At 40.1% G+C, this 140,270-nt stretch overlaps 4 protein-coding genes across 8 annotated transcripts; 2 read left to right on the top strand and 2 right to left on the bottom strand.

Moving 5' to 3' along the window:
* Positions 1 to 49,795: 49,795 nt before the first annotated feature.
* pcgf5b (polycomb group ring finger 5b) lies at positions 49,796 to 72,317 on the bottom strand. Of its 2 annotated transcripts, XM_077201196.1 has the most exons (9): positions 72,109 to 72,317; positions 70,030 to 70,298; positions 65,207 to 65,303; positions 64,767 to 64,822; positions 64,226 to 64,285; positions 58,919 to 59,064; positions 54,516 to 54,614; positions 53,173 to 53,262; positions 49,796 to 51,511 (listed from the first exon to the last, which is right to left on the bottom strand). In XM_077201196.1, exons 2-9 carry the CDS (start codon positions 70,139 to 70,141, stop codon positions 51,464 to 51,466), a joined length of 708 nt encoding a protein of 235 aa, XP_077057311.1. In that variant the 5' UTR covers positions 70,142 to 70,298; positions 72,109 to 72,317; the 3' UTR covers positions 49,796 to 51,463. The 2 variants fall into 2 exon arrangements, with proteins under 2 accessions (XP_077057311.1, XP_077057312.1); XM_077201197.1 differs by lacking the exon at positions 54,516 to 54,614 and having other exon boundaries at positions 72,109 to 72,252.
* A 6,199-nt stretch (positions 72,318 to 78,516) lies between these two features.
* ankrd1b (ankyrin repeat domain 1b (cardiac muscle)) lies at positions 78,517 to 80,527 on the top strand. Its single transcript, XM_077201292.1, is given in 6 exon segments — positions 78,517 to 78,543; positions 79,384 to 79,482; positions 79,560 to 79,658; positions 79,743 to 79,803; positions 79,806 to 79,828; positions 80,441 to 80,527. Coding segments are annotated over 6 exon segments (396 nt in total).
* rpp30 (ribonuclease P/MRP 30 subunit) lies at positions 79,694 to 83,500 on the bottom strand. Its single transcript, XM_077201195.1, has 11 exons — positions 83,256 to 83,500; positions 83,029 to 83,084; positions 82,895 to 82,951; positions 82,724 to 82,789; positions 82,566 to 82,634; positions 82,342 to 82,431; positions 81,854 to 81,970; positions 81,744 to 81,773; positions 81,614 to 81,651; positions 81,428 to 81,507; positions 79,694 to 81,196 (listed from the first exon to the last, which is right to left on the bottom strand). Exons 1-11 carry the CDS (start codon positions 83,335 to 83,337, stop codon positions 81,084 to 81,086), a joined length of 798 nt encoding a protein of 265 aa, XP_077057310.1. The 5' UTR covers positions 83,338 to 83,500; the 3' UTR covers positions 79,694 to 81,083.
* Positions 83,501 to 83,628: 128 nt separating this feature from the next.
* On the top strand, positions 83,629 to 116,466 carry kif20bb (kinesin family member 20Bb). Of its 4 annotated transcripts, none has more exons than XM_077201191.1 (31): positions 83,629 to 83,717; positions 83,957 to 84,070; positions 84,169 to 84,258; positions 84,515 to 84,634; positions 84,735 to 84,873; positions 84,964 to 85,148; positions 85,253 to 85,310; positions 85,418 to 85,615; positions 85,815 to 85,926; positions 86,034 to 86,105; positions 86,204 to 86,353; positions 86,451 to 86,613; positions 86,737 to 86,994; positions 87,080 to 87,216; positions 87,460 to 87,589; positions 102,512 to 102,716; positions 102,789 to 102,850; positions 102,940 to 103,059; positions 105,796 to 106,850; positions 106,971 to 107,109; positions 107,218 to 107,340; positions 107,430 to 107,490; positions 107,596 to 107,718; positions 109,579 to 109,682; positions 109,768 to 109,902; positions 110,951 to 111,112; positions 111,251 to 111,445; positions 111,991 to 112,065; positions 112,161 to 112,299; positions 112,412 to 112,548; positions 115,510 to 116,466. In XM_077201191.1, exons 2-31 carry the CDS (start codon positions 83,969 to 83,971, stop codon positions 115,591 to 115,593), a joined length of 4,833 nt encoding a protein of 1,610 aa, XP_077057306.1. In that variant the 5' UTR covers positions 83,629 to 83,717; positions 83,957 to 83,968; the 3' UTR covers positions 115,594 to 116,466. The 4 variants fall into 4 exon arrangements, with proteins under 4 accessions (XP_077057306.1, XP_077057308.1, XP_077057309.1 ...); XM_077201193.1 differs by having other exon boundaries at positions 109,771 to 109,902; positions 115,510 to 116,453; XM_077201194.1 differs by having other exon boundaries at positions 109,771 to 109,902; positions 111,254 to 111,445; positions 115,510 to 115,753.
* The last annotated feature ends 23,804 nt before the right edge of the window (positions 116,467 to 140,270 follow it).

The following is a 140,270-nucleotide window of genomic DNA, read 5'->3' as shown; positions in this document are numbered from 1 at the left end:
TAATTAGCTCTGCATCTAATCTCATACAATAACATTGGACTGCTGAAACACTCGGCCAGTAGATGGAGGAAGAGATCTGTTTTTGTAAAACGTGAAACTTAGGCCTATGTTTACATCAATTGCAATGATATGGATCTTAGTATAATTCTAACAGGTTAAGGGATTTAATCCCTTAAGGGATTTCAATGACTCTCAACAGGATATTAAAAGGATTCAATTGAAGACTAAAACAAAAACATTGTTGGAGAACCACAGAGAACACAAATAGCCTATAAAATATAACTAAATATAACTAAAATTAAACATCTCTGCATAAAAACATGGCAACATTTATTTCCTCAATGGAACAGTTAAAATGATGTATTTTGAAGTAAAAACAAGGTCCTTCTTTAACTCAGACCACACAAGAGCATATTCCTTTTTAAATAATCTCTGGCTTTCAATTTACACTAAACCATCACTAGATTTCTAAATGTGATATATGCCCAGCACTTGTGACCATGTCAGGCATCCGCCTTCACTGTCTCCCGCCAGTCAGACGAACATTCATGTACAGTAACATGAGTATTTGAGTACACGACTTGGATTCTGCAGTTGGTATATTGACAAATATGGCTCAGCTCTTAGAACTGGATACACTGTGTCGGACAACTGATCCTGACAGCATGACATTAAGCCATAGACTAACACCATGCTTTACTGTTTGATTTGTTTATGTCTTTAGATTGCCACGTTTGAAAAGGCTCTTCTTTATTGATGGAACAGACATTGAAACCAGATCATAATGTCTTAATTAACAAGACAGTTTGTACAAGCGTTCCATTGATACATCCAGCATATGGACTGAGGATAGACATGTTGGGTGATTGCCTTTCCTTCAGTGTCCTATTTTAATGTGGTTAATCACTTAGGACACAATTGACTTGGACACCAAAAAGCACATTCAGCCCTTTAGTATTCTTAAGAAACACACACACACACACACACACACACACACACACACACACACACACACACACACACACACACACACACACACACACACACACACACACACACACACACACACACACACACACATTAGTGAACTTATGAGGACATTCATGTCATCTCCTCTTATGACAATAATATAACTTGCACTTCATGTAACATGTATAGTATAGCCTAAGCCTTCTCTGTCTGCACAGGATTTACATGTGATAAATGCAGGGAGATAGTCAGGCTGACGGAGAAGATTTCAGAACTAGATACACGCATCCAAACTTTAATTGAGGTTAATTGTAAGAGTCCAAGGGCTTTAGATACTGCTTTGGATCTGACTAGCTTAACTAGTCTCTCTCTCTTTTCCAGCACTTTAGACACAATTGCTCTGTTGCGCTTGAAGAAGATAAAAGAAAATAGTCCAACGTCGTGGTACAACGAGCACACTCAGTCCCTTAAGAGAGCAGCCAGAAAAATGGAGCGAAACTGGAAGAAAACAAAACTAGAGGTACTTCGCATTTCATGGAAGGAGAGCTCGATTGCATAGAGAGAGGCCTTAAAATCTGCTAGATCTGCTTATTTTTCAACCCTATTAGAAGAAAATAAACAAAACCCTATAGGTATTTATTCGAAACAGTTGCTAAACTGACGAAAAATAAAGTTTCAAGCCGAGTAGTTTGCAAGCAGCACAACACTAATGATTTTATGACCTTCTTTACTTATAAGATTGATAATATCAGGGAGAAAATTATAACTATGCAACCATCTACTACAGTAGTACAGTATCAGACAGTGCAGTGTAGTCTCACTGATGAAAAATTCGATTCATTAATTGCTATAGGAGAGGAAGAATTTTCTAAACTCGTTAAATCATCTAAATCGACAACATGTTGTCTATCTTTTTCATTTCACTGACTAAACTATTGAAAGAGATGCTTCCAGAGGTCATAGATCCTCTTCTCAATATCATTAATTCATCTTTGTCACTAGGATACGTACCGAAAACTTTTAAGCTGGCTATGATTAAACCACTAGTTAAAAAAACGCAACTTGATCCTACAGAACTAGTTCAATTCAATTCAAATTTATTTGTATTTTCACAATACATATTGTTTCGAAGCAGCTTTACAGAAAGTGCATTCCAGAAATGTACATAGAAAAATATAGTTAGTTAATCATGTATTAATTTAGGGCATAACATATCGCCGGTGTCGAGTCATCTCTTCACATGCGTCGAGTTGTCTCTTCACAGGCGTTTAGTCATTTCATCGTAGGTGTTGGGGCATCTGAAGTCTCCGTGAGAGGCTGGATACAAACTGGAGCTGACGAACGTCATTTACCTCGGGACTAGCATCCCGAGATAACAGCAAGAAAGCAAATGGGAAATAATTAGCATAGCTGCTGTTCATAATATTAATGCATTCGATCTGATTCAACAGTGGTATAAAAGGTAAGCATTATGTGAATGCTTGGCTAAAGAGATGCGTCTTTAATCTAGTTTTAAACTGGGACAGTGAGTCTGAGCCTCGAACAATATCAGGAAGGCTATTCCAGAGATTAGGAGCTAAATGCGAGAATGCCCTCCCTCCTTTAGTCGACTTAGATATCCTAGGAATGACCAGAAGCCTTGAATTTAGTGATCTTAAAGAACGCGATGGATTGTAGGGCGAAAGAAGGAGGTTGATCATTTGAATTTGATAAGAAGGCGCGCAACACTCTTTATAGGCAATATTCTCGCGCTAGAACGCTTGTTTTTCAGCGGGAATGTAAATTATAATAGCACTTAACCATGAACACAAAAGCCACACCACACAAATGGCTTTTAATTTGTTTATTTCATTAGCAAACATGTCACTATAATTGTTAAGTTTTTTCCATAGATCAATTTTCTGCAAAAATAACGATCGACATGATTGATGCTTTGTGGCCCCTTTAAATGCAGTTGTAAAAATGACCACGCGTTCGATCTACGTCAGAGCATCAGGGCGTCCACGAATCTTTCCACGGCGTCGCTGGCAGGGCGGCGAGAGCGAATTTTGCCGCTTTCGCCGGCGGCGGTGTGAACGTACAGTAAGAACTCTAGCAGCTGCATTTTGCACTAACTGTAGCTTGTTTATTGAGGATGCAGGACAACCAGCTAATAAAGCATTACAGTAATCTAGTCTTGATGTCATGAATGCATGAACTAACTTTTCTGCATCAGAAACAGATAGCATGTTACGTAGCTTAGCAATGTTTCTAAGGTGGAAAAAGGCTGTTCTTGTAACATATGAAATATGATTTTCGAAAGACAAGTTGCGGTCTAGTATAACACCCAGGTCTTTTACTGTAGTGGATAAAGTAACAGGACATCCTTCTAAATTAAAGTTGTATTGTACAAGGTTTTGTGGGTAGTTTTTTGGACCAATAAGTAATACCTCCGTTTTATCTGAATTTAATAGCAGGACATTACACGTCATCCAGCATTTTATATCTTTGAGACACTCTGTCAATTTAGATGAGTTAGTGTTTTCATCTGGTCGTGATGAAATATATAATTGAGTGTCATCAGCATAACAGTGGAAATTAATTCCATGTTTTCTTATAATATTACCAAGTGGCAGCATATATATTGAGAATACCAGAGGGCCTAACACCGATCCTTGCGGCACTCCATAGTCTACTGACGTTATCTTCGATTTTTCCCCATTTAAACAGACAAAATGATAACGGTCTGATAAGTACGATCTAAACCAGCTTAATGCCTGTCCCTGAACACCAGTGTAGTTTTGTAGTCAATCCAAGGGTATTTTATGATCTATAGTGTCAAAAGCAGTGTTAAGATCGAGTATAACTAGTACTGAGATACAGCCTTGGTCAGAAGCTAAAAGTAAATCATTTGTAATATTAACTAGCACAGTTTCTGTGCTATGATGCGGTCTGAATCCTGACTGAAATTTTTCATAGATATCATTTTCTTGCAAGAAAGAGAACAATTGAGCGGATACAATTTTTTTCTAGTATTTTAGACAGAAATGGAAGATTTGATATGGGTCTGTAATTTGCTAGGTTATTTGGATCTAATTGTGGTTTCGTAATAAGATGTTTTATTACTGCCAGCTTGAATATTCTTGGAACATGACCAAAAAATAAAGACGAGTTAATAATATTGAGAAGAGGCTCTTCCACTACAGGTAACACTTCTTTCAGTAGTTTAGTGGGTATTGGATCTAATAAACATGTTGTTGGTTTAGATGCAATGATAAGTTTATTTAGCTCTTCCTGTCCTATAGTTGTAAAGCGGTGTAGTTGTTCTTGAGGGGCGATAATTTATGCTGAATCATAAGCCACCATAAAAGATTGTACATTTACAATTGTGTTTCTGATGCTTTCTATTTTCTCAGTGAAGAAATTCATAAAATCATTACTACTATACTGTAACGGAATATTTTGCTCTGGTGATGTTTGTTTATTTGTTAGTCTAGCCAGGGTGTTAAATAAAAACCTTGGATTATTTTGGTTATTTTCTATTAGTTTGCGGAGATGCTCAGCCCTGGCTGCTTTTAGAGCCTTTTTATAACGTGACATACTGTCTTTCCACTCAATTCTAAAGACATCTAAATTAGTTTGTTTACATTTACGCTCCAAGTTACGGGCTTCTCTCTTGATAACATGCATAGGACTGTTGTACCATGGTGCTTTAGTTCCCTTTCGAGAGGTCTCTCCTATTGCGTAATGCTTACGCTATGGGAAAACTCCTTTTCTCGAGAAATATTGAAGTCTTTATGTAAAACGCATTGCAGCTGCACAGCATACAGCAATGAGCGAGGCAGCTCGGTCATTGGCTGTGCTGCGGCAACTTGCACGAACCAATGACGGGGCAACTCTGAACCCGCTTCCAATGAGCGTGCTTCGCGTCCACGCGCGTCAGAGCCCGCCAAGATGGGCGTGGCCAAGGGCTATATATTGGGCGCCCCGTCGTCTGAGTTCTTTAGATTTAATCTCCGTCAGCAAAGAACCTTCTCTTCGCTGATCCTCCCGATTTGTTGGAGTCTTTTCGCCGCCGCCGCCGTCGACAAGCCTACAGCAGGACTGCTTCGAGGACGCCAGCGCCTTCAGCCGCCTTCGATCGCCCTTCTGCTAAGCCATCCGGCTAGCATCATCACTATATCCTTTTCAAAGCTTTCAGTGTTCGCCCCCGCGACGCTTTTTCTAAAAGAGCAATTTTTCAAGGCGTCAAATGCCTTCCTGCGCTTCGTGTCGAGGCCCTCTTCAAGACGGGGATCGTCACATCATTTGCGCCCGCTGCCTGGGACCGGACCACGCAGAGGCTGCCCTTACTCGAGGCGGATGTCCCGAGTGTGACGCCCTGGGCCTCACCGAGCTGCGCGCTCGCTTCGCCGTTTTCACCGCGAAAGAGCCCACCTCTTCCGTGCTGCCATCTCCTCTTGTCGAGCCGCGAAAGAAAAAACGCCGCTCACAGAGGCTGCCGGAGCACGCGGTTTGCAGTGATGTCACGCCGGGCCAATCCCCGCGTGCTTCACCGCCACCCGAAGACTCCCCGCCGCCAGTCCAGTTCACACAGGCGGACCAGCACCCCTCCAGCGGAGCGATGGGGCTCGTCTCGTTTGGCGCGTCAGGGGATGACGAAGATAAGGATGACAGTTTTTCCTGTGATGCTGCATCCGACGACTGGCCGGGCTCGTCCTTCGACCCCGCGCCTTCGACATTAGCGGGCACGAGCGCGGGCTCCAGCATGGACTCAGAGATCGTCCGCATTCTCTCCAAGGCCGTGGAAGACCTCGGGCTCGATTGGTCTTCCCCGGAAGAACCCGCCCGCAGCCGACTGGACGAGTGGTTCCTGCAGGGGCGCCGACAGGCCCCTCGACAAAGACCCTCCCCCTTCTTCCCGGAAGTTCACGACGAACTCACGAAGTCGTGGAAAGCCCCGCACTCCGCTCGCCTGAAGCCTTCTTTTTCTTTGTCGCTCTCCTCCGTGGACGGCGCGAAAGAAAGAGGCTATGAGGGGACTCCACCCCTCGAGGAGGCTGTGGCCAATCATCTGTGTCCACCCTCCAACGCTGGATGGAAAGCTAAAGCTTCTCATCCCTCGAAGCCTTGCCGGTCCACTTCAGCTCTCGCCAGTCGCGCATTCGCCGCCGCCGGCCAAGCTGCATCAGCGCTTCACTCTATGGCTGTCCTCCAGGTGTTTCAAGCCAAACTTCTCCGCAGTATGGACAAGTCTGGACCCGAGCCTGAGGCATTTAAGGACCTACGCAGCGCCACTGACATAGCGCTGCGAGCCACAAAAGCCACCGCCCAATCCATCGGCCTTGCTATGGCTAACCTGACTGTCCTTGAGCGCAATCTGTGGCTGACGCTAACAGATGTGAAGGATGCAGATAAGGCGTCTTTCCTCGACGCGCCTATCTCCCAAGACGGCCTGTTTGGACCAGCGGTGAAGGAGTTCGCCGAGCGCTTCACCGAAGCCCGTAAGGACTCACAGGCTATGCGTCACTTCCTGCCCAAGCGATCTAGCTCATCGCAGAGCCGCCAACGGCCGCCTCAACAGCAGCGAGCTAAGACGGCGCCCCCCGTTTCTCAGCCCAAACCTGAAACGGATTTTCGACGCCGCTCGCGCTCTGCCAACAGGAAGCAACCGCCCGAGCGACGGGGACCTCGGCCCAGGATTGTGCTGAACCCAGAGCCTCGTAAGTCCTCCTAGCTACAGGGAGGAAAAGGGAGAGCGCGTGTCTCGCGAGAGCCGGACCGTTCTCTCCAAAACGTCTAAAGCATTACCCAGTCCCCTTACAGGCGGCTGGAAATGTCTATACAGCAGCCAATGTGCCAGCAACACAGCTCGCCCACCTGCAAACAAACGCCGTTTTTACGGCGACACACAGAAATCACATAAAGAGCTATTTTCTGCCTGTGTCATTAAAGGGTCACGTGTCCACACCAAAGTGCGCATTCCCACATATCAAAACTGTCAACGCAGTGCCAAATGTTTTCCCAGCTCAGGCTGGACGCCCCATAAATGTAGATTGTGTGCCAACTGTTACGTATGCACCACTACACACAAGCACTGTTCCCACAGTTATAAACACTTCCCCAGTAAAAGCGGGAAGTTGTAAAAGAGTAGCGCGTGCGCCCGCTGTTATGCACGCACCCCAACTCACAAACACTGTTTATATGGCCAAAAACCTCCCGCCACGAGCGGGAAGTTTTATGAAAGTGGCGCGCGTGCCTACCACAGTCTATGCACCCCCACCCATAAGCACTATACACACAGTGTTAAACATTTCCCCATCTCACTCTGTGAGCATTACAGCGAGCGTGCCTGTAATCTCACACGCACCCCTGCACTCGGCATTCAGCAGAGCAGCTCAGCGCGCGTCCGTTAACACAGAACGATTCGCTGGCGGGAGCCATACGTCACTGCGACACGCCCCCGGCCGACATTCAGCCCAGATCTGTGCGAGCGAAAGCTTGGGAAAATATCCCCGACATGCCGAAATGGGTTTTGAACATAATAAAACACGGTTACTCGCTTCAATTCGCTCGCAGACCGCCCCGCTTCACAGCGGTGGTAGAGACGAAAGTGAGAAAAGATGTTTCACATGTTCTACGCACCGAGATGCTCAAACTGATAGAGAAAGGCGCTATAGAAACAGTCCCCCCCTCTATGAGCGAGGCAGGTTTTTACAGCCGCTATTTTCTCGTCCCGAAAAAGGATGGCGGTCTCCGCCCCATTCTAGATCTCAGACATCTGAACAAAGCTTTAATGATTCGTTCGTTCAGAATGATAACTACCAAGCATATCCTCACGCAAGTTCGCCCGAGGGATTGGTTTCTGTCAGTGGATCTGAAAGACGCTTACATTCACATTCCAATAGCGCCTCATCACAGGCCATTTCTGAGATTCGCTTTCGAGGGACAGTCATACCAGTACACAGTACTACCATTCGGCCTGTCACTGGCACCCCGTACATTTACGAAATGTATGGATGCAGCACTTTCCCCCCTGAGACAGCGGGGAGTGCGAATACTAAATTATCTCGACGATTGGCTAATACTAGCACAATCAGAGAGCCAGTTAGTGACACACAGGTCTTGGATTATCAGTCATCTAGAGTGCCTAGGTCTAAAAATCAATTTTGCAAAGAGCATGCTATCCCCCAGCCAGAATATTTATTTTCTGGGAATAGTGCTAGACTCAGTGCAGATGACGGCGCGCCTCTCATCAGAGCGCGCGCTCACTATCCGGCGCCTTGCAACATCGTTCAGAGCGGGCGCGCGCGCCCCCGTCAAGCGGTTTCAGAGGATGCTCGGTCTCATGGCCTCAGCATCAGCTGTACTCCAGCTAGGATTGTTGCACATGCGTCCTACCCAACGCTGGCTCAAAAGCCGTGTCCCCACCCACGCGTGGCGCTCGGGCCACTTTTTAATCAGAGCAAATCACGGCTGCATAAAAGCCCTGACGCCCTGGAAAGCTGTCGACTGGTATCAGTCCGGCGTGAGTTTGGGTGTAAACACAAGGAGAAAAATGATCACGACAGATGCCTCCAAAATAGGTTGGGGGGCCCTTTACGAGGGCAGGCCTGTCTCCGGCTTGTGGTCAAACCCGGAGAAGCGCCTACATATAAACTGTCTGGAATTGAAAGCGGTCGCTTTGGCTCTCAGAGCCCTGCTCCCGTACCTGAGGGACGAGCACGTCCTAGTCCGAACGGACAACATGACGGTAGTCTCGCATATAAATCGTCAGGGTGGACTCAGATCGAGCTCCCTGCACTCGATGGCCAGGGAGCTCCTCCTATGGTCCCAGCGCAACCTGCGCTCGCTGAGAGCAGCGCATGTGCCAGGTGTTCTGAACCAGGGAGCGGACATGCTGTCCAGAGACAAAGTTCTCCCAGGAGAATGGTCTCTCCACCCCCTGACGATTCAGTGGTTATGGCAAACCTTTGGCAGAGCAGAGGTCGACCTCTTTGCCTCCAAGGAAAATACGCACTGCCCTCTCTTCTTTTCAAAGAGCACGGACGCGCTCGCCCAAGTCTGGCCGAGCCGCCCCCTGTATGCCTTCCCTCCGGTTGCGATGCTACCTCAGGTCATCAGTCGGATCAGGGAGGAGAAATGTGCAGTGCTCCTGGTAGCCCCACTCTGGAAAAACCAGACGTGGTTTCCAGAACTGATGCAGATGATACAATCTGCCCCATGGCCGATTCCACTGAGGCTAGATCTCCTCAGGCAGGCCAACGGGACGATCCTCCATCCCAGCCCCGATCTGTGGGCCCTCCATGCGTGGCCCCTCAACGGATTCCCGGGAACCTCCCCAGTGGAGTGTTGAGAACCATCACTGAGGCGCGAGCGCCCTCTACGAGGCGCTTATATGCCCAGAAATGGAAGGTGTTCAGTGACTGGTGCAAGTCCAGGAACCTGAATCCTGAGACATGCGAAGTACCGAGTGTGCTCGTTTTCTTACAAGAGCTGTTGGAGGCAGACCGCACCCCCTCCACGCTCAAAGTATATGTGGCTGCCATAGCGGCATCACATGAAGCGGTCGAAGGGCACACACTAGGGAAAAACTACCTAGTTGTTCGTTTCCTGAGGGGCGCCAGGAGGATAAATCCCCCACGCCCCCCCTCGGTGCCGATTTGGGACCTAGCCACGGTCCTGGACGCACTTAAGCGTGCCCCGTTCGAACCCCTCCGAACTGTGCACCTTAAACAGCTCTCGCTCAAAACTGCTCTCTTGCTGGCTCTCGCCTCGGTCAAGAGAGTGCGCGACCTGCACGCGCTGTCATCAAGCGCTTCCTGCCTGGAGTTTGGACCTAACGACAACAGGGTTGTCCTCAGGCCAAGACACGGGTATATTCCTAAAGTGCTCTCTACTCCTTTCAGAGCACAGGTGATATCTTTGGCCGCGCTATCGTCCCCAGCAGACGAAAGTGACGCTAATTTACTCTGCCCGGTCAGGGCACTCAGAGTATATTTGGAACGTTCTGCCCTGTTCAGACAGACAGAGCAGTTGTTCGTATGCTTTGGCGGCCGCACTAAGGGTCTGGCTGTGTCAAAGCAAAGAATATCGCGCTGGATAGTTGATGCTATAGCGCTGGCTTATGAAGCCAAGGGCCTTCAGTGCCCCTTGGGCATCAGAGCTCACTCTACGAGAGGCATGGCCTCCTCGTGGGCGTGGTCGAGTGGGATACCCATTCAAGATATTTGTGCGGCTGCAGGCTGGGCCTCATCGTCCACATTTATCAGGTTTTATAACCTACAGGTCCCCTCATTGCACTCTAACATACTGTCGGTCTAACTATGCATAGGCTGGGGTGTGTACATGCTGAGCATTGTCTCCTCCCTCATAGAATCACATCTTTACATCTGATGTGGAGGATTTTTCATACATGACAGTACATAAAAATGTCCTTGTGTGTGTCTTTGGACGCCCTTTGGGCCGTTCCACGTTGTCCCTTTATAAAGCCCGGCTTCGGCTGGCTCGTTGGATAATTACTTCGCTCAAAAGCTCAGGCACCGGCCTCCGGCTTAATAGAAGCGAAGTCAGCACGCACAGCGTTTTACATGGCGTTCCCATAGCGTAAGCATTACGCAATAGGAGAGACCTCTCGAAAGGGAACGACTCGGTTACTAACGTAACCTCGGTTCCCTGAGAGGAGGGAACGAGTATTGCGTAATCTGCCGTGCTTGTGCTTGGTCAATTTGCTTCAGTCGATTGAACCTAAAGAACTCAGACGACGGGGCGCCCAATATATAGCCCTTGGCCACGCCCATCTTGGCGGGCTCTGATGCGCGTGGACGCGAAGCACGCTCATTGGAAGCGGGTTCAGAGTCGCCCCGTCATTGGTTCGTGCAAGTTGCCGCAGCACAGCAAAATGACCGAGCTGCCTCGCTCATTGCTGTATGCTGTGCAGCTGCAATGCGTTTTACATAAAGACTTCAATATTTCTCGAGAAAAGGAGTTTTCCCATAGCGTAAGCATTACGCAATACTCGTTCCCTCCTCTCAGGGAACCGAGGTTACGTTAGTAACCGAGTCGTTTTCTCTCTAACCTTTTTTAATCTAATTGGTGCTACAATTTCTAATGTACTAGAGAAAATGGTGCTAAAACTGCTAGTCATTTCCTCTAGTTCATCTGTTTGTTTGGGTTCACTGAGCAGCTGAGATAGATCAGGTAAGCTATTTGAGAATCTATCTATAGTGGTTGGAAGGATTGTTCTGCCTGGTCGATAACGTGGTGCAACATGACAAATTTCAGCAGTACGTATTATGCAAGTTACCATGTAATGATCAGTGACATCATCACTTTGCGGTACAATATCTATATCCGTTGGATTGGTTCCATATGATATAATTAAATCTAGTGTATGATTTAGATGTTGAGTGGGACCACTGACGTTTTGCTTGACCCCAAAGGAGTTTAATAAATCTGTAAACATAGCCCCTAACGCATCATTTGTGTAATCTACGTGTATGTTAAAATCTCTGACAATTATTGCTTTATCGAAATTGACTAATAGATCTGAGAGAAAGTCTGCAAACTCTTTTAGGAAATCAGCATAGGGCCCTGGAGGTCTATATACAGTAGCCAAGGCTAGAGATAATAGGGATTTCTTTCTTACATCTAAGAGCGTAACATTTAGCACAAGTACTTCAAACGAATTAAACCTGTGACCTGTTTTCTGAGTAACATTTAGAATATCTCTATAGATTGTTGCAACACCGCCGCCACGACCGATCAGACGGGGCTCATGCTTATAACAGTATCCTGGTGGAGTAGACTCATTTAGACCGAAATACTCATTTGGTTTAAGCCAGGTTTCAGTAAGAAAAAATACATCGAAACTATTATCTGTGACCATTTCATTTACAATAACCGCCTTAGGTGTGAGCGATCTAATGTTTAGAAGACCTAGGTTTAGAGATTGTTTTTGTTCACTGATATTGAGATTTTCTGGTTTAATTACAATAAGATTTTTCCTAGATCCTACAGTAGATTTATTGTTTGGCCTCACTAAACGAGGAATAAACACAGTTTCTATATAATGTTCTACACTACTTATATAAATTAAGTTTGGACAGCAAAGACTGCGATTTGGACTTTGACTTACTAGTCAGATGGTGTGTAACGTCTTGGAGATGTTGTCCGACAGAACAGCCGCTCCGATTCTGCTGGGGTGCAGGCCATCAGCACGGTAGAGCCTAGGTCGCTCCTAGAACAGATTCCAATTATTTACAAAGAGCAGTTTCTGTTCATTACACAATTACATTAACCATTCATTTAGTGCAAATAATCTACTGAACCTTTCTTGTCCTTGTCGGTACATGGGAAGCGGTCCAGACACGATGATCGTTGCTTTAGGCGATGTGCTGCGTACCGTCTCGATCAGGCTCCTGTAGTCCTTCTTCAGAACATCCGTCTGCCGCGGCCTGATGTCATTCACTCCCGCGTGCAGCACAACAGCTCTGATGTGCTCGTCACCGTTCAGGATCACTGGAATCTGTGCAGCGACATCTAGAACACGGGCACCAGGAAAGCAGTGAGTGCGCACCTTACCCTTACCTGAGGTAGCACGGACATGACGGACGATTGGAACTGCCGATGATCACGGCGTCGTGCCATTCCGACTTGCGTGCCGGACTGAATGAAGCCAGGGATGATCACATCCTGGGTGCTTGCGTCCTGTGCTGAGAAGCACACGGAGTAGACGAGTTAAAAAGTTACTAACCACTGACTTGTGAGCATCGGCGCATGATGTTTCACGGCGTGAGATCGCCGATCTCGCAGCTCGGCTTGCCTCTCCAGTAGACCACGAATCTGCTTCTCCAAGGACTCCAGCTCCAACAGCACCAAATGCAGCTCGAATGTGTCCTCACCTGCACTCAGAGGTAACGTTAGACACACATCCGATATATTCGCCATTATAACAGATGAACAGTAAATTAGTAGTGATACTACCAATATCAATACTAATTTAGGACTGAAATCCTGGATATAACCCGTATCCTTTCAGTGAAACGGGTGTAAATGAGACGATCGATAGGCGAGAGGCCACGTGTGCAATGCTAGCGGGCTAAAGGCTAGTAGTGGAGATTCGGAAAGTTGGATCTAAGTAGCGATATCAAAGCAATCCGATTGTTTTTATAAGGAAAAGTATCGAAGATAAGTTCACATGCTGTAAAAATAGAAAGTGCTTGTTTATAAATGAGTGATAAAGAAGAAAATCAAGGATTTATGAATCAATTCGACGGAGCTCCAAACACAAGCACAAACCGCACGCGCATGCGCATCAATTACAAACTAGTCAATTACAGGCCGATCTCAAATCTACCTTTTCTGTCAAAGATACTAGAAAAGGCACTATCCTCACAACTACAGTATGTTCCTTTTTAGAAAGAATTGGTATCTGGGAGGATTTTCAGTCAGGATTTAGACCGTATCATAGAACAGAGACTGCTCTTATTAGAGTCACAAATTATTTGCTCTTATCATCCGATCTTGGCTGTATCTCGCTATTGGTGTTACTCGATCTTAGTGCTGCATTTGATACTATTGACCACAACATTCTTTTAAATAGACTTGAAAATTATGTTGGCATTAGTGGAATTGCATTAGCATGGTTTAAATCATACTTCTCTGACCGTTATCAGTTTGTAGCAGTAAATGAAGAGATGTCTTATCGATCAAAAGTGCAGTATAGCGTACCACAAGGCTCAGTACTAGGAATGTTGCTGTTTACTCTGTACATGCTACCCTTAGGAGATATTATTAGGAAGCATGGCATTAGTTTTCACTGTTATGCTGATGATACTCAGCTCTATATTTCTTCAAGCCCTGATGAAACTTACCAATTCACCAAATTAACGGAATGCATAGCTGATATAAAAAAAATGGATGACTAGTAATTTCCTACTACTTTATTCAGAAAAAACAGAGATTCTAATTATTGGACAAAAAACTTCCTCACGTAATAACCTAGAATACTGTCTAACACTTGATGGCTGCTCTGTCAAGTCCTCGTCGTCGGTTAGAAACCTGGGTGTGCTCTTTGATAGCAATCTTTCATTTGAAAGTCACGTGAATAGTATCTGTAAAACCGCATTTTTCCATCTAAAAAATATATCTAAATTATGTCATATGCTCTCAATGACAAATGCAGAACAATTGACCCTTCGCTAAGCCATGCCCGAAAACCGCAACTGGCCAATCGTGTCTTAGCAACCGTAACTAGGCGCGGGAGGTCTGGCAAGCTTTCGAGCGAGTGAAACATGCCGAAGCGTTGTGCGTATGGATTGTGCTAATCTGATACCCGGTATCCTAAAAGTTTGGATGGGGGAGTGGAATTTTTTTCCTTCCCGAAAATCTAAAAGCCAAGAGGAGAAATGATGTGCGTGGATCAGCAGTGTGGGAGACCACATTCACAACTACATGTCCACAGGATTAACAAAAACACATATTGCTTGGAAGTTGGAAATAATGACTGTTCTTTGTTCATAATGCATATATTTTAACGTAAAATAATACGATTAAAGACAAGACGGAGGCTCACTGACATACTTTAAAATATATTTCAGCATTTCGTTAATCGACGGCCTACTAACGTTACCCCTGACTGAGTAACTTTAACCCAATCTGATCGCGGCTCTCCCGGTGTTAGTGTTATTCCACAAAATGTATGGATAAACTGTTTGATATATAATTATTAGATTATTTTCACATTTCACTTACCCTGCTGTGCACGAAAATAGCTGTGTGTTTCCCATTTGAATCGTCAGCGTATGAGGCGGCGGCTGCTTGCGCTGTGACTATAGGCTTTAGCTTCAATTTGAATTAAATTATTCGCTAATTGGTTGCATATTATTTCGTGGATACATCGCTCGAATGCACACTGCAGTCCCCTTTGTCTTGCTCTCTCAGATATTTCACATGTTCGCCCAAAATTACTAATTATCTCATTGGAAATGTCTGACACCGGTGCATACACACTGTAATAGACGTGCCAGACACGAAAGCTTGAAAGGCGTAGCAACAGTAACTAGGGAGGGCGGGGCTTAGCGAAGGGTCAATTAGTTCATGCGTTCATGACATCTAGGCTAGATTATTGTAATGCTCTTATGGGTGGTTGCCCTGCACGCTTAATAAAAAAATTATAGATGCATCTTAACGCATTATACTCCTTCACGTCTATTGCAATCTCAAAATTCCGGCCAGTTTATAATATCTATAATATCAAAATCGACTGCTGGCGGCAGATCCTTTTCCTATTTAGCACCAAAACTTTGGAACAATCTTCCTAACATTGTCCAGGAAGCAGAAACAGTCTGTCAGTTCAAATCTAGACTAAAAACACATCTCTTCGGCTTGGCATACACATAACACATTATAGATTGCTATAATTCAATGTTCGGCTGCATAGTTTAGATCAGCTGGAACCGGGAACACTTCCCATAAATCCTGATGTACTTTGTACATCATAAGAAGGATGGCGTCTAGCCGTCTACGCTAATATTAGTCTCTCTGTTTATCCCGAGGTTTACCGCAGTCCGCCGGATCCGGATCTGATGAAGGACTTGCGCCTGGACACAATGACAACGCAGTCCGGAAGTGTCAACTAGTCTCTTCCTTGTGAAGGCCTCCTTCCCTTTACCACTGTACTGATAAAACGTTGTCAGGATAATTCCGATTCACGTGGCTACGCGGAAGCGATAAAAAATTCTCAGAGTCGAAAGCAAATCCAAAAGCAAATTTATCAGTCAAAAGCAAATCCAAGATGACCGCAAGTGTTTGTCTGTACTCTTTTGTCTAAAGTTTCCCATAGTCGTTATTGGTGTGTTTATGCCATCTTTTATTTTTATTTTAAATATATATATTACTTATTAACTCCAGATCATCCTGTGTATATGCCGATATGCCTACTTTGTTCTGTGGTGTGGAAGTTGCCTATTGCTGGTGTGTGCGGGGTATCGTCTGTTGTCGAGCAGGAGGGACACTTATTTGTGCCGTGTCTGTGGACTACGTGTGTTGATGCCGCTACTGGGCGGTTGGGGAGCCGTTCGCAGTTGGTGCGAATGTCGTGTCGTTTGCTGTCGGGTGGAGGGGACACGCACGTGGATTATGTCTGTGGGCTTCGTATGCTGGGACTGCTGTGGAATGGACCGAATTTTGGACTGTGTCGTCGTTGAGGGGTCTTAAAATCTCCTCTTGGTTGTGTGTTTGGTCACGAGACTCACCGCAGAGGTTGTGTTGCCTCTTGGTGAGAGGAAATGGAAAACTGACTCATCATGCTACATCTATTTGTGACGATAGCAATCCGAGTTGCGGTGTGGCGAGGAGAAAGTGGTTCGTGCTTCTGCTGTTGCTTTCAGGTATTCACCCCAACCCAGGCCCAGAGTTGGCCCAACTTCAAACACCAGAGGAACTTAAATTAAGTAATGGCACACGATTTTTTCATTTTAATGTGAGAAGTTTGGTAAATAAGATGGATGCATTGCGAATCTGGGTAGATTCAACTGATGCTGATATCCTAATTCTCACGGAGACTTGGTTGAAAAAATCAATTACAGACGATATGATACACATTAATGGATATACTGTGTTTAGAGCCGATCGTAGTAAAAAAGGAGGAGGGGTTGCAGTCTATACTAAAGTAAATGTGAATTGTATTTGTAATCAGTCAGTTAGTTTTACAAAGTGTTTTGAACTTTTAGCTATTAAAGTATTTTTACCTAATGGGGCTGATATGATGGTGGTCGGTTGTTACCGGCCACCTTCAGCTTTAAGTGAGGCAATTTCATTGCTTACGGATTTGCTTCACAATTGGTCCAACTGTGATTTAGTTATAATGGGGGATTTAAACTGGGACTGGTTGTCTCCATCATCCGATCATTTTAAGGATGTTTGTAATTCCTTGTGTTTGGAGCAATTGATAAATTCACCAACTCGCCTAAATGGAAAGGATATGAGTAAATCATCATTGATTGATGTTATTTTAACTAATATACCCCATGTCTTCTCTGCAATAGGAATTTTTTGTAATGATATTAGTGATCATTGTGCAACATCCTGTGTGAGAAATTTTAAGATACCTAAGAGTTCACCCAGATTTATATTTAAACGTCAATTTGAAAATTTTAATGTACAGGCTTTTTTGTATGATGTATATAATAGTGATTTACAGTTGGTTTCAGTTATACCTGATGTGGTTGATGCTTGGGATTATTTCAAATCTATCTTTCTAGAATTTGTTATAAACATGCTCCTTTACATAGATTTCGGGTGAGAGGTAGAAATAATCCTTGGTTCAATGAATCCGTCTCTAATATTTTTAAGCAAAGAAATGTGGCTTGGTCTAAAGCAAAGAAAACAAATGGTGAGGAGGACTGGTCTCAATATAGATTATTACGAAATAAGTGTACAACATTAATAAGTTCGAAGAGTCAGTATTATTTAAACCTGATTAATGATAACATGAATTGTCCTTCTAAATTTTGGAAATTAACGAAATCTCTTATAGGATCAAATACATCCACTAATCTTCCAAAAGTTTTAAAATTGAATCAAAGATTAATTACAGGCAAGGCTGATATTGTTAATACGTTTAATAGTCATTTTATTTAAAGGGTTAGTTCACCCAAAAATGAAAATGATGTCATTAATGACTCACCCTCATGTCACTCCAAGCCCGTAAGATCTCCGTTCATCTTCAGAACACAGTTTAAGATATTTTAGATTTAGTCCGAGAGCTTTCTGTCCCTCCATTGAAAATGTATGAACGGTATACTGTCCTTGTCCAGAAAGGAAATAAAGACATCATCAAAGTAGTCCATGTGACATCAGTGGGTTAGTTAGAATGTTTTGAAGCATCGGAAATACATTTTGGTCCAAAAATAACAAAAACTACGACTTTATTCAGCATTGTATTGTCTTCCGGTTCTGTTGGGGATCCGCGTTCAGTGACGCTGCTGACGTAAGACGCTGCTGACGTGTGTCTGGTGCGCCCGAGCTTCGTTTACAGTCTGAGGGAGACGCACGCTTGAAACAAAACAATCTTCACAAACATTTCTAAGGATTTCCACACAGAGGTAGACTTGCATTTTTTTGCCCAGCCATATTTATTTGAGCCCGAATACACGGACGCACCAGATACACGTCAGCAGTGTCTTACGTCATCAGCGTCACTGCGGACTCGTGAACGCGGATCCCCAACAGAACCGGAAGACAATACAATGCTGAATAAAGTCGTAGTTTTTGTTATTTTTGGGCCAAAATGTATTTCCGATGCTTCAAAACATTCTAACTAACCCACTGATGTCACATGGACTACTTTGATGATGTCTTTATTTCCTTTCTGGACAAGGACAGTATACCGTTCATACATTTTCAATGGAGGGACAGAAAGCTCTCGGACTAAATCTAAAATATCTTAAACTGTGTTCTGAAGATGAACGGAGGTCTTACGGGCTTGGAGCACCATGAGGGTGAGTCATTAATGACATAATTTTCATTTTTGGGTGAACTAACCCTTTAAGCTAGTTTGATCACAGACAATTCGTTGGTCATTGATAAACAGAGAACTGATGAGCTGACTAATAGTGAATCAGATTTATTTTCTTTTGCCCCTGTATTGCCGTCCCAAGTTCATAAACTACTCCGAAATTTAGACTGTAAGAAATCAGGCGGGTCTGACCAAATTGAACCAATTTTTTTAAAATTGTCTGCAGATATTATTGCCGAACCTATTGCATCGTTTTTTAATTTGAGTCTATCCACTAATGTAATTCCGCCATCTTGGTAATCGGCTATGGTTATGCCTTTATTAAAAGGAGGCGATCCTTCCGATTTGAATAATTATCGTCCGATTTCTAAATTACCGGTTTTAGCAAAAGTTTTTGAATCGATTATAGATGATCAAATGAAAGAATATCTACTTAGTCATAATATTTTGAACCCATTTCAGTCAGGATTTAGAGCGGGCCATAGTACAATAACAGCTACTACATTAGTCACTAATGATTTAATCACTGCTCTCGATAATAGACAACATTGTGTGGCCTTATTTGTTGATTTGACAAAAGCGTTTGACTTAGTGGATCATGTTTTACTGCTACAGAGGCTTAAAAGTGTAGGCCGCGATAATTCGGCTGTGAGTTGGTTTAAAAATTATTTATCGGATAGAACTCAATGTGTTGCTGTAGATAATTACACCTCATCCATGGTAATAGTCAGGAAGGGTGTCCCGCAAGGTTCTTTATTGGCACCACTTCTTTTTTCTATTTTTATTAATGAATTGGGGCAGGGAATACAATCGGCAAAGCTACATTTTTATGCTGACGATACAATTTTTTACTCCACTGCATCCTCTGTGTCTCAGGCTATTGAAATTCTTAAGGATTCTTTTTATACTTTTCAGCTTACTTTGTTGAAACTAAAATTAGTTTTAAATGTAAATAAAACAAAGTATATTCTTTTTACACATAGCCGTTCTATGTCTACTGTTATGCCTATTCGGACTATCGAGGGTTTACATATAGAAAGAGTACCAACTTATAAATATTTAGGAATATGGCTCGATTAGAAGTTAGCCCTTTGATGTTCACATTAATTACTTGGTGAAAAGGCTTAAACCAAGACTGGGTTTTCTTTATCGGGAAAAAAAAACGTTTTTCCTTTATAGCTAGAAATAGAATAATACAGAGTACTATTTTACCTATTTTAGACTATGGTGATGTTGTTTACATGCATGCTTCTACATATCTATACATATCTCTGGAAATTACCTCATAAACCATTGTTACTGTGACTTTAATAGTCTAACACCAGTAAACTCTAAGGCCCAGTTTCACAGACAGGGCTTAGACTAAGCCAGGATTAGGCCTTAGTTCAATTAGGGCATTAAAGTAGCTTTTATAAATGAGGCTTAGAAAAGAATCTTGAGACAAAACAATGGGACTGACATATTTTAAGATATGTCAGTACAAGTTGCATTCAGTTAAAACAGCTCAAACATGCATTTTAGTCCTCACCCAACAAGCAAACTATGGGCTAGAGTTATCTGAACTACCCCAAAACTGCTAACTAACTAACACACAGGCAGAACCAGGTGTCCGGTTACAGGACACATCAACGCTGATGAGGCTGTTTTTATGACCAAAATGAATTTAGAAAGAGTTTTGACCCACTTAATTATCGTTGAAGATGACAAAGAAACACTTTTAATCCTATAAATTCTATATATAACCAATTGAGAAATGTAAACATTTAACCAATTTCCCCATCTCATGATTTTCCTTTTATAGAGTTTGGTCTATGTATTATAAGAATCGTGAAGGTTCCTCCCTTAAACACCCAATCCAATTTCATATGCAAATACCCTGCTAGAAGACAAAGAACCTAAAGTTTCCCTCCAAAGGGGCAACTCCTTATTGGCTCACTCACCTCCAGAGAATGTAAAAATACTTATACTTTAAAACGGGGCCGGATATAGGCATGGGCAAGGAGGGGCAATGCCCCCCCAAATGCCGTGACTGCCCCCCCAAACGTGATGGCATGCAAAGATCCCAAATTTAAAAAAGATTTCAAGAAAAATGGTCAGAGTGAGCGCTCTCTGCTCTCTAGCCCTCATTCAAAGTAGCTACTGATTGGTAGATGCATAGGGAGGGCGTGGCCGCTTCTCCGGCTTGTGGTGAACCTGCTGAGCTTCATGTCTCAGTCAGTCACTGCAGAGCGGACACACTGTGACAGTGACAAACTTTCCAATGAGATTCTTGTCGCAAAAATTATGTTGGAAAAATAATTCAAAAAGACTTATGATGATGTGAACGTAGAGTTTGTAGACCTCTCCACCATTTGCACATATCTACACGGGTATAAGAATGCCTTGTGATTGGAATATCATCTGCATCATGCGAGAGCTCTTTCTCCACTTTGTCTCGTGTTCTTACCCCCTTCCGCCACTATGTTACATGAGAGAAAAAGAAATTTAGTTATTCTGGCTCACGAGAAGGCCATAACAACAGGTCTAGATATGGACGCATTTGTTAGGACTTTTGCACAGAAAAGCAGACGACTGATGCTATAATGACTGATATAAGCCATGCGGTGTACAGAGCTAAAGAAAAAAAAAAAAAAAAACAAGAAAAAAAAAACAAGATTGAAATAAAAAACGAAAGGACAGACAAGACAGACAGACAGATAACAAAAAAAAAAAGATAAATGCAGCCTCAACAGGGCACAAGCCAGTGTCCTATTTGTGCCGGTCCCAAGCCCGGGTAAATGCAGAGGGTAGTGTCAGGAAGGGCATCCAACATAAAACCTATCAGACAAATCAAATACTGATAGCTGATAGCTTTGAGCTTATAGATTAGAGCTGGGCGATATAGGATTTTTTCATTTCACAATATATTTTTTCATTTCTGGCCATATCGATATATATCACAATATAAATCAAATCACTATATTTGTAAAATTTAAATGTTCCGTTTAATGACTTTCCCCCCCTGATATTCTACCTGCACCCCCTAGTGGGGCTGGCTGAATCCGGCCCTGCTTTAAAAGTTCACTGATCACAAGATAACGCAGATTCTAAGAAATTCTGATATGAAGATGATGCTAAGAAATGTTTTTGTGCTAAGATAATAAGAAATTATTTTGAATTGTATTTTTTGTATGTGACACTGGAGGGCGTATGAGTATTTTGAGTATATTTAAATAAGGTGATGATGAGTTACAGGTACGCTGATGGAAGGTCAACAAACTTTTTGACCATGCCGTGTTGAGCGTTGGATTGTACAAGACTGTGCTCATGCCCAACAGTTTGTTTTGAATCAGATATTTTGGTTTAGTATTTGTTTTCGTTTTATTTGTTGTTTGCAATACCAAATGGATAATAAACAGATTTGTCTTATCTGAATTTATTCTGAAGGTATGGACAATAAATGTATGTTATTCAAGACAAAGCACGCGTCAGAAACAGACTAATAAGACCATCTGCGTCCCTAAATTGGGCTTAAGTAATTAACCACATTAAAATAGGACACTGAAGGAAATGCAATCACCAAACATGTCTATCCTCAGTCCATATGCTGGATATATTAATGGAAAAATAATCATGGACATTTTGGCTACAACCATGTAGTACAGTAAGAAAGTTATTTCTATTAGCCCGGAAATTAACATTTCTTAGAATTAATAAATAATTAACACTGAGCGTTCGCTGGACGAACAGGTTAGTTGATTGTGGTATTAATTCTGCTAAGATAATTCTATAAACCAATTCAAATTTGTATAGTTAATTAGAATGATTTATAATTAATTATTCATATTTAACTTCAGCTAATTTGCTACAGACTGTTCCACAGGTATGTGTGCAATAATTGTTTATGGTTCATTGAACAATAATGAAAAACATTGTTTAAACCCTTTCCAATAATGATCTATAAAGCTTATAGATTTTATAAAAATATCTTTAAAATACAGTATTTTTTTTTTTAAATGGATGTTCTTTTTATATTTAACAAAAAAATAATTTCTTTTGGCGGCAGTAAGTACCCTTTCTGCACATTGCAAAGGTTTTCCCATTTTTCTGATTAATGTCTCTCAATTACACAGACTCTTGTATATGTTATTAGAATTGTACAAAAATCAATACCAAAAAAGGACAAAAGTACATCTTGAAATGTTCAATCAGCATCTGAGATTCTTTCAACTTTTGAGGCAGTATGAAACATTAGTTCTCATTATATGTAATATTTTGTTAATTTCTGATAATTACCTTATAGTTTGTAGACAGTATGACTCACTGCTGTGACGTTACATGCATAACTGTTTAGAAGGTGATGATTTATTTGTCCCAGAAATCTTCAATAACATCTTCTGTTTCACCACCTCCCATATATAAGTTTCAGTAATCAATGTGACTGTGAGGAAAATAAAATAGAGGTCATCTCAGTTTCATTAACCTCAGAAGAACGTACTCGGTTCCTAACGTAACCTCGGTTCTCTCTAGAGAGGGAACGAGTACAGCGTAATATCTTACGCTATGGGGAAAACCTCTTTTCCACGAGACATTGAAGCCAAAAATTATCCTTAATTTTGAATTAATGTAAAACGCTGTGCAGCAGCATGCAGACATAGGCAGGACGGCTCGCGCACCTATTGGCTGCCCTGCGGCAACAGCAGCAGACTATCGAGAGAGGCGCTGCGTGACACCATATCCAATGGGGGCATTTCGCGCCCATTTCGTCACGTCCCGCCAGAAAGGGCGTGGTCTCGCCCTATAACTATAGCTCGATAAGGCTGGTACACTGGTTTTCATCGCCGAAGCGAACCAGAGCTGTGTATGCACGGCAAGATACGCAGTACTCGTTCCCTCTCTAGAGAGAACCGAGGTTACGTTAGCAACCGAGTACGTTCTCTTACGAGAGTATCTCTCGTACTGCGTAATATCTTACGCTATGGGGAACACAATGCAAAACGCCGTGCGTACTGGGATCCGACACCAAAGTCCCAAGGGCAGTAACTTATATAGTGCATAATCACAATAGACTCACAGAGAGTCGGAGAAGAGAGGCTGCGAGCATCATTCCCCATGAAATAGCATCCTACAGGAGCTAGTTATGTTAACAGTGTTTCACGCAGACAGGGTGAACTTGTTCAGCCTGAACTGGGTAATAGTACGGGTTATTCAACACCCATGGAGCTGTTTTATCGCTCAGTGAGCGATGCACAAGCAAAACTCAGCATCTGGGCCGGCACAGCGGGGCAGATAGCACTGAATTCTATACCGACAGAAGCTTGGCTTGTAAGGCGGGAACCTCTAGGTCGTAAATGTAGACGGCGAGGCCCAGCCCACGGCCGTACAGATATCGGTAACCCCACTATACCACGCCCACGACGAGGCCACGCCTCTCGTGGAATGCGCTCTGACACCCAAAGGACACTGCAGGCCCTCAGAAATGTAAGCCAGTGCTATGGCGTCGACTATCCATCTGGATAGGCTCTGTTTTGATGCGGCCAGTCCCTTGGAGTGTCCGCCAAACAAAACGAAGAGCTGCTCAGTCTGTCTGAAGACCGACGAGCGGGACACATAAGCTCTCAGTGCCCTGACAGGGCAGAGGAGACTCGCATCCTTCTCCTCATCACGAACCGGGAGGGCGTACAGGGAAATAACCTGGGCCCTGAACGGTGTGTTGAGGGATGTGGGCACGTACCCGTGCCTTGGTTTGAGTATGACTTTTGAGTCATTAGGCCCAAACTCCATGCATGACGCGCTTACCCTACGCGCTTCACTGAAGCGAGAGCCATAAGGAATACCGTTTTGAGAGACAGATGTTTTATGTCTGACAAATGGATTGGCTCGAATGGGGCACCTTTCATGGCTTCCAAAACCTTAGAAAGGTCCCACACAGGGACTGAGGGGGGTCTGGGAGGATTCAGCCTCCGAGCTCCCCTGAGGAATCGCACGACCAGGTCGTTTTCCCCAGTGACTGGCCAGACGTCAGCTTTGCAAGCGCCGCTATGGCTGCCACGTATACTTTGAGCGTGGATGGGGTTCTGCCCTTATCCAGCAGCTCCTGAAGGAAGGAGAGCACTTCCGTAACCCCGCAGTCTGCGGGTGAAAAGCCCTGAGCTTGACACCAGGCAGAGAACACTGACCACTTTGAGGAATAGAGCCGTCTAGTAGACGGGGCTCTAGCCTGCGTGATTGTATTTAACACTCCCTCTGGGAGGTTAGCGGGTAACCGTTGATGGCCCATGCATGTAGGGACCATAATTCCGGGCGAGGATGCCAAATCGAGCCTCTTTGCCTGAGAGAGGAGGTCTCTCCTCACCGGAATCGGCCACGGGGCAGTGCTGGTCCGCCGCATTAGGACTGGGAACCAATTCTGGTTTGTCCAGAGCGGAGCCACGAGTAGCACTGGGCATCCGTTTTCCCTGATTCGTTCCAGCACTTGAGGCTGGAGCGAGAGGGGGGGAAAAACATAGAGGGGGCAGCGGGGCCATACGTGGGCCAGCGCATCCCTGCTCTTGGAGAAAAAGTTCGGACAGTGAGCGTTTTCTTGGGACGCGAACAGGTCCACCTGCGCTCTGCCGAATGTCTCTCACAGCAGTTGGATCGTCTGCAGGTGCAGCGACCATTCCCCTGCTGGGACATTGTTTCTGGACAGACGGTCTGGTCCCAGATTCAGGCAACCAGGCACATGCGCTGCTTTCAGTGAAAGCAGGTTGTGCTGAGCCCAGACCAGGAGGCGTTCCGTCAGCCTGTAAGGTTTCGGGACCTGACGCCACCCTGGTGATTTATGTATGCCACCACTGACATGTTGTCCAACCGGACTAAGACGTGGCGGCCTTTTATCTGTGGACAAAAGCGCCATATCGCGTTGTCGACTGGCATTTGCGTAGGAGCTTTCCCCGTTCTGACCACTGGCCGAAGAACGGTCTGCCCTCGAGCAGCGCTCCCCATCCCGTGGTGGAGGCGTCCGTGGACACCACCGTCACACTCGAGGGAGTCCCCAGACTCACGCCTGACTGATACCAGTCGGCTATTTTCAAAGGTTCCAGAACCGAAACGCATTTCATGTCGACCCTGAGATGAAACAGACCAGTGGTCCATGCCCGGGGTGGAACTCGCACTTTCAGCCATAACTGCAGTGGGCGTATGCGAAGCAGGCCCAGCAGGAGTACTGAAGATGCCGAGGCCGTGAGGCCCAGCATTTTCTGAAACCTTTGAGCGGGACTATAGAGCCGCGGCGAAAGGATTTCGCGGCGCGCTGAATGTCCAGTTCTCACTCTGGCGACAGACGTGCTGTCATAGACAGCGAGTCCAGTACTGTTCCCAGAAAAGAGATCTTCTGGCTGGGGAACAGCGAACTCTTCGCCCAATTGACTGTGAGACCCAGATTCTCGAGATGCTCGAGTAATGTGGTTCTGTGTTCTATGAGCTCTGAATGTGATCGAGCTAGAATCAGCCAATCGTCCAAGTAGTTCAAAACTCGCATGCCCTGAAGTCTCAGGTGTGCGAGGGCCGCGTCCATGCACTTCGTAAATGTACGGGGTGCTAGGGATAGGCCGAACGGTAGGACTGTGTATTGATATGCCTGGCCCTCGAATGCGAATCTCAAGAATAGCCTGTGACGTGACGCTATTTGTATTTAGAAATAGGTGTATTTCAGATCTATTGACATAAACCAGTCTCCCTGGCGCACTTGCGCAAGGATTTTCCTGGTTGTCAGCATTCTGAACGGGCGCGTCATAAGCACTCTGTTCAGCTGTCGCAGATCTAGAATGGGCCTGAGACCCACGTCTTTTTTCGGTACCAGAAAATATCTGCTGTATAGCCCCCCTTCGCTCTGAGCCTGAGATAAAGGTTCTATGGCCCCTTTGCTCAGCAGTTTTGCCATTTCGGCTTGAAGTAGATGAGATAATTCGATAATTAATTACAAAATACTCTGTAATTAATTAATCTAAATTAATCACATACACAATCTTACAATGTTTACATGGTACAATTTCTGGTAAGCTACGTTTTTATTATTATTGCTTGACACAAATTTCACGATTTCAATATAATTTAATTCTTGTGATTTGATGCAATATTGACTCATTTGGATAAATAGGTACACAAGATAGGCATTCATTTTTCTTAAGAAAAAAAAAATCTCACCCAATGCTGTAAAAATACAGAGAGCCATATCAGCTGGTATATTTAAAGTTAAAAATAGCTCAAATTAAATATAATGCGTGTTTATTACAAATAACAACTTTGATATAAGTAAAAATATAATACACATGTAATATAGTAGTAGGCTACATAAATTTAGAAAAATACTCTCTATAGCTCTTTTTTTATAGCCAACTATAACGTGCTATATGGTCATGAAATGGCTTTCCTGAGGTAACTTAGGCTAAATGTTATGTGACATTGTTCTCCAGCTGTTTTATTGACCTCTTTTCGCGGTTGAAAAACACTGATTGATCGAGGAATATACATTTCGATAAGTTTTAGGCTGCCCTACTGTATCTTTCAACATTGGTCATTCGTGTGTATTTACTATTAGCTAGAGATGATCTGTTCACGTGCCGCTATGGGATCTGTCATGACTCATGTCACTATTTACAAGCGCCAAAACGGTATTTTGTTTGATTTTCGTAATAAAATTGACAGAATCTGAGAGCTGAGATTTTTTAAATATCATAAGTAACGTGCTCTGTCTTGTCTGTTTCCGTGTCCTCTCTTTGGTGCGCGATTTTTCTGTGCGTGAGAAAATGGTTGTGTGACGTGAGAGCGCGTGAAAAGTTACAACATACAAACACACACACACAAGCGCGCTTTCTCTCAGACACACTCACCGACTCACGCACACACTCCTGGATGCTTTGCATTGATGTGGTACTTTAGAGTTGACGAACTCCGTTTGTTATAAGTAAATGTTCCAAACAATGATCCAAGCAGCGCGTTCTTGTCTCCCTCCTTCTTTTTACACGAATGTGGCAGGGAGTCGAAATTCGGCACAACAACTGCTCCGCAAAGGTCAAAACGGATCAATGGATTAATCTGCATTATTTTTTTTAACGCGTTATTTCTTCTCAGATTAATTAATCGAAATTAACGCGTTATTTTGACAGCCCTACTTATAATAGCTCGAGCGGATAAGAGAGCGTTTGTTTGCAGGCGTGCGTGTTATACAACAGGCTCATTGCTGCAATATTGACATTTTCAGCCGCTCAAACTAAGAGGAGCTGAGAAATGTTTGAGAAATGGATATTGGTCCAGCCTCGGCGGGACTAAAAATACACTCTTTCTTCATTTCGCCGGTGACGCATGCCCACGGGGGGCGGGGTAGCTTTCTTATAACGTAAAGAAAGCTAGCCGCGGTTTTGATCCTGGCCCGTTTCCCTGACGACTCGCGGGCAGAAGGGGGAGGTCCACAGAGCTCGCCCAATCCTCACTGTCCGACGCCAGGATAGAGGAGCTGGCCTTCTCTACAGATGCAGCTATCTCGCCGTCATTAATGGCGGAAGCGGCGGCGCGCGGCGGCCGTTGTCCGTCAGCGACCAACTCGAGTGAAGCTGGTGAAGCTGGCGGGCGAACCGGCGAGCTATCACGGGCTGGAGAAGGCTCGGGGCTGTTTCGTCAACCTCAATGGCGGAAGCGGCAGCAGACGGCGGCCGCTGTCGGCGGTGAGGGACTCGAGCGATGCCGGCGAAGCTGGCGGGCGAACCGGCGAGCTTTGGCGGGCAGGAGAAGGCTCGGGGCCGCGCTGGGCACGGCGCTTTTGCGGTGCGGCGCTACACCGGGCTGAAGTGCAGGCTCTGAGAATGATGCCAGGCGAGTCCTCAGAGTCACCATCGGCAGTAGCTCACAGTGAGGGCATCCGCCGTCGACGAGAGCGAGAGCCGCATGATCCTGACCCAGGCAGGAAACGCAGATGACATGACAGTCCCCGTCGCTGAGTGTGGCTCTTTGCATTTTGAAAAAGACGCAGCTCTTTTCGTAGAGAGAGAGACAGTGAAAAAATGTGTGTCGCAGCGGCGAACACACACACACAGTATGAAAAGGATATAACGCCGGAAAGCGTAGCAGGTACGGCGGCTAAAAGTGGCGATGCCAGCGACTTCAGACTCAATGGCTCGTCCCGCTGTGTGCTTATCTCAGACGGCGTGGCTTCTCACTCCGGATCCAGCGATGCGTGATGCTTCGCTGAAGAGATGAAAATCAGTGTACCAGCCTTATCGGGCTATAGTTATAGGGCGAGACCACGCCCTTTCTGGCGGGACGTGACGAAATGGGCGCGAAATGCCCCCATTGGATATGGTGTCACGCAGCGCCTCTCTCGATAGGCTGCTGCTGTTGTTGCCGCAGGGCAGCCAATAGGCGCGCGAGCCATCCTGCCTATGTCTGCATGCTGCTGCACAGCGTTTTACATTAATTCAAAATTAAGGATAATTTTTGAAGCTGGCGGGCGAACCGGCGAGCTTTGGCGGGCAGGAGAAGGCTCTGGGCCGCGCTGGGCACGGCGCTTTTACGGTGCGGCGCTACAGCGGGCTGAAGTGCAGGCTCTGAGAATGATGCCAGGCGAGTCCTCAGAGTCACCATCGGCAGTAGCTCACAGTGAGGGCATCCACCGTTGACGAGAGGATAATTAAGGATAATTTTTGGCTTCAATATCTCATGGAAAAGAGGTTTTCCCCATAGCGTAAGATATTACGCAGTACAAGAGATACTCTCGTAAGAAAACTCCCTGTTCTGAGACGCTCATACCCTTTCCTTTAGGATCTATTGTTAAAGTGAACAAATATGTGGATGGAAACAACAAGAGGACTGTGTGTTCTTGACATACTGACACCATGCGTGATGCATCACAGCTGTTTTACATGGTCCCTGTGAACACATCATTAATAGGACACAAAGAACATGTCATGAGAGTCCTGAGAGTGACCAATAGGCTCACTCATTGACTGCATCACCTGAGGAATCTCACACCATGGATGAGTGTGCTGAACTTTCATCTGTATCCTGCTGGCTGGAAGCCATTCCAGAGTCATGCTGGACCCAGCAGAAGTCTACTGTCAAGGACATATCCCGACAGCTGTCATGTTGCCTGCCTGAAGGTGCAATGTAATGGCTGAGGGAGAAAAACAAGAAATCACTCTTTTTGACAGAATCACAATTGACATCTTGGATGATTTAGCATGGCAGGACATAGTTCTGCGTTTAATATTTCTCTTATTCACTCATAGAAACTAAGCTATAATGCCGCCTTTAATTATTCTCAGCTGTACTGCATAATTTTATGACTTGTTAGTCATTGTTGCAGCACAAAGGCACATTTCACACACTTGGTTTTGGGTGTGATTGTGTGCATGTGTGTGTGTGAGAGAGAAGTGCATGGTGCCTTGGCTCGTTCTCAGCCCTCACAGTGCAAGCAGCTGAAAGTGTTGCAGAATGGAGGTCTTTGTCCAAAAACCAGAGCCTTCATTAATATCCTTCTCTTCATCTCCATTCATCCTTACTCAAGTGCAAATACAACATATTAAATCATATTGAAGTATATTTGATTAAATAAAGCCAATTCAAACATCTATACTACTTTTCAAAAGTTTGAGTAAGATTTTTTTAATTTTTTAATTTTTATTTTTTAAATATTAATTTTAGGAATGCCTTAGGATTACCCAGTGCAAACTCAAGGCAAGAGGGGGAGAAGGCCTAAACAATATCCTATTTTTTTAAGAGAAGAAATAGCTAGAAGGAAAACGTCTCGGTTACGTATGGTAACCCTCGTTCCCTGAGTAGAGAACGGAGACGTCTCGTCATGGGAGTTTCCAACGAATTGGGATCCTTGAGGTAGTGGTGATGGGTGATGGAGGAACTCACGAGGTTAGCCGTATGTTTGGGAACCAACGGAGTAAAAAGACGCACGTATTCGGCCGTGAGGCGGGAATAGCGTAGCAAGCCAACATAACCTAATTCCTCGCGTTACTGGCCGTAGTGAGTACACGGGAGGAAACAGGTTCAACAGGGAGGCTATAGAATCGAGCGGACGTGTAAGGTGTCGCCCAGCTCGCAGCTCTACAGATGTCTGTCAGCGAGGCACCTTGCGCCAAAGCCCAGGAGGAGGCATCACTCCTAGTAGAGTGTGCCCTCAACCTAGGTGGGCAAGGCACGGCCTGGGAAGCATGAGCCCGGACGATAGCATCCACTAGCCAGTGGGCTAACCTCTGCTTGGAGACAGCCTACCCCTTCTGCTGGCCTCCGTAACAGACGAAGAGCTTACCTTCTACTGCATCATGATGAGCGGCTATTGCGGCAACATACACTTTGAGGGTGGAGGGAGACAGCCTTCTCTCCAACCCATCTTGCAGGAAGGAAAGCACGGCTCTGATCGGGCAAGTTCGTGGGTCTTCCCGGTGGGAAGAACACCAATCGAAGAATAGGTTCCACTTCAACGCATAGAGGGCGCCGCATAGAGGGGGCTCTAGCGGAAGTGATGGTGTCTACCACAGCCTGTGGTAGGTCACCTAGAACCTCTGTGTCCCATCCAGGACCAGACATGAAGATTCCAGAGGTCTGGACGCGGGTGCCATAGGGTGCCCCGTCTCTGAGAAAGCAGGTCCTTCCTCAGAGGAATGGGCCAAGGAGGGGCTGTCCCGAGGAGCATGAGTTCCATGAACCAAGTCCGGTTGGGCCAATACGGCGCAACAAGCAGGACCTGCTCCTCGTCCTCCCTGACCTTGCGCAAAGTCTGTGCGAGAAGGCTCACTGGGGGAAGCGCATATTTGCGAAGGCCTCGGGGCCAACTTTTTACCAGTGCATCCGTGCCGAGGGATCCTTCGGGCAGGGAATAAAACAGCCAGCAATGGGTCGTGTCCGGAGAGGCAAACAGATCTATCTGAGCGGCTCCGAAGATTCCCCATATCAGCTGGACCACCTGGGGATGGAGTCGCCATTCACCCAGAAGAGGCAGCTGCTGTGAGAGCTTGTCAGATACACGGTTGAGCGCACCAGGGATGTGAATGGCCCGAAGCGACATCAGATGCTTCTGACTCCAAAGGAGGAAATGGCAGGCGAGTCGCGACATACGACGGGAGCGTAGACCACCTTGACGGATGATGCACGCAACGGTCGCAGTGCTGTCTGTACGGACCAGTACATGCTTGTGCAGAAGCAGCCCCTTGAGGCGGCACAAGGCTAAGCGTACTGCTTGCAACTCCAGGCAGTTGATGTGTCAATGCAGTTGAGACCCTGTCCACAGACCTGAAACTGCATGCCCGTTGTACGTGGCCCCCCATCCGTTGGCAGAAGCATCTGTGAAAACCACAGCATGCCTGGACACCTGGACTAAGGGAACTCTGGCTCGTAGAAACGCAGGGTCCGACCAAGGACTGAAGGTTTGGCGACAGTGCGGGGTAATGTTGACCCGGAAAGTGCCGCGCTGCCACGCCCATCTCGGGACTCGATCGTGAAGCCAACGCTGAAGCGGTCTCATTTGAAGCAGGCCGAGCGGCATTACTGCGGCTGCGGCTGCCATATGCCCCAGGAGCCTCTGAAACTGTTTCAGTGGGACCGCAGACTTGCCTTGAAAAGGCAGTTGAGCACTGACTGGACACGCTCCTCGGTGAGGCGCGCAGTCTGACCGACCGAGTCCAACTCCATACCAAGATAATAGATCCTCTGCGTGGGGCAGAGTTTGCTTTTGTCTCAGTTGACCTGAAGCCCCAATCGGCTGAGGTGCTATAGCACCAAGTCCCTGTTTTTGCACAACAGATCTCGCGAGTGAGCTATTATGAGCCAGTCGTCGAGATAGTTGAGAATGCGAACGCCATGTTCTCTCATGGGAACAATGGCCGCCTCCATGACTTTGTGAAGACACGGGGCGACAGGGCCAATCCGAAGGGTAGGACCTTGTAATGATATGCTCGACCCTCGAACGCAAACCGAAGAAACGGTCTGTGACGAGGAAGAATCGAGACATGAAAGTACACGTCCTTCAGGTCGATCGCTGCAAATCCTGGGGACAGGTGCATTCGAAGATGCGTTTCTGCGTGAGCTTTTTGAACGGGAGCTTGTGTAGGGCCTGATTCAAAACTCGCAGGTCCAGGATCGGCCGTAACCCACCGTCTTTCTTGGGTACAATGAAGTAAGGGCTGTAGAACCCAGACCTCATCTCGGCTCGAAGAGACCGGCTCGATCGCGTCCTTCGCCAGCAGGACGTCAATCTCTTTTCCTAAAGACAGCATCGACACTCCGCACATGGGTGAAGCGGATTCCCCTGAACTTGGGAGGCCGGCGGGCAAACTGAATTGCATAGCCGAGCCGGATGGTGCGACTGAGCCAGCGGGACGGTCTCGGAAGCGCTAGCCAGGCTTCAAGAGACCATGCCAGCGAGCCCATGCGGGCCACAGGCATACCCGCGGAGGGGCAGCGAGGTGGAAGGCAGGGACCGGACTCCGGAGGAATTACTGCGGCCGAGAGAGGGGTCTGGGTGTGCGGGGCAACACTTACCTGCTTCCACCGGGGGGCAGGCAGCAGGGAAGGCCTGGAGGCGTTCTGCTGCTGGCTGTCCCAAGGCCAAGGAAGGAGGGGAAACGAGGAGCGAGACCCGAGGGCATCGAGTCCTGGTTTCTGCAACTCCTTGCCCAGAGGGAGAGGAGAATGACGAGGCCGTAGCGGAGTCACTGATATCTGAGCGCTGGGGTGAGGGGAATGAGACTGGGAGTGGCGAAACAATTGAGCGTCGACCTTGGCTACCAGTCTCGACCGTGAGTGACCCAAAGGAAGTAGAAACTGCTCTTTTATTGAAACTTTGGGTACCAGAAAGAAAAGGTAAACAAAGATTCTCCACCCAGCCCTCCTCCGGGGGAGGGAGAGGAACAGCGGTCCACTGGGTGGCCGTCTCAGGGTCGCTTCCCTCTCCTGTTTCCGGGGGGTTTAGACGACTCCCAAGCGGGCTGGGCAGCTCTCTTGCGGCCGGCACCCTGTTGCCTTGAGGGCTGCTGCTTAGGCTGGGCAGGGACGGAGGCGGTGGCAGGAGGGCGCCCTCTGCGACGAGCAGCCGGAGGTGCAGCCGACGGGGACGGGCCAGCAGCAGGCCGTCTCCGGGGTATGATGTTCTTGATAACCTCCGACTGCTTCTGGGCGGCGGAGAACTGTTGGGTGTAGCTCTCCACCGCGATGCCGAAGAGGCCACCCTGGGATATGGAGGAGTTCAGGAACCTACTTTTGTCCGACTCGCACATATCGGCCAAGATGAGTCAAAGATGTCGCTCCTGGACCACAAGAGTGGACATCGACCGGCCCAGGGAACGTCCGTCGCCATACGCAGCTCTTGGTGCACCCCTGGGTCGGTACCACCCTCCTGCATGTCAGAGAGCACTTTAGCCTGGTGGACCTGGAGGAGCGCCATGGCATGCAGGGCAGAAGCAGCTTCTCCACACGCACTGTAAGCCTTTCCAGTCAGACTGGAAGAGAACCAACATGCGCGGGAGGGGAGCGTCGGGTTACCCCGCCAGGTGGACGCGGTCTTAGGACACAACTACATCGCTACCGACCGTTCCACTGGGGGGATGCCCACGTATCCCTTCACTGCCCCACCATCGAGAGGTGAGGGAGGAGGAGGGAGCCGATTTGTGTCTGGCGCCAGAGGGGCTGTCCAACATCTCGTCACCTCGTCATGCACTTCCGGAAAGAAAGGAACCGGGGTGGGGCGCTGAGAACCAGCACGAGCCTCCCCGAGAAACCAATCATCGGTGGAGGATTCCACATGAGTCCGACACTCGCGGCCGCCCGGGAAAGCATAGTGGCCATTTCCGGATCCGCCTCGGCTAACGTTGCTACACCTGAAGGGGGCAACGCAGTCGAGTCATCACCTCCAGAAGATGACCGCTCTCCCTCTGATGCAGCGATCGATATCTGATCCTCCGGCAGGACCCCGAAGGGAACGACTGAGACCACACGAGATGGCCCAGCGCTCTCCACCAGAGGCCCCAATGGCAGCGATGCGGATGAGTGAGGAGTCTGCGGGGGTCTTTCACCCGGTGGATCATTCCTCACTGTAACCATCAGACCACCAATGGGATTAGCCGAAGTAGCCTTCTTCTGAAGTGAACCAGAAGAAAACTAGATCGGGAAATCACCAAAGGCACTCCCCCTCGAGTGAAGGTTCTCAGTCTCAATCTCAGCACCACAATGGTCATGTTCCCGCAGTGAGAACATGACTCGTTCACGAACGCTGCCTCAGCCTGCGTGAGGCCCAAGCACGAAAGGCAACGATCATGACCATCAACCGGAGGCAGAATTTGACCGCATCCAGAAACACACGGATGAAAGGTCATCCTGAAAAGGACGCGATCTTCACCCGTGTTGCTCTTTTAGAGAATGCTCTCTTATTGTGCTGAAGCACGCAGGGATCAACGCGGCAACACAGCGGGGAAACTGCAAGCCCGCTGTGTGCTCAACCGAATACCAGCTGTGAAAACAGCACCAACACAGAGAGATCCAGACAAAGAGCAGACTCGTTGAGCGAGAAGAAAACACTTTCTCGAAACTCATTCACTCAGAGGACACAACCGGTCGGCTCCGAAGCAAAAAGCAAATGTGTGTGCGCTTGCTTCCGCTTTATTCGTGCACTGGCAGGCGGCGTGCGGAATGCAAATCTTGCATGCCAATATTCATTGGCTCGTTTTAGTTCACTCGAAGGCAATTGGTCTCCCTAGCGTGATCCCAATTCGTTGGAAACTCTTCCGACGAGACGTAGGAGTTCCCACGAAAGGGAACTGTTTTTAATGTCAGAAAATGTTCTGAAACCGTATAAAGGGGCTCAAAGGGAGCTGGAGATAAGCCTTCTAAAACAATAACGAGGTGCCAAGCAGGAACCCTGGTACGAACTCATTTATATATATAACCACTCAAAACCGTGATGTCATCATCCATCTCAGTTCAGTTCTCATTCAATGGTATCAATGCAGGCAGATCAATGATATTATTGTAATATTAAATGTCTCCAACTAAGCAAGCCAAATGCGACAAAGGTGAAAAAGGCGGCAAAGATGAAAAAGGTGACAGTGGCAAGGAACCAAAAGGTGACAAGGAATCATCAGGTGACAGAATGGAGAAAATACCTTGGGAGAAACCAGGCTAAGTCAGGGGGACAGTTCTCCTCTGGCCAACGAACGAACAGTGTATGATTATGATTCAGGCAGCATTAAAGGTCAGAAGTCAGATTGAATTGGAATATTTAGAATATTATCCAGTTCTATCTAGTTGAAGATCACAGTCATCACGCGGGTATGGAGACGGGTTTGTGGAGGATCACTGCCGTTGGCTGTCATGTTGATAAGGCCTTCACAGGGGAAAGTCTAGTTGACACAATCTCTGATGACAATTCAGGGTTGCATTGTGGTCTTGTTTAGGCGTAGGTCCTCCATCTGATCTGGATCCGGCTGAGTACACCATGTGTTGTGGTCGTGTCGCGCAGGAAGACTGTTCCAGAGTTTAGGTGCTAAATAGGAAATGAATCTACCACCAACAGTCTATTTTGATATTCTAGGTATTATCAACTGGACAGAATTTTGAGATCGCAATAGACGTGAAGGACATACAATTCGTTAAGAGCTTGCTCAAGTACTGGGGAGCTAAACCATTTAGTGCTTTGTAAGTAATCAGCATTATTTAAAAATGTATCCAGTGTTTAATAGGGAGCCAATGCAGTGTTGACAGAACCGAGCTAATATGGTCATACTTCCTGGTTCTAGTAAAAACTCTAGCTGCCAAGGTTTGGATCAGCTGTAGTTTGCTAATTATGCGTGCAGAGCAACCACCAATAAGAGCATTGCAATAATCTAGACTCCTGATGATGTTTTGGAGTCTCCTACAACATGTTTACATGCATCAAAGGACAAATTTCTTTTTCATTATCTCATAATATACATTTGCACATCACCACATTTTTCAATGATTTTCAAACAACTCATCAGATTAATCAGTCCCTCTAAATCCCTCCTTTCCAAAAGGTACTCTGCTCTGATTGGCCAGACAGCTCAGTCTGTTGTGATTGGTCTACCGCATACAGTGCACGTGTCGAAAACAAAAACGCCCATTGCCATAACTGAACGTCAGCTCAGGGATTGTACAACGTAATGAACAATGACGTCGATTTTACCATATCAATCCGAAAATTAAACATTGGAAGAACTAGTTATTCAACACGAACCTCCATCGCAAGGATGACTCAAGCAGGACGTTTCTCAGGACCCTTATAATCGGATTGACGGCTCAATTGGACTAAAAAACCTTCATGTAAACCCCTTAATCGATCTGATTGAGCTCGATCCGATTGGAATTTCAATCAGATTGAAAGGGGTGGTTTATTCCTTTTGTAATCCGATCGAGAGAACATGTAAACACTTGATTGGATTGAAAACCGATTGGATTGAAAGGATTGCGCATGTGCAATGACTTTGAAATAGCGCAATGACGTATGGCGCACAGAACAAGCTTTTTTTCCTGTTGAAAAAAGTGTCATCTAAATGAGTGTCCCGTTCTAAAATTCTAAAATTCTCATTTCACTCAGCATCTGTGAAGTGGGCCAGGACAACGTCCCACCAGTCTTTGTTTCAGACTCTCATCCACAGACGACCGGTTTTGGGCGCGGGGTTCTACTGCGTGATAAATATAAGCAGCCCGGGAAAACGGTTCATATGATCATTGTCTCCAAATCATGACCAGAGACGGATAAATATTAAGTCTGCGGGTTAAAACAAATAAAGAACCAATAGAGGAGAATAGTTATGCGCAAACAGCGGCAGTATTCGTACAGTGTGCGCATGTCAAAAAATCTATTCCGATTTGAAGCTTGTGACATATAAACGCGCACATCAACCCGAATATTTTTCGTTCATGTAAACACCGTGTTCGGATTCAACAATCGGATTGATTTCATTCCGATTGAACCAAAAGGTGTCCATGTAAACGTAGCTAGTGATACGCTACTCAGTTTGACTGGTATAGTTATACATCCCTCAGAAATAGAGTAGTAAGGAACATAAGGAAAGCCAAAGCAGATTTCTATATAAAAGTAATTGATGATGCAAAGGGAGATGGGAAATTAATTTGGAACAATCTTAATAAATTAGTTGGGAAAGATACTCAGCACTGCGCACCGGCACTTGAACTGAAATTAAATGGAATCATAACCAGAGTGTCACAGTCATTGTCTGCACCAGTCTGTCTTCGTCTTCACTACACTACCCAGAATCCTTGTTGTCTCCACACCTGATCTCACTCCTTCAATTACCCACCTGTTCATCGTCCTCATCATCCGTGTGACCTGTCCTCACCTCGTTATTGTTCATTGTATCTGTATTTAGTCTCCTTCTGTTCAGTTCAGTTAATCTTGGTCAGTTCTTGATTATGTTATGGTCTATGTTATTTAGTGTGTCTGACTGTTACCTGCCTGTCTGTTCCTACCCGAAGCTATATTTAGTAAAGAAGTTTATATTGGATCTTTTGCCTGCTTGCCTTGTCTTCCTCCAACACCACACCATGACAGAACCCTGACACAGAGAAGACGACATTATAGCAAGCACTTTTACTTTTTTAAAATTTTTTATCCAATCAGTTGAAGAATTGGCACAGAATTGCATTGCTAGTAATATAGTCAGCATTCCTATTGATACTGACAAACCTGTTTTTAGAATTGAGGAAATTAGTGAACTTGAGGTAGAGAATACCTCAAACTCATTAGGGAACTCAAAAGCTAAAGATACCTTTGGTCTGGATTCTGAATTTTTTTTAAACTCATAAACAGTCTTTAATCAAACCTCTTACACATTTTATCAATTAAACAAGATATTTTCCCAAGTTCCTGGAAAACAGCTGTGGTAACTCCCATTTTCAAGGCCGGTGATAAAACACTGGTGCAGAACTACAGGCCTATCAGTATACTTCCTGTAATATCCAAGGTAGCAGAGAAATGGGGGCGAAACAGCTGACTAATCATCTTAGTAAAGGCCATACAGCACTGCACCCAATACAGTTTGGCTTTCGAAGTAATCACTCTACAGAAACAGCCAACTGCTTTTTTATAGAGAACATCAAAATGAATCATGATAAAGGAGGCGTGGTGGGTGCAATGTTTTTAGATTAAAAAAAAATTCATTTGACACCGTCGATCATGATGTTCTTTTGTCAAAATTATCTTATTTTAATTTTTGTGAGAATGCAAACAAATGGATGAAATCATACTTAGCTGACAGAAAACAAAGCACACGCATTAACAACATTCAATCTACATATCTAAACTGCAAAATAGGTGTCCCTCAAGGATCTATACTGGGCCCCCTTCTGTTCAGTCTCTATATCAGGGGTGTCCAAACTCGGTCTTGGAGGGCCACTGTCCTGCAGAGTTTAGTTCCTACTTGCCTCAACACACCTGCTTGTAAGTTTTTAGCATGCCTAATTCTTCTTCTTCTTCTTCTTCTTCTTTACTGGCGGATTGCAAACAACTTTTAGGTGCATACCGCCACCTACTGTACTGGAGTGTGTATCATCATGTCACTTAATAATTAGTTAAATTCTATTCCACAACCTTGTGTCTTTTAAAAATTTAAATAGTGCCTCCCTGGTAATTCTTATATCCTCTCTCTCTCCTTCTGACCCCAGAATCCCTACCAGATTCCACTCCCGCCCTGTCTGCTGAACCTTATCTTTAAATACCCGTCTTTCCACCTCATTCAATGTACAGTACAATATTATGTGTTCAGCATCTTCTTTAACACCACAGTTCTCACATTTCTCACTTTGCCTTTTGCCCATTAAAAATAAAGTGCCATTTAGCCCTGTGTGATCCACCCTTAGCCTTGTCATTATAATTTCCTCTCTCCTGGTTTTTTCCATGTAATTTTTAATACTGACAGATTTTTGTAATTTATAATATTTCCTTCCTTTCCTATCTTCTTCCCACCATTTCTGCCATATTTCAAGTCCTTTCCTCTTAACCACTGCTTTTCCTTCACCTTTTCCTAGTGGAATTGTAACTGTTATTACCTTTAGTAATGCCTCTTTTGCCAGTTTATCTGCAATCTCATTCCCTTTTATCCCCTCATGTGCTGGTACCCAACAAAACTGAACATCTATACCACCCCAATGCAATCTTAACAAACTGTGATAGAGTTCTATTAGTAGATCTTCTCTGACCGATATCATTGACTGAATACTTTTTATGATAGCTAAAGAGTCTGTGCATATTACCACCCTGTCTGGTCTGACCTCTTCAACCCACTGCAATGCAATAATGACTGCTACTATTTCTGCTGTATATACAGATAATCGGTCAGTTAGTCTTTTGGATAAATTTATTTTAAAATCTGGAATATGAATACCAACTCCCACACATTCCTGTTTATTCTTGGCTCCGTCTGTATAAATCTTTAAATAATCAAAATAACTGTTTCTCATGTAATTGCGTGTATTAATTCCCACTTCCTCCATTCTCCATTCTCTTTTCTTTTCCATGATATTAATATCAATCTTTACTTCTGGGAAAAGCCATGGTGGTATATTACTTACTGGATTGGCCGTGGTGAAATCTAAGGCTTCCATTTCATATTCCCTCACTCTTTATTCCCTTGTCCATCCATACCCAAACCCCCGATATTTTGCATACTCCCAACATTCCTGAGTTGTATCTTTGGTTGGGTTGTCATTCCCACTTCCTTTAAGTCTGATCCAATATGTCATCGCAAGTTTCTCTGTTCTTAACTCCAATGGTATCTCTCCTGTTTCTATTAGTATAGCATTAATGGGGGTTGTCTTAACAGCACCGATACATACACGTAATGCTCTGTACTGTAATCTTTTAATTTTTTCCAATGTTGTTTTTGCCGCTGCTCCATAAACTACACAACCATAATCAATTGCTGACCTCATGCATGCCCTATAGATGTTAATTAAAGACTGTCTATCTGCACCCCAGTCACATCCAGCCACAGCTCTCAGAAGATTTATAACTTTTTTGCATTTAGTTTCTAAATGCTTAATGTGTATTTTCCATGTACACCTATTATCAAACCATAGACCCAAATATTTGAATTCATTTACTTCCACCATTTGTTGTTCATATAATGTTAACTTGTCAGCATATTGCTTGCGCATCTTTGTGATCATCATATAACAAGATTTGCTCGTCGACATCTTAAACCCCCACTTATATGACCACATCTCTACTTTATTAATTGCTTTCCTTATATTTTCTAATACATATGGCACATTCCTTCCTCTCATCCAAATGGCACCATCATCCGCATATAGTGCAGATTTGATACATCCATCAAAGTTTGAAAAAATATAATTTATCATTATGTTAAATAGTATTGGACTAATTGCACTCCCCTGGGGAATACCATTATCTACATCCAATTCCATTGACATCTCTGATCCAACCTTAACTTTAATTTTCCTACCTGTTAAAAAGTCCATAATCCAATTATATAACCTTCCTCCAATACCCATTCTATTTAATTTAATAAGCAGTCCTTCCCTCCACATGGTATCATATGCCTTTTCTATGTCAAAATACACTATTGTCATTAGTTCTTTCATTTTCAATGCCTTTTCCACATCATTACTTACTCTAACTAATGCATCTATTGTAGATCGTCCTTTCCGAAATCCACTTTGTATATTAGTCAGCAATCCTCTCTGTTCCAATATATATGATAATCTGCAAACTATTATCCTCTCCATCCATTTACATAAATGTGATGTCAAAGCTATAGGCCTATAGTTATCAGGGTTAGCTGGATCCTTACCAGGCTTATTAAATGGTAATATTACTGCACTTTTCCAACTATGCGGCAGTATTCCTTCCCTCCATATCTTATTAAAAAGTCTTAATACTAATTTGGATGATTCAACTGGTATCTGCCGGAACATGGCATAACACAATTGATCTTGCCCAGGAGCTGTATATCCAGTGCCTATCAAAGCTATGTTGAGTTCCGACATTGTAAAATCCATATCTAGCGATGACACCCCATGCTCCCTTTTCATCTTCACTTCCTTATTCTCTCTAAGTGCAAGTTCTTTCTGCTGCTTATGGATTTCACTCAGGTGATTACAACTGTGTACTGCCACAAATGCCCTACCTAACACTTCTGCCTTTTCTTTATCTGTCACTACCATCTTCTCTCTATCTATCAAAGCTGGGATTTTAACCGACGTCCTTTTTCCATTCATTCTCTTGAACATAGACCATATATCCCCTAACTCTACTCCTCTACCTATATTGGAACAGAATTCTCTCCAATTTCTCTTTTTGCTGTTTTTAATTCTATCCTAATTTTAATTTTATCCTACGTGCCACAGCCCTTTTCCTTTGATAATCTATAACATTCTCATGTACCAGATTCCTCTTTAATATTCTTAATGCCTTGTTTCGTTCTTTTACAGCTCTACTACATTCCTCGTTCCACCAAGGTACCACTTTGTTCCTTCCCTTTGTTGTTTTTTGTGGAATATTGGACTTTGCTGCATTTATAATGTGTTCTGTAATTTGCTTTGTGCATTCTTCTATGTTTCCATCTAAAGTAACCCGATTGACTGACTTCTCACAACATGTCCTAAATTTTCCCCATTCTGCTTTCTCAAAACACCATCTGTTAATTGTAGTCCCTTCTTGAATACAAATGTTCGTATTAACTGTCGTGAGAACTGGGAAATGATCACTTCCTATGGTCGATTCACCCTTAACATGCCAATCACATTTATTTACCAAACTTTCTGACACCAATGTAATATCCAAGCACGATGTATTGCCCCTATTCACATCTATTCTTGTACCTTTTCCGTTATTAAGGCATACCAATAATCTTTCTTCCATAATTTCTTCAACTATTTCCCCATTATTATCTGTAATTTTACTACCCCATAGGCTGTTGTGCGCATTAAAATCTCCACACCATATTTCTTTCCTGTATACATTCCCTGCCATTTCATTTATTCTGTCAATACTTAATTTTTTGTATGGGTTATAAAAATTAATCAGTTTAATATGTTCCTCTTTTTTTGGACTACAGATTTCTACCATTATACACTCCATATCCTCAGGACAAGGGAGTTTTCTATATGCCAACCCATCCTTTAGAAAGGTAGCACATCCTCCCCCTGTTTGATTGTTAGGCCTATCATGCCTTACAGAACTGAACCATGGTATGACATAATCTAGTTGGGGTCGTAACCATGTTTCTTGTACGCATACCACATCTGGAACTACATCTAATTCATACATAATTTTTTTCAATTCTTGACCATTTGCTATGAGGCTTCTGGCATTCCACTGTAGTGTATGGATTACCATAACTAGCGTTCTAACCCTCAGCTTGTGTATGTTCCCCATTTCCAGTTACTGTCAGCATTTCATGTATCTTATCTGCTTTAACATCTCTTATATCAAGTAATCTTTCTGCTACCTCCACAATAGCCTTGATTCTGTCACTTTTCTTTTTTAACTGTACTGCAACATTGATAGTGTGACAAATGAAGGCTACAAAGTTTACCTTCTTCACTACTAATGTATCATCATTAACTTCACACTTGTGATCACATTTAACCTGAGTTTGGACTGGCGTCTGCCTTTGTTCTTGATTATCTGATATTACTGTTTTTTGAACAATTCCACTGGGGCTTTTATTTGATCCTGTTTCTCTCACTGTTTTTAATGCTTCTGCATAGGATACTTTACTTAGAATCTTAACCCTCTGGGCTTCTCTGGCTTCTCTTTGAACTTCACATCCTCCAAATGCACCACTATGCTCCCCTCCACAGTTACAGCATTTCATTTTAGCATCCTTTTCACATTTACCATATTCATGTTGACCACTACATCTAGCGCACCTTATTTTTCCTTTGCATTGCTGTGCTGTATGTCCCATTCTTTGACATTTGTAACATCGAATTGGTTTGGGGATGTACTCTCTCACTCTGTACTTTATGTACCCCATTTGTACTGATTCAGGGAGAGTTTTCTCAAATTGTACTACCACGGATAGAGTTTCCTTTAGTGATCCATCTCGTTTACTTATAAGACGCGTAGCTCCAGTCACTTTACCTCCCTGTATCTCATTTATGACATCTTCCATTGACATACTCATTGGAACTCCTGAGATTACTCCTCTCACCTTTGCCATTGTTCCTGGTATATGTGCTTTCATCCTTTCCCCTTGAAGTGAGGGCATTTTGAGTATTTTTTCTTGCTGTTGTTTGCTGCTTGCATGTATCAATATTCTTTTATTGCTCATAAACCTAGCGAATTTAATTTTACCAATTTCTTTCTCTATCGCCTTGGTAAGTTTAATCGGGTGGTAATGTCCACCATCCTGATTAAACACAATAATAACTTTCCATATGTTTTCTTGATCACTCTCCCTCTTATCAGTTTTCTGTTTCTCATACTGATTAATGTTCGCTCTCAGTTTTTTGCTCGTATTCCCTTCACCAGTCTCGCTATGCTCCGACCAACTTTTCGCTCTATTCCTCTCTCTTAAAGCCCTTTTCAAACTCGCTGTTTTGGGTATCGTCCAATCCATTTCTTCCCCATCTGAACTAGTTGACATGATGTACAGTCACAGTACAGTTTATGCAAATCCGCCAAACAAAATGCTCAAACCAACGATCCTACCTACACGACACGTTAAGACCTCTTCACCAGCATCTTAGCATGCCTAATGACCTTCAACAGCTAATCAAGACCTTGATTAGCTGTTTCATGTGTGTTTAATTGGGGTTGGAGCTAAACTCTGCAGGACAGTGGCCCTCCAGGACCGAGTATGGACACCCCTGCTCTATATAAATGACCTGCTAACTGTTTGCCAATCTGTACATTTACAAATGTATGCAGATGACACAGTCCTCTATGTAAATGCTAAAAATAAGCAAGCTGCACACCAACTGACTGAGGCCATGAGTAAGGTATCCATATGGCTAATTAATTCATGCTTACACCTGAACATAAGTAAAACAGTATGTATGTATTTTACAAAACAAACTACTGTGACTTATGACCCTGAGGTAATTATTAACCAAGAGAAGGTTAAAGTGGTATCTGACTTTAAATATCTGGGAATCATCCTAGACTCACAACTCTCACTTAAAAAGCATTCACAAAAAAGTTTGCCAATATTTTTAATTTTAACCTGTCAAATGTTAAGCACATAAGATCATACCTATCAATGAAGGCTGCAAAGCTCTTCTTGTATGCAATGATCTTCTCATATTTTTCTTACTGTTTAACTAGCTGGTCGCAAGCCATTAGAACAACATTTCAACCATTGGAGTCACTTTATAAACAGGCATTAAAGACATTGGACCGTAAGAGTAATAGCTATCATCATTGTAACATAATCAAAAAACACAACATGTTTAGCTTTGAAAACTTCAGACACTTTGCTGATGCCTGTCTTGTCAGGTACTCCGTGGGCTTGCTCCACCACCACTGTGCCAGTTTATAAAACAGAAAGATAAGGTAAATAGAGTCAGGGCCGGCCCGAGGCATAAGCGAACTAAGCGGCTGCTTGGGGCCCCCTGCCCACCAGGGGGCCCACCAATCGAGTTAAAGTTTTTTTTTTTTTTTAGATGACTTAAACAAGTGACATAAATGAATGAATGAATATAAATGAATGAATGAATGAATAATTCAAGACAAGAAAATTCTGATTTCTGATTTTCAGAAATACCTGCCTACAACTGCTGCTGTGTCTGACAGCGTTTAAGCCATGCGCATAATCTAGACACCTCGCGAGTGCATAGACAATTCGTGCGCAACTGCGCATAGTCACGGTATCGGTTTAAGTTGGAGAAAATAGCCGCAGGGGAACTTAACCTTCTAGGTGTAAGGGTAACAGTTTGAATAAATAATAAACATAGCAGTTTGAACTCTTCTCCACTTTATTATACCACACATCAGATCACTAACTCCAAAAACCCGTGACACTCCAGTACCAAGTGCGCACGACCCCCCATTCCTATCTATGGCAAGCCCCGAGGGGAAAAATAGATTGCATACACACATACAATCAGTGCCAGTACATCATTACCGGTATTATAGTAGGCTAACAGACTTTGTTGGATTCTATCATGTACAATCCAACAAAGTCTGTTACAATAATAATAATTAAAAAGACTTTGAGGACAGTTACACTGTATTAAGACAGTTGAGAAATAATAATATTTTTACAGTTTTCAACAATAATTGTCATTGTTGAACCCTTGCTCTTATTATGTTTCTGATTTATCAGTTTTGTCATTATTTTAGCAAATAATTAATTTTATATGTTTTGTATTTCTGACTATGTATTTCTGGGTGTCTGTTAAGACCTGGCTAGGGACAACAGATGGAAACTAGCACTTGTAGCTAACTCTGGCTTGTTTACAACAAGTAACTTGTTTGTTGATCAATGAGCATTGTCCCTATCAAATAAATAAAAAATAAACAAAATCCCTGAAGTACCAGCCTCATCAGCCCTGTGAAGGCCTCATGGACACCTCAACAAACTCGTCTCCATACCGGCGTGATGACTCCGACCCCAAACCAGATTTAATGTTCTGATCCAATCTGACTTCTGACCTATAATGCTGCTTGAATCATAATCACACACTGTTCGTTCGTTGGCCAGAAGAGAACTGCCCCCCCGACTGAGCCTGGTTTCTCCCAAGGTTTTTTTCACCATTCGGTCACCTGATGGAGTTTTGGTTCCTTGCCACTGTCGCCTTTCTTCGCCTTTGTCGCCATTGGCTTTTGGCTTGCTTAGTTGGGGACATTTATTTTTATATTTGAACAATATTATTACAACATTATTTCCCTGTTATCTCTGTAAAGCTGCTTTGAAATAAAATGTATTGTAAAAAGCGCTACATAAATAAAGGTAACTTGACATGTAGCCTACGAAACGAGGATGTTCTTATGTTCGATAATAAAACACAGCATGATTTAAAAGTAGGCTAGTATGAGTGTTTACTCTAATATGTTGAATATTATAATGCTTAGACCCATGTTTACTGTAAAATACTGTGTTTGTGGATATCTGTGGTAACAATAATGTTTCATAGTTTGGAGCGGCTCAATCGCTTCAGTAAACGGGATGACCAAAGACGGGATGGTTTCCTCGTGGTCCGAGCCCTCGAGTATAGCGGGGACCTCGTCCGAGCCTGAGCCGGACGGCTCATAGTCTACCAAGGAAATACCAGGAGGGATTTCCTCGAGTAAGCCCTCGTCAGACTGGTCTGCTCAACTGAGAGCAGGCATGCTCTGGGAGGTCCCCAGAGCCGTAACGCTTTCACCAACTCCAACATCTGAGTCGTACCGTTCATCCGTGCTTTGGGTAGAGGCAACCTTAAGCCTACGACAAAGAAGCTGTTTTCTTGTAGTGAAAGTGCTTTTTCCATGTGCTTTAACCCCATGCATACTACGCAGTAGGGATGGGTATCTCTCAAGGTGATGAGTGAACCGCAGGCAGCAGGGCATGCGAGTCCGACGGGTTAGCAGGAGCAAAGAGTTTAACTTGATCAATGGGAGAGGTGGAAGCGGAGACACAGGCAGGCAACCCAAGAAAAATCCAGGTAGCGATCATGGGTGACTTGGAAACCAAGAATAAATCGCAACTAACCGCAACGTTCTGACAATCACGCCTGGCAGAGGCTGATCAAAATAGATATTTCGTCCTGTTGACTGTAGTGAAGTCAGCGAAACAGTTGAGCTGCACAGCAAAGAGGCAAAAGCAATATCAACTGAGGAAAGATAACGCATGCAGGTGATTTATACACTTGGACACACGCTTCTGTCTGTCATGCCAGACTTGGTGCAATTGGATGCTTCTGCAGAGGTCAGGTGCGAATGCCCTTCCCATAGGTGGATCTTGAACATGAGATGATGAAAGAGAGCAAGAAATGTTCATGCTGAATCCGCTGACAAATCCACTGAAAATCACTCTTTGGAGAAAGCAGATTACTTTTTATGACAGGATGGAATGTTCATTAAGGCTCACAAGGCACTCAACCAAGAAATCAGTCTCACGGTCTCCCACTTTCATGTAGATGAATATTGAGCAAACACTTCCATTGATTTTTGTCACTTTGGTCCGCCACATCTCAGGGAGCTTTCTCTAAACTGGATCTTTAAAGGGACATTGTGTAGGAATTTCTCCCATCTAGCAGTGAAATTGTATTTTGCATTCAAACGAATTGCGCCCTCCAGCTCCTCGCTTTTTCAAATGCGTGTTGCGTCTACGGTAACTGTTATGTACCAAAAAGCTATGACAGGATGTCTTCTAATACCACTTCGTCGAGTTTTCCTTCGGGAAATATATTCTTATCTAATTCCTAAGTTACAAAAAGTAACTGCCTCCTCCGAGGCCAGCACTTGCAAGTTCACCACCTGGTACCTGAAGGGAGTGGTGGGAACTTTGGGCACGTATCCAGGCCCAGGACTCGAATTCCAGGCTCGTTCCGTTGACCAAAAATGCATATCAGTAAAGTCAGATCAATAATTTTGTTAAAATTTAAGAGTGCCCAACTAAGCAAGCCAGAGGCGACAGTGGCAAGGATCCAAAACTCCATCAGTGACAGAATGGAGGAAAAAACTTTGGCAGAAACCAGGCTCAGTCGGGGAGACAGTTCTCCTCTGGCCAACAAACGAACACGATTCATTATAATTCAGGCTGAAAAGAAAGTACGACTCTGAACGGGCATTTACGGGGGTCATCCAGGTGGGAAGAACACCAATCAACGAACAGATTCCACCTCTTACGCACCTAAGATGCTTCTGACTCCAGAGAAGGAGATGACTGCTGCCCGCAGCACCTTGGCCAATCCCTCTGAGAAGGAACCTCCTTTCCCAAGCGAAAGGGTGAATCTGGCATCCAAAACCCAAGTTGTGGAGCCTCCACCTATAGGAGGCTCCACCTATATCCTTCAAGCCTCCCCCAGGGTCGCTTCCATTCTCTCCTTTCTTTCGGAGCTGTTGGATGGCGGCCACACTCTGTCCATGCTCAAAGAATACATGGCAGCTATCGCAACATACCATGCCCCAATATCTGGCACAAGTGCCGGCCTAGACCAGGCTCCACCCTCAAGGGTTTTTCTAGACTTGCTATACCCTCAGACTCCGGTCAGCAAATCCGAGTCTGCCTTTTCTGGACATCCTACTTCCCTTATTCTAGTAACGTGATGTGCCAAACGGAGAGAGCATATCCTGCCGTGCTCGTGGGTGAGTCGACGCTACTGCTGTTCAGTCGAGAAAATCTGACAAAATGCAAGTGCACAGACATGAACCAATCAGGCTTCAGTATTTGGAGATAACAGAGTTTCCCCATACTCTTCAGACAGTGACCCAACTCTCATTCCTGTATCTCAGGGAACCAAGGTTACGTTAGTAACCGGAGCAATATCTTGTCAAGAGAACCAGGCAGTATCACTACAAATTTTTTGTTTTCCCTCCTCCAAATTCCCAATATAACCCCTGTTCACCTTCATGTAAAAAGGCAGTTTAAAGACACAAAGGTCCAAATGATTCTCTATTGTGCAGATGGAGAATAAATTTGGCACAGGTAGGACAGACATACACTTTCCTAGACAGAATAGAGTGCCTTTGGAAAAACTGACTGGCTTGCCATGACAAAAAGTGGAAATCCAGAGGTGTTGTGGCCGACCTGTACAAAGGGAAGAAATCCACTTCCATGAGCCCAGAGCCCAGGCAGTGACTTTCGCATCTTTCAGAACATCAACTCCCAGAAAGCAAAGCTGGTGGGCCTTTATCAACATGATGCTGAATGACTTTCCCATTTTAGAAATTGAAGAGTGATGGACACATGGACACACACACACACGCACGCACGCACGCACGCACGCACGCGCGCGCGCGCGCACACACACACACACACACACACACACACACACACACACACACACACACACACTCATCAACCATCTAAAAAAAATGAGAAAGCCGTCTCTTTTTTATGATCTTTTGGCAGCATTTTCTCCTCATTGAAAGCAGTGAAAGTCCAATCACTTGAAAAGTTGATGGATTTTGGCCATGGAGAAATGTTATCCTTGGCAGATGAACCTTAGATGAAATCACAGAGAAAATATGAGGCAATATTGTCGCAACCAGGGCTACACACACACCGCTGTGCAATGAGACCATTCAGGAGGAAGAGGGAATTGAACCATCTGTAACACATTCAATATAATAAACACTATAGTGTTTTGTCTCTTTAGAAATTTTAAATACCATGACATAAGTATGAAATCAAAAATGGTACATGGAGACCAATATCATCAATATTCATGAGTGTATTTTTCTTCCGGACAAAGACACACAAATACAATAACTCATGTATACAAGTCATATGTTGTAGTTCTAATCTATAGGAATCACCTCAGGAACTTTACATTGAAAAAAATAGAGTATTCTAAGCAGCATTTCATGTTTGTTACATACAACATACATTTCCATTCTTTAAAGATAAAATATCTACAAGGGCTTCTTACAAAAATACATGTTGATCGTTGCAGTACAAGGACATTCAAGGGACTATTCTAAACAAATATTATTCAGTGTCCAAACATTATTTTATATTTCAAAGTCACCTTTTTAATGTGAAAACAATAGCAAAATAATATTTTCTAATTTTAAATAGAAATAGAAATAACTCAAATTTATGTGAATTTATCAGAAGTAGTTTTTCAGGGAGATTTGTAAGGAAATGGAAAAATTCACAAATATAGTGGGGGAAAAGATGTTTTTGAACTCTGAGAAATTAGGTAGCTTTGTTCCATGCTCAGAAATGCAAGCTTTATCTTTGCCACATGGCCCTTGTGAGTATAATTGTAAGGCAAGGCAAACAGCTTTTAGCTTGTTATGCCATGTGGTCAGATGCTGTAGAGTGTCTTTGGTGCAATATGAGCAGACTAATATACTGTAATGTGGCCCAGCAAATCCCTTAATTCTATTTTGCAAGAATTAATTATAGTTTCTTCATTTGCTTTGACATTTCTTTCTTTGGACTACTTGATTCAGGATTTATTCTGACATAAAACAGGCAAGCATGACTCAAAAGCTTTAATTTAAGACAGCAATTATGAACATTATACCAATGTTTCTATAAAATCCGGGGGGAAAAAACAAGCCAGAGTATTACAAATTGTGAGGAAGATTTTAACTCATTGTCTGCCAGCCATAAACCGAATGACACGACGGTAAAGCTGAATTCTTTCTCAATTATGATGCCACGGAAGCATGATAACATTGTAAAACCTCTATTCGATGTGTTTAGCAAAGTTAAATTCAACTTCTTGTTTTTTTGTTTTGTTTTTTAAATGAGGCACATATGCAGAGGTCACCAAAACCATGTAAAAGAAACGGCATTTTTGAGAGCACAGAGGCATGGCCTATAATAAATAAAAACCCTTAAATGGGCAAAACCAAAAACAGACCAGCTTAAAACCCTTAGAGGATGTTTGAAGTTCTAATCAAGCCCAGAAGCTTTAAACACCAGGAGCCTAGTATTAAACCACTTAAAGTGACCTAAAAATTCACATTCTGTCACTCACCCTTATGTTTTTCAAAACCTTGTAGGGCTTGTTTTGTCCGTAGAACACAAAAGGAAACAATTCTGTAAAAACAACTCTTTAAAAACTCAACGTCTGTCAGAATCTCTTCATAAGATGATGTAATGGAAAAGGCACTGCCGCATTTACTTAAATTTTCATAACGTGACATTTTTAAAGGGAGCTACCATCAAATGCAAATTGCTGAAGGCCTTTAAACATGACTTTTGCGTCACTTTGGTAAATAAACCACAACACATGTTGTAAGTGACAATTTTTCGATAAAAAAACAAATGAAACTAAACAGAAGAGATGGGTAGAGCACATCTTCAGAACTGGTCCATTCAATTCGCAGTCTGTTCATAGGATGAAATTAGTGCAGGTTATTTCAACCTAGCCAAAGTCAATGCGTGGTCGATATTCAAGTACCATTGGGTATACCTGGAGAAAGAGACATGATGTAGATGAGTGTAAAAAATTTCCTTTTATGACGATATGCAAGCTTTATATTCACATAAATTTATAATTGAATAAAAAACTATCGTGCAATATAAAGTATTTTCTGATCACTGATTACAAATACAAAATCATTTAAGTTCATTGCAAGCTACCCTGCTGAAATCCAGCATTGCTATGCAGCACATGGTATGTTTTACATGTTGGGATTGCTCATCATGTTTATGGGAAAAGTTCATTAATAGGTTTTTAACAATTAAACACAATTTTAATATTGATGTTGAAATCACACTGACATACTGTAATTTAACAATTTCTGAGCTCATGGAACGTCTTTCTTTTAAAGGTAGGGTAGGTAATTTGTTTTAGAAACTTTTTGTTATACTGGTTAAAACTCTCTTCACGTCCTGATAGCAATCAATAATAGAAGTGGCCTAAATATAAAAACTAGAGCTCTCAACCTTAACACGTTAACACATTCGATAAATATTCTCCAGTTTAACGCGTTAAAAATATTTAACGCAATTAACGCATCCGTTTTTTCTGTCATTATTTGGCTAGAGTTACATTATATGATCACACTCTTCTTCATACAAATGCTTTTAAACCATTCAAGCGCAACAAGACAAAAGAAAACACGCTAGATTCGGGTTCCGTTTCGTTCTTGAACGAACAGTAACACACACATTTATGCCAAAATGTCCGTTTTGTCAAGTATCCTCATAAGAGCCATCTTAAATGAGTTAAATAAAGCCTTAAATGAGCGAAGACTTGTGAGAGAATTAGACGCGTGTGAGATCCGCGTTTCTGTCAGCAGCGGCAGATCTTAAAGTGACAGCAGCCACTAATTATATGACATTGATTATGGGTTTATGTGAGGATTGTTTTAAGTTCACTTAAATTAAAAGTTGTTGTTTTTCAAGCCTAATAAAAAAATAAAAAAATCGATTTCAATTACAATTACACTGCAACGTCGAATGGCTATAATTAATGTTTAAAATTAGGGGAAAAAATAATTTTCATGAGACTTCAGTAGCTGTATTAGTATTAGTGATACTGGCCTTCATTCATAAAAAGATGCCATTAAGCAAGTATTTAAAATATACTGTCTTTAAGTTGTCTCTACATTAATGTGGAGATTAACTGTGAAATTATTACATTATAAAATATATTTGAAAAATGTATAAAATGTAAGTGATTAATCATGATTAAATCACAGAATTTTTTTTGTTTAATCTAGTTAATTTTTTTAATCGATTGAGAGCACTAATTAAAACATGTACATATATCTTCTGTGGAAGCCTCAGGACCAAAAAATGTTCGTCCAATCATTGCATTCAGTCCTCATAGCTCCGTACTCCAAAACAGCCTTCTCCAAAAGTTACAATAATAATGCAAAAATTAATGAAGCACCTGCTCAGTTGAAGAGTGGAGACTCGACTGAACCAACTTGTTTTGGAATTAACCTTAAAGTTTTATGGCTGTCTTAGTTACTTTGCTTAACAATGTAAGTACCATGAAGAGCAAAACCACACAACTTTAGGTAATAGGGTCTGCCGCACTACGCATCCCAGTGGAAAAGATGAGAGGATTCAGATTTCACGCATAAGAGGAGAGGAGGAGATACTGGTATTCTCATGGCTTACATTTTCTCCCCGAAGCCTCCAGCGGGTCATGTAGATGAATTCCATGGTGTGGTCTTTACCCATGATCTCACCATTGCATAGAACATCTAGCTGCAGAAACAGTTAGTGATTATCAGATCTGTTTAATTGAACGGTAGTACAAAACACCAAAACAAGTATCAAACAACCAAAACATAAACAGCAGGAATATAGTAAGTGATGAAACACATGCAATGAAGTAAAAGAAACACAGAGTCCCGGAGACAAGATTATTTCATTTGTAGCGTTCCTATATCCGTCACAGGAATGTTCTGTTTAGTACGGAGGCCCGCACATTTCATGCAAGAAAAAAAAAAATTGTGCACACAATTTACTAATTTCTTTCCCTCGTGGAAAATCGAGGGAACGAATTACGTAGTAATTCCTGCGCATGATTTATAAATCGAGGGAACGAATTAGAAAATTGTGCGCACGATTTAGCCTACTATTTATTTTCCTGCATGTCATGTGCGTGTTAAATGTATGCCATGTGTTTCCCCCTTCCTAGTGTTTTTTGTTCAGTCCTGTGTCCTAGTTTTCCCGCTCCTCGTTAGTGTTCAGTTATACCACCTTTTATTTAGTCATTATGAGTTCATTAGTCCCAGCTGTGTCTCGTTTCCCTTGTCTATCCTGTATATTTAAGCCCTGTGTTTCAGTCTGTTCCTTGTCTGTCGTTGCTAAATGCCTGATTGTTATGTTCTTGTTCACGCTGTATCCTGTCTGTTAAATCTAATTTGTTTAAATAAAAGACTGCTGCAATTACGATCCAGCTTCCTTGGCTACTTCAAACAGTGCGGGGCTCCGTAGTTGAATTTCACTTTTATGGATTTTTGTTTTGTTTCTCTTCAGTTACCCATTTCCTTTGTTCTAGATTTCCGCCAGTCATTAATTGTCATGAACATTGATTAACGAGCACACCTGTCTGTACTTAGTTCATCAACTTGTCTATTTAAGTTTCTCATTTCCTTTCTTTCCTTGTCCAGTATTGTTGTTGCCATGCACTCTGTCTTGTGTTGTTTGCTCTTGTTAAATAAACCTTGTTGTTATTTTGAACCATTTAATCTGTCTTACTCGTCATCATAGGACTTGAATCATGGCAGTATCACTAGCAATGCCAAATTCATGTTTAATTACTGCTAAAACTTGTTTTACCCACTATAAGCACTATAAGCTTTGCATGAATGTGCCTTCAAAATGCATAGCAGAATTCTTATAAACGTGAGATTTAAACAAAATGCAGAGGCAATATGTAAATTCCAACAAATCATTCTATCTTTGTACAGGAAAATGGTAAACTACATAGACTAAATACATCCAAATGTTACCTCATAAGAACTGGGAAGCTTTAACTTCAGACTTAAAAACTTCTTAATTGTTCCAACAGTCACTCTTGTTGAGCAGCGAATAAATTTCTTCATTAAACCCTGGAAAACAAATAAAAAAGACAACAAATTTCCAAAATTTGTCAGAATATTAGAATGAGAATTTCTGAACAATCATGTGACACTGAAAACTGGCTGCTGAAAATTCAGTTTTGCCATCACAGGAATAAAAAAAAAAAAACATTTAAAAACTATATCTAAATGGGGACTACAGATGAAAATTATTCTGTATTGCCAAATCTGGCACATTTACATGATGGACTTACGTGCTCATGTTAATAATTGTGCATTGTCCCTTTTAAAATAAAGAATGAAGAAATAGAAAATGTCTCTTGTACTATTGTAACCTCCGTTCCCTGATGGAGGGAATTAGACGTTGTGTCAAGACTGACATTATGGGTGCCCCAAACACCTCTGATTCTTCCGAAAAATTTAAAATTTAAAAAATGAAAATTGAAAAATTTAACATTGAAAAAAGGTATTAGGTGTTGCCGAGCCAACCACTCTGCACTCTGCAGAGTTTCCAGTTAAACAGTCACTGCAGGCTAAAGCCCAGGAGGATGCAACACTCCTTGTGGAGTGAGCTTAAACGAAGGGCAATGGCACGATCCCCTGTGCCTGATATGCCAAGGCAATAGCATCCACGATCCAGTGGGCCAACCTCTGTTTGGAGACAGCCTTCCCCTTCTGCTGTCCCCCAAAACAGACAAAGAGCTGCTCAGAGTGTCTAAAACTCAGCGTGTGGTCCAAGTAAATACGGGAATGGGAATGTAGTGGACACAGCAACGATAAGGCTGGGTCTGCCTTGTCCAGGGGTAGTGGGAACATAGTCTGATAGGGATTATGTGAGAGTATGCTGGTCCGAACTCAAGGCACGATTCACTGACAGAGAATGCATGCAGATCCACCACCTTCTTGGTGGAGATGAGCATGGTCAAGAGTACCATCTTCAATGAGAGGTCCCTTTAGCTCCAGCAGCTCAAAAGGAACTATCTGTAGACCCGGCAAGCCTAAAGAGAGATCCCATGAAGGAATAAGGCTTGGCCTAGGAGGATTCAACCTCCTGGCACCCTTGAGGAGCCTGATTATCAGATCATGTTTCCCTAATGACTTACCCTCTTCTATACTGTAATGTGGCGCTATGCAGCCACATACACCTTCAAGGTGGAGGGGGACAGCCGTCCATTCTGTAGTGTTTATCATAATATCATTATGTTCTGTAGAGCTATAAATAGCAATAACGCGAAGCAGTGCACTTCACAACTTGAAGTTTACTTAGCAAATGTTGAAGGTATACACAATCACACCATGCAATCTAGAGCATAATACAACAATTGCAGCATAACCCAGTTTCTAACACTAAATAAATAACACCTCCAACCTGTCCTGCAGGAATAAAAGCACTGACTTCACTGCACATCTCTGTGGGTCTTCTCCGCTGGAAGCACACCAGTTAACGAACAAACTCCATTTCAAAGCATAAGGCCGACTCGTGAAGTGGGCTCTATCCTGAGTGATAGTGTCTGCCGCTGGTGATAGCCCACACAAGTCTTCCGCATCACATCCAGGGATTAGACGTGGAGGTTCCAGAGGTCTGGGTGCAGGTGGCAAGTTGTGCCCTGTCCCTGAAAAAGGAGGTAATTACTCAGGGGAATTCGCCAGAAAGGGGCTATCGCAAGGAGCTTGAGCTCCAATAACTATGTCGGGTTGGGCCAATACCTGCAACCAGTAGGACCCACTCTTCGTCCTCTCTGACTTTGCACAACGTCTGTGCAATCAGGCTAATTGGGGAAAAGCGTACTTGCGCAGACCCCGGGGCTAGCTGTGTGCCAGTGCATCCGTGCCAAGGGGGGCCTCGGTCAGGGAATACCACAGAGGACAGTGGGAGGATTCCTGAGTAGTGAACAGTTCTATTTGTGCCTCGCCGAATCAACTCCAAATCAGCTGAAAGACCTGGGGATGGGGTCTCAACTCCCCATGGAGCGTAGCCTGTCATAAGAGCGAGAAGCTGCGTGATTAAGGTCTTCTGGGACATGAGTGGCTCACAGTGACTTCAGTTGCTGCTGACTCTACAGGAGGAGATGGTGGGCGAGTTGTGACATGTCATGAGAGCAGATACCAACATTTATATACGCCACCATCGCCACATTGTCCATTCGGATCAACATATGCTTGCCACTGTAATGAAACCAAACAGAGCGAGTGACCAGGGCTGGAGCGAGGACTGTACTTTATAATGTGATAACTTCAACTTCCAGTGCCTGTCTCAACAAAGATGCTAGCTCTGGCTTTGCCATTGTTAATGTGGCAGCCAACGTGGATGGCAGAGCACGACAACTTTCACTTTGAAGAGGACGCTCTGACAGTGTCTGTTGTGACGACAACACATCTGGACACTTATTCTAAGTGAACTCCCACCCGTAAAAATGCAAGGTTTGTCCAAGGACTTAAAGTATGGCGACAGATCGACGTGATGGTCACTCGATATGTGCATCTCGTGACACGAGCATGAAGCCCATGCTGACATGGTTTCATATGCATCAACCCAAGTGGCGTTACTGCGACTGAGGATGTCATATGCCCCAGGAATCTCTGAAAATATTTCAGTTGTACCGCTGTCTTGCACTTGAACAGATTTAAGCAGTTCAGCACTGATCGAGCATAGTCTTGTTAGAGATGTGCTAATTTTGCCGAATGCAGTTCCTGCATCAATCCTGGCTCAGAACTACCCTCATGCAAATCTTTTAGTGCCTTGGCCTGCACAGCAGAACTACAAGGCTCCGCCGTTGGAAATGGAGTAAACTTACATGCCATAGAAGAGAGTCTGGGACGATTCAGCCAGGTTGACAGTTCATCCTCATCTGGAGCCCTGGATAATAAATTAGGCTCGACATAGGGCGAACCAACTAACCTTATCAATGAGCTCAACAAGGAGAGACAAGCACGCTGAGGAATAGAAGGTCCGTGGGGACTCACCCGGCAGAAATGCATCCATTGGTACCAATCTTTTTTGGAAATGTCTCTTAGTTGCTTGTTGAAGCACCTAGGGGAACTCTTTTGTACTAAACTGTGTGTGTGGAAGAGAGAATTGCTGAAATGCGCCATACAGAAATCCAAGGAAGCTTTTAGGCAGAGGTGAGTGGAGAGAGAATCACAGATACATTTTTCTCAGCTCCAAAAAAATGTGGAGCACACCAGCCTCCTTTTATACCCGTATAGCCCTCCAGGGGAGTGGCTGGCATGCAAATTCCCCTCGCAATTTCTCATTGGCCTTTTCTGAAGTATCAGGGGTGTTTGGGGCTCCCAAGTGCAACCCCTAGTGTTAGTCTTGACGTCAACGTCAAAGTGGCTGACAGATAAGGAACAGTTATTTTAAACTGTAATTATATTACACAATATTACTGTTTTTATTATATTTTTGATTCAATAAATGTGGCCTTGGTGAGCATAAAAGACTTCTTTCAAAAACACAATACATATACAGTGCTGGTCAGAATTATTTGCCCCCTTGGTAAATATGATCAAAGATGGCTGTAAATTTTATTTTTAAATAAATGCTAAAATCGAAATGCAAGAGATCAGAGAAAAAAGGAGGTTGCAAAAATATTTAATAAAAAGGGGCAAATATCTGTTCCCAACGTGTTTTGGAGAAAAACATTTATTTCATAATGTGATTTCCCCCCCACTTTCAATTATTTTACTTCAATGAAAGGTTAGATTTTTGCAATTTTTTAAATAAAATATCAAAAGGATTAACAATGCAGATTTATTTTTTACAGCCATCTTTGATCATATTTACCAAGGGAGCAAATAATTCTGACCAGCACTGTGTGTGTATATATATATATATATATATATATATATATAATTCCGACCAGCACTGTATATATATTATATATATATATATATATATGAAATAAAGCTTAATGTAGTTGCAGAGAAAAAAACATGAGATTTTATGAGACATCACGTTAACAAAGAAAGAAAGAAAGAAAGAAAGAAAGAAAGAAAGAAAGAAAGAAGGAAAGAAGGAAAGAAGGAAAGAAAGAAAGAAAGAAAGAAAGAAAGAAAGAAAGAAAGAAAGAAAGAAAATTATTAGCTGGCAGGGAGATAATGGTAAATTGGAAGACTTTAGTAAAGACTGAGGATCAGTCTCATCTTTAATCTTAAAATGTCGAACACAAGGATCTTGTGGGGAAAATCTGATCTCGGTTCACCTTTCCCTTATAAGGGATGAGGGGGCAAGACCAATGCATAGAGAAGATAAAGGAAGCATAAGACATGGAGTGGCACCAAGAAATGCTGACGGGGAGGAGAGTTATGTCGCAAAATTCAAAATGGCTAACCTTAACAATGTTCTCTCCCATCTGCCCATTGTTACGCAAGCAGTCCAGACAGATGGCTATCTGAGTATCACTCCTGTGGTAGTCCCCATCACCTTTATCATCATCCTCTTCATCTACTCGGGCTTTCTTACATATAGGGCCATCCTCTGGAAAAAGACAAAACAGTTGTGCTCATGCTAAAGGATTGCCATTTAAATCATTTAATGAAGGTTCTGAACTATGGAGGGATTATTGTGTCAGATAGAAAACTAAAAGTCTAAATCTGAAACTAAAAGTCTAAGTTGAAAACGAAAAGTCTAAATCTGAAACTAAAAGTCTAAGTCGAAAAATAAAAGTCTAAATCGAAAATGATTTTGATATTTAGGATTGGGCATTTTGTATTTAGGATTGGGCATTTTGTATTTAGGATTGGGCATTTTGTATTTAAGATTGGGCATTTGGTATTTAGGATTGGGCATTTGGTCATTTAACCATTTAGGATTTAGGATTGGGAATTTGGGGATTTAGGATTGGGCATTTGAGCATTGAGGATTGAGGAGTGTTTGCATATAAGGAGGCTTGGGCCAAATACTGGAGGCTGGGTTTAAAATGGCTGGTGCACAGAGGCACCTTATGGACAGCAGAGGGAGCTCCCAGTGCTAAGGAGCACACTATCAGAGCGTCCTCTTCAAAGTGAAAGTTGTCGTGCTCTGCCATCCACGTTGGCTGCCACATTAACAATGGCAAAGCCAGAGCTAGCATCTTTGTTGAGACGGGCGCTGGAAGTTGAAGTTATCACATTATAAAGTACAGTCCTCGCTCCACCCCTGCTCACTCGCTCTGTTTGGTTTCATTACAGTATGCTCCTTAGCACTGGGAGCTCCCTCTGCTGTCCATTAGGTGCCTCTGCGCACCAGCCATTTCAAACCCAGCCTCCAGTATTTGGCCCAAGCCTCCTTATTTGCATACACTCCTCAATCATCAAATGCCCAATCCTAAATCCCCAAATTCCCAATCCTAAATCCCCAAATGGCTAAATGACTAAATGCCCAATCCTAAATACAAAATGCCCTATCCTAAATACCAAATGCCCAATCCTAAATCCCCAAATTCCCAATCCTAAATCCCCAAATGGCTAAATGACTAAATGCCCAATCCTAAATACAAAATGCCCTATCCTAAATACCAAATGCCCAATCCTAAATACAAAATGCCCAATCCTAAATACCAAATTCTTTTTCGACTTAGGCTTTTAGTTTTCGACTTAGACTTTTAGTTTTCGTTTAAGACTTTCAGTTTTAGACTTTTAGTTTTCAATCTGACCCAATAATCCCTCCATACTGAACTGTTGCTTTATCTATTTTTCACACAGATGTTCTCTTAACTGTACTTTTGCTTTTTTATTGAACTAAATTGAGCTAATGGCACTATTCTCTTTTATAGAGCTCCTTTACAGCAGAATTTTAATTTGTTTCATAACTGATGCGTTTTTCAACATTAACACTGTTATTTTCTTGTTTATTACCGTGAAGCTGCTTTGAAATAATCTGTATTGTATAAAGCTCTATATAAATAAATACTTTTACATTTATTTACTTTTTTTACTCCCATATATTGTTAAAACACAAAATCCCTGTATCCGCCGATATACACATCGTATTGGAGATTTCCTTGAGAAAAAACTCAACAGACTTCCATTATGTGCTTCTTTGACAATGTGGAGCACAAAATCAAAACATTTCAGGCAAAGCTGAATAGATATGCTAATCCCAGACATCATCTGCATCTTTTCTCAGATTTTGTTTTATATGAAATAGATAATATTCAAAACAATGCTCTTGGGGAAATTATAAATGTGGTAATTGTCTATTATTTGCAGCTGCAAAACCTACAAGTTACCTTGGAGACTCCAACTATTATTAAAATGTCCTTCATTTTGTTTCATACGGAGCACAAAGACTGTAGATTATTGTTGAATTTTCAGCAGCCATTACTCCAGTCTTCAGTGTCACATGCTCCTTCAAAAATTATTGTAATGTGCTGATTTGGTGCTAAAGAAACATTTCTTATTAATGTTGAAAACAACATTATTGCAGCTTAATAATTTTGTGGAAAACAAAACTGTTTTTAACATAGCTAACAATTAGAAGCATTGTTAATAATTGAGCACCAATAATGATTGATAATAAATTAAAAATATTATAATAATTTTTGAAGGATTATGTGGTACTAAAGTAATGGCTTCTGAAAATTCAGCTTTGCCATGAATAAAATACATTCTAAAAAAAACTGTTATTATTTTAATTAATTAATTAATTAATTAATTAAATGCAGCCTTGGAAAGCATAGTGATGGTAGTGTAAATAATGTCTCAGGTTACGACTGTAACCATAGTTCCCTGAGTAGGGAACGAGACGATGCGTCAACAACGGTAGACAAAGGTGAAGGTTGGCCCAGACCTCATATGCAAGAGAAATAGCCTCGACTATCCACTTGCTGACCGTCTGTTTAGATGCAGGAAGGAAGGACCTTAGGTGGTCCAAAGCACACCAACAACTGTTCAGACTTTCTCCACTGGGAAGATCTGTGGACATAAGTGTCCAGTGCTCTGACTGGACAAATGAGGTTCAGTTTCTCCTGGTCTGAGTTTTTGAAGGGGGGAGGACAGAATGCCTGCAGAACGATAGGCCGTGGTATGTTGGTTGGAACCTTAGGAACGTAACCTTGCTTAGGATAGAGGAACGTCTTAACCATACCAGGCGCAAACTCAAGGCATGACAGAGATACCGACAAAGCCTGTAGATCTCCTACTCTCTTTAGTGAGGAAATAACTAGAAGGAACACTGTTTTGAGTGTCAGACATTTTTCTGAGACAGACTCAAGAGGCTCGAACGGAGCAATAGATAGACCTTCATCACCACCTGGGGTGGTGATGGCGCAGTGGATAAGACACATGCCTCTGGTGTGAGAGACCCGGGTTCGAATCCACTGTGAGACACCAATGTGTCCTTGAGCAAGACACTTAACCCCTAGTTGCTCCAGAGGCGTGCGACCTCTGACATATATAGCAATTGTAAGTCGTTTTGGATAAAAGCGTCAGCTAAATGAATAAATGTAAATGTTCTAGAATAGCCAGATCCCAGGCTGGAATTCTGGTACGAACTGCAGGCCTCAGCAGTTGGTCCCATGGAGGAAACGAGTAATAAGAGGATATCTTCCAATATTATATAATATTAGTAAGCAGGGATAGCCACAACATAAACCTTCAGAGTGGAAGGGGATAACCCTGACGTAAAGCTCAATCTTGCAGGAACTCAAGTATTGGACCGATAGTGCAATTAACTGGATCCCACTGTCGTCGATGACACCAAGAGGTAAAAACTCTCCATTTCAGGGCATATAGGTTCCTTGTGGACAGAGCTCTGGAGTTTAAAATGGTCTCTACAACCTCGGTTGAGAGTCCAGATTCTATGAGTCGGGCCCCCTCAGAGGCCAGACGCACAGGTTGAGGATGGAGGATTTCTCCCCCCTCCTGGGACAGAAGGTCCCTCCTGACCAGCAGCTCCGAGGGAGAGCCGTCTAGAAGGGAAATCAGGTTCGAGAACCAAATTCGGCTTGGCCAGTATGGAGCTACTAACAAGACTCTCACTCCCTCCTGGCGGATCTTCTCCAGAACTCCTGGGAGCAGAGCAATTGGGGGAAAAGCGTACAGGCATAGCCTCGGCCATGTCTGCACCATCGCTTCCAGACCCAAAGGGGCTGGATGCATAGGGGAAAACCAAAGTGTACAGTAGGGGAAAACCAAAGTGAAGCTGCTTAGTGTAACGTGACAGACAACAATAAATAAGACAGACAGAGTAACACAGAGCGCTGCTGAGGCACAGAAGCTAGCACGTTGCGATTCCGGATGTGCTTTTATCCTTTCCTGGTCATGACGTCACCCGCCCATGACGTTCATTCTCGCCATTAGACTAGTTGACACAAGTGCTCAGACGCATTCACACAGGGGCGTTCCAAAAGCGCTGTTGACGCATGGCGAGTTACCTTGAAAGGGAACTAAACAGTTACTCATATCTTTGAGCGCAATTAAACAGTCTGAATGTGTCTAAATTTGACAGTACATACAGTATGTCACACTTTCTGCAACATCATATAACCATTAAAATCTAACAGTTTAAAATTTTCTGTGCTCATCTTTAAAGTCGTAACTGTATAAGATAGCTGTACAGAGCGATTCTGTGGTTCCCTCTGGAGTCAAAGAAGCAGAGAGACATAGATTGAGGACACCTATACTGATGACTCACGTCATTCTACCACCTGTGATTCAAGGTCACAGAAACAGATTGTGGTAGATTAATTTGAGCAGTAAAGACATTTCTTGATAGGGAACAAAAGTTATACCAAAAGTCTGATGAAAGAAGTTTAAATGCTGAATACAGCAAAATAGCCTGTACCATTAGGTCACATTGGACTGATTCATAGCTATGAGATCCTAATTTGTTGGATTAAAGGGATAGTTCAGTCAAAAATGAAACTTTTGGAAAACATTTACTGACTCTCATGCGGTTTCAAATCCATAACACTTTCTTTCTTCTGCAAACCACAAAAGATGTTATGCAGAATTTTCACGCTGCTCTTTTCCATACAATGAAAATGAAGTGACCAGTTGTTAAGTTAAGCTGTTAAGCTCCAAAAAAGGACAATAGGCAGCATAAATGTTCCATAAAACTAGTCCATACAACTTGTGTGCTTGTATTCCAAGGCTGCAACGGAAATCGTATACTTTCCTACTGTATAGTAGACGAAACATTGTGTGTGAATTAAGTAGTATATGTTAGAATTTACAGTATTCATAAAACAGTAGGCAAAAAGTTCCATGGGGAACTACTACTACAAGATTACTGCAAGATTTTGAAGTGCACATCCAATTAACACTTCACAATCCCATGAGGCCATTGGAGAGGATTTGTGAATGACAGTGAAGTGACACAACTAACGCTGATAGGTCACATGGCAATGACTCAAAACAAGACAATATGTGATTTCTGATGCAGCCTAGTCATCTGATGTCGTACAAATTCTATTTTTGCTATTTAATGGTGCTTTTTGTCCTTTTCAGAGCTTGACATTTCATTGTCACCATTCACTTTCATTGTATGAAAAACAGCAGTGTCAACATTCTGCTAAAATTCTCTCAAATTTCATTCAGGTCTGGAATGACAACAGAGTGATTATATGAATGAAAAAAAAATATCCCTTTAAAACAGAGAAGCTATGTGGTAACATGACTATCAGGTGAGTGCATTTATAATTTGTGAGTCATTTTACCATTAGAATTTTCTTTCGATTTGTTTCTTCTCCAAAATTCAACCTCTTGCTGCTGTTCCTCTGGAAGGAAAATGAAAGGCAGGGAAAAGGTTAAATAAATGCCAGTTGATATTTGGTCTCTCTCTCTCTCTCTCTCTCTCTCTCTCTCTCTCTCTCTCTCTCTCTCTCTCTCTCTCTCTCTCTCTCTCTCTCTCTCTCTCTCTCTCTCTCTCTCTCTCTCTCTCTCTCTCTCTCTCTCTCTCTCTCTCTCTCTCTCTCTCTCTCTCTCTCTCTCTCTCTCTCTCTCTCTCTCTCTCTCTCTCTCTCTCTCTCTCTCTCTCTCTCTCTCTCTCTCTCTCTCTCTCTCTCTCTCTCTCTCTCTCTCTCTCTCTCTCTCTCTCTCTCTCTCTCTCTCTCTCTCTCTCTCTCTCTCTCTCTCTCTCTCTCTCTCTCTCTCTCTCTCTCTCTCTCTCTCTATATATATATATATATATATATATATATATATATATATGTATATATGATGAGCAAATTACTTAAAATGGCTCAGTAAAATACATACTTTTTCTAAGACCGGGCACAAGTTTGAATAGGACTTCTTCAAGAGTGTTGTCCAGCCTTTGGAGAAAAGAAATGTGAGCTACCAGAACACATGATGAGAGCCATATTTTCCCTGTCCCATCTGTTAGCAAGTTCAGGCTAATGCTGCTCTAGATCTGGTTATCATGTTATCATTCTGTCAGGTGTTGGGGTGGAGATGCATCACTGGTGTGGCTGGGTCATTCTCACAACTGACACTCTAGCTTTAGAAAACAATCCGGCTGTTGGCTGGAATGCCTCTCAACCAGGATGCGAAATCAAGTAGATTAATCTGATTAAACCTGATCATGGTTTGTATTGTTTTGTGAACTACAATGCGGCACTAAATCTGATCACAGACCACCTGAAACAGATTTTCTGAAGAGGTTTTGACTTAGGATATTATGAATAAGTGTGGTTTACCTTAACATCTCCAAGGGATTCGTTTCATGAACCTGGATACCACATTTTGGGCAATCATTGCTCTCCTCAAAATGCTGGACTATACAGCTTTTGCAAACTGCTCAGAAGCAAGAAAACAGAAGAAATTATTTTTTTTAAACTGAATGCACAAATAATGTTACCTGTTTAATGAACATTTAAAACGAGTCAAAATGCAATTAAAGCAGCTGTATCGGTGCAGTGAACATAATGATGGGCTCTAAACACACTCGGTGTCTTCCATAGTGGTATTTGTGGTTTCTACGATTTTATCCCACAATCTCTTGCATCCCCTTTAACATTTCACAATTCTAAATGTTGTACATAAGTACATATACTTAACTTTTTTATGCATGTAATAAAGTGTGACCAGAAAAACCTATCGCATTCCACCAGCAACGAACATACACTGAACAAAATTATAAATGCAACATTTTTGTTTTTGTGCCCATTTTTCATGAGTTGAACTCAAAGATCTAACACTTTTTCTATGTACAAAAAAAGGCCTATTTCTCTTAAAAATTGTTCACAAATAAATCTGTGTTAGTGAGTACTTCTCCTTTGCCAAGATAATCCATCCACCTCACAGGTGTGGCTTATCAAGATACTGATTAGACAGCATGATTATTGCACAGGTGTCCCTTAGGCTGGCCACAATAAAAGGCCACTCTAAAATGTGCAGTTTTACTGTATTGGGGGGATCCGGGGGGCCCCGAAAACCAGTCAGTATCTGGTGTGACCACCATTTGCCTCACACAGTGCAACACATCTCCTTCGCATAGAGTTGATGTTGCCGGATATTGGCAGGACCTGGAACACGCTGTCGTATACACCGATCCAGAGCATCCCAAAGCATCCCAAACAAGATCAATGGGTGACATGTCCGGTGAGTATGCTGGCCGTGCAAGAACTGGGAGGTTTTCAGCTTCCAGGAATTGTGTACAGATCCTTGCAACATGGGGCCGTGCATTATCAGTCTGCAACATGAGGTGATGGTCATGGATGAATGGCACAACAATGGGCCACAGGATCTCGTCACGGTATCTCTGTGCATTCAAAATGCCATCAATAAAATGCACCTGTGTTCATTGTCCTTAACATACGCCTACCCATACCATAACCCCACCGCCACCATGGGACACTCGATCCACAACGTTGACATCAGCAAACCGCTCACCTACACAACTCCATGCACGTCTGCCATCTGCCCTGTACAGTAAGAAACCGGGATTCATCAGAACACCTCTCCAAAGTGCCAGACCCCATCAAATGTAAGCATTTGCCCACTGCAGTCGAACTGCAGTCAGGTCGAGACCTCAAGCGAGGACGACAAGCATGCAGGTGAGGTTCCCTGAGATGTTTCTGACAGTTTGTGCAGAAATTCTTTGGTTATGCAAACCGATTATTGCAGCAGCTGTCCGGGTGGCTGGTCTCAGACGATCTTGGAGGTGAAGATGCTGGATGTGGAGGTCCTGGGCTGGTGTGGTTACACGTGGTCTGCGGTTGTGAGGCCAGTTGGATGTACTGCCAAATTCTCTGCAACGCCTTTGGAGACGGCTTATGGTAGAGAAATGAACATTCAATTCACGGGCAACCGCTCTGGTGGACATTCCTGCAGTCAGCATGCCAATTGCACGCTCCCTCAAAACTTGTGACATCTGTGGCATTGTGCTGTGTGATAAAACTGCACATTTTAGAGTGGCCTTTTATTGTGGCCAGCCTAAGGCACACCTGTGCAATAATCATGGGCAATAATCAAAGGGGGGTTGGATAGTCACTACCCACACTGATATTGATACAAGACACAATCAGGTCATCACTGTGTGGAATAATTGGTTGGGTAGATGGCTAAAATATAGTGCATAGTCCAAACAAATGCATAGTGCATTCAGAATATGGAATTCTTGTTATGGCATTAATGAACATTATATAAAAGAAAGAAAAAAAAGGAGAAATCAGAAACTGACTCAATCAAGAATATTATATAGTGAAAATATTATGAGTGAAAATAGCTTATGCATTGAGGAGAATAACAGTGGTCATGGTAACTGATCAACAGGTGACTGTGACACAGTGTTGGTCATGTATTTTAAAAGAGTGGGAATATTCACATCTAGTTTGCTTGTTACTTGGCCGATACAAGGAAGAGGAGAGACTGGATCCAAATGCCAGCAGAAATTTAATAAAAGAAAAGATAACCAGGAAATCAAAACCAGGAACATGAAACATGATTCAAAAAGCACTGAAACACAGGGGTATACATACACAGGATAACAAGAGGGTAACAAGGAACACCTGAGACTGATTAATCCCTTAGGAAACAAACAAGTGCTGCGTTCCACTCAACTTTTAGACACGCACTTGTGAACTTCCCTTAGCTCTTCCCCTTGGGGGAATCCCTGCCCCGATTTTGAAGTGCGTTCCACTTCGTAAAGTGGATGAGGGCAGCTTATATGGACAGACCCTCGTCCCCTCGATTTTGACAGAGTCTACTCCGATGTACACTTCAAGCAGCTCTATATCCCACAATTTAGCTTGTTTGTGAAGTCACAGCAGATCGCGCTTAACTGTGTGATTAAGTGTATGATATATTAATTATTTTGAGAATTAATCGCATAATATATTAATTATGTTGAGATTTAATTGCATAATACTTGTAGCTGCCTTATGTTCACTGTCAAAGTTTATACTATTGATGTTTTTTATAATTTGTGTAATTTTGTTTCTCTCCAACAGCTATAGATTATATAGCCTACCTATAAATTTATATAGCCTACCTATAGATTTTATATATTATTTCAAACAACTTATAAGCATATAGAATGTTGCATAAAACAAATTCATAAATAAAAAAGGGGATTAAATAATAAATCCGCTCCATAGTGAATTCCAAGTGATCAAGGGCTTAGTGCGTTCCATTTAAATCTAATGCACGAGTTCCGCCAGTAGTAGGCACTCGTGCAACGTAAGCAATGATGCACATCAGAGTGAACTTATACCTATACTTACTTTATACCTTATACCTATACCTTCCGGAGGGAAGTTTGCGAGTGAAGGGCATACAAATGTGGAGTGGAACACAGCCCATGTATCCACAGAAGCAAAGGCAAATAGGAAAGGGGAAGCAGTGCAACAAAGTGAACAGAAAATACACTTCAAAATAAAAGTGCATAAATACAACAAAGGACAAAGAGACAAGAATCGTGACAGTGCTATACCAATATGATACAAAAAGCAAAGTAGGTCCTTTACACCTGGGAATAAAATGACGATTAATTAACACTAGGCACCTATGAATTTCCACAGAGAGTATGTGAAAATCAGGATTTAATCAAGCATCATGAAATGAAATGTCCCTAAAATCAAATAATATTGAACATTAACAATAGCAGTTGTGTGATTTATTAGCCTAAAACACATATAACAAACACTGTGTTGAATGAAAGAATGAATGAATAAGGCATTTATATATCGCTTTTCATATGTACTACTGTACACCCAAAGCGCTTTACAATCATGTCGGGGTCTCTCCTCAACCACCACCAGTGTGCAGCATCCTTTTGGATGATGCAACGGCAATCACAGTACAATAGCACTAGTGCGCTCACCACTCACCTATAGTTGATAGGTGGAGAGGAGAGAGAGTGATAGAGCCAATTCAGTGGATGGGGGTTATTAGGAGGCCATGATTGGCAAGGGCCATTGGAGGGAATGTGGCCAGGACACCTGCTATTGTTAACCGGGGTTACACTACACTTTATGAGAAGTGCCATGGGATTTTTAATGACCACAGAGAGTCAGGACCTCGGTTTAACGTCTCATCCGAAGGACGGACGGTGTTGTATATATTAGCGTCACAGGTAATACAGTAGAGTTTAAATGGACACAGCTTTATCAGATATATGACAATAAATCATACGGAAAATGCTTTCTTCCTCATTCTGCAATCCAAACAATGCTTGAGTATATATCTGCATTTTATTATTATTATTATTTCATTATTTGCATTTAGCATTGCTTTTATCACCCACTGTCCATCAAGCAATCAGAACAGACCATTTTGGGGTGAGGGCCCATTGGTTGAGAAATCACCAAAAAACATTTCATTAAACTTTCACAAAAGCCCTATTCGCACTGGATTACTATTACCTGGTGACCTCTAGTCATTTGTAATAATTGCGGAGGTTGTTGTGATCTTAATCCCGTGCGAAGTGGCCATGTCTGTAATTCGTAAAGTAAAAATTTTCCCGCAAATGACCTACCATATTTCGCCGAACACTGAGGTCCTGTGATAATATTAGTCCGTGCGAATCGGCATCTCTGTGATTTGGCGGGGTCATATATAATTTTTTCAAGGTTTTTGTTTCCGGCGCGGCTTTTTATCCATCTTTCACGAAGAACGGAGGCTGTGTTGGAGTGTTTTGATAGTACTTTGGGTGCTAGGTCATATCGCTATACCTACAACATCCAACTATAAAATTTGCAGAAAGAGAAAGTTGAAAACCATCAGAAAAGCAAAAACAAAAATAATGATTAGATGGAGATGGATGACATGTATAGCAGCATGCGGTAAAGAACATTCTTCTGTTTATGATATACATATATAACGACAAGACATTTCCAAGCAATAGCCTACTGACATCATATCCGGGAGAAGTCAGTAAATTCGAGTAAAATCACAGGCTTCACTTATCCGTGTGAATGCGCCACACGAAATTCAGATGTGGGTGGGTAATTTCTAAATCACACGAGGTCCCTATAATACTTATTCAATGTGAATAGGGTTAAAGACTGTAGGTACTCACAGGTGTGCAGGCATTCTGTCACAGTGGTTGGCTTGATCAGGTACCCTTTACAGACATAACAGGTGATGAAATGGTTGAAGTCCTTCACCAGGTGTTTCCTATGTGATGTCATTGTCAAGTTACCAAAGTGGGGATGGAGGGAAAACAGATGGTGTAAGGATGAAGGAAGAAGGAAGATTTAACCACTCCGTGGCTCAACTGCTGAAGGGTCCCTGGCATTCTCGTCCTTCATGATATCATGGGTAATTAAACATGCCTTTTAGACAGACCTGTGGATGTGGATTCATCAATTAGACTTTGAAACAAAAATGTGATATCTTTTTTAAAATACTTTTTTTTGTACTTTAATTGCTTTGGAACGTTATATCATTATGTGATTCAGTGAGGCTGAATCCAAAAATCGCAAACTCTCTGAGTAGGAGGAACTTCTTTTGAAAAAGCCCTTATTTTGCGACTGTGAAAAGTATATTCTATATAGTATGAATTTGCATGTAATCTGGATATACTAGCCCACATTCATCATGTTGTCGTTTTTATAGTCATGTGACCTGGCTAACAGCGTCAGTTGCATCACTTCACTGACATTCACAAATGCTCTGCTGTGGCCTCATGGGATAGTAAAGTGTCCATTATATGCACAATTCAGAATCTGGAAGTAGGAAGTAATCCAGGGTATTTTTCACCTACTGTTTTATTAATTATGTGAATTCTGAAATACTACTCATTTCACATACTGTTTTTTACTATGTTTTGTATGTTGTAGGGAAGTATGTGATTTTGGGTGGATTGATTTACGCACACTCTTATTTATGCCAAAAGTATCAGTGGTTTTGGATTTTGTACTGACACCACTGGCCTACTGAAGTATGTTTACCAACTGCAAACAAAAGCTTTCCATCTTTTTTTTCTGTCTTATACTACTACTAGTACTCCTACAACACATTCATATAATGGACATTCCCCAATTCACGTCTATATTTTCCTATGGTTCATCCTTGATCGGTTAGAGCTGCTTGCTTGGACATTTATTTTTCTACTCCTGTCTTACTCATTGTGTTAAGGCTGGTTCATCGCACATATACTGACCCATACCATCTCTCTGGACTATGTCTCTGCCTACATTAAGTTGATAAGTAGGCCTATCTATATTGTGTTTGTTGTTATATTGTCTGGTTTGCATGTTTTTCTTAGACACTCTTTTATCTTTATGGTTTGCACTGGCTAAAACCGCAATATATAGTTAATATATGATTAATTATTATCCATAATTCTGAGTGCAACTTTTAATGTTTGAAAAACTGAATGGCTGACATTTGTTTGAGCGGTCTACAGGTGCATCATCACATGCGAATAAAACCCCGCCTACTGCTTCAAAACGAAACCATTGGGTTAAACTCAAAGTACAGAGGGGCTTCAAAAATCACATTAAATAAAAGTCCTGTATAAAATGGGGAACTCGTGTTATTTTGTAATAATAACCATCAACCGACACAAAATTTGGGCCTGTGAACGCTTGTATTTTGTCCTATTTTTTATTAGTTTGACGCCCTTTATCTTATGTTGGGATCAGACATATGAAAGGTTTTGACAAATAGATTCAATACGGGTTTGTCATATAGCCTATACTCCAAAGTTAATCCTCAATTAATCCTCATTAGCTACGTCGCTTATCATGACATCTTCACTACAGTAAGTGTTTTTTTAAAGTCTACTGTCAAAAACTAGTCGGTTTATCCTCACTTGGCCACCGTCAGTGTCATTCTCTGCGTCATCTTCCTGTAAAAACCCTGCGCTGCGTTACGTCGATAACGAATAATGAGCGATCAGTGCTGCACTCGTTTTAACTTGATGCCATTTCTACAAGTGTCACTTTCCGCAAGCGAGAGCGTATTATCGCTCACCAGTGCGCACTAAATAACCAACTCTACCCAGACAGCTAGTATTTTACATAGACAGACATGCTGACGAACTTGATATATGACACGAGACCGCATTCCCATCCCACCCGAAACTTTACGATGAAGGGAGAGCGTGAAAACGACACGCAGCTGCAGTCAGACAGTAGCGACCATCTCTTACCTTCTACAAATGATGGGTCCATGTCGATGATGCGCATTGATTTTTACAAACAGGCTTGACCGAATTTGGGCTATTGAATGTGATGGTTGTAGTAGCGGCACGGAATACGGAACTGCTTTCATCTGAGATGTTATGGGGAAGGGGGCGGAGGACTTTCCAGTTCTTGTTTACGCATTGCTGTTTTATTCATTCCATGGCAGATTGTCTCTGATTGGACACAAACTAGGGCGCAGCCTTCAATTACCAGCTAGTCCGGTAACAGTTTAGAACCAGTTTATCAATGAAGACAGACATGTGGCAGCCCTGTCAAGCTGGTGGATTCTGTATTACTTGTACAGGACAGGGCAGACCTGCTATTATAACAAGGCAGGTACCTGCCAGTTCATGTAAGACTGGTTTGTATTAATAAGGAGAGGCATAAGTAATAATGTTTTGACATGTCCTCCTCAACCCCCTTAAATTTATATAAATTGCCCTTTATTTATTTATTTTTCACAGCATCACTAGAATAAATGAAGAAAGATATTTTAGGTAAAAAATATGGGATGAGTTAAACAAATTTATACTCTCACAAAACAAAAATAGGCTATACAAATTACTGTTCAGTGTGCACATCACTGCATGCTCATGTTACATTTGTGTGACAACAAGGGACAATAACGAAAAACCTCACCGAAATGTGGCTGTTGTAAAATTCCCACAGTGGATGGCAACAGAAAATATTTCCCAAGAACTAGACAAGAAGCACTCCACTGCATAAAACAAATGGACTGGCCATAATGGAGCAGCAAATGTGAAAATGAATTTAATTCCTAAATTAACACAATCTGACAATTAGGACAGCATGTAAAATGCACTGGGAATAATTATTTTAAAACTATGACAAGCAGGATTTACACAATGCACAGTCTTTAATAAATAGGTATGAATAATCTACAATCTATTCCATTTAATTAAATATAGGCCTATTTAATGCAAATTCATTTTAAAATCCTAACTCCTAATCATACTGACGGACCCTGAGCTGGAAAATTAAGTAAATTATGTAATGTAAATTAACAAGCTGTAAAAACAGCTGTTTAGTTTTCAAGAAACTGAGCATAACTGTATTCTGTCTAACTAACAACTTGTTGGCAGACGTGGTGTAGAGAAATTTCCCTGAATCCCTCTCTCATTAGGAAGCATACCACACATTCCAGTCCCACTGCTGTCTGCTCAATCAGCACCTCACGTCACACTGTGAAAACACAACTACATCCATCATACAGCACTAATATACATATATGTTACATGAAAGACTTGGCCTATACCTGAGAAATATAAAGCACACTATAAAATGCAGAAATGATCGACTTACTTTACAGAATATTATATTATAGAAGAACACTTTACATAAATAAAGTACAAAAGAGGACCTGAAATTGAATGAATGAATGAACGAACGAACGGACGAACGGATGAATAAATGTAACTGGGTTGTATGCACAAATGTGACACAGCTAAATATGAATCTCAAGTCAATATATTGTCTAAATTTTGAGATTGTGGTATAATTTTAATTGTTGAAAATGGGAAAGGCCAAAAACACAATTTTAAAGGAGAACTCCGGGCAATTTTTAAGTTAATCTTGATCGTTACCTTTGTGAGTACTGTCTAAAGAAGAAAAAAAAACACGAACTGGATTGGTGCTTGCAACACGGAGCTGTTCCCACAAATGCCCAGAGCTCCCCCTCAGCTAAAACGGCAGTTATGGGGGCATATACATAAAGAGTGTCTTTGTGCCTTTTAACAGACACAAAATGCAATTAAAATGACTGTCCAACATGAACAGGGCCCTTACATGTGAACAAGGTGCGTTTAGCAACTTAGCCATTGTTTAAATTAACCTAAATAGTGTTTAGTCTCGCGCTGAAGTCCCTTGGGAAGTCCGTTGTAGCCAAAGGTAAATAGCAGTGTGCAGGTGAAGAAGAAATGGTTCGCGTTTGTGCCGTACAAGGATGACTGTACAGACACAACACAGCGCCCAAATGGAAGGAGACATAAAGTTTACATTACCTCCACAGTGGTTGCACACGTCTTCGTCCATGTAATCTCTTTTTTCTTCAACCGGCCCCGCTGTGTTGTGTCTGTGTAGTCATCCTTGTCAAAGTGTTCACTGCAAATGCGGTAATATTTAGCGCGCAGTAGCCTACTTGTATGGGAGTTTGCGCATCACGTTGAAATCTACAACTAGACACAACTGCAGAATCTTGAGGTCATGGACAGGAAGACCATGAAAATACGTTTTTGTATTTTCACATTCTGTTGCCATAATTCGGAACTGCACAAACGCGAACCATTTCTTCTTCACTTGTAAGCAACTCCGATCATCACTCTTCACACACTATACGCTCCTCCCACCTGCACACTGCTATTTCTCTCTCTCGCGCGCGCGATCAGCGTCGTTTTGCTACAGCGATTCTCAAGAATTGTTGCCGTTTCGAATCACCACACTGAACCGAAAACTGCTTCTTTCGGACCCGACATTTGAGAACCGATGATCTCCGCGGGATGAAAGAATTTACGTCATTGCGCGATTACGTAAAATAACAGGTGAACGAGTTTTTTGAACCGGTTCATTGAAACGAACTGTCCGAAAGAACCGGTTGGCGGTAAAGAACCGGAATTCCCATCACTACTATTTACCTTTGGCTACAACGGAGTTCCCACGGGACTTCAGCGCGAGCTAGCCGTCTAAAACACTATTTAGGTGAATTTAAACAATGGCTAAGTTGCTAAACGCATCTTGTTCATATGTAAGGGCCCTGTTCATGTTGGACAGACATTTTAATGGCATTTTGTGTCAAAAGACACTCTTTATGTATATGCCCCCATAACTGCCGTTTTAGCTGAGGGGGAGCTCTGGGCATTTGCGGGAGCAGCTCCGTGTTGTTAGCACCAACCCGGTTCGTTTTTCTTTCCTGTAGACAGTAGGCTACTCACAAAGGTATGACGATCAAGATTAACTTAAACATTGCCCGGAGTTCTCCTTTAAGGGAGCAAATGAGAATGTCTCAAACTGATTAGATGCATGAAGTCCACTCACATTTGGTCTTCCTCTTACTCTTAGGTGTGATACACACTTTTCCTTTATGGGGACATACTTGGATTTCACAAGGATATAATCAATTCATTATTAAACATAAACAATATACATGGAACTATTCAATATTTATTGCGTGAAAATTATTTAATTTGCACAAATCTATACATAAATTACAACTGTTTCTGGCATTTCCGCCACAAGCAACAATTTTGCTGCTTTTAAGTTATTTTTAAAAGGTTAATGTACTTGTTTACAGTGTCTTTAAAAACAAAGAAAAATATTTTAATATTTTATTCCTGTCATTTCTAGTCAAAAGTGAATATTATTTAATGCAAAACAATTATTTAATTGCATTTATGTACATGCTAGCTATGAAATTAGCCACAGAAATTTTTAAAGTCAAGTCATCTTTATTTATATAGTGCTTTTTACAATACAGATTGTTTCAAAGAAACTTTAAACAATTTAAACAATACATAATGTGAGATGTGGTGGAAATGTTAATTACAATGAAAATATATCAAAATTGTCCTGTTATGTCCACTATTGGAGATAATTATCAGATAAATGAAATAAGCTAGCAAGAGTGTGAAATAATATGTTCACCTGTTTATGTACAGGATCATCTATCTTCACAAGCTGCAGTCTCTGCGGTTCCCACTCTCCTTCCTTCAAGGGTCTCAGGTGTGTAATGCAAGAGGCTCATAACCTGTTGCTCTGCCGATTACTCAAATGCTCAACTTTTCTGTAATATGACTGCTAAAATGTCATGCATTAATGAATAATATTTTATTTAACATTAAGCATTAATGTGATGAAAGATTTGAAAACCTGCCTTGCAGTATCTCTAATGTATTACATGTATCAGCACAAGGTTTATATTTCATATTCCATATTAATATTGCTCAAGGTATGCTGTACCAGAGCTGGGTGGTGACAAGTTCAACACACACACACGTGCCATAGTAGATAAATCAATCAGAGTATACCACCTGACTGAAAACTCAAAGCATGAAGTTAATGTGATACATGCCTTCTGAACACTTGTTAAAAACATTTTTATTTTTAAAACATGTTTAGCTGTTTTTTATGGAAATACAGTAAAAATACTGTTTAAAATTAGAAAAGACTTAAGAAAAATATTAGAGATGACAATAAAATCACATGGTTTAAGAAAAAGTCTAAAATGGTAATGTGCAAAGCCAAAGATGATTTTAAGTGGTCTCTTTACAGGAAAACTGTTTACAGCATTGCGTGAGTGTGTGTCAAACCTCAGGTCATTAAAGAGCAGGTAAAGGGTGTTACACGGTCCAGAAATGGTTGCTATAGGTATTCAGGCAATGTGTTAAGTTACAGATCATCTTTTACAAGCATTTTAATAACACGCTGAGAATGAGGACAGATAAAAACACATGACGGAAGCTTCAATTCACATATCAGATATCCTACTGACCTATGGCCTAAAAACATCAACAAAATACAGTGTAAATGTAGAAGTCTCATTTTTGTCTGATTGGACTTATTCCCTTATCAATGAAACTTCCTCTCTATTTCAACTGCTTTTTTTTTTTATCTGCAAATGTTTTATCTGCAAAATTAACGTGTAAATATCATAAACAGATTCAACAACTGAGACTTAAAAAGAACAAATTTCAAAGTTCTCTTCCACCAAGGCGTTTTTCTGAGTTATTGTATTGAAAACTTGATTGGCTACTGACTGTAAACATTTGGTGTCTTAAGGACTGTTCAACTGGTGCATGTGCAATAATTGTTCATGGTTCATTGAATAAGCATCAGAAACTTTGCTTAAACCCTTCCTAATAAAGATCTGTGAAGTCCTGCCCTCAGGCCAGTAAACACATCAGAGAAGAGATGACATGCCATTATTTTGATTAAAGATTATGAGGGCTTATGATTTAAAAAGAAAAAGGATGTCCATGGATAAATTATTTATAATAGAAAAGATGTGCAATTTTCATTGTGATTTTAGATGAAAGTTTAAGAAGTGGTGAGAAAATTCCATTCACAATTCACAGAGGTTTGATTCGATTTAAAAGCGATGTTTGCAAATTCAAAATCTTTGATTTGATGCACAACAAAATTACAATTTTGACGTGTTTCGATTTGTGTATTTTAAAAAAAGTATTTATATGATTATTAAATTAACAACCCTCTAAATACATTGTACAGTGTTTTTGAAAAAACATCTTATTTTAAATATATATATTTAATCCGATTTTCTCGCAAATTTTCTGTAGACTCCCATGTCAGCCCCCAGTTTAAAAGCCCTGCACCAATATTATAATTTTATATATACAACTTGTTGAACTCTTGACACAGTTATTAAAGAAATATGTTAAATAAGTTAATCTTCATTTGTATTTTTTTTTAGCTGCTATGAGCAATTTTTTCTGTGTTGCTGAATTGAACTTGCACAGACTGTCTTTATTTCTTGATAAAGTGCACTCTAAAGTTTAAGTGAATAAAGAAGACACCTGTGTCCATAGACTCCAATGACAATATTTTGTACTCTTCATGATGCTGATAATACAACAAATATTAGGTATTATGGAGGGATCTCTCTGTCTAACACCAGTGAAATATTCTGCTTGTTAAAATATGCTATATAGCCTCCCACAATGCTTAAGAAAACTTTGAAAGTGGCACTCAATTAGACATAGTACAATGTCACTATATGTTCATTTTAACAGATACACTCTTTGATCTGTATCATTTCTCAGGTTTATAGACCATGTACATGTGACAAGTCAACCATACATGTGACTCATTACTCTAAGTGATTCAGCTCCATTTAAAATAGTCACAGGGTGTGACAATTTTACCTGCTCTCGTAACAGAAGTAATGTAAGTGATGAAATCCAGAAGAAAATAGCCTCATAAATGAAGACAGCTCCCCTAATATATGACAGTCAAAACTGATTATGATGTTATAGTCATAACTTCATAAACATTCCCTGTCATCTTTTGTGTGATATGTGGAGTTGTGTTCTGTGATTTCAGCTCTTGCGGACAACTGTAACTCATCCTTGGAGACAAGGGGCTCTATGGCGGCACCTCAAGTTCCCCTCAGGTTTCATTTCCATTACGTCAAATGTCTCCCAAAGACATTTAACTTCTGAAAATGGTGGTTTTTCACCCTCAGCGCCACCCAAAATGTGACATCACAGTGACGAGGGACACCTTAGATGTGGGAGTCACTGAACAACAGGACCATCACCTCCTCCAACTATCGCCACCACATATAAAAGTGACACTTGGCTCAGATGCTATAGTTTTGACACAAGGAATTTTCAAGTAAAGTCATGGGAATCCTACAGGTCGATGAACTGGTAGGTACTTCTAAATGTCTTTTAAAAAGCTTTGTTTTTTTATATATAGTTTCATTTGATGCTTTTGGTTAAAGATTCCAGTTTACATGTACTTTGTCTATGGATACAAACACACATTTGTGCTTGATAAAAACGTGCAAGGTAAACACAAGGAAAAATATTTTAATACTGCTTAAAATCCATGTACCAAATTATGAAATGTTGTTTCATAATGGTTTTGAAAAACTTTTGAATTTGAATGTATTTTTTATTCACATAATATATATTTTTATAAATCTTATTTAAGTTTTTGCATTAACAAGAACATAATACACTTACAGAAGATCGCAATGTATTAAACTATCACATTCATAATATCAAGGATACAACAAAAAGAGGAAAACAACTATATAGGGGATAATTTGCAAGAAATTAGCCTAACAAGAGAAAATAATTAAGAGAAATTCTATATATCCATTTTACTTTTCCATTTCTTGGATCCTTTAGGGCCTCAATATAATACATTAGTTCAGTTTGAAATTAATTAATACATATATTTTTGATACTCATTGATCTTTATGTCATGGGGGTCAGGGGTTCTCACTATTATCTCACTTCCTGTTTATTGCCCTGCATGTTGGTTGCACCGAATTTTGTTTTCAAAATTTTTAACAAAACTGACTGCTGCTTCTATAATTCTTATATAAATATTTACTCTAGTTTCATTAGGTGTATGTGTTTATTGCTTTTTATTTATATACAATTAAAAAATGAGCAGCCATTCCTCCATATCTATTCTGTGAATACAATTTTTGGATAATATAAGTGGAACTTACTTCTCTCATGGTTGTGTTTAAATAGCTTCAAGCAACTGAAGTTCACTGGGCTTGTCGTGGCGGCAGTTTGCCAGTGCTGGAAGCACTACTTAATCATGGGGCAAAACTGGATTCCAGAGACCAGGTAGAAGTAGTTATTCAAACTGCAAATTTGTTTTAATGTTAGGCTATAGCTCTTTTGGTCACTCTTGGCGTCCTTAGCTTCGCAGCACTCCCCTTCATGTGGCAGTCAGGACAGGACAACATGAATGTACTGAACATCTCATACACTGTGGTGCAGACGTCAACGCAAAAGACATAGTAAGAAATCATGCAACAAAGACTTTGAGTCAGAAAATGGTTAATTAGCACTTTAATGGTCACTTAAATGTCATTCTGCATCAGGAGGGTGACACACCAATGCACGATGCTGTCAGACTGAATCGTTTCCAACTGATCCAGGTTCTTCTGACTTAAAACTGAAGAATCATGTAAGAATTTTTAAATGTAATATTTAGTATGTATACTATTATCCTGTTGCTGATGTATGATATATGGCTAATATAATTTACATAGGGTGTAGCCAATCAATGCATAGCTGTCTAAATGACAGCTACTTATTTAAAGGGATAGTTCACCCAAGAATGTAAATTCTGTCATGATTTACTCACCCTCATGTTGTTTTAAACCTGTATGAGTTTCTTTGTTCAGATGAACACAAAATATATTTTGAAGAATGGTGGTAACCAAACAGTTGACAGTAGCCATTGACTTCCATAGTAGGAAAAAAAATATATTATGGAAGTCAGTGGCTACTGTCAACTGTCTGGTTACCAACATTATCTTTTTAGTTCAACAGAAGAAAGTAATTAATACAGGTTTGGAACAAGTGTAAGAAAATCATGACAATTTTCATTTTTGGGTGAACTATCCCTTTAAGCTGTGTGCAGTGCCATCTTCTGGTAATTATGTAAACTTATTCCTTTTGCTAGTGGGGAAAAAAAGTTATCTAAAACAATTTTTAGTTGACATTTTTGTAGACATTTTTGTAGAGTATTTTCACTATTGTTTGATCACACTTGCCATTGCTTTGTTTTCTTCAGGAGGGAAAGTCACCGATGGACAGTGTTTGTGAGTGGCAGAACGGAGCTAAAACTATCTTTGACAACTTTAAGGATGGTAAAAAATAGAACAATACTTGACCACCACAGCTACACTATGGGCATAATATGCTCAAAACCTGCATTTTTAGAATCTGATATTTAGGGAAGGTATATTATTAAGCTCTGCACTACATTACACCTTTTGAAAAGAAAAGTTTTATAAGAGTTTTTGAAAGTGAAGCACAGTAACTTTTTATTGAAGTATAGATAAGGCAAAAAGGAATGAGAAACTTGGAAATCAGATCATAATGCTTCCTCTTTTCAAATGGAAATGCACTGCCTGAATTGGCTCTGTTGCTGAGATTAGATTTAGCTTCATGCTAAGTTTTGATCTTGATTTTATTTCTGAAAGTATTTAGTAAGACATGAACCATTTTGCTTGCAATTCTTCCAAAGGTTGATGAAATAAATGTAATTTTTACATGTTTTCATGACTGTATTTAATTTTTAAGTAGATTGCAAGACTTAAAGGAACAGAATATATATATATATATATATATATATATATATATATATATATATATAATTATAAAATAGTTATAATACATGAATACTTAAACCTTAGCTAGAATACTGATACTGGTTACACTAGTTCAATTTTGGCCTTTTTAGGTGCTGGAGTTTCCTCTTCTTGCTTCTCAGGAGTTTGTGGTTTCTTCATGGTGTGAACAACACCAAAAGCAGTAGCTCTCGTCTCTGTTATAAAGAATCATGAAAATCACCTATGAACAACATTCATATATAATTTTAAACAAATGTAATATCAAAAAGACTGAAAAATTAATAAAAACCTCTCTTATGCCCACCAGTATAAATGCATACTCCGCAAATCAAAGAGCAAACTAACTGGAAACAGGACCATGTGGAATAGATTTATGCCTTTACTGAAGAAATGGGAAATAGTAGGGCTCTTTCCTATCAATTTACCTCCATGCAGCAAAACAGATCGACAGTTAGTAGAAACAGCAGCTTTGGCGTCTCCATCAGACAGGCTGAACACAAGCCCCCTGAAATCTCAATGAAGGAACATACCAACATGCACACAGTGCCTTAAATGTACCATGACATATTCAGGTATATTAACTTATTTATATACTAATTTAAAAAGGATACAAATTGGAAATGTCATATGGGCCTCTCAACTCAAGAGACTAAGAAAAAAACAAAAAAACAGATGGAAACGTCAAACTGACCATACAATACAGTAATATTGAAATTATATATTAACAAAATACTTTTTTACCCTTTCTGCTCCACTGGACACTATGATATTCTGTCGGGGGGGGGGGTGCAATTTGTGAATCAGCGTAATGTTTTATGGCCATTTATGTGCAAAAAAAAGGAACAACATACTTTTCCTTTGCAGAGTTCCATGAGGACGAAGGCATTGGAAATGGTGTATCTTCTCATAATGTTGTCTCTGATGCCTGCTGCATAACAGATCTCAAAGAAAACCCCCCTGTCAATAGCCTGAAGTGACAAACAATATGACATCAGTGATGATATAAATTAAATTAAAGGGATAATTCAAACAAAAATTGCAAATCTCTTATTTATCTATGTTCATGATGTTTTAAACCCATATTGAAAGGTGAAATGTTAAAGATAATGAAAGTATAAGAAAAGTGGACCAAAAACATCATGAGAAAATATTATAAAAGGGGCTCATTCAACTCAACATGAGCCAAGTACATTTATTTTAATTTTGGTGTGAAATATGTCCTCATATTCACATTGCTGTAATTTTGGTTATTAAACTACTAAATCAATTTTTAAAATAAATGTGTTAGTACTGCTTGAAATCACCTGGTAGGTATGGCTATAAAATGCTATAAACTCACCCCATTAACTGGAGCCCTTTTAAAATGGAAAGGCTGTTTTTCAGTCACTGCAATGCAGATAATGTCGACATCAAAAGTCATGCAGGCTGCCTGGCTCAGATGAGGGAAAACATACAAACACTTTAATAACACAACAACCGTTGGTTGTCATCAGAAATGTAAAGAAAATAACTAATACTTATTGGCCTAAACTGAAGCTAATTCAGAATTGCAATTTCACTTACATGAAAGAGTTTTTCTGTTTTGGGGTACACCGCCACCAGATCAAAGTTTTTGTATTCATTGGTTGGCCTCTGAAGAGAATAACAACAAGACAATACAAATCTCACCATTTGAATACTGTAACAAAAATGTTTTTGTTGTTTCCTCATTATATACTAACAAAATGAGATGGATCAGAAGCCACAATGGTCAATCGATTCAGTACTTTGATTGGTGATGATTTCCCCTTGAACGGAATGAACGGAAAAGGAAAAAAAAAGAGCAGATCTATTCATTAACAGAATATTCATCCCGGTTAATTATGCCCTGGAAACACGCTGAAGTAAATTACCTGTACTATTGGGAATTTATCAAATATGTCTGACACACTCTGTGGCTTAGGAATCTCCTGTAATACAAGAAAATAATAGCATCACATGAAGTCCCTCAAAGTGTACAGATGAGAGTAACTTCTTTATATCATACCGGTTTCTTCTGTTGTGGTTCAACCACATAGTTTATTGCGACTGTTGAGTAACCAACTGAAATATAAATGAACGTTACAAGTTTATAACAGCATTAAGTGTTTCTCTAAAAGTACAGCAGATATAGTCTTCTTTCTTTTTTCAGTAGTTAGATTTTCAATGGCGTTATATTTCAAATAAGAATAAGCCTTCAAAACTACTACTATAACTACTATTAATGATACTCACGATGAGCAGCTGTCTCTATTATGCTTTTGAGTCTGTTCTTGTCATTACTGCTGATGATGTTTAAATCCATAAACACCGACATCTTTCTTCCACTGACGCCGGACCGAAATATTTTACAAGCGCAAATTTATAGTTTATTTCTTAATAACCAAATCTAAACCATTTTTAACTAACGTACAGAGAACCACATGCACACAAACACACTCGACTACACGCTGGAGCGTGAACCACGTGAGTAAATGGAGCTTTATGTGCTATGTAGTTCATATATCCCATTCCTTGCCTTAGTTTCGTTTATCCTGACAGTTAACCAGAACTACAATACATTTCCTTCCTCTTTTGGGGGCGGAGCTACGTCTGTAGCGAACTCTCCGATTGGTCCGATTTGAACAGAGAACCGCGACGGCAGGAAAGAAGGATGTTAGCATTGTAAACGGGATAAATAAAACAAAATAATAACAAGTAAGTGAAATTAGCGAGAATGAAAACACATAGGTACTACTTTTATAGTCTTACATGTCATTCAAAATTGTTTCTTACTTTAATAGGATAACATCTCAGTTAAGAGCTCATTTTAACACGTTTTAATGGCCGATACGTCATTATTGTTTTAATTTTGCTTGTAACGTTAGCCACTTAATCCATATAATCATTATCATATAATAACAAAATGTTTAGCTAAACGTCAAACATTTTGATAGGCTTTTTTCAAGATGATGGAATCGTGTTTAAATCACAAGCCTGAGAATGTTGGATCTATAACGGTTGAAGACCTCCGGAAAGATCTCTTCGCCGACTTCTCCAAATTATCACGGGTATTTATTATTACCAGACAGAACTCATGTTTAAAGCCTTTGAATCTGATTTTAATGCTGTAACTATTCTTTAATTTTGCATATTTCTATTTCCATAGGACTCAGTATCGCTGGTAAAAGAGAATTTGCAGGTCTATCTCCGTGTACGTCCATTCACTTCTGCAGAGAGAGCAGAAGGAGAATCCCAGGTGCCTGAACGTTTTTGAAAATATTTTATAACATTTCTAAGATATTCTGTCACCACAACCCACATGTTGTTCAAATATCCGTATAACCATCTTCAAAAAAATGTAAGGTTGAATTAAAGCCTCAGTTAGTATTCAATTTTATTGTATGGATCTGGGTTTGGAACAACATGTGGATGAGTAAATGGTGACAGAATTTTCATTCTTTCATGACCTATCGTTTAATGTAATTTGTTATAATTGTAATCTCTACAAACAGGAGTGCATTTCAATTGAGCCTCCAGATACTGTGATTCTAAAAGCACCTAGAGCATCTCTGACAGCCAGACACAGTGAGAGATTCGGCCCACAGCTGGCACAACGATTTCAGTTCTCTCAGGTATGATCGGCCACAGACAGTCTTCTCTAGCATGATCATTTATTGTGAACAGGCTTTGAAAAATGTTTTCTGATGTAACTATGTTTAATTTATATTTTAGGTGTATGGTCCAGAAACAACTCAAAGACAGATATTTGATGGAACAACTAAAAGCCTTGTGAAAGAAGTCTTGGAGGGAGGGAATTCCTTGATCTTTACATATGGAGTTACCAATGCTGGAAAGACCTTTACTTTTCTTGGTAAGGGTTTTGTGTGAGATGTTTTTTTATGTATGTTTAGCTGTCTATTAATACATTTGAATCTCTATTTATGCTACTTGTATGTTATAGGCCCTGAATCAGATGGTGGAATTCTGCCCAGGTCATTGAATGTAATATTTAACAGCATAGAAGGTCGAATTTATTCTCAAAATAACATCAAACCTCTCAGATGTGTCGACTTTACAAGACTCACTAAAGAGCAGCAGGATGAGGATGCTACAAATAAGAGAAACCTTCTTCGTCGATTTAAAGATGTAATTTTTTAAAAATATATGTACATTTTTTAACATACCATTTTTTAGTACAGAGAAGTACATTACTAATACTCACATCATGGCTGTTTCTTGATATTTATCAGAATGATTCCCTGAAAACTCTGTCCAGCATGTCCAGCTCTAGTTGTTCATCTTTTGAAAGTAAGCATTAATAATTGTTTTCTGACTTTCTCTCTGCCTTTGAAACAGTTTTTGAGCATTGTGTCAGTAAATGTGAGCTTGCACTTTACATTGATTTCTTTTTCCAGGCTCCACTTCTAGTGACACAAATGGGGACAGTGTCTGTTTGGATGAGGCCTCTCATGCTAATTTCTCAGTGTGGGTCTCCTTTTGTGAAATCTACAATGAAAGCATCCATGATCTTCTTGATCTTGTTTCAAATGGCTCTCACAGAAGGAGCGTTTTGCGACTAGCCCAAGATGTTAAAGGCAATACTTTTGTCAAAGGTAACCAAATAACTTAGAAGACTAAAAGTTAACTTGTTGTCTGTGTAGCAAATGTAATAGTGAATCATTGAAATAATAATTAAATAAATATTTACATTTCAATATTTTTCAATAATTAAATATAAGTTATTTACCAGGATATTATCTTTATGGCTGTGCATTTTGACATATACATTTAATCTAAATATTTTTTTTCTAGATCTAAAATGGTTTCAAGTTAACAGTACAGACGAAGCATTAAAAGTTATGAAAATTGGAAGAAAAAATCAAAGTTTCTCATCCACCAAGCTCAACAACATCTCAAGCAGAAGGTATTTCATTTTAAACCACTTTAGCATTAATTTTGAACTCTCATTGAACTCATCATGTTATTACTTTTTAAAGTGACCAAAAATAAAAATATAAATTTTCTCCATAGCCACAGTATATTTTCCATTCGAATCTTGCGGGTTGAAGATGCGGGTGTTCCTCGAATACAGGCAATAAGCGAGTAGGTGACCTTAATTAGCCTTTAACCTTAACAGACCTCTGGCCTGTTACTTTAACATAGAATCAGTGATTTATTCATTAATTGATTTATTTTTAAAGATTGTCACTATGTGATTTGGCTGGATCTGAGCGATGTGCAAAGACACAAAACCGAGGTGACCGCTTAAAAGAAGCTGGAAACATCAACACTTCCTTGTTAACTCTTGGAAAATGCATCAATGCTCTGAGGCTCAACCAAACGCAATCCAAGTGAGACAATATCCACTTTCAAAACTATTAATTTGTTTAACAGGCTGCATTTGATGGAAATTTCCTTGAACCTGAACTTATACGTCTTTTCATGCAGGTTTCATCAGCATGTCCCCTTCAGAGAGAGCAAGCTCACACATTATTTGCAGGGTTTTTTCTGTGGCCGTGGAAAAGCCTGCATGCTCATCAACATAAACCAGAGTGCCTCGATGTACGATGAAACCCTGAATGTCCTCAAGTTCTCAGCGGTGGCTCAGAAGGTCTGTAAGGACCTTTATTATTGTTTACACTGACAGCTTCAGATTATCAGAAGCACTGATTAAAGGCATTTTTTGATTCTGTGCTATTTATTTATTTTGAACTTTGACTTTGTTCCCTTTTAGGTAGTGGTCCTCAACCCTAAACCAGCTCCTAGCATTGTGCTCAAGAGATCTGCCAGAGATGTGTCTATGATAATCAATAACGCAGACAAGAAGGATTGGACCAGGAGAAGTTCACTCCTGGGCTGGGAGATGAGTCTAGAGGATGTGCAAGAGGATGAAGATGATGAAGATATTGGTGAGGAAGATGTGGAGAGTGGCGATGAGAGCATGGAGGACAACACTGTGCTAGAGGCTGCGCAAAGTCAAGAGCTGTTAGAGGTATTCAAAGTGTCTTTTTAGTTTTCATCAATGCATGTTTATAGTTTTCAGTGTTATTTTAAACTATATGATATATTCGCCACAGCTTCAGGTGACAATTAAAGAGCTCAAAGAGAAGTTGTCCAAAGAGGAGTCTGAAAAATTAATTATGGAATCTCGTATTCGTGAAGAAGTCACCACAGAGTTTATGGAGCTGTTTTCTAATATGGAAAAAGACTACAAGTAAGTCAAACACTGTTTTACAGATCATAGTGGTGAACTGATGTATTTTCACAGATGTAGCATTCAGATTGAGCCTGCAGAGATTTGTTGGCCGTGTTTATGCCATTCTTTTATTTGCATAATTCTTTTAGTGCAATATAACAATGCACAGCACTGTCAATGGGTGCAATTCATTTTTAGTGAAATTCTCTTTGATTTTATTGAAAATGCACAAATTTATGTTGCTATTTTTCAATGTTTCAGTGAACGTCTCCAAAGAGAGAAAGAAATAGTTGAGGAAAGAGCAGAAAGGAGGATGGAGATACTGAAGAATTTGGTGAACAGAACAGTTGAGGAAATGGACGCTGTTAGCACTGACGAGAATGCAGCAAAGGTGAATTCAGATGGTTGTTACTGTTATAAGCCTGTGTGCATTTTCTGTAGAGCTGCATGATTAATCGTTAAAAGATTGCGATCTCGATTCAAACACCCACGCGATCTTCTTCCTAAATGACAACAACGTAAGCCAGATTTTGGCGTGTTTGCATCGCAGGAACTAGGAACAATTTTAGTTCTAGGAACTCCTTTTGAAGGAACTAATTTAGCTCCTACTTCAGAGTAGGGTCTAAACCAGCACTATAGGAACTACCAGTGACTTTAGTGTACATTGATTGGCCGAATGCACGCAAAACACCAGCACCCGCCATTTTTAAAAAAGATGTCTAAACACCACTGATCTATATAGAATGACTGGATAGCTCATGACGTTCTAAACTGCCATTAGGCAGTGAAGCCACCGGAAGTGTTCGAGCGACGATCTTATGATTCCCTATTAGCAGAGGGCTCCAACGGCCGTTATACAGAGATTGGTAGCTTCGACGGCACTTTAAGATGACCCGCTGTGCAGCATACAAGGGTAAAACGACGTTCACAAAAGGATGTACTGCCCACAGGTTGTAATTCAAGCCCTATAAGTAGTAATTTATATGCACAATTGTCGCTATTCCCGTGTTGTTTTCTCCGAGGCAAGAGTAGGCTAATGCTTCTTCAAACAAACAAAAAAACGATAAAACAGTTAACAGTAGCCTATAAGAAACGTCTCGGTTACATATGGTAACCCTCGTTCCCTGAGGGAGGGAACAGAGACGTAGGTCATGACTGACCAATATGAATCTCGCTAGAGAGGCCAATCTACTTCGAGTGAAACTAAAACAAGCCAATACACATTGGCGTGTTGCAACAGCTGTGCAGCCTCGCAGCGCGGTATTTAATAAGCTGGACCTACGTCTCCGTTCCCTCCCTCAGGGAACGAGGGTTACCATATGTAACCGAGACGTTGCCTATCGGTCAGTCACTACAACGTAGGTCATGACTGACCAATAGGAATCTCTACCAAAGCACCACAGCTGCTGCACACCATCCAGCGCCCCGTGCAAGCCTCTACATCTTCTTGCCTGGAAGGACGATAGGAGGAGGCTTACACAGAGTGAATCTGACACTGTTGTTCCGTGATAACCCATACAGTGAGATATTGGATAACACTGGGAAAGCGTGCCCTCTGTTTAGGAAGGAAACACTGCGGAAGCCACTTATTCAAAGAGTTATGTGGAAATACATATGGACTAGCCTGAAGGTTGTACTGCATATTAAGTAATGGGTGACTTAGCCCAAGGGAAAGACACAGGCTTCCGATAGGAGCAGCCGTGGAAAAAATACACATATGGGATCCTTGTAGGGTCACACATATGGAACCCAGCCCAGATCCGGTTCTCAAGGATTCAGCGGATAAGGGCCTAGCTCCGGACGCACCGCCAAGTCGGGGCCTAGGGGTTTTGGTGGACTCAACAGTTTTTTACTCTGGAGTAATAAGGGTGCACAGTAGGGTGCAGCAAGCCGACAGAGCCAGACCTCTCAGTGCTTCTACCCGTTTAGGGTGAGAACACGGGAGGAGACCGGTTCTACACGTAGGCTATAATATCTAGCGAACGTGTTAGGTGTCGCCCAGCCCGCAGCTCTACAGATATCTGTTAGCGAGGAGCCACTTGCCAGCGCTGAGGAGGATGCAACGCCTCTCGTGGAGTGTGCATGCAACCTGAGCGGGCAGGGCACGCCTTGTGCTTGGAAAGCCAAGGCGATGGCATCCACTATCCAGTGGGCCATCATCTGCTTGAAGACAGCCTTTCCCTTCTGCTGGCCTCCGTAACAGACAAAGAGCTGGTCTGAGGTACTGAGACTTTGAGTTCTGTTCACGTACATACGCAGAGCGTAGGGCTGGGACGGTTACCGCATTACCGCGGTCTAGGGCTGGGCGATAAATTTTTATTTTATAAAATAAAAGATTTTATCGATTAACTCGAATGTGTAGTTTACGCCGATTTTTCTTTTTTTTAATGAAAATCGGTTTTCTCTTTAACAACCGCCGACGCTCCCCACTGGGCTCCCGTAGTTCCCACCGGGCTCAGCGCTTGACATGATAGAGATACACAAACAACATGGCAAATGAACAAGACCGCGGCAGCAGAAGCACACTCGCCGAAAAACATTTACAAGCTGAATCTGCAGGGCCGCCAACTCTCATAAATTCACTGTGAGAGACGCAATTTTGTCACTTTTTAGACGCTCTCACGCCACACATCCATTTTCTCACGCAGAGAAAAATCGCGAAGCAAAGAGGACACTGTCACCGACAGACAAGACAGAGAAGGTTACTGTTGATATGAAACAGATTCTCAGCTCTCAGATTCTGTCAATTTTATTACGAAATTCAAACAATAAACACCGTTTTGGCGTAAATGTGACGTGAAAGAACGCTGGCAGATCTCAGTTCAAGCGGCACGTGAACCGATCATTTGTTACTCTTTACTACTAACTTACCGAGATGTAATAAAATCGATCGATCAGTGTTTTTCAACCGCGGAAATATGTCCATAAAACAGCTGGAGAACAACATATGCCACGTAACATTACATTTACCTCAGGAATGCCTTTTATTGACCCATAGCACGCATGCGGACTTAAAATAATTGCTATAGAGAGGAGTATTTTGCTAAATATGATAACTATATTACACATTTATTATATTTTTACCTATATCATTAAAATAGTATAACGTTGTTATTATGAAAAACGCATTATATTTAATTTGAGTTAGTTTTAACCTTTAATAATACCAGCTGACAGGGCTCTCTGTATGTTTACAGCATTAGGTGACTTTCTTTTTTTTGAGAACAATTAACAACACATTAACGTATCTACTGTACCTAATATTTATCCAAAGGAATTGATATTGAATCAAGATCAGAATCAATTCACAAGAATTGAATTGAAATTGTGAAGTTTGTGTTAAACAACAATAAAAACAGTAGAATACCAGTCATTTATTAATAAAACTTAATAAAATTATGTTTAGTTACCAAATAATTTGACAAGTTTTTTTACACATCCCCCCAATCCCAATCCACCCATTTTATTTTACGTTACATTTTCACTGTTTTCAAAGATAGGGCCTGCCCTCTTGTCTTTTTGGCTTGTTGTTTCTGATTGCAGTTTAATCCAGATTAAATCCCAGAAGGGAATATTAAAACAAAATAAAGTTAAAACTAGTTTTAAACAGTTTCTTTGTCATCTGCAGATTGATTTTAAGTAGGGAGAGAATTTTTTTTATTTAAATCGTAAATCGGATTTTTTGTGAAAAAATCTGGGATTTTTTTTTTTAGGCCATATCGCCCAGCCCTACCGCGGTGACGTGACTCCAACCGCGGGTCTGAGCTCGTCACCGTCATCTCCGCAAAAAAACAAACAAAAAAACATTGGTCTGCACATGTGCACGTTGTGTCTAATGACATGGATTCATTGATTCTAATGACATTGTCTCTTCATGGATTTAAGGTTTTCTGAACAAAACTTATCAAAAGATGGAGCAAATCCGATCTTTCGCGAGTTGGGGAGCGCAATGTTCAATGACACAATAACATTCCATTTGTATTAGAGATGCACGGATGGGCTATTATTAGGCTATTTCATCCGCAACCGCATCACAAAACTCATCATCTGTCCGCACCAACGTTTTTTTTTATCAATTTTCGAAACCGCATCTGCGGCACTGACTCTTTTAAGGTCTATGAGCAATGCAATGCGCTTTGTTTAAAAGTAGACATTAAGCTTTCTATTTACTTCTCATGTCTGTGAGGCAAGTTCATTAATGAGACGAGCTCCAGTAAACGCGCAAGAGATGGCGCCCGCGCCTCCATGTCCTCCTGATTATATGTCTGCTATATTTGCTTCTTATTTATTAATTTCAGGCAATTAGTTATTGAAACAGTGATTACAATTAAGATACAATTTAAATACAAAACGACATTTAATTTAAAGAAAGGCTTTCTACAAAACAAAACTTAATAAAGTGGTCAAAATCATGTCTGACCCATCTAATGATCCTATCTTACTCATGCTGTTCACTTTTCATATAATCCACATAGATTAAATGAAAAATAACATGATATTATGCAAACATAAATATGGAATATAATTTTTGTAATTAAGACATGTTGGAAAAGGTGTTCATCTTTCATTTCCAATGTGAACATCATAATGTATTCTCCTGAAAATGATTAATTCAATGCGAATGTATCTGAAAATATTCTTAAATAAGGAAATCTATTCAGTGATTGGTTCATGCCAAAATACTGCTTGATGAAAATTTTACACTTTCAAATTGTGCTCGTTTTTTTTTCGGATGCAGGTGACAATATTTAACAAAGTCTCTCTAGCAAAAACGACTTCTGGCGTGTGCACGAAAGTCTGTCGAGGGGGAGTATTTAAAGCGGTTTACCACTATACCGCGGGAATATCTTGCTTTTCAACCGCGGTTAGAAAAAATCCATACCGCCCCAGCCCCAGCGAGCTGGAACACAGGGACGCGGCTCGGGAGGCTCTCTCTGGGAGGCGGCCCATAGTGGGGTCTGAGTGTGCTGTACAACACTTACCTGGTTCCACGGGGCAGGAGGCGGCTCGGTGGCGTTTTCGGACCGCACACTGCTGCCCGCTGGCGATAGAAGAGGCGGATGAGATTGGTGAGGATTCTCTCCCCCCACTGCTCTCCGGGCCCTCTTCGGACCCAGAGGTGGAAGAAACTGCTCTTTTATTGAAAATTTGGGTACCGCTGGTTTTAAGGCCAGCGGCGGAACACAAAGAAAACGAAACATAGAATTTTCCACCCGGCCCTCTTCCGGGGGAGGGAGCCATGCAGTCATTGTCTCCTGGAGAGCAGTCCCTTCCATCTCTGGGTCGCCCGTCCTAGGCCCGCTTGCGACCGGCTCCACAACGAGGTGGAGGCTGCGGCGCCGGAGCAGGGGCAGACGCAGGAGGACGCCCCCGGCGACGAGCAGACTGAGGAGCCGCGAGCTATGGGGTGGAGGCAGCAGCTGACCGCCGCGGCCGGATGTGCTTGATGGCCTCAGTCTGCTTTTGTACAGCCGAGAACTGCTGGGCAAAGTTCTCGACCGCGTCGCCGAAGAGGCCGGTCTGGGACACGGGGAGTTAAGGAACCTGAGCTTGTCGGTCTCCCACATGTCAGCCAGACACAGCCAGAGATGGCATTCCTGGACCACTAGTGTGGACATCGCACGACCCACTGACCACGCAGTGACTTTCGTCGCACGAAACGCGAGGTCCGTCGCGGCACGAAGTTCCTGGAGAACTTGCGGATCGTGACCGCCCTCGTCCTTGGCCTGATGAACCTGCAGCAACGCCATAGCGTGCATGGCAGAGGCAGCTTCCCCACAGGCCTTGTAAGCCTTGCCGGTTAGGTCCGACGAGTACTTACAGGCCCCGGAAGGAAGACACCGTTCTCCTCGCCAAGTGGAGTTAGGGCACAGTTGCATAGCAACTAGTGGTCGACCGATATGGGTTTTATGATGGCCGATGCCGATATCTTAGAGAGCAGGGTGGCCGATGGCCGATATAAAGCCGATATTTATATATACACACACACACATATACATATATATATATATATATATATATATATATATATATATATATACATACACTCACACACACTTTATATTTATATAAATCAATATTTAATAAATTTGATAAATTTAATACATATTTAAAAATCTTTAAAATAAACATGCTTAGGCCCTATACTAGATGGCAACTTCTTGAATCTGCAATCCTATTACAGAATTTTTCACAAATAAAGTAATTGTTTAAAAATATATGAATGTGTGAATAAAAAGGAAGTAAACACTGTAACAGGGCACTCAGTCATCTGGTAATTAATCAGTAATCACTGATAATCATATTTTTTCAAATAAAGACTTTTTTAACTTTGACTTTTGACAAGGTAACGCTAATTTTACATACAGCACACAGTGAAAACGACATGAATATGACACAGTGGGCCACAAGATATCATAGCTGGATTCGATTATTTTTATTATTCGATTTTATTATTAGATATTCAGAGATTTGTTTAAATTATGTAGATGCGCATTTGCTGAATGTTGACGGTAAATGAGAAAGTATTTTAGGCTGATTGTTTGCCTTTTCGGTTACAAATAATATAAAAGCAAACGTATTACTTTTTCGCATACCATTTACTTTCTTTGACCAGTTCTGTAGCCACCGGTTCTGTCTAACAAAATATTAGATCTGACTGACAGAGATCGTAAACTAATGAAGACGGAGAATGTGAGTGAGCGTTGTGTTCTCTTCTCAGGTGCTGGTGTTCTCAACGCCGCCCGTCAAAATAAAAGTCCATAACGCCGTCAAAATAAAAGTCCCGCTTCCAACACATCGGCCAATCAGAAAAACTTATCGGCCGATGCCGATATTTTAAAAAAATCGAAATATCGGCCGAGGCGATATATCGGTCGACCACTAATAGCAACGGCCCGTTCACTGGCGGGATACGCGTGTATCCCTTAGCTGCCCTGCCATGAAGGGTGATGAGGGAGGAGGAGCCACCAAGACGGTTTCTGGCAGTAAAAGGTGCCGTCCACGTCCATGTGAGCTCCTCATGCACCTCCGGGAAGAAAGGCACTGGGGTGGGTTGCTGAGAACCAGCGCGCGCCACCCCAAGATACCAATCGTCCAACCTCGAGGGCTCGGGACACGGTGGAGGGTTCCACTCAAGCCCGATCCTGTTGGCGGCCCGGGAAAGCATGGCCATCATCTCCGGGTCCGACTCGGGCACCGCTGGCACACCCGAAGGAGACAGCGGCGCCGAGTCGTCGTCCGTGGAGAGGTCTGACCCACCCTCCGATGCAGCGATCGACATCTGGTCGTCGCGGGGAGCACCAAAAGAAACGACTGGTACACACCTCAAGGATGGTCCAGCACGTTCCTTTGGTGGCCGTTGAGCGCTTTAATCACGCACCTTACCAGCCGTAAAAACAGCTTTTTTGTTTGCTCAGTTTTAATACGACAAACAAAGAAGAGAGAGAGAGAGAAGAGAGAAAGATACCGCTTGCGCTGCTGTGCAGTCACGCCCGCAACAAAGTGGAGGGATCCAGAAGAGGCTTGCCTTCAAATTCACTCTGTTCAGCATAAGAAGTGCTTGGCTCCGAAGCAAAAAGCTAGTGTGCAATCGCACCAGCTGCTTATTAAATACCCCCGCTGCGAGGCTGCACAGCTGTTGCAAATGATTGCACGCCAATGTGTATTGGCTTGTTTTAGTTTCACTCGAAGTAGATTGGCTTCTCTAGCGTGATTCCTATTGGTCAGTCATGACCTACGTTGTAGTGACTGACCGATAGGGAACCTCAGAGCAGCAATAATCACAATTAAGTGTCCAATAGCGACACCATTTGACAGCTTCAAAAGAGCTTTGTGCTTAGTTCGTTTACCGCTACTAACGCCTGTTTCACACATACTCGTGTACGCCGCAGGAGCAGCACACACTATTGTGCTTTCACATATGCTGCGTTTGCAGTGCGTAACTGATCTACGGCTGTAGCCTACCACAAACACAACATTTATTCTCTATTTTTTATTTCAAATCACTATTTTTATATCAGCGTATTTTATAAAATAATATAAAAAAGTTTCAGCATTGCGATTCTATTTGTACGTTATAGGTATACATTCTTTCACAGACGTATTCAAGTTTAAACTCAATACACTTAAAAAACGTACAGGTCCTTCTAAAAAAATTAGCATATTGTGATAAAGTTCATTATTTTCCATAATGTAATGATAAAAATTAAACTTTCATATATTTTAGATTCATTGCACACCAACTGAAATATTTCAGGTCTTTTATTGTTTTAATACTGATGATTTTGGCATATAGCTCATGAAAACCCAAAATTCCTATCTCAAAAAATTAGCATATTTCATCCGACCAATAAAATAAGTGTTTTTAATACAAAAAAAGTCAACCTTCAAATAATTATGTTCAGTTATGCACTAAATACTTGGTCGGGAATCCTTTTGCAGAAATGACTGCTTCAATGCGGCGTGGCATGGAGGCAATCAGCCTGTGGCACTGCTGAGGTGTTATGGAGGCCCAGGATGCTTCGATAGCGGCCTTAAGCTCATCCAGAGTGTTGGGTCTTGCGTCTCTGAACTTTCTCTTCACAATATCCCACAGATTCTCTATGGGGTTCAGGTCAGGAGAGTTGGCAGGCCAATTGAGCACAGTAATACCAGGGTCAGTAAACCATTTACCAGTGGTTTTGGCACTGTGAGCAGGTGCCAGGTCGTGCTGAAAAATGAAATCTTCATCTCCATAAAGCTTTTCAGCAGATGGAAGCATGAAGTGCTCCAAAATCTCCTGATAGCTAGCTGCATTGACCCTGCCCTTTATAAAACACAGTGGACCAACACCAGCAGCTGACATGGCACCCCAGACCATCACTGACTGTGGGTACTTGACACTGGACTTCAGGCATTTTGGCATCTCTCCAGTCTTCCTCCAGTCTCTGGCACCTTGATTTCTGAATGACATGCAAAATTTGCTTTCATCCGAAAAAAGTACTTTGGACCACTGAGCAACAGTCCAGGTCAGGCGCTTCTGCCGCTGTTTCTGGTTCAAAAGTGGCTTGACCTGGGGAATGCGGCACCTGTAGCCCATTTCCTGCACACGCCTGTGCACGGTGGCTCTGGATGTTTCTACTCCAGACTCAGTCCACTGCTTCCGCAGGTCCCCCAAGGTCTGGAATCGGTCCATCTCCACAATCTTCCTCAGGGTCCGGTCACCTGTTCTCGTTGTGCAGCGTTTTTTGCCACACTTTTTCCTTCCCACTGAGGTGCCTTGATACAGCACTCTGGAAACAGCCTATTTGTTCAGAAATTTCTTTCTGTGTCTTACCCTCTTGCTTGAGGGTGTCAATGATGGCCTTCTGGACAGCAGTCAGGTCGGCAGTCTTACCCATGATTGCGGTTTTGAGTAATGAAACAGGGTGGGAGTTTTTAAAAGCCTCAGGAATCTTTTGCAGGTGTTTAGAGTTAATTAGTTGATTCAGATGATTAGGTTAATAGCTCGTTTCGAAACCCTTTTCATGATATGCTAATTTTTTGAGATAGGAATTTTGGGTTTTCATGAGCTGTATGCCAAAATCATCAGTATTAAAACAATAAAAGACCTGAAATATTTCAGTTGGTGTGCAATGAATCTAAAATATATGAAAGTTTAATTGTTATCATTACATTATGGAAAATAATGAAATTTATCACAATATGCTATTTTTTTTAAAGGACCTGTATTATTCAATGCATTACTTCTATATAGATTTAACGTTATATATTAAGTTGCTCAAGCAAGTGGCAAAACATTTAACAGGGTTCGAACGGGTGCTTGAAATCCTTGAAAATGCTTGAATTTTGATGTGTTTTCAAGGTTTGAAAAGTGCTTAAATGTGGGATAAAATGCTTGAAATTGTAACTGTTCTCTCACAACAAATAGCCTACTTATCTGACTGAATAGTTTGTTTATTAAATGGAGAAGTAAAATGTAGCCCTTCAGATATAATACAAAACGATTTGCGTAGACAAAGCGTGGCGTTGCTGGCCAGAGCAAAAGTAGGCGGAGGTTTCATTTTTATTTCCGCGGATGCCTCGTTTCTATTGGCCGCGCTGGTCGTCACAGAGCGCAGCGCAAAAGTTTAACTAGGTTATTTTTAACTTTGACCACGGGGTGCGCTCAAGCTCGCCAATGCTGTGCTCCGCTTTGGTCGAATCAGCAACAAAACGTCTTCGCGCGGCGCAAGCCATTGAAATAAATTGGTTTCATAGTGCAGCGCATTCCGGGTCCTGTCTGAAAGGGCCATTAGGAGCTGTTTACACCTGGCCACTTCATGCGTTTTCTCAGATCGGATAGCTATCTGATTTATTAAAACGATTCCATTTACACCTGGTCACATAAATGTGTTTTCGCAAAACGGATCTAAATCCGATCTTCAATTCCCGCGCTATATGCAGATTTAATGGAGTTCACGTCACCGAAAGCAACAGATATAAGCTGCATTTTATTGATCAAAGAGCGCAATAAGAGAGAGCGACAACACTGGTAAGATCATTTTGTTTACTTTAAATGATGATGATTGTGTGTTAAGCGTCTGCGACTTACTTTCACTTTGATTTGCGATAGTTTGCTCGTTGGCTTGATGAATAGATGCTCAGCTTCTCATCTGCGGTAATGCGTGTTGAGCCGTCATATCTTGCTATAACATGACATATAGCCTATTATAACACGCTCTCACGTGTTTATTTTTTAGCATTTTTGGAGGAGTAAAATTTACATATGTGGTTTCAACAACCAGATGCATTTACACTGTCAAGTTTAGTCTGCAATGCGGCCCACACCTCCTCCTGAAGTGGTTTGAGCGATCGGATTCAAATCAGTCTCGAATGCGTTTCGGAGGGCATTTACCTGGTCTTTTCACGATCAGATAGCTATCCGATCACAGAAAACGCATGAAAGTGGTCAGGTGTAAACAGCCAGTGACTGAAAGTACTTGGTGTGATAATGTAATGTTATTGGTTGCCCGTTATGGGACGTTCATTTGTGGAATATGCAGTGAACATACAGCCAAATGGCTCGTTTCTACTGAGCAGTACGGTACGGTACAGTACGGTTCGGGTCGGGTCAGTAAACCATGATCCAGCTAGCATTACAGTACCCTACTTGATAGGCGTGGTGTTTTTTCGGAAAGAAGCGATCAAGTCATTTTCGTGCGAAGAAGAAAGCGACAAAGTAAACACCAATGGATGGCATACAGCAGATCTTGTCCTTGCTTCTCGGCATGTTTGTCACAAGAAGACAAGCGCCGACATTAGGCATTTCTCAATACAATTTCTCAATACATTTCTCAAGTATGTAAAGTTCTCAGCAGAATGACTCCCGAGGACGCAAGTCCGGTAATTCTCCAAATGGAACAGCGCGTTCTTGAAAGCGTCACTCAGCTCGATCTGCATGTACATTTTAGGCAACAATAAAACGAAATATGTTATAAAACACCACTCTGCCTCTTTTCGTTTTCATTTAAATACATTTTAAACATTATAGGCACACAAATGTGGTTCAGGCAATTTATAGACCTGATTATATACATGTTTAATGTTAGCCTATTTATAACAAAACGAAATATAAAACACAACCCTGCATCTTTTCGTTTAAATTAAAAAATATATTAAACATATTCCAGGCAATATGTACATTTGTACAAATGTTGCAATACACAACATTACAGTGATAATCTTGTAATAAAAAATGACAAAACTCAACCCTATCTCTTTTTGTTAAATTTCAGTTCTATCAATAATAGCCATTATAAAAGTATAAGTAAAAGGTAACGTTACAAGAAGCTATACAATAAGAAAGAAAGCAAACAATTCAGTCAAATATACAAATTCAGCACTAGTCTAACGTTAACTTTACAACGGAAAAGTTATAGCCTAAATATATGAAACTTCACTTAGCCCTCAGCCAAAACGATTGGCCAGGGAACGAATTATCGATTCACGAGACCAAAGATGAACCGTTAGATATACACAAGACGAATTACCACTACAGAGTCAGCGGCAAACGTCAGAACGACTAGCCGAGGAAAGGCTGTTCCAGGCGGGGAACATGAGCGCCCGGTGATCGCCTGGAATGGATCAAATTATCATAAATCATTATAAATAAGCCGCAGATTTGAGCTTTAAACAACTACATTCTCGCCTCAAAAACTCTTAAAACTACATTTCGTGAAAGAATAACCATAGTATTATATTCCAACTGTATATTAAAAAATGGCGCTTCTTATGTTGTCATTCCCCTTGTAGCTCGCGCAAGTGACGATACTCTGTCAACCAATCAGCGTTCTGCAGTGAGTCTAGCTCCTCCCTTTAGTACCGTACCACTGTGCTAGGTACCCCAACGGAAGGGTACCCAAAAAGTGGTACGGTACGGTTCGGCTTTTTGGTACCATTCACAACTTTTGACAGTGGAAACGCAAATAATTGCGTACCGTACCGAACTGTACCATACCGTACTGCTCAGTGGAAACGAGCCAAAAGTTACTGCACAGTAACTAACGTTAAATACCTGCAAATTAAAACCTGCAAACGTTAGCTCAGTACATAACAACAACCGTTGATTGCTAAACAGGAATCGTGTCAGATGGAGTGTCATACAAGTAGCCTACTGTAAGGTTGAGGATGGCCTTATGCAATATTTTCACTGCTCTATTCCGGTAGATATATGTAGCCTATATGTCTTGGCAATTAAATACTTTTTTTTATTTTCAAGTAATATACCGGTAGGCTATTTATCAGGCAGGTGCCTGTGCACTGTCAGAGTCTTCTGGGTTAAAATTGAAATTACAGGTTGCTGTTACACTGTCTCAGATTTTGTTCAAACCTTGTCTATATCAAGAATGTGTCCCAAAACCTAGGCCTGTACAATATTTATGTTCAAATCCTTCATATTTTCAGCCCATGAAATTTCTTCAGTTTTACAGCCTGAAAATCATATTATCTGGGAAGCAATATTTGGACATTAATATAATAAAAAGTATTATTCATAGGAATTATCTACTTAGACAGTGATACATTTTGAAAAATAAAACTTGTGATTTGCTTAAATATCTGAACCTTCTGCTATTACGAAACACAAATTTGCCTGTTTATAGCATTATCTCTTTTAATGTGATAAAGACACTAAATAATAATTTTGACTATGTATTTGGTATGCAATTTACAATGGTGTAAGGTGCTGGAAAAGGCTTTAAAATGGATCTTGAAAGTGCTTGAAAAGTGCTTGAATTTGACCTTGGAAAAGGTGTACGAACCCTGATTTAAACATGTAGGCCTTATGTTACCATCGCAAACATTTTAAATTAAAACATACAATTGACAAAAACAGCTCTATCATACCTTTTCTTTTGCATTTAAATCTTTTTTTACAATAAATATTGTAGGCCACAATTTAAGAACTTGTTTTTCCACCTCCACGAAGAGACGAGTAGTTGTTGAGGTACTGTGTAGTTTTCCTTGCTTTAATTACCCTGGGCTTAAAAGTTAAAAAGAAAACGACTGTGCAAAATATAAGTATACTTTAAATGCATTTATTTACTATGTTTTCATGTCAATCCATGTTCAGTTTGACCACGAACCATGCGCTGTCACTTTATTTCAGCAGCAGAAATAAACTCGGTGCGGAAACGATCTCTGCACTGCTGTATACGCACCGCACCTGCAAACGTAGTGTGTGTAAAACAGGCGTTAGCGAAGCGGCTGGTGTAAACGCATGCATTGACCAGAGTTAGCCATGTAGCAGCCGTAACGCGTTGCAGATGTGTGTAGTGTAATTAATGGGTTACATTAACCCATACAATTTGTATTATGCATTTTCTTGCTAACTAATCAAACACTTTATATAAACAAACTACTGATCTACAAAACACAATTAAAAAGACGTATATTTTAAGTACACATATAAGGAATTTTTCTTCAGTGACAAATCTTTCATTGTTTTATTTACACTTAAAAATTAAATATTATATTTTAAACGTATTTTAACGAGGAGGTAAGCTGCTGCTTTTTCATTCAAAGGGCAAATCACAAAATAAAACACTTAATTACTGCCATACTGTTAGCCTAGACAGACACTCTCCAAGCTCCTCTCCCCGGTATCAAAGCAATTTTTAATAAGCAGGTAAAATTTCCGAATTTAAACAAATACCCATTTAAATGCTTAGGATGTTTGCTTTGTAAGAATGTTCAGGGAGACTTTAGATTTAAAAACGGTGTCTCTTTAGGCAATGTTTTCTCAGTCAAATCATAAAATTTCCTATTGATTCAATAGAACGCGCAAGCTCACTGGGGAATACCAATATGGCGGCGCGGTGGCTTCACTGTTTATGACGTCAGGAACTATCCAGTCATTCTATATATATCAGTGGAAAACACGCAGATTATGGTCTATATATTTACTCCACAAACATGGAAAAAAGTGATAGATGGGCCTCTTAACCTTTATGCTAAGGAGAAAATCCAACGCAACTTTTAGGGGACCAAGTCAAACATGATTATGTATTTCTGATAAGTTAGCATCACTGGACATCAACCACACGGCATACATTAATACCTTTTCATATACTGTCTACTTTCTATGTATGACAGTTCTATCTAATAACATATTAGACAGGACTGTTAGACAGATCATAAACTATTGAACATGGAGAATGTGAGCACTGTGAGCTCAGGCTCTGGCGTTCTCAGCGGCAGCGCCGTCAAAATAAAGGTCACAACAACAAGCGCGGCTTACGTCACTTTAGAGTTCCTAATTGCGGTGCGAATGCAACCAGAAAAATGTTCCTAAGGGAACCATTAGTTCTCGGGGAACCACCCTGATGGCTATTTCCTAGAACTAAGTTCCTAGAACTACCTGGTGTGAAAGCCATTTATATACAGTAGTTTGATACATCTGAAAAATAGCGGAAGACACAATGTGAGCTGCTTCGTGGAAAAGCGGAGATTTTCCGCAGAGATTTTTGGTACCCAAATAATCGTCATACACTGTCCTGTGTTTATAGCTGTTATTTCTGTTGTTTGCCTTTATCATTTAGTTTGGGGACTGAACTTTCTTAAGCTTCCTTGTATCCCATGATCTTCAAACTAGATGGATCTAATGGAGTGGGTAATAATAGCTAATAGTAGGATTTAGATCTAGACACATTTTATAGGATAAACGAAAAATGGGGAATTCTACGATACCTGTATCAAGGCACACATTTCAACGCAATATATCTGTTTATGAAAGAAAATACATAAAAACAGACATGCATTTGAAAATATAATGTTTTCCTTCTCAACATTCTAGGAGGCTAAGATTGAGCTTTTGGACAGTCTGATCGAAGTTATGCGAGGTGATCTAGCTAAGATAAAGGGAGATGCAGAATCAGTACACATGTGCCTGATGAATGTCCCTGAATCACCTGGAACAGTCAGTCGTCTGAGGACACAGCTGGAGGAGATGAAAGAGGAGCTTCTCAAAGGCCAACAACTTCTCAGTCTTAAAACTAAAGGTGTATTCATTTGCCTTAAAGGGGAAAACTCAATATTTTATGACATGTCTAATTATATTTCTCTTTTTTTAGAGTTTGAAGCAATGCGTGTTCAGGCACAAGAATCAAATGATCAGCTTCTCCAAGCAAATAGGGTAATATGAACTAAGGTTTTCTTTTAAATATCTGAGGTTATTGTAAAGGGCTTCTGCTATGTGTTGATATTTTTGTTTGTCTTTTTTAGAATTACGAAAACCAGAAAGTGAGATGTCAGGAACTCATGTCAATCTGCCAGGAGAAAGATGACATGGTCTCTGTATTACAGACTGCTTTGGACCAAAATGTTGAGGCAGCTACCAAAGATGTAAATGTATTTTACACCACCATTTTTACACTTCCGTTATTTGAAATCCTTGCTGGAAAAAAAAAAGAATCCTTCCAAAGAAAAAAATCTTACTGACCCAAAACCTTACTAAGTTTCACAGACATGGTCACTGTAAACTATCAATGTATTTAAAAGAGTTGTTTGAAAATGTTTAAATTCTCCCGTTGTGTTCCACGGAAAAGTAATAGCTTTCCTTTAACTTATATCAGGTCATACATATGAAATACACTCACCTAAAGGATAATTAGGAACACCTGTTCAATTTCTCATTAATGCAATTATCTAATCAACCAATCACATGGCAGTTGCTTCAATGCATTTAGGGGTGTGGTCCTGGTCAAGACAATCTCCTGAACTCCAAACTGAATGTCAAAATGGGAAAGAAAGGTGATTTAAGCAATTTTGAGCGTGGCATGGTTGTTGGTGCCAGACTGAGTATTTCACAATCTGCTCAGTTACTGGGATTTTCACGCACAACCATTTCTAGGGTTTACAAAGAATGGTGTGAAAGGGGAAAAAACATCCAGTATGCGGCAGTCCTGTGGGCAAAAATGCCTTGTTGATGCTAGAGGTCAGAGGAGAATGGGCTGACTGATTCAAGCTGATAGAAGAGCAACATTGACTGTAATAACCACTCGTTACAACCGAGGTATGCACTAAAGCATTTGTGAAGCCACAACACGCACAACCTTGAGGCGGATGGGCTACAACAGCAGGAGGCCCCACCGGGTACCACTCATCTCCACTACAAATAGGAAAAAGAGGCTACAATTTGCAAGAGCTCGACAAAATTGGACAGTTGAAGACTGGAAAAATGTTGCCTGGTCTGATGAGTCTCGTTTTTCTGTTGAGACATTCAGATGGTAGAGTCAGAATTTGGCGTAAACAGAATGAGAACATGGATCCATCATGCTTTGTTACCACTGTGCAGGCTGGTGGTGATGGTGTAATGGTGTGGGGGATGTTTTCTTGGCACACTTTAGGCCCCTTAGTGCCAATTGGGCATCGTTTAAATTAGGGCTGCACGATATTGGGAAAAAATTACATTGCAATATTTTATTTTTCTGCGATATATATCGCAATATGAAAACAATTTCACCAGATGACTTTGGAAAGAATGAATCATCTGAATGACTGGGCCGATTTTGTAATGGAGTAAATCTGCATAGAAACTATTATAGTTAACTAATGTAGTTAACTAGAGTTTAATAAATGGAATCTTATTGTAAAGTGTTACCCATTTGTTGTCTCGTGAGTTCAGTGTTGGACAGATCAGTTGTTTTAACCATTCATTAAAGTGAATCGGTTCAAAGGAGTCATTAGTTCGCGAATTGGAGGTGTCATTAACGGACCACGGCACACGTTGTGTGATTATCCCGGCAGTTAGGACATCGCACAAGATTTGTCTCAACAAAGAAAACATTTCATCACTGGATAGATTTTTTGTTGTTGTTGTTTGTTTATTGAAAGTGTGGTTTATCTGAATGTGTGGGAACGCATTTCAGAGAAGATTTTTCTAGCACAATTTACAATCAGCGGAAAAATAGTTCAGGAAAAAAATATATCCGAATGCTTCACTTGAAACTTCGGTCTTCTGACCTTTTACCATTGTGTATTCTCAAAGATATTCTGTCAACTTAATTCATTAATATACGCGAGGGAGGGAGAGAGAGCAAGACAGTTTGAAAACAGTTAGAGTGAGCTCGCGCGACTGGGGCTCTCTCTCTCTGCTCGTTCTCTCAGTTTAACGAGCGCAGCAGTCAGCCATCTATCACTCACTGGTCAAATAAGGCTTTGGCGGGACAAAAATTTGCTTTGGCGGCCGTCAAAAAATGTTCCATGCAGGAAGGGCATTCAGACTTTATTTTAAATTCTCATGTTCGTTCAAGCTCAGAAATAAGAGAAATACCACTGATCTTTTTGTCTACCCGGCTCACAGAAAACAACGCGCAAGTTCCAGTCTTCTTACGCTTGATGTTTAAACTGACAGGACTTAAAAACACATGCAAATGATAAACTTTCACTATATGATGGTTAAACTTTGCAATTAATCCGTGAATCGCAAGCGTTACGGGCCGGGGAGCTGCTGGCTCGTATTGATCATGAATCAATCACGGATCAACTACAATCCCTAAGGCTACTTACATCGCACAACCTGCGATGTGACTATCGTGGATGCGCACATCGTGGTATCGATGCTAAAACGATATATCGTGCAGCCCTAGTTTAAATGCCACGGCCTACCTGAGCATTGTTTCTGACCATGTCCATCCCTTTATGGCCACCATGTACCCATCCTCTGATGGCTACTTCCAGCAGGATAATGCACCATGTCACAAAGCTTGAATCATTTCAAATTGGTTTCTTGAACATGAAAATGAGTTCACTGTACTAAAATGGCCCCCACAGTCACCAGATCTCAACCTAATAGAGCATTTTTGGGATGTGGTGGAACGGGAGCTTCGTGCCCTGGATGTGCATCCCACAAATCTCCATCAACTGCAAGATGCTATCCTATCAATATGGGACAACATTTCTAAAGAATGCTTTCAGCACCTGAATCAATGCCACGTAGAATAAAGGCAGTTCTGAAGGCGAAGGGGTCAAACACAGTATTAGTATGGTGTTCCTAATAATCCTTTAGGTGAGTGTACATTAAGTTACACATTTGAACTGTAATGATCCATGATTTTTCTTTTGTTTTTATATGTACAGAGGGCCTTAATTAACAGCATCAAAGAAGAAATCCTACATTTTAGAAACAATTGCAAGTGTTTGGTGAATGAAGTCTTTGACCCTAGAGGGGAGGAAATGACAAGTGAAGAAACTCAACATCTGCAAGAACTGAAAATGAAAGATGACCTGCTGAATGAACTTAAACTTGAGAACTGTTCACTTGAAAAAACAGTGTGTGATCTCACTGATAGACTGGCAGAGCTGACTCATGCACATGAAGCCACTGTGGCGATGGAGAGAGCAGAGGTCAGCAAAGTCACAAATGAGAATAAGGCTCTTGCCAATGAGTTACATTTACTTCAGCAGTCAGCCAATGAGACGAGCTCAAAGCTCAAAACTATCCAGATGGAATTGAGCGCTCAGACAAATATGGCCAGTGACCTTTCAGAAAAGCTTGACGCAGCCAGAGCTCTGATTAAGGAACATCAAGCAGAGTCTTGCAGTCAGTCCAAAACCATTGAATCCTTAATGACGGAGGCAGGTAATTTGCGTCAGGAACTCAGTGCCCGCCAGGTCTCACATGACAAAAAAGAAGATGAATGCATGAGGATGGTGGAATTATCTCAGGAGAACAGCAGACAGATCAATGACCTTGAGCAGAAGGTCAGTCAGACCAAAGTGAACGTGTGCCAGCTGGAAGAGCTCTGCAATCAGCTTAAATATGAGCGAGATGCCCAGGCACAGGAATATCAGAGCCTACTGAGCCGATATGAAGCTCAAAAGTTGGTCATGGCCCAAATAAGAAGCAACTCTGAGCTGCTGAAAGAGCTAACCACTCTGAAACATCAGCAGGGGAGAATGGAAGACCAAGAGCAAGACTCCAGAGATGATTGCTGGAAAACTCTGCAGGACAAACTCATGCAAACGCTGAGCAAACTGAACCAACATGAGGATGTTCTGAACGAAGTGAGAGCAATTGTAGAGAATGAGATAACTAAGGCAAGAGATGATGCCAAGAGGAGATTAGCTGCAATGGAGAAAGATCTGTCTCATAAAGATACAGAACTAGAGACTAAAGCTAAAGATATTTTGAAGTAAGTCTTATCCAAACTTTCTGATAACACTAAAAATAGGTCCTCAATTCTGTTGAGTGTCTTGAGAAAAATGGTTTAAGGAACAACAGCTGGTCTGAATGACCTTTTGGATTTTTACAGGTCGAGAGAGCTTGTGACCGATGGGCTTAATAAAATCAAGACCATGAGTTGCAGTTTGCAGCAGGTGGAGAGGGAGCGATCTGATATCAGTGATCAGTTATGTAAGGCTAACTTGCAGAAGGAACAGTTAGAGAAACAGGTTGGTAAAACACTGTTTTCCATTGTTAGTGTTCATTTTGTCCGTTGCTAGTGTGCCTAATGTGATTTTAAATTAGTTTTTTTAAACAGTGCTTTTTTATTCCCACAGAATTTAATCTTGAGTGAAGAAAACAAAATGTTTCTGCAGAAACTATGTGAAGCGGAGGAGATGAGGGATCAGGCTGGACACAGTTTGAGCTGCACAGAGCAAACTATTGATCCACTGCAGACTGTGAGTGCTGCTCTTTCCCTCAGCTTTGTTCAGTTTGTGATGCTATCAGGTCTTAGATGCTGGATTATTCCACTTCCTTTCACTCACAGGTGCAGTCAAACCATGCAATAGTAGAAGAAAACATACAGCCTTTCAAAACAACCTGCCGTGGTAACCTATGTGTCTTTGCATTTATTCAATGTTTTCCACAATTCTATTTGGTGTTACAAAAATCGGCTTACGTTTTGTCCTTAATAAGATTGATTATGCTTCCAGATCTTTTGCAAGAGCAAAAGCTGATTGAGGAGACGTGTGCTAACTCAAATAAAGAGTGCACACAGAAAGATGAGGAGAAATTGCTGGAGGCCAGGCTGAATGAGATTGAATCCATAACTGAAGGTGACTGAGTCTGTTCTAATTGTAATTCCTATAAATCTCTTCTAGTCAACACACTGTGAGAAGTCAGTAAGATTCAGTGTAGGTATCTCAAAATTACTGTTATTTAAAAACAATAAAACAAATAAAAAAAATGGCAGTCTTTCTTCAGTATTTGCATAATTAATTTATAATTATAATAATCAAATCTGTTAATATTAATTAATCAGCAATATTGACTTTTTAATTTTCAGTATTGGCAGTATTCATATATAGTTATAATAATCAAACATGTTAATATTAATTAATCACAGAATCCTGAAAATAATTGTCAAATACATCTTACAACTTGATAATGAAAAGAATAATAGTAAGAAATGTTTCTTTAGCTCTAAATCAGCATATTAGAATGATTTTTCTGAAGCATAATGTGACTTTGAAGACTGGATTGTAATTGGTATTGAGAATTATATAAATTCCCTGGTATTGGTAACTTGTTCTGAAATTCTGGTTTAATGGTAACACTACTTCAGTTACACTTTAACAACGTCTCACCTGTAACTGTGATGCAGTCTGAATCATAATCACACTGTGTTCGTTGACCAGAGGAGAACTGGCCCCCCAACTTTATTTTTCTCTTATCAGTCACCTGATCAGAGTATCTGAGCGGAGTTGAGTGGCAGCAATTTCCCCTCCGCACTCGAAGCGTTTAATAATCACTCCACTCGGGGTTCACCTTTTACCGCTCCCCGCTCCACTCCTCACTCACTAATATCAGAAACACTGCTCCGTCTTCGCCCCCTGAGGAGATTGTGGCTAAAGTATTTAAGTATGCTTTGAAATCTCGCAAAAGTTCTGTTCAAAATATATAGGCCTATTAAATGTGAAATAAAAAAAATACAATACTAGAAGAATAGTTTCAACATGGTTTATTGAAACACTACTGTGCAAACTTTTTTTCTACGACATGCCAAGCTTATTACATGTTTATCAGCATCAAAAAATATAATTGCATATTTAGCTTTGGAAATTTAGTCATCAGTTATTTTATCTACGGGTCGCTACATTTCTTACAGATTTCTGCTCATTCGAAAATCAGATACAGATAAAGTAACACTAAGATTATATTTGTTTGAATCCATTAGTGAGAGAGCGATTGTGTGTGTGAATAAGTGCTACCTTTTCAAAATGTACTTTCACCCGATCATATTCAGTAGCCCATCTAGAAGGGACAAACAAATTCCTTGAGAACTATAACCTCCCGCTCATGTCCATCGCAGTCATCATAACCTCCATATTCTTTCTAATTTGAGTTATCCATCTGTATCATGCTAGGTAAATGTTTTTAACGTGTGAATTCTTGCTAAAAATGCAGTTAAATTATGGGCCGTTGGCATGAATTGTACTCATGATGGAGCGGTAGTGGAGCGCTCGGAGCGAGTGAAAACCACGACGCTCCGACTTTTAAAAAATCCACTCTGCACTCCATTCAAAATCACATTGCTCCGCTCCCACTCCACTCCACTCCACTCACATACTCTGCACCAGATGGAATCTGGGTTCCTTGCCACTGTCACTTCTGGCTTGCTTATTTGGGAATATTCTTAATATTCAACAATATTATTGATTTGACTGCACTGACACTATAGGATTAGAACTGAACTGCTGGACCAGGACATCACTGCTTTATAGATAAAATTAACTAATTTAATAATTGATAATCTTTACAATAGAACTGAATCAACACTGACTTAAGCTGAACAAAGACACTATTTATTTGTTAGAGCTGCTGTACAGACGAAAATATCTCTGTTTTCAGAGCGCTATATAAAAAAAGGTTAAACAAATGAAACGACACCACAAACATCTCTTTGTTCTTCTCAGATCATGCTAAACTGCAGGAAATATATCAGAAACCAAGTGTTGGTCTCTCTCATAAACCCCAGCAAGAGGAACGTAGAGCCTGCAGACCTGCAGAAAGCACAACGGTAAGAACCTGGAAGTCTTTAATCTCTCAGACTTTTCCACAACTGGGTTTTGCCAGCAGTATAATGATTTATTTTGATGTTTCAGCAGCTTAATGAGGAGCAGACTGATGATAAGCAGGGAAAAGGGCAGGATGGAGCAGCCATGGGGGAAGAGGAGAGAGCGGCCCAGGCAATAAGGCAACTAGAAAGCGACCAACAGGACAGGTTGCAGCTGGAGCTGGTAATAGGATCAGCATTTCCATTTCTCTCACCCTGCTTCGTTATTTTCTTTTTCGTAGGCTTGAGGGCAGGATTTAGCTCAGAATAGTAATTTATTTACACAGCAGGTTTCTGAGTTAATATCACTTCTGTGATTCGAGTGACCTGCCAACAGGAGGAATGACAAGACTCTAGCAGGACAGTAATGGCACAGCAGAAAAATGGATTGTGTAAAACTTTCTTATGTAGAAATTTCTTAAACGACTAATTCACTAATCAGTCTTACCTAAGCCCTGTATAAATAAACGGGGGACAGGATCATCTGATGAATTTAAGTTGTGTACTTGTGTTCAAATATTTTTTTTGCATGCAAAAGCAAGATGAAGTGGATAGGATTGTAGAGGTCTTGGGTGTGTTTTTAAAAATGTTAGGCTATTTTAAACTCAACATGTCGTCTTAACAGTGAAATATGCATCTCAATGTGTATTGCTGTAGGGACATTACTCTAAATAGCATTCTTTTGATGATGCATCTTCTTCAAGGGCATATTACTGTGCAATAATTGTATGAAGGAAAAAATCTAGATAAACTACTCAATTCGAATAGTTGTTTGATGGATGACTAGTACTTTTGGAAATTATCAAATCTATTTTCTTTTTACTTTAGCAAGATCAATGTCAACTACAATGTTTTTTTATGGTCTACAGAGAAGGTTGGCTGGTACAGTAATGAATTAATTAATTAATTGAACTTTTTTTTTTACACAACATTTGCTCAAATTCACCAAATAATAGTAAAATTGCACTACTCTGATTTTGGAAATTACACTATGAGGAATGACCATTTTATTAGGCAAGTTGATGAATGTTATTGACCAAAGCCTAATGATTTCAAAATGACCAAATAGTGCCTCATTGATCATTCTGACCAGTATAACAGCCTATCACTAAGATGTGGGATTTTTAGAATACTTTAAAATACTTTATATCAGCAACAATATTTTGTGGTAGTGCTATAGTATAATATTAAAACATTTTTCTCTTCCTCACTTCCCTGCATACTGATTACAGGAAATGTTAAAGCTTCAACTGGCTGAAAACCAAGATACCATTGTAAAATTACAAAGGGAAAAGGGGAAAAATTTTGCTGCTACCCAGAAAATTGACAAACCAAAACAGATTTTAAACGTGAAGACAAAGAATGAAGGCGATTCATTCAGTCCAACACAAGAGGTCAGTAGAATGATATTAATGCAAAATGCATGCAGCTGATAATAATTATTTGCGCATGCAAAGATGGGAATTGTTCTGGTATGTATGAAAATTAGTTACTGTGCATAATATGTGTTGGCGTGTTGGTATCACTAAAAGCAGGTTGCAGTACTAGACTCCTCTGTCCTTTCAAAAAAGAGTCTCAGAGATGAACGCTTCCCCAAACCTGAGCTAGAAATCAGCTATACACCTCTTAAACCTGACCGAATGAATGTCAGAAAACCAGGTGAAGAAGAGTCTGTCACAATCAAGCTCCGACGTACAGCCAGAAAGAGAAAGAGCCCAGACATGCAGGTATACAGATACCATTTCTAAACCCTTTGTTGTGATTTCCTAAACAATCCAGGTTCCGATGGTCCAGGAAAACTTGGAAATGTCAGGGAATTTCAAGACATTTTCACAACTGGAAAAGTCATGGAAATTTCTATAGTGTATATATATATTTTTAGTTATGCTCAGTTCTAAAGTATTTCTTAGGATAAAATGTACCTTTTGTGAGTGCGATCTCTGTAAAATGATTTTCATCACAAAAAATGTCATGGAAAAAATCATGGAAATTCACTGGTTAGTAACTAGTCCTGCAATAATTTCCTAATTATATATTCATTAATATGTCATAAAGCGTATAATTGGACCTATTCATTGATTTTAATTTTTTTATAATGATTTATCATTATAAAAATTTCCATAGTTAACGCATTTAGTAATTGTAGTGTAAACACAGCCTATGAATCAAATTGAATTAATCACGTGCGCTAACACATTAACTTTAACATCTTTACATGTAATATAACACAAAGTCATATAACTTGTATTGTATGCCTTTGTTGTTGTTCTAGAACTCGGTGGAGTCAGAAAATCGCAAAAACCGACGGCTAAAGGTGAAAAACTGGGATAACATGCAGTCCGTTGAGGTGATTTTTTTCTATCTATTAATACGGTATACCTGTGACATCTTACATCTGTCTCTGTAATGTTTATTTGATCTTATTTTTTTGCTCCTTACCAGACTCCCAAAGTGCAAGGAAAAAAGGTGAGTGAATTAAAGCAGAAAGACTCTCCTGCCAGCCTGAAAGGTAAAACAGATGGAGCCCTCCAAAAGATTGGTGACTTCATCCAGAGCTCTCCAACCCTCTTTGGAAGCAAAGGTCAGCTCTAGCTCTTACTTTTACACACAGTCAATGGTATTGATTGGAGCTTTCTGCCAAAAGTGTTTCATACTATATCTCAGCATGACCAAACCTTTAACTTCCTCCTCAGCCAAGAAGATCATGAGCATGGTGAATGTTAAGTCTCCTGAATTAGTAAATGCTTATGAAAACAACAAACCCAAGAGATCCAAACGAAAGCTCTTCAAGACTCAGGTTTCCTCCCCGCTGGACATCCCCTCTTATCCTGTAAGTAATGTTTCTTTTGAATATAACATGGACAAGTAAATCAAATGCATGTAGTCATGAATGAAAACCATGCCTTATGTTAGCGGTACGATAACTACGTAACATCTGATTTAAGCCCCAAAGAGACAAAAAAGGTTGATAGTCAATTGTTTTAAAGCTTTCCCGTGTTAAAGGGTTAGTTCACCCAAAAATGAAAATTCTGTCAGTATTTACTCACCCTCATGTTGTTCCAACCTAGTAAGGCCTTCGTTCATCTTCGGAACACGAATTAAGATATTTTTGATTAAGTCTGAGAGCTGGATCACTCCTCCATAGGCTTCTTAAGGGATTGACACTTGCCAGCCCGAAACGTTCTCAAAGATATCGTGAAATAGTCCAAGTGACTACAGTGGCTCAATCTTAAGTTTATCAAGCGACGAGAATACTTTTTGTGCGCAAAAAAACAACAAAAATAACGACTTTATTTCAACTATTAATTTCCTTCTCTATGGGCCTCTAGTCAGTTAACTTGGTGTGATAGCGTAGAGCTACGTCACACGTAGGCTCACTATAGGACGACGCTGGCCATGTGTGTGATGCGTGTGATGTACAACATAGAAGCAGTACGCTATTACACTAGTAAACTGACTCGAGGTAGCCTGACGTCGTAATACTCAGATTCTAGTCAGAATCTGAGCCTGATACTGCTCCATTGGTCTGTGATTATGGGGCGTGTTTCATCCGAACCAGGGAAAAAAATGCCTCTGCAATGCCAATTTGATAGTCTAAATCCCGTAGGAATGACGGCAAAAACATCTTTCCGATCGACAAATGCCTTGATCGCGGTTCTCTGTTACACTTTTAAAATGAATGCGTTGTCTACATATTCTATAACAGACGCGATCGTATAAAGCCCGCCCTGACAATTTGATTTGGCCGAACAATTTTTGTTCGGGCATAATAGCTCCTCAACGGATCGAGTCCAGACCGAACTTCCCGACCTAAAAATGTTGTGGGCGGGTTTCGGGCTGGCATCCAGGCTAGACTCGAGTCCCACAGAGAAGGAAATGAATAGTTAAACAAAGTTTTAAGATTGAGCCACTGTAGTCACTATTTTAATGATGTCTTTAACCTGTTAACCGTTTCCAGAGCGTCGGCGCACTGAAGCGTTTTTTTTTTTATTTAGTTCAAATTTACTATCAGATTTAATGTTATACCTTGACAAACTATACATCATTAAAAAGATATAATACTCAAGATTCAGTATTTGACCACTATTGTATTCTGAGAAACTTATAGTGACAGTTATGTCTTAATTTGTGTCAGGAGTTATGAAATGGAAAAATGAGTCGATACCTTTAATATGAATTATGAGCGTCAGCTGGTCCATTCATAAAAAACACTCCAAGCTGTCGTCATGACAGCGATTCGCAAAACATCGTCCCTCAGGGCTTTAGCTCAAAAATGTGCAGACTTGGAGAAATATTGATATATTCTCATAGATTCACATCATATTTCTATAGACAGGAATAATATTTGTTGAATTTATACCCAAATGCGTCGATGTAATCATTATGATCGCTTCTTACTGAGATGTGCTGTGTTTTCAATTCATACCAATAGCCTGAGGGCGCTATATGCACAATAACAGTCCATATATGGATCACGAAGAAGACCCATAGTCATGTGACATTCCAGGACGTCACTGATACAGACAGTAGCTGACAGAGATCGCTGCAACATGCAGATAAAGATGTTTTGAAGACAATAAACATGATTGCAATGATATTTGAGTTACCTGTGTTCTTCAAGCCATGCCAGGTATTTCATAATAATAGATTATATTTATAATGCAATGCTAATCGATATAGATTTCATCATCGTGCAGAACACTATAAATAATAAATTTTCTGTCGGATTTTTTTTTTATCTGAAGCCAAAATAGATCACAGAAGATTATTTAAAACACTCGACTTGCGTTATAAAGTAAGTTTGGAGCACAAACATGGTTTTAATCTCATAAATGGTCGTGTATTGATGGTGTGCTAAGCTAACATGCTAGCTAGCCCAGGTGCACCTGCCACCAGCATTTATTGTTTTATGATTTTTTTTCTAAATAGGAATGCTTACTGAAATGTTTCAGTGCATTTGATACCAGTTTCAAATATTTAGTGAGAACTTTGATAAAAGAAATTAGGGTTTGAAACCCTATGAATAGCCTGTGAATAGCCAGTCGTTAGTAGCTATAATGCAGACAAAAGAAATGCATATTTAGAGCCATAACCAGTCTGGAGAGGTGTAAATGTATGCAGGGGAGACTGACTCTGAATGGGGCTCGTTTGCACCACAAAATAATAGAGACAATAGACTGATTAGATGACTCAGAAGATGACTAAACATCAGTTTGCATTTTAGAGTCTAATCAAAATAAAGTAATTTGACATGATCTTGAAAAACATTTAACTAAATACAGAGTTTTAGACTTATCATTTTCAGATTTTAAATATAAAATGGTCACACATATGGCTTTAGCTGCAGTGCATTTCTAGATTGCTCCAGGGCCAACTTCAATTTTATTTTTATGAAGATGTTTCATGAAAGTAAATTTCTAATAACTTTACAAAACTTTGAAGCTATTTAAACATTTTTTTTTCATTATGACAATAATTATTTCTACATTTACAATAAACTACTAGATGTCAGCTTTCAAATGAGATCATACTTGTGCTTTTAGTGCAAAGGGTTCATGAACTGTATCTGTTTAAGTTTGGGTATGCCATTTCTGGGGATTTTTCAAAAGTGGCCTTGAAGGTTAACAGGTTAATAACTTTTCGGGGAACAAGTTTCAATCCTTACGGGGTTGGAACAACATGAGGGTGAGTAATTACTGATAGAATTTTCATTTTTGGGTGAACTATCCCTTTAAAACTACAGAAATGCTGCCAGGTGAATGTGTATCAAATTCATGAAGTAATTTTACAGGTCATTGGAAGCAATGAAGATGATAAAGAGAGCGATCATCTCATAATCAAGAGAAAACTCCGAACAAGAACTGCCAAGAGATGACACAAGCATACAATTTGATGGCCAAGTGTAATTTCAGTTAGTTTGCTTTTCTTTTTCTTTTCTTCAAACTGTCATATTTTGTTTGTTTAATACTTAAATGTTGTTGAACAATTCATATTTGTTTTATTAACACTGGGCATGTTTGTAAATATGTCATGTTTGTACCTCACAAAGTTGTAAAAAACTGTTTTCTTTTTTAATGTAGCCTTTGATTTCTTTTGGTAATTGGACAAAATATGGCCAAAAAATGCTGTTTATTAAAAAAAATGCCTAAAGGCATTTATAATTTGGGTTTCTCTTATGTTTAAGAGAGAAATACTAACTGAATATGCTTAAAGCATTACTGTCCCTTTATGTTAGATTTCACATCATGATGTCCTTTAAAAAATGCTCAGATGAGGAAAGCAGTACCAAACAAGCAAGGTGAATGGGGATGAAGAGAATGTTCCAGATGAATTTTTGGGGGTCAACTTGTTTTATGATACTCATTTATTTCCACTGTCAGTAAATGGACAAATATTTAAAACAAATATAACGGCGTGAAAAATATTTTTTAAATAAACTGAACAGTATCGTAAAACAATTTTTTTTTGACGTCGACGTTTTCGACGAAACTCTGTGTAGAGTTTATTAACCCATGCGATTGGGGTCCGCCCTCGCACCCCTGGTGTGTACGGTGGGGGTCGTCATCAGGACGCCGTAAATAACCATGTCCTGCATATCGTCCGAGACAATTCAGCCGAAAATTGTTTTACGATACTGTTCAGTTTATTTAAAAAATATTTTTCACGCCGTTATATTTGTTTTCTCATTTAAAGTCATGTTGAAAGAACCTGTTTCAGTTAAATAAACCAAAAAAATTACTTAAGTAAATGGAGTTATTGTCTACTTTATGTATATTTAATGTCGGTCTATCATCATTTTGTAAAGAAAAATACTGTTGAAATAAAAGATATACCGCTTAACTCATCATTCTTTGCGACCGTGTCGGAGCTTTGGAGTTTCACAATTTTATAATAAAATGGTATTATAAGTCTTGATTCTTGCGCATTAATAATTTAATGAATAAATACTAGATGAGAATATTTAAGAGATTAAATATTTCAGAGAGCCTGTGGATTTCCCCTTCCCATCATGCTGGATAGGGGTGTACAATTTGAAATAAAACGTTATTTATGTGTTTTAACAGCAAGATAAATTTTTTTAATGTTTATATTTAAAAGAGTTTCTGATATGTTAGTGTTTTACCATAAAGTGTAGACCATGATAATATTAATTAAAGCGGTTTTAATCATTATAAAAACAACTACTTTGGGGGTGCATTGGATGCGACAAAACCAATAAGAGTCTTTACCGAGTAAAGATTTTGTAAAAGGTTATCTTATTAGATATATTTGTAAAGGTTGTTGAACACTATCCCTAAATAAACGAAACAATTGGATTATTTGAACTTAATAGTTTTGGACTAAATTAAGAATGTTAACCTGATTCAACTAAATGGCATTGAATTAATCTTATGTAATAAACTTAAGTTTACTGAAATAAACAATGTTAATTAAATGCGACACTACCCCGCTATGCAGAACCTGTTGACATAAAAAGTTGAGTAAATCCAACAGTTGTTTTCCAACAAAATGTTGATTAAACATTAAAAGTTCAAAACATATGGATGGGTGAATGGATCGCGATAAACTCTGTTTAGAAAGTAGCTAGGATGTATTTTATTTTGCGCAGACTTTAAGTGAACTTTTACCAACTATTAAGATGTTAAAGTTCAGTTATAGACCTTTAGCGCATTATTGAGTAACCGAATTCAGGGTTGTTCAATAGTTATCAGTAGTTATATGATTCACCTTATGTCAAAATGATTTATGACCCTATGATTGACAGGTGGGCGGGGCTAACCTTTGACCTTCCGGAGGGTGTTCCGGAGGTCCTTTGATGTAGGGATTAACCTTTGACCTTCCGGAGGGGTTGTTCCGGAGGTCGCTTAATTTAGGGATTAACCTTTGACCTATCGATCGATCAAGTTGACAGTACATTCCGGAGGATGTTCCGGAGGTCCTTTAATGTAGGGATTAACCTTTGACCTATCGATCGATCAAGTTGACAGTTGTCTTTACCCTATTGACCTTTGTATGATATATGAAGTTGCCAGTTGTCTTTGCCAGTTGTCTTTGCCCCATTGATTTTGACCTATTGACCCCGGGGGAAATAACTTCTTGGTGTGGGAAATCCCCTCCGTGTCGGGGTGAGAAAATAATTTTTCTAATGTCGCATATAGATTAGAATAGATTAGAATTACAAAAGTAAAATCATCTTACCGTTTCACTATGGTGAAGAATTGGATTAAAGTTGACAGTCTCCGCACTGTGTGTGTGCGTCTGTCTGTGAGTGTGTGCGTGTCATCCGATATCCTGGCATTCCTGAGCACGCTATATAAATGGGGATAGTGAGAAAATATCTCCCAGTAACTAAAGTTGAAACACATTCTGTTCTTTTAAAATGGTTATAAAATGTACATTTAGTAATTTACAAATATTTTTCATACTAACTAAAGTAGATTTGAAAAACATTCATTCCTTTAAAATAAATATCTTACTGATCCAAGTATTTAAAAAATAAAATCATCTCACCGTTTCACTATGGTGAAAAAAGCCCCCATGTGCGTTTCTCTCACACCCCTTGCATTTTGACAGTCTTTGAGTTAAATGTGTGTCTGTGTGACACCTGATATCCTGGCATTCCTGAGCACGCTATATATATGGGTATAGTGAGAAAAAAGAGATTGTTTCTAATAATTTCACATATTTTACACTAGAGTTGAAAAACATTGATCTTTAAAATGGTTATAAAATGTACATTTAGTAATTTACAAATATTTTTTCATACTAACTAAAGTTGAAGTACATTGATCTTTTAAAAGTGTATCAAATATCTTTTCAAAACAAAAATAAAATCATCTTACATTTTAGAGAGTTGAAGAAGTAAATCCCAACACATCATTGTCAATATAATGTATGAATGTATTTACAAAAATATCCTCGAGTGTTTTTCTCCCACACCGGTCATTTTGACACTCTGTGATTCAGAGTGGAGGAGGAATGTGTGTGTGTGTGTGTGTGTGTGTGTGTGTGTGTGTGTGTGTGTGTGTGTGTGTGCGTGTGCGTGTGCGTGTGTGTGTGTGTGTGTGTGTGCATGTGCGTGTACGTGTGTGCGTGTGCGTGTGCGTGTGTGTGTGTGTGTGCGTGTGTGTGTGTGTGTGTCAGGCCAGCAGCAGTATGAGACGTTGAGGATGTTTTGTTAGTATTAATCTTAAAAGTTAATCTTAAAAGTTTAAAAATAAAAGATAATTTAAATTCAATTCAATTAATTATTTAAAGTCTTAATAAAAACGTTTTAATACAGTCGAATCTTCTATTTATCTTTTAGAAGATTACTGTAATGATTTTGTTTAACGGAGACCTAAAGTATAATGTTTATTAATTTAGTCATAGCCATAATGATTTTTGTACTGTAACAGCATATTCTATCCCGTACACCTAAACACGACCATCACAGAAAAAGGCATCTTTACATTGTTTTTTACATACTGTTTTACTCTCACACACACACACAGTAACCCGGTTCCATAAAATTAACTAATCTCTATTTTTAAATTAAATGATTATAAATAACGTATATAACTCAATGAATAATAACAAGTATGTTACTAAAATGAATTCAAACTATTTAAACATAGTTTTAGCTAAATGAATTTATATATATATATAATATATATATATATATATAATATATATATATATATATATAAATATAAAAATACCTTACATTTCCACAGTGCTGAAGATGTAGTTCTTTATGCAATGATAAAAACAGTCCAAAGTCATAAACAAAATTGTATTCCTTTTTTATTCCTTCAGTGATAAACTACAGGGTGAAATGAATGCATGACCCCCTCACAGAGACGAGAGGAGTTACAGGACAGATGAGACAGATGTGTTAAAATTAAAAGACTGTTTAAATCAAAGCTTTAACGTTTTTTTAAAGTCGTATCTTCTATTTATCTTCTTAGAAGACTTCTGTATGATATAAATGATTTTACATAAATTTAACCTAAGGTATTATTTTTACTAAAGCGTCTGTTCAAAAAATAAAGCAAAAACTGTACTTTGGTATCTTAGATATTATACAAATTATTTCAAACAGTAGTTTTGTCCATGCCGCATGAAATATGTTGTCAAAGTTTGTCACAATGTTTTTTTGTTTTTGTAGTTGTTGTTTTTGTTTTTAAGAAATCCCAGGACTCTACATTGCTCTTATTTAGATTACGTTGTATCATTTAGAAAACCACCGTACATTTTCAGAGACGCGATGTACCTTTTTTGGTCCATCACACAGCATATTTAATTTTACTCATCTTATTTCAAAGCATGATCTTACTTTTTCTACGGTAGCTATGATCTATTGCACGTATAAGGTGTATATCATTTTTTACTTTTCTTGTATCTCCCAAACTATCCTTAATCAGTGTGGAAACATACAGGCTGAACCCCTTTACTGAGAATATACTATCGGGTATCTATATAGCAGGAGGCATCCCCTTTGACCTCCTCCATTTTGGAGGCTTACAGCTTAGTCCTTAAGCGGCTACAGTAATTTATTGCCATGTGTAAGCTGAAAAAACAAGAGGTGATAAAAAATGTTAACGATGACCTACGTGGACCTCATGGCTACGGCTGTGAGAGGACTCCATTCCCTACTGAAAGAACATTGTGGACACACAGCTCTGACGTTTTCCAAGAGTATTTTGCCCAGCCTCTTCTTTATATACAGCCAAGACAAATCATTTCTGGACCAAAAACTTTTGCACCCTCACTCCTCTTACCACCTCATCAAAAGACATGTCTAAAAGTGAGTATTGTCTTTATAATTCATTTATGCTACAGTGTTTTATTTAAAAAGATTGTTTACACATAAGGAAAAGACGGTATAATTCATTAGTGTTTTAAACATGCTATTGCTGTTATAGCATGCTTTGTTGCTCTTACACATTGTTATATGTTCTATATCAAATGTTTTTGACGTCATATACGTTTCAGAATATATATATATATATATATATATATATATATCCCCCAGCCAATCACATTTTACTGTAGTTGCCCGATGGGGGGTTTCCATAAAGGACATTAAAATAAATGTTTTAAATATTATTTAGATTATTTGAGTCAAACATGGTTATATGTGCATAGGCCTATTTAATTATTTAATCTGTATTTTATTCCTCTTCAGTTACTTACTTTTTAAATTTCGGTAGGCTACTTTTTAATTCTTCTTTTACTTTGTCTTTGATTTTAACTTTTAGCACTTTGCATGATAAAATTGTTTAAAATGTAAGCTGTAAATATGATTGGCACAATGTGATAACCAAAATATATAAAAGTTAAGTCAAAGCTATTTATATAGCCTAGCGTTTTTCACATTCTCATAATTTAGTTATACATTCTGACGCTGGGACACTGTCAAGCGTCTTCTTTCAGATGGTTCAATATTTATGATATTATGCTCCCCTGAATGGAAAAGAACTGTAAACTTCATCATTGTACTGTAATGAACTGCGTTACTGCCTATAGGATGATTGCATGATTTTTTTCCATTTAAAATAACATGGTCTTTCCTTTTCTCTCTCTCTCTAGAGACAGCAAACACTGCAGGACAACCGGTCATCCAAGTAACATGTTAGTGTGGTTTATATTTATTTTTAATGAGAAACATTATAGAGTGCAACAGGCGTTTTCTGGAAGTAAAAACACTTCCGGTAACCAGCGACTGTGAAAAAGGGGGCAGGTACTCTATTGGCTGTATAATGAACAGATGATCTGACAGATATTTTATGTAAACAGGCAAAATCTCTTCATCTGACGGTGGCCATGTGTTTTCGCCTATCATAACTGGTTTAACTCATGGCTCCTCCTTTGAGATCAACATAACTTCTGAAGAATCAAGTGTACCGGCACATTGTAAGTGTAATAAAACAGTTTCGCCTATGTATTAAATTAATCTTAATTAAGCAGTCCGAGTTAACTATTTGGGACCAATTGGAAATTTACATTCTGATCTAACAGCGTCATGTACAAATTTGTCATGCTCCTGGATTATTTTACTATACTACATTAGCCTTTTATTTACTGATGATTTTATCAAAGCGACGAATTAACTCAATTCATGGTTGCAATAGTAAAAAAAATGAACAATTGACAGATGAACTGACAGATATTTTATGTAAACAGGCAAAATCTCTTCATCTGATGGCGGCCATGTGTTTTTGCCTATGATAACTGATTTAACTCATGGCTCCCCCTTTGAGATCAACATAACTTCTGACGAATCAAATGTACCGGCAAATTGTAAGTGTGATGCATGAAAAACTATTAAAACAGTTTTTCGCCTATGTAATGTATAAAATTAATCTTAATTAAGCAGTCCGAGTTAACTATTTGGGACCAATTTTAAGGAAAGTTACATTCTGATCTAACAGTATCATGTACAAATTTGAAATATTTTGGTACTATTGAATCAAGTTAAGTCATGGTGAATTTATCTTATCTGGTGTCATGCTCCTGGATTATTCAGAATTGTAACTATAGCCTTTTATTTTACGACACTTATTTATTTTACTACAGATTTGATCAAAGCCAAATACTGTCCAAAAGGGGCGACTGGGAAAGAAGAGAAACGGGTCAATACAAGGTTAGATTCAATCTTTATATTCTTTCCCCATTTTGCTTTCATTTTCCTTTTCATGTTTTAATTTTCAATTTTTATATTCTCAGATCATCAAGGGTTTCTGAAAGCAAACACCAGTCAGTTGGTTGAAAATATGAAGAACATTGATCCAATCATTGACGATCTTGACTTGCACAATGGATCAGTTGCAAATGTGCGAGCGAATCCAACACGCCGGATGAAGATGAGGGAACTGCTGGACTGTGTGAATTGTGAAAGCATTGCCAAGAACCTGGTCAATGCTTTGTGCAAGCCCATCATCAAAATGTTTTAACATATCGTAAATTTCAATTGTTTGATAAATTATCTAACGATTATACCTAACTATCAACAGTTATATGTGAAACGAGCTCAGTCGCATTAGAGATGGATTCTTGTTTATATTGAACATTGTTATTGAACCACATGTTTAACAGCTCTAGGGTTCTTAAATTGTTTACCGCGGTTTCATTTTGAACAACACTATCGTAACACTTATCTTATCGCTGGGTGTGATTGTAATGTTTTGTATGGTGTTTTTCTTTACACTTTCCCCCTGGATATCTGTTTTACTACAGTTAGCGGTAATGTTAGTCAACTCTATGTCTTCTCTTTGTTCATATACGACAGTATTCGCATGAATTGGCGTGATTTAATAAAATGACGGTTTAAACCATCATCTTCGCTTGAGACATTTACATTATATTATACCATCCTAGTTTTAAATAGCGCTTAAATGTATATTTTACCCCCTTTATGCGGCTACAGAATACCGCACAAGGATCTCTGAAATATTTTTTGTGTAAAACATCTATGTAGGTCGTGTATAACATCTAGGTAGATCTATGTTTTTAAAAATACACCAAAACAAAGAATGAAGACATCTTTCTATAAGTGTCCCTCAAAACACAGTGCATCCGTGTACGATGATTTATCAGAAAATTACTTTTGTCGTTTTTTCTGAATGATCTCGCCAAGTGCGGGTGTTTGATAACTATTGAACAACCTTGAATTCGGTTACTCAATAATAAACTCAATAATGCGCTAAAGGTCTATAACTGAACTTTAACATCTTAATAGTTGGTAAAAGTTCACTTTAAGTCTGCGCAAAATAAAATACATCCTAGCTACTTTCTAAACAGAGCTTATCGCGATCCATTCACCCATCCATATGTTTTGAACTTTTAATGTTTAATCAACATTTTGTTGGAAAACATATGGTGGATTTACTCAACTTTTTATGTCAACAGGTTCTGCATAGCGGGGTAATGTTGCATTTAATTAACATTGTTTATTTCAGTAAACTTAAGTTTATTACATAAGATTAATTCAATGCCATTTAGTTGCATCAGGTTAACATTCTTAATTTAGTCCAAAACTATTAAGTTCAAATAATCCAATTGTTTCGTTTCTTTAGGGATTGTGTTCGACAACCTTTACAAATATATCTAATAAGATAACCTTTTACAAAATCTTTACTCGGTAAAGACTCTTATTGGTTTTGTCGTATCCAATGCATCCCCAAAGTAGTTGTTTTTATAATGATTAAAACCGCTTTAATTAATATTATCATGGTCTACACTTTATGGTAAAACACTAACATATCAGAAACTCTTTTAAATATAAACATGAAATTTTTTTATCTTGCTGTTAAAACACATAAATAACGTTTTATTTCAAATTGTACACCCCTATACAGCATGATGGGATGGTGAAAGTCCCCGGAATCTCTTGAGCGAGTCCTTGCAGCACAATCGTCCAGGCCTAGTGCTTTAACGCTCGGAAGCTTGTGTTTTTGACAAATGCCAAATGCTCAGACAAACAGGAACATCTGATCAATTCCTTCCACTTTTGATCAATGAGATGTTGTAGTACCCCCGCAGTCGCGTTTTTTACGATATCGAATCCGACGTCGTTGAAGCATCCGTCCGTAGCGTTGAAACGGGGTTTCGTCGAAAACGTCGAAACTCTGTGTAGAGTTTATTAACCCATGCGATTGGGGTCCGCCCTCGCACCCATGGTGTGTACGGTGGGGGTCGTCATCAGGACGCCGTAAATAACCATGACCTGCATGTCGTCCGAGAGAATTCAGCCGAAAATTATTTTACGGTACTGTTCAGTTTATTGAAAAATATTTTTCATTGAACACCGTTATATTTGTTTTCTCATTCAAAGTCATGTTGAAAGAACCTGTTTCAGTTAAGTAAACCAAAAAAAATAATTACTTAAGTAAATGGAGTTATTGTCTACTTTATGTATATTTAATGTCGGTCTATCATCATTTTGTAAAGAAAAATACTGTTGAAATAAAAGATTGTACCGCTTAACTCATCATTCTTTGCGACCGTGTCGGAGCTTTGGAGTTTCACAATTTTATTATAAAATGGTATTATAAGTCTTGATTCTTGCGCATTAATAATTTAATGAATAAATACTAGATGAGAATATTTAAGAGATGAAATATTTCATAGAGCCTGTGGATTTCCCCATCCCATCATGCTGTATAGGGGTGTACAATTTGAAATAAAACGTTATTTATGTGTTTTAACAGCAAGATAAAAAAATTTCATGTTTATATTTAAAAGAGTTTCTGATATGTTAGTGTTTTACCATAAAGTGTAGACCATGATAATATTAATTAAAGCGGTTTTAATCATTATAAAAACAACTACTTTGGGGATGCATTGGATACGACAAAACCAATAAGAGTCTTTACCGAGTAAAGATTTTGTAAAAGGTTATCTTATTAGATATATTTGTAAAGGTTGTCGAACACAATCCCTAAAGAAACGAAACAATTGGATTATTTGAACTTAATAGTTTTGGACTAAATTAAGAATGTTAACCTGATGCAACTAAATGGCATTGAATTAATCTTATGTAATAAACTTAAGTTTACTGAAATAAACAATGTTAATTAAATGCAACATTACCCCGCTATGCAGAACCTGTTGACATAAAAAGTTGAGTAAATCCACCATATGTTTTCCAACAAAATGTTGATTAAACATTAAAAGTTCAAAACATATGGATGGGTGAATGGATCGCGATAAGCTCTGTTTAGAAAGTAGCTAGGATGTATTTTATTTTGCGCAGACTTAAAGTGAACTTTTACCAACTATTAAGATGTTAAAGTTCAGTTATAGACCTTTAGCGCATTATTGAGTTTATTATTGAGTAACCGAATTCAAGGTTGTTCAATAGTTATCAAACACCCGCACTTGGCGAGATCATTCAGAAAAAACGACAAAAGTAATTTTCTGATAAATCATCGTACACGGATGCACTGTGTTTTGAGGGACACTTATAGAAAGATGTCTTCATTCTTTGTTTTGGTGTATTTTTAAAAACATAGATCTACCTAGATGTTATACACGACCTACATAGATGTTTTACACAAAAAATATTTCAGAGATCCTTGTGCGGTATTCTGTAGCCGCATAAAGGGGGTAAAATATACATTTAAGCGCTATTTAAAACTAGGATGGTATAATATAATGTAAATGTCTCAAGCGAAGATGATGGTTTAAACCGTCATTTTATTAAATCACGCCAATTCATGCGAATACTGTCGTATATGAACAAAGAGAAGACATAGAGTTGACTAACATTACCGCTAACTGTAGTAAAACAGATATCCAGGGGGAAAGTGTAAAGAAAAACACCATACAAAACATTACAATCACACCCAGCGATAAGATAAGTGTTACGATAGTGTTGTTCAAAATGAAACCGCGGTAAACAATTTAAGAACCCTAGAGCTGTTAAACATGTGGTTCAATAACAATGTTCAATATAAACAAGAATCCATCTCTAATGCGACTGAGCTCGTTTCACATATAACTGTTGATAGTTAGGTATAATCGTTAGATAATTTATCAAACAATTGAAATTTACGATATGTTAAAACATTTTGATGATGGGCTTGCACAAAGCATTGACCAGGTTCTTGGCAATGCTTTCACAATTCACACAGTCCAGCAGTTCCCTCATCTTCATCCGGCGTGTTGGATTCGCTCGCACATTTGCAACTGATCCATTGTGCAAGTCAAGATCGTCAATGATTGGATCAATGTTCTTCATATTTTCAACCAACTGACTGGTGTTTGCTTTCAGAAACCCTTGATGATCTGAGAATATAAAAATTGAAAATTAAAACATGAAAAGGAAAATGAAAGCAAAATGGGGAAAGAATATAAAGATTGAATCTAACCTTGTATTGACCCGTTTCTCTTCTTTCCCAGTCGCCCCTTTTGGACAGTATTTGGCTTTGATCAAATCTGTAGTAAAATAAATAAGTGTCGTAAAATAAAAGGCTATAGTTACAATTCTGAATAATCCAGGAGCATGACACCAGATAAGATAAATTCACCATGACTTAACTTGATTCAATAGTACCAAAATATTTCAAATTTGTACATGATACTGTTAGATCAGAATGTAACTTTCCTTAAAATTGGTCCCAAATAGTTAACTCGGACTGCTTAATTAAGATTAATTTTATACATTACATAGGCGAAAAACTGTTTTAATAGTTTTTCATGCATCACACTTACAATTTGCCGGTACATTTGATTCGTCAGAAGTTATGTTGATCTCAAAGGGGGAGCCATGAGTTAAATCAGTTATCATAGGCAAAAACACATGGCCGCCATCAGATGAAGAGATTTTGCCTGTTTACATAAAATATCTGTCAGTTCATCTGTCAATTGTTCATTTTTTTTACTATTGCAACCATGAATTGAGTTAATTCGTCGCTTTGATAAAATCATCAGTAAATAAAAGGCTAATGTAGTATAGTAAAATAATCCAGGAGCATGACAAATTTGTACATGACGCTGTTAGATCAGAATGTAAATTTCCAATTGGTCCCAAATAGTTAACTCGGACTGCTTAATTAAGATTAATTTAATACATAGGCGAAACTGTTTTATTACACTTACAATGTGCCGGTACACTTGATTCTTCAGAAGTTATGTTGATCTCAAAGGAGGAGCCATGAGTTAAACCAGTTATGATAGGCGAAAACACATGGCCACCGTCAGATGAAGAGATTTTGCCTGTTTACATAAAATATCTGTCAGATCATCTGTTCATTATACAGCCAATAGAGTACCTGCCCCCTTTTTCACAGTCGCTGGTTACCGGAAGTGTTTTTACTTCCAGAAAACGCCTGTTGCACTCTATAATGTTTCTCATTAAAAATAAATATAAACCACACTAACATGTTACTTGGATGACCGGTTGTCCTGCAGTGTTTGCTGTCTCTAGAGAGAGAGAGAAAAGGAAAGACCATGTTATTTTAAATGGAAAAAAATCATGCAATCATCCTATAGGCAGTAACGCAGTTCATTACAGTACAATGATGAAGTTTACAGTTCTTTTCCATTCAGGGGAGCATAATATCATAAATATTGAACCATCTGAAAGAAGACGCTTGACAGTGTCCCAGCGTCAGAATGTATAACTAAATTATGAGAATGTGAAAAACGCTAGGCTATATAAATAGCTTTGACTTAACTTTTATATATTTTGGTTATCACATTGTGCCAATCATATTTACAGCTTACATTTTAAACAATTTTATCATGCAAAGTGCTAAAAGTTAAAATCAAAGACAAAGTAAAAGAAGAATTAAAAAGTAGCCTACCGAAATTTAAAAAGTAAGTAACTGAAGAGGAATAAAATACAGATTAAATAATTAAATAGGCCTATGCACATATAACCATGTTTGACTCAAATAATCTAAATAATATTTAAAACATTTATTTTAATGTCCTTTATGGAAACCCCCCAGCGGGCAACTACAGTAAAATGTGATTGGCTGGGGGATATATATATATATATATATATATATATATATATATTCTGAAACGTATATGACGTCAAAAACATTTGATATAGAACATATAACAATGTGTAAGAGCAACAAAGCATGCTATAACAGCAATAGCATGTTTAAAACACTAATGAATTATACCGTCTTTTCCTTATGTGTAAACAATCTTTTTAAATAAAACACTGTAGCATAAATGAATTATAAAGACAATACTCACTTTTAGACATGTCTTTTGATGAGGTGGTAAGAGGAGTGAGGGTGCAAAAGTTTTTGGTCCAGAAATGATTTGTCTTGGCTGTATATAAAGAAGAGGCTGGGCAAAATACTCTTGGAAAACGTCAGAGCTGTGTGTCCACAATGTTCTTTCAGTAGGGAATGGAGTCCTCTCACAGCCGTAGCCATGAGGTCCACGTAGGTCATCGTTAACATTTTTTATCACCTCTTGTTTTTTCAGCTTACACATGGCAATAAATTACTGTAGCCGCTTAAGGACTAAGCTGTAAGCCTCCAAAATGGAGGAGGTCAAAGGGGATGCCTCCTGCTATATAGATACCCGATAGTATATTCTCAGTAAAGGGGTTCAGCCTGTATGTTTCCACACTGATTAAGGATAGTTTGGGAGATACAAGAAAAGTAAAAAATGATATACACCTTATACGTGCAATAGATCATAGCTACCGTAGAAAAAGTAAGATCATGCTTTGAAATAAGATGAGTAAAATTAAATATGCTGTGTGATGGACCAAAAAAGGTACATCGCGTCTCTGAAAATGTACGGTGGTTTTCTAAATGATACAACGTAATCTAAATAAGAGCAATGTAGAGTCCTGGGATTTCTTAAAAACAAAAACAACAACTACAAAAACAAAAAAACATTGTGACAAACTTTGACAACATATTTCATGCGGCATGGACAAAACTACTGTTTGAAATAATTTGTATAATATCTAAGATACCAAAGTACAGTTTTTGCTTTATTTTTTGAACAGACGCTTTAGTAAAAATAATACCTTAGGTTAAATTTATGTAAAATCATTTATATCATACAGAAGTCTTCTAAGAAGATAAATAGAAGATACGACTTTAAAAAAACGTTAAAGCTTTGATTTAAACAGTCTTTTAATTTTAACACATCTGTCTCATCTGTCCTGTAACTCCTCTCGTCTCTGTGAGGGGGTCATGCATTCATTTCACCCTGTAGTTTATCACTGAAGGAATAAAAAAGGAATACAATTTTGTTTATGACTTTGGACTGTTTTTATCATTGCATAAAGAACTACATCTTCAGCACTGTGGAAATGTAAGGTATTTTTATATTTATATATATATATATATATATTATATATATATATATATATTATATATATATATAAATTCATTTAGCTAAAACTATGTTTAAATAGTTTGAATTCATTTTAGTAACATACTTGTTATTATTCATTGAGTTATATACGTTATTTATAATCATTTAATTTAAAAATAGAGATTAGTTAATTTTATGGAACCGGGTTACTGTGTGTGTGTGTGAGAGTAAAACAGTATGTAAAAAACAATGTAAAGATGCCTTTTTCTGTGATGGTCGTGTTTAGGTGTACGGGATAGAATATGCTGTTACAGTACAAAAATCATTATGGCTATGACTAAATTAATAAACATTATACTTTAGGTCTCCGTTAAACAAAATCATTACAGTAATCTTCTAAAAGATAAATAGAAGATTCGACTGTATTAAAACGTTTTTATTAAGACTTTAAATAATTAATTGAATTGAATTTAAATTATCTTTTATTTTTAAACTTTTAAGATTAACTTTTAAGATTAATACTAACAAAACATCCTCAACGTCTCATACTGCTGCTGGCCTGACACACACACACACACACGCACACACACACACACACGCACACGCACACGCACACACGTACACGCACATGCACACACACACACACACACACACGCACACGCACACGCACACACACACGCACACACACACACACACACACACACACACACACACACACACACACACACACACATTCCTCCTCCACTCTGAATCACAGAGTGTCAAAATGACCGGTGTGGGAGAAAAACACTCGAGGATATTTTTGTAAATACATTCATACATTATATTGACAATGATGTGTTGGGATTTACTTCTTCAACTCTCTAAAATGTAAGATGATTTTATTTTTGTTTTGAAAAGATATTTGATACACTTTTAAAAGATCAATGTACTTCAACTTTAGTTAGTATGAAAAAATATTTGTAAATTACTAAATGTACATTTTATAACCATTTTAAAGATCAATGTTTTTCAACTCTAGTGTAAAATATGTGAAATTATTAGAAACAATCTCTTTTTTCTCACTATACCCATATATATAGCGTGCTCAGGAATGCCAGGATATCAGGTGTCACACAGACACACATTTAACTCAAAGACTGTCAAAATGCAAGGGGTGTGAGAGAAACGCACATGGGGGCTTTTTTCACCATAGTGAAACGGTGAGATGATTTTATTTTTTAAATACTTGGATCAGTAAGATATTTATTTTAAAGGAATGAATGTTTTTCAAATCTACTTTAGTTAGTATGAAAAATATTTGTAAATTACTAAATGTACATTTTATAACCATTTTAAAAGAACAGAATGTGTTTCAACTTTAGTTACTGGGAGATATTTTCTCACTATCCCCATTTATATAGCGTGCTCAGGAATGCCAGGATATCGGATGACACGCACACACTCACAGACAGACGCACACACACAGTGCGGAGACTGTCAACTTTAATCCAATTCTTCACCATAGTGAAACGGTAAGATGATTTTACTTTTGTAATTCTAATCTATTCTAATCTATATGCGACATTAGAAAAATTATTTTCTCACCCCGACACGGAGGGGATTTCCCACACCAAGAAGTTATTTCCCCCGGGGTCAATAGGTCAAAATCAATGGGGCAAAGACAACTGGCAAAGACAACTGGCAACTTCATATATCATACAAAGGTCAATAGGGTAAAGACAACTGTCAACTTGATCGATCGATAGGTCAAAGGTTAATCCCTACATTAAAGGACCTCCGGAACATCCTCCGGAATGTACTGTCAACTTGATCGATCGATAGGTCAAAGGTTAATCCCTAAATTAAGCGACCTCCGGAACAACCCCTCCGGAAGGTCAAAGGTTAATCCCTACATCAAAGGACCTCCGGAACACCCTCCGGAAGGTCAAAGGTTAGCCCCGCCCACCTGTCAATCATAGGGTCATAAATCATTTTGACATAAGGTGAATCATATAACTACTGTTATCAAGCACCCGCACTTGGTGAGATTATTCAGAAAAAGTAATTTTCTGATAAATCATCGTACACGGATACACTGTGTTTTGAGGGTCACTTAGAAAGATGTATTCATTCTTTGTTTCGGTGTATTTTTAAAAACATAGATAGATCTACATAGATGTTTTACACAAAAAACATTTCAGAGATCCTTGTGCGGTGTTCTGTAGCCGCATAAAGGGGTAAAATATACATTTAAGCGCTATTTAAAACTAGGATGGTATAATATACTGTAAAATACTGTAAAATATACTGTAAACCATAAAATATAATGTAAATGTCTCAAGCGAAGATGATGGTTTAAACCGTCATTTTATTAAATCACGCCAATTCATGCGAATACTGTCAAATATGAACAAAGAGAAGACATAGAGTTGACTAACATTACCGCTAACTGTAGGAACCAGATATCCAGGGGGAAAGTGTAAAGAAAAACACCATACAAAACATTACAATCACACCCGGCGATACGATAAGTGTTACGATAGTGTTGTTCAAAATGAAACCGCGGTAAACAATTTAAGAACCCTAGAGCTGTTAAACATGCGGTTCAATATAAACAAGAATCCATCTCTAATGCGACTGAGCTCGTTTCACATATAACTGTTGATAGTTAGGTATAATCGTTAGATAATTTATCAAACAATTGAAATTTACGATATGTTAAAACATTTTGATGATGGGCTTGCACAAAGCATTGACCAGCTCCTTGGCAATGCTTTCACAATTCACACAGTCAAGCAGTTCCCTCATCTTCATCCGGCGTGTTGGATTCGCTCACACATTTGCAACTGATTCATTGTGCAAGTCAAGATCGTCAATGATTGGATCAATGTTCTTCATATTTTCAACCAACTGACTGGTGTTTGCTTTCAGAAACCCTTGATGATCTGAGAATATAAAAATAGAAAAATTAAAACAGGAAAAGGAAAATGAAGGCAAAATGGGGAAAGAATATAAAGATTGAATCTAACCTTGTATTGACCAGTTTCTCTTCTTTCCCAGTCGCCCCTTTTGGACAGTATTTGGCTTTGATAAAATCTGTAGTAAAATAAATAAGTGCCGTAAAATAAAAGGCTATAGTTACAATTCTGAATAATCCAGGAGAATGACACCAGATAAGATAAATTCATCATGACTTAACTTGATTCAATAGTACCAAAATATTTCAAATTTGTACATGATACTGTTAGATCAGAATGTAACTTTCTTTAAAATTGGTCCCAAATAGTTAACTCGGACTGCTTAATTAAGATTAATTTTATACATTACATAGGCGAAAAACTGTTTTAATAGTTTTTCATGCATCACACTTACAATTTGCCGGTACATTTGATTCGTCAGAAGTTATGTTGATCTCAAAGGGGGAGCCATGAGTTAAATCAGTTATCATAGGCGAAAACACATGGCCGCCATCAGATGAAGAGATTTTGCCTGTTTACATAAAATATCTGTCAGTTCATCTGTCAATTGTTCATTTATTTTATTATTGCAACCATGAATTGAGTTAATTCGTGGCTTTGATAAAATCATCAGTAAATAAAAGGCTAATGTAGTATAGTAAAATAATCCAGGAGCATGACAAATTTGTACATGACGCTGTTAGATCAGAATGTAAATTTCCAATTGGTCCCAAATAGTTAACTCGGACTGCTTAATTAAGATTAATTTAATACATAGGCGAAACTGTTTTATTACACTTACAATGTGCCGGTACACTTGATTCGTCAGAAGTTATGTTGATCTCAAAGGAGGAGCCATGAGTTAAACCAGTTATGATAGGCGAAAACACATGGCCACCATCAGATGAAGAGATTTTGCCTGTTTACATAAAATATCTGTCATTTCATCTGTCAATTGTTCATTATACACCCAATAGAGTACCTGCCCCCTTTTTCACAGTCGCTGGTTACCGGAAGTGTTTTTACTTCCAGAAAACGCCTGTTGCACTCTATAATGTTTCTCATTAAAAATAAATATAAACCACACTAACATGTTACTTGGATGTCCGGTTGTCCTGCAGTGTTTGCTGTCTCTAGAGAGAGAGAGAAAAGGAAAGACCATGTTATTTTAAATGGAAAAAAATCATGCAATCATCCTATAGGCAGTAACGCAGTTCATTACAGTACAATGATGAAGTTTACAGTTCTTTTCCATTCAGGGGAGCATAATATCATAAATATTGAACCATCTGAAAGAAGACGCTTGACAGTGTCCAAGCGTCAGAATGTATAACTAAATTATGAGAATGTGAAAAACGCTAGGCTATATAAATAGCTTTGACTTAACTTTTATATATTTTGGTTATCACATTGTGCCATTCATATTTACAGCTTACATTTTAAACAATTTTATCATGCAAAGTGCTAAAAGTTAAAATCAAAGACAAAGTAAAGGAAGAATTAAAAAGTAGCCTACCGAAATTTAAAAAGTAAGTAACTGAAGAGGAATAAAATACAGATTAAATAATTAAATAGGCCTATGCACATATAACCATGTTTGACTCAAATAATCTAAAGATTTAAAACTGAATAAAAACCAAAACATTTATTTTAAAAGTCCTTTATGGAAACCCCGCAGCGGCCAACTACAGTAAAATGTGCTTGGATGGGGGGGAAATATATATATATATATATATATATATATATTTCTGAAACATATATGATGCCAAAAACATTTGATATAGAACATATAACAATGTGTAAGAGCAACAAAGCATGCTAGAGGGTAAGCTAAACAGCAATAGTACGTTTAAAACACTAATGAATTATACCGTCTTTTCCTTATGTATAAACAATCTTTTAAAATAAAACACCGTAGCATAAATGAATTATAGAGACAATACTCACTTTTAGACATGTCTTTTGATGAGGTGGTAAGAGGAGTGAGGGTGCAAAAGTTTTTGGTCCAGAAATGATTTGTCTTGACTTTTTATAAAGAAGAGGCTGGGCAAAATACTCTTGGAAAACGTCAGAGCTGCGTGTCCACAATGTTCTTTCAGTTTTTTTTTTTTTTTTCAGGTTACACATGGCAATAAATTACTATAGCCGCTTAAGGACTAAATTGTTGGGTCTTTAACAAAAAGCCTCCAAAATGGAGGAGGTCAAAGGGCATGTTTTCCTGCTATATAGTATCATCAGCTGCTCTCCCAAAGGCTGTTCATGCAGCCTACAGACAAACTGTCGCATCAACAAATGCTAACATTTTAAAGTTCTACATATATTTTGAGTAGATAACCGATAGTATATTCTCAGTAAAGGGGTTCACCCTGTATGTTTCCACACTGATTAAGGATAGTTCGGGAGATACAAGAAAAGTAAAAAATGATATACACCTTATACGTGCAATAGATCATAGCTACCGTAGAAAAAGTAAGATCATGCTTTGAATTAAGATGAGTAAAATTAAATATGCTGTGTGATGGACCAAAAAAGGTACATCGCGTCTCTGAAAATGTACGGTGGTTTTCTAAATGATACAACGTAATCTAAATAAGAGCAATGTAGAGTCCTGGGATTTCTTAAAAACAAAAACAACAACTACAAAAACAAAAAAACATTGTGACAAACTTTGACAACATGTTTCATGCGGCATGGACAAAAATACTGTTTGAAATAATTTGTATAAGATCTAAGATACCAAAGTACAGTTTTTGCTTTATTTTTTGAACAGACGCTTTAGTAAAAATAATACCTTAGGTTAAATTTATGTAAAATCATTTATATCATACAGAAGTCTTCTAAGAAGATAAATAGAAGATACGATTTTAATAAAACGTTAAAGCTTTGATTTAAACAGTCTTTTAATTGTAAAAGATCTAATTTAAACTTTTAATATTTCAAATGAATTTAGTGTGAATAAAACTCTGGAAAGCAGACTAACTTTACATATGCTATGACATTGGCACATCCCAGAGGCTCATCTGTCCTGTAACTCCTCTCGTCTCTGTGAGGGGGTCATGCATTCATTTCACCCTGTAGTTTATCACTGAAGGAATAAAAAAGGAATACAATTTTGTTTATGACTTTGGACTGTTTTTATCATTGCATAAAGAACTACATCTTCAGCACTGTGGAAATGTAAGGTATTTTTATATTTATTATATATATATATATATATATATATATATATATATATATATATATATATATATATTATATATATATATATAAATTCATTTAGCTAAAACTATGTTTAAATTGTTTGAATTCATTTTAGTAACATACTTGTTATTATTCATTGAGTTATATACGTTATTTATAATCATTTAATTTAAAAATAGAGATTAGTTAATTTTATGGAACCGGGTTACTGTGTGTGTGTGAGAGTAAAACAGTATGTAAAAAACAATGTAAAGATGCAGTTTTCTGTGATGGTCGTGTTTAGGTGTACGGGATAGAATATGCTGTTACAGTACAAAAATCATTATGGCTATGACTATATTAATAAACATTATACTTTAGAGCACCATTAAACAAAATCATTCAAAAGATAAATAGAAGATACGACTGTATTACAACGTTTTATTAAGACTTTAAATAATTCATTGAATTGAATTTAAATCTTCTTTTATTTTTCTCACTGTCCCCAGCAATGCGGAGGGTATCATGTAACACACACACACACACACACACACACACACACACACACACACACGCACACACGCACACGCACACGCACACACACACACACACACACACACACACACACACACACACACACACACACACACACACACACACATTCCTCCACCACTCTAAATCACAGACTGTCACAAACGCCAGTGTGGGAGAAAAACACTCAGGGATATTTTGTATCAAAACTTTAAACTTATTGCATCTTTGTAAATACATTCATACGTTAAAAGGACAATGATGTGTTGGGATTTACTTCTTCAATTCTCTGAAAATGTAAGATGATTTTCTTTATTTTGTGTTCATCTAAAACAAAACTAATTGGTGCACTGTGTTTCAGTAAATTTAGAAAAGATGGTTATTTTTAAAATTAACGATATAATCATATCATTTATATACTTTTAAAGAACAGAATGTATTTCAACTCTACTTAGGGTGAAGATAATATATTTGTAAATGACTAAATGTAAATGTAATAACCGTTTTCATATATACTTGTAAAGAACAGAACGTTTTCAACTTTAGTTAGTGTGAAAATATTATATTTGTAAATGACTAAATGTAAATTTTATAAATATTTCATTCGTATACTTTTAAAGAACAGAATGTGTTTCAACTTTAGTTACTGGGAGATATTTTTCTCACTTCCACCATCCTCAGCGATCCCCTCTCCTCTGGAATATGGAGGGAGATCCTGCGAAGCCGCGTGTCAAAGTTCAAACATAAAACCTTCACAACTTCATTAAATCAAACCCTTATACCCACGAGGCCAGACACATGGCGGTAGATTTACTTCTTCAACCCAGGTGAAAATTTATTTATTTATTTTGTGTTTTGAAAAGATATTGTATTAACCATTTCATTTATATACTTTTTAAAGAACAGAATGTGTTTCAACTTTAGTTACTGGCAGATATTTTCTCACTATCCCCATTTATATAGCGTGCTCAGGAATGCCAGGATATCGGATGACACGCACACACTCACAGACAGACGCACACACACACAGTGCAGAGACTGTCAACTTTAATCCAATTCTTCACCATAGTGAAACGGTAAGATGATTTTACTTTTGTAATTCTAATCTATATGCGACATTAGAAAAATTATTTTCTCACCCCGACACGGAGGGGATTTCCCACACCAAGAAGTTATTTCCCCCCGGGGTCAATAGGTCAAAATCAATGGGGCAAAGACAACTGGCAAAGACAACTGGCAACTTCATATATCATACAAAGGTCAATAGGGCAAAGACAACTGTCAACTTGATCGATCGATCGGTCAAAGGTTAATCCCTACATTAACGGACCTCCGGAACAACCCCTCCGGAAGGTCAAAGGTTAATCCCTACATCAAAGGACCTCCGGAACACCCTCCGGAAGGTCAAAGGTTAGCCCCGCCCACCTGTCAATCATAGGGTCATAAATCATTTTGACATAAGCCGAATCATATAACTACTTCTCAGGTCCTGGTACTCCTCGGGCACGTTAGACAAATTCACTGCCTCCTCCTGGAACACAGAAACAGGTACAGACGAACACGCAGATACGAGACAAGACTCATGACACTTATTACTCCATGAAGACAGTGAATTGTGGCCCCAATCGACTCTGGGATTGTGCAAAGTGAGCCACGGATGACCAAGTACAACTGGTGCGAGTGGTGAGTCCATGAGGAGGAATTTTATAGTCTCAATGTGATTGCCGGATGTGATGAGAGTGATGGATTCAGTAGTGTGAGAAATGTCGGGGAGGAGTTGGCCGTTGAGGGCATTAACGGAGATCTGGTGCTCAAGTGGAGAAATGGGAATAGAAAGTTTTTTAGCCAGTCCAAAATCCATAAAATTACCTTCCGCCCCAGAATCCAGTAATGCCTTGGTGTCGTGTGTGCAGGTTGCCCACCTTAGTCTTGCCGGGAGGAGGGTAGATGATGATGGTGATGAGGTCTTTTCGGCGGAGATCCCACCCGATAGTAGCCTCAAAGTTACTACCGGGCTTGATCTTTTACTGGGCAGGCATGAATGAAATGGCCCGCCTTCCCACAGTATAGGCATAGTCCCTGGGATCTCCGCCTCTCACGCTCCTCCCGGGAAAGCCGAGCTCTACCCACCTGCATGGGCTCGGGATCGGGGATGGGGCTGACCGTGTCCCTGCTGCCGACCCGGGAATCCTCCGTGCTGAGATACTGATGGCTCTGCTGAAACCGACCCATCCTGCTCAGCCGAGCATCGACTCTTAATGCTAACTCAATGAGTCCATTCAGATTCTGAGGCAGATCCAACATATAAATTTCTCTCTGGACACGGTCAGCCAACCCATGCAGGAAACGGTCCCACTGCGCCTCCTCGTTCCAACGGCACTCTGCGGCCAGGGTGCGGAACTGGATGGAATATTCCGACACCGAGCCATTACCCTGGCGGAGATCGGCGAGTAGTCTGGCCGCCTCCCTACCCGCCACCGCACGATCGAAGACCCTTTTCATCTCTTCGGAGAGTGCCAGGAACGAGGCGCAGCATGGGTCTTGATTTTCCCACACCGCCGTTCCCCAGAGAGCCGCTTTGCCAGACAGTAACGTCAGAACAAATTCCACTTTACTTCGTTCCTGGGAAAACGTCAGTGGCTGCAATGAGAAATGCATAGAGCATCGGGTCAAGAAAGCTCTGCAGAATTTGGGTTCACCTGAATATCCTTCGGGGATGGGTAGGCGTGGCTCCCGCTGCTGGTGCGGCTTTGGTGGTACGGGTTGAACTGGCGGTGTGGGTGGCGCAGTGGGAGTTCTCAGCTGTTGAAATTGTTGGGTGAGCTCGGACACCTGCGTCACAAGCGCCTGGACCGCCCGACCTCTGTTGCTGATGCTCTCATCCTGCTGGTCCAAACGCGAAATGCTCCGATTGGCAAACTCATCCCAGTCTCTTGCGCCTGCTGCATCCATGATAGGTCAGATCGTTCTGTTACGTAACACAGGAGAAAGATGCAATAGCAAAACGCTTTATTAGAGGTAAGTAATAAATGATCAGAGTCACAACACAGGGAAATCACACAGCTGAAGAGGAACAGTGGATCGGGCGGAATCCAGCACAGATGTAGAGTGACGCAGGGACCTCGGTGAACAACCAGTGAAGTGCTCCCAGTCCAGTGCAGGTGATCTGTGAGTGAAGTGGAATCCGTGGAGGTGCAAGGAACTCGAAGAAGAATTGAAGACGAAACAGGGAATCCACAGGAGGCCAACAATACTCGGGACACAGGAACACACCGGGAGAACAACGATCTGACAACATGAGACACCAGTTACTGAACATATAAAGGGTAAAACAGATTGAAGCCAGCTGGCGCTGCTGATCATCGCTGATCAGTGACCGCGCCTACAATTAACGCACACACACACAACAGCACGCAAGACGAGAGAGAGACAATGAATTCATACACCGTGACAGAATGTGGTTAGTTGAGATGCACGTAATTCCAATTTTACCTGATCACCTGGAGAATAGTACACTGAGGACAGGAATCCTGACTTTCGAACAATATGCACATCAGAGGCCCTTCCTCCCCATCCATTTGACAAAAATGTAATGCTGCCAGATGGACTGCATGCTATTAAATATTTCACTGTTGTCCATTTCTTGTAGTTAGAGTATGATTTTGCTCTAAGAAAGGATACATAATAGCAATGATATCTAGCCTTTTATTTCAATATGGGATGTGAGTGTATAAAGACATTTCTTGTGACACTCACCTAGCTTTAAGGTTGCTGGGGTACTCTGTCCTGATTTCAAAACAATATATGATTGCTGTGAGTCGTGGGAACTGGGCCTTCATTTGTGGAGGTATCAGTGAAAAACATTCCCTATCAGGCCAGTGAACTAAAAAGGAAATTTTCCCATACATCAGGTCAAGCCATCAGATAAAAACTTGCCTGACAGTTGTTTGAGGCATTTTCAGAACATGACTTAAGAAAAAAAAGGATGGGTTTTGACGTAGTTTTATCAGTGTAATAAACAGCTGGTCCCGCGGTGGAAGGGAGATGTAGCCTTGCCTCTTCACAAACTGGTTAAGAAATGTAAATAGGTTCAAAAACATTGTCCAGCTGAGTCCAG

This window comes from Siphateles boraxobius, unplaced genomic scaffold (assembly GCF_051911475.1).
Source record: "Siphateles boraxobius isolate OS27281-9 unplaced genomic scaffold, OSU_SipBor_1 46, whole genome shotgun sequence".
Lineage (NCBI taxonomy): Eukaryota > Metazoa > Chordata > Actinopteri > Cypriniformes > Leuciscidae > Siphateles > Siphateles boraxobius.
The sequence above is the reverse complement of the archived record's forward strand: the minus strand, read 5'-3'. Positions and strand labels throughout refer to the sequence as shown.

Excerpts from the sequence above, each read along its gene's own strand:
- pcgf5b (XM_077201196.1), bottom strand. The coding sequence starts at position 70,141 with ATGACATCACATAGGAAACACCTGGTGAAGGACTTCAACCATTTCATC. Across the intron at positions 65,304-70,029 it reads GACAGAATGCCTGCACACCT|TTTGCAAAAGCTGTATAGTC; the intron begins GTGAGTACCTAC and ends GCTTCTGAGCAG. Across the intron at positions 51,512-53,172 it reads GGAGGCTTCGGGGAGAAAAT|GTATACCCAATGGTACTTGA; the intron begins GTAAGCCATGAG and ends CTCTTTCTCCAG.
- rpp30 (XM_077201195.1), bottom strand. The coding sequence starts at position 83,337 with ATGTCGGTGTTTATGGATTTAAACATCATCAGCAGTAATGACAAGAAC. Across the intron at positions 82,790-82,894 it reads ATAAATTCCCAATAGTACAG|GGGAAATCATCACCAATCAA; the intron begins GTAATTTACTTC and ends ATTCCGTTCAAG. Across the intron at positions 81,971-82,341 it reads AAAGGGCTCCAGTTAATGGG|GCTATTGACAGGGGGGTTTT; the intron begins GTGAGTTTATAG and ends TTGTCACTTCAG.
- kif20bb (XM_077201191.1), top strand. The coding sequence starts at position 83,969 with ATGATGGAATCGTGTTTAAATCACAAGCCTGAGAATGTTGGATCTATA. Across the intron at positions 85,149-85,252 it reads TTCTTCGTCGATTTAAAGAT|AATGATTCCCTGAAAACTCT; the intron begins GTAATTTTTTAA and ends GATATTTATCAG. Across the intron at positions 86,995-87,079 it reads AAAGTCAAGAGCTGTTAGAG|CTTCAGGTGACAATTAAAGA; the intron begins GTATTCAAAGTG and ends TATTCGCCACAG.